This window comes from Odocoileus virginianus, chromosome 10 (genome assembly GCF_023699985.2).
Source record: "Odocoileus virginianus isolate 20LAN1187 ecotype Illinois chromosome 10, Ovbor_1.2, whole genome shotgun sequence".
NCBI classification, from domain to species: domain Eukaryota; kingdom Metazoa; phylum Chordata; class Mammalia; order Artiodactyla; family Cervidae; genus Odocoileus; species Odocoileus virginianus.
The window spans coordinates 14,343,207-14,486,048 of record NC_069683.1 but is presented as its reverse complement, the minus strand read 5'-3'; the positions used below and the strand labels follow the sequence as shown (position 1 = coordinate 14,486,048).

The window sequence follows — 142,842 nt, the reverse complement described above, 5'->3', positions numbered from 1 at the left end:
CACCACCTCGGTGCTCCCACATCCCCTGGGTCCCTCTGTCGTGGTGTTGATTGCACACTTCCTGGACTGTTTATTGCAGAGCTTCCCTGAGAAAGCTGGGCACTCCTGGAGGGAGGAGACTTGTCAGATCCTGAGCAACCAAAAGGGCCCAGCAGAGTCAGCATCCGTGAGTCAAAGAATGAATGACCCTGGGGATGGACCTCACAGGGCGTGTGGGTCTCTGCTAGGAACACCCCTGCGTTCCTGCTGTTTGCACTTGACATCTGACATTCACAAGTTCTGTCTTTTCCTCTCCCTCCTACTTCCTCTTTCAAACTCTGATGCAATGGTGTATCTACACACACACACAGGCACACACCTCCACAGCAACCACAGGTACATACATGTTATACACACATGGACTCACCCATAGACTCTAGTCAAAGAACACTTGTACACAGTAACACGATAATACCCGTACATCACCCACAATAATAATACACACACGTACACACAGCAAACAGCACCGACATTCTTACATGTCTGCACACACACCCTACAAATAACACCCATCACACAAATGCAGATGTATTCATGGACATGCTGACACACGCTCTGAATTATGTGCTCATCTTCTCTTCCATCTAAGGATTTCTTTGCCTTTCCTCTCCCACAGATCTTGCTTCACAATGAACAAAGTACTTTCTTTTGTTCAGCCACCTGCCAACCTTTATTGAAAACCTGTTCTGCGCCAGGTACCATATATAGAGTGAAGGGGGCTCAGATCGGCCTTCAGGAGGCTCCCAGTCTAGTGGAGGAAACAGACACAGAGGCAAGCACAGCTGATGTGATCATTTGATTCAGGAACTACTGCTCGAGTGCTCGCTGTGACCTAGACTTGTCTGGGTTTGGGGAATACAGAGATGGGTAAGGTCTAGTCTCCCTGGCCTCAAGGAAGTTCCAGGGACTTCCTAGGCAGCCAAGTGGTTAAGATTCTGCACTTTCAATACAAGGGGTGTGTGTTTCATCCCTGGTTGGGAGACTAAGATCCCACATCCCATTCGGTGTGGTCAAAAATAAAATTTAAAAAAAAAAAGGAAGTTGCAGACCGGAGGGGAAAGAGATGGTCAAATATCGGTATAATATCTCACTATAGTGTACACAGAACAGGGGCAGCCCAGAAGGACACGATTAACTCGTCTGTTGAAAGAGAATCAGGGAGGGCTTCACAGAGAAGGTGGCACTAGGCTTTGTAGGATAAAGAATTCACTGTAATGACTTGATCCTGGAGCAGGTTGGCATTCGATGCAGAACAAAGCAGAGACCTCAGAGGAGTCGATCAACGGTTCTGTGGGTCTGGATGGTAATGAGGAGTGTGTGTGTGTTTGAGAATGGGGTGAGAGGGATTGGGGAGGTCTAAGGTAAAAGATGAGACTGAAAAGATAAGCAGAGACAAAGACCAACATCTCTGTTTTACAGCTGAGGAAGCTCAGGCTCAAGAAGGTAAAGCTGGCCGACTCTGACCCCTTTGGACTCTTTCCTGCCCTTAGGGCCTGCTGCCAGCCCCACTGCCCATTCTCTCCAGATGAGACAGGCTGCTTGCTCTTGCTGTTAGCTGCACAAGTTAAAAGCTCAGAGCAGGTGGGAGGCTTTATTATTGGTTGTGATGATTATTCTCTAAAGTCCAGCTTGGCAGGGTTCCCGCCTCAAATAATTAGCAGCCCAGCAGGCCCCGGCCTGAGGCTATCTGGGCCTTTGAGGCTAAGCTGCCCTCAGCTCGGGGGGCCCGGCCCCCTGCCTGGCAGCTGGTTGGCGGCTGTGGGCCTCTTTGGTCCACGGTCAGCTACGTCCAGGAGTCGGAACCCCCCCACCCACGGCTCGGGGATCCTCATTCTCCCCCCACACCCAGTCAGTTTGTACTGTGATGTGTCCACCCCAGCCACCGTCTCATTAAGCCGACCTCCCCGCTCCCACCACCAGTTCTTTCTCATGGGGTGATTAGCAGTTCCCTGCTTCCCTGAGGTTTCTCCTTCCCCCATTCCGCACTGGTGGAAGGGGCTGAGTCGTTTTCTGATATGAATGTTGCCTGAGGATGTGGTCCACCCCCTACCCCGCCCCCGCCCCGCTCCCCCGGAGCTGGGTGATCTCAGCTAAGCCACTTGGCCTCTCTGAGACTCAGTCTCTTCCTCTGTAAATGGGGGTGTCCATCCACCTGGATGACGAGTTACAAGGGGCTCACGCTTGGACAAGTCTCTCGTCTACTCCATGCCTCAGTATCCCCCCACTTGTGAAATGTGGGGGAGGGGTGAAGTCAGAGATGCAAAATTAGGGGTGCCGCAGGGACCAAGTCGACCAGCCGTTTCTTTTCATCAACGTCTCATTTTCCATAAGTTGTACTCAAGGGTGTACACCAGGGTGGCCCTGCCGTCTCTTCCTATCTCTCTCCCAGGTACCTTCCATGGCCCCTGAAGTCACCTGAGTTGGCGCGCCGGGACTAGCCTGTCTCAGAGCTGTCATGAAGCCCCTCTCTGGGTTTCTGTGGCTGTGGGTTCACGAGACAGGCCAGGGAAAGACACCTGGGCTGGTGAGGGGACCCAGCATTCCCAGCCAGCCACCAGGGCAGGATGCTCACCCATGGGCCCTGCTTCCCCATCCAGACCCTCCTCCTCTCCCCTGGACCTCTGCCCTAGCCGTCTCACGCTTTGCTCTCCCAGCCCGAGACCACCCTGCTTCTATCCTGGCTTGTGTCAGTGGCATTGCTTGGGAAAAAAACAGACTTGCCCATCTGGTTGGTTTTTTTTTTTTTTTTTTTTTGCTGGACAGCACCATCAATTCACCCCAACCCTTTGCCTGGCATTCCAGGCCCCCACAGTCCAGCCCTGCCTACCTTCCCAGCCTCATCACCCTGCCCTCCGCCCTCACTCCCCGCTGCCTAGGTGCCCTCCTCCAATACTTCCAGATCCCTTACTTTGCATGGCCTGAGCTTTCTACCCGGAACTCCTTCCCTGCCTTCATCACTTCATCACGCGGGAAAGCCTTCTCCCATGTTGCCTCCTCTGGGAAGCTCTTCCTGACTGCACTCAGGGGGAGGTAGGGACTGCTCCCTCCAGACACCCTCTCATTCACAGCAAAGGCCAGGGGACAGTGGCGCCATCAGTATCAGCCCCTACTTATTGCGATGTGTTCAATAAATTGTAAATATCTACTCATCAGCTAATGCAGCCCCACCTTCAGCATGAGGACAGCAGCCCTGCCGGTCACCTTGTACCTCTGGGGCTCAGAAAGAAGGCTGGAACCGGGGCAGAAGGTGATCAGCTAGTGTTTGTTTCAGGAACAATCAACACATCAGTGTGGTCAGCTCTGCCCTCCCTGACCCTAACTTGTATAAAAGGCAAGAGGCACCAAGATGAACACTCGCATAGCCCCCATCTCAGAATAAAGAGCCCCTCCTGCCCCTCATTTGTAAAGATCTCTTCCCTGATAGCTCAGTTGGTAAAGAATCTGCCTGCAATGCAGGAGACCCCGGTTCGGGAAGATTCACTGGAGAAGGCATAGGCTACCCACTCCAGTATTCTTGGTCTTCCCTTGTGGCTCAGCTGTAAAGAATTCGCCTGCAATGAGGGAGACCTGGGTTCGATCCCTGGGTTGGGAAGACCCCCTGGAGAAGGGAACAGCTACCCACTCCAGAGTTACCCACTCTGGCCTGGCAAACTCCATGGACTACAGTCCATGGGGTCACAAAGAGTCAGACACGACTGAGCGACCTTCACTTCACTTCACTTCACCATTTGTTACTGTCATAGCCACATGTTCCGGGAAACAAACTCACTCGGAAGGACAATGCAATAGTGGAGTGCAGTTTATATTACACCGGCGGGCCCAAGGCAGGGTCTCCTCTTAGCCAAGGACCCTGACCGACTTCTGTGAAAACCTTATATACCTTAAGTGTACTGCTCAAGCCCACATCCCCAAATTCCTTAAACCTAGCCTGGAAAGTGTTAAAGGGAGATACAATCAGGTTACAGCCATAGTTCATAATCAGAAGAGTCAGCTAGTTATACACTGTAGCCTACACCAATGGGGGCCATACAGATTACAAAGGTTATTGACCTCATAGGGGATTATTGCATTCTTTTTGGCGATGGGAAATCTTGCTACAAATCTGGTGCTTATCAGTCCAGGAGGCCAGTTCTGCCCTAGGTATGTTATCCCCCGCGGGCACATGGTCCAAAGCTCACTGAAGGTACAAGATGGAATTTCCTTCTTTCTCAAGATGAAGTCAGCTCGGCCTGTTCCTTTCCTTCCTCATTACAAAACACTTCGACATCCTTGCCGGCCACCCCTGCATTATAGCCCGAATCTGTCATCTGTATTCCCTGTGTTACCATTAGGCCCAGGACACTGGCTGGAGATCCCCCACCCCCTCCAACCTCCCTGGACCCACTGCTCTCCCCATCCCCCTCTTCGAGGTGGCTGGCCATTTCTGCGTTTTGTTCAGCGTGAACATAAGCCCATCCGAGCCTGTGTCTCTCTTTGCCTGTCTGTGTTTCTTTCTCTCTTACCCCAGCGACTTAGGTCCGTCTTTTATTTCTCCAGGCGCCCACCCTTCTGTGCTGCTCCCTTCCTCCCACCCCATCTCTATCTCCTCTCTGTCTCGGGGTCTCTCCCTTTTCCTTTCTCCTGAGCTGTCTGTCTCATCTGCCTTTCTCTCCATAATTAGCCTCGCTCCCAGCTTTTACTCACAAGCCCCATGGGGGGAGGGGGGGGGAGCAAGACCAGGAGGAAGCTGTCTTCCCAGTGAGCAGAAAATGGGCCAATTAAAGCCACAAGGCTGCTCAGGCAGCCGAACCAGGAGGAAGCAAAAATAGCCCCAGGCGGGCCTAGCTGGAAAGATAAACAGAGAAAGACGGAGAAAGGGCAGGATGAAGGCAGAGTCCCGAGTCCCCGGGTTTCTTGGCCAGACAGAGAAGCCGGGGCCGGGGGTGGGGGGTGGCCTTCCCACCCAAACTCAGGGTGCGGGTTGGGCTTAGGCTACCACCTGCCTGGCATCCAGGCCTCCTTCTCCAGCACTGCTGGAACCTTCCTCCTGCTGGGAGGTAGCCTCCCAGGGCCTCCTCCCAAGTGCGACTGTCCCACTTCACACCTCCGGGTGGTGGCAGCCGCGGCTAGCCAGCAGGGGACGCCTGGAGGCCGAGACGGAGGCCCGGCTAAGGCCTTCTGTCTCTTGCCTTCCATCCCCAGGACAAGCAGGGCCTGCTCCCCCCAGGGCTGCCGAGCTGGGGTCAGAGCGGGTGTAGAATAAAGACCGCAGTCTGTCTTCTCAGGGGCTCACAGGTCCGCGGGGGAGCCGGGTAAATAGGCAACAACGACACGTGTGGTTATAGGTGTGGGTCCGTGTATGTGTGCGCGTGTGTGTGCGCGCTTGCTCGCCTTCTTTATAAACTCAGTCAAGGAAGTGCAGCGAGGTCCCCAAGGAATCCAGATCTGTGCCCAACCCAGAGTGGGCTGCAGGAGCTGGGGACCGTCTCAGACAGATGAAACCCCGGGACCATCCCAGGAAATGTAGGCAACCCCATGAGGCCTAAGAAGAGTGGGGGGCGGAAGGCTGTCTGCGGGGCGTGGGGTGTGGGGCTGCTTGGGGTCCCGGAAGAGGAGCTTCGAACTTGTGCTCAGGACACTAGAGAGCCATGACCGACTCTAGGCAGGGGAAGGCCGCCGTGGTGTGTGCCTGCCGGCGGGGGGGTGGGTAGGGTGAATGAGGCTGGAGCCAGTGGAGTCGGCCGGGTGCTCCTGCAGACCCCCAGGGGAGAGGCAGCAGGCCCTAAAGTGCCAGTGCAAATGCTAAAGCAAACTTGTTGGTGAGTGAGTTCCTCGAATTTCTCGTTCCTCGGCCGACCTCCAAGGCTGAGGCTGTGGTCTGGCCCCAAGACCCCTTGCTAACTGTCTCCTTGTTTCTCCTCTTTTTCCCGGTGCCTGCACACACACACACACACGCACCCCACCTATCGGATTCCCTAGACACGGCTGGGTTTATTCCAGCTCTGTACCTCTGCTCATGTGATTACTTCCTTCTGGAGTGCTCCTCTGTCATCCTCACAAATCAAATCCTGTCCATCCATCATGATTCAGTTCAAATGACTCCTACTCCAAGCAGCCTTCCCTCCTCAGGAAACATTATCTGGGCCTCTTTTACAGCACAGGCCACTTTGTAATCCTGTATCGTGTGTGTGTGCGCGCGCGTGTGTGTGCGCGCGCGTGTGTGTGCGCGCGCGTGTGTGTGTGAGCACGCACGCGCCTACTCTTTGAACTCAGAGCATCAGCAGAACTGAAATCCAGGTCTGATTCAACAGTTCTTAGAACCGGCCCTGGCCCAGAGAGAGGTCTCCGTGAAAGTTTAATGAAGGAAGGAAGGAGGAAGGGAAGGGAAGAGGGAGGGGAGGGGAGAGTCGGCATTTACTGGGTCACCATATGTGTGAGGCTTGAATTGCTTTAGCTTCTGGTGGGTGATCCATTTCTCTGCTGTGTCTTGCATTCCCAGCCTAGGTTCTAACTTGCTGACTCTGACCTATATTCTGATGTTAACATCAGAGATCCTGATTTTCCTTTTTTTCCTAAGACTTACTACAACTCCAACCTCCTTGTTTCTGCCTAGTCACAGAAATATATGGCTGGATGGATATACAGATGATTGAGTGGATGGAGTGAATAACCAAATTAATGACCAAGGAGAAATCATTTAAGAATGATAGACTACAAGTGATGTGACACCAGCATTTGGTGGATACCAATCAAATTCTGGCCATTTAGACCTTCATCCAGCTGGCACTAACTAGACACCTACGATGATCATGGGAGACCCTAGAGATCAAATAAACATGGTGCCTAACCCCACAGAGCTGATAGTCTAGCAAAGGAGACAGAGAAATTGCCAAGAGGACGTAGCAGGATAAGATATGTGATAATCATAAGATTTTGATCGAGAATGTGTGGGAGGCTAGCCAAGCAAAGAGAAGAGGCATGCATCACTCACTCACTCAGGAGTATCAGGGAAGGCTTCCTGGAAGAAGTGACATCTAAGCTGTGCAAGGAAGCTGATGAATAGCGGGTAAGGAGGGTCAGTGAGCCTGGCAGAGGGAACAGTATGTATAAAGGGCCAGAAGGAAAGAGTCCAGGGCAGATTTCATTTGGGAAACTAGAGCATGTCAATCAGACTGAAGATAGACACTGAAATAGCAGAGGAGCAAAGGAGGGCTGTGAATTCCGAAGGAGTTCAGTATCTGCCTTAAGAGTGGGGGATCCTCTGAAAAGTTCCACACAGGGAAAGATCTGACCAGGGATACAGGAAGACTACGAATTGAATAATGTCTCTCGAAATCCCCTCTGTTGATCCAGAAAGACTATGTTCTTCTGATGTCTTCCCGTAAATAACATTGCACTAAATCGATAAATCATCTGGGAAATTAAAAAACAGGAAATCTTGTACTGCTTTTCTTGGCAATGAGAAAACCAAGAAAACAAAAACAGAATTCACCTCCTACCCCCAAATTTGAAGTTTCTCATTGACCAAGCTTAAATTTCTCTATTTAAGTTCTATCTAAAAATGACTTCACTTCATATTTCTAACCCAAAAGGTTAAAAGTTCAGAAATTAAAGCTGATGTCTGTTAAAATAACATCAAGCTTCATTGAAGAAAAATAACCGAAATGCCAAAGTGCATTCTTTTGGCTAAGTAATACATTTTCTGGCTTGGATTCATTTCAGGAACCATTCGTTCTCAAGTGTTCACAATAGCTGTGATTAACCTGTTGAGAGGTGTGTGTATAGTTCACATCTAAATAAATGACTGCTTCAAGTAGCTTAGGTAAATACAATGGTAAAAGTAGCAGTTGATTTTCAGATGTAGCTGCAAAGGTAATAGAAAACAGAAAATAAATCGCTGTGTAAAAATATAGTAGGTGGCTGTCCATAGGAAACTTAACACCCATCTAACCTGCAGTCAGCACACTCCACTCACTCAGGACAGCGTGGTCAACCAGGACCAGGCGCGTAGGATGGTGCCTTCTTTAGACACCATGGGTAAGGGAAGCTGTGTTCAGAAGGTCATTTTTAGACCTGAAGAAGGAGAAGGGACTTGTCATTAGAAGCGCCACGGAAAGGATGGTCCAGGCAGAAGGAATAGTAGGTGCCAAGGCCCTGGGGCAGGAAAAGATTTAACGGAGACCTGATGCGAAGAGTTGACTCACTGGAAAAGACCCTGATACTGGGAAAGATTGAAGGCAAAGGGAGAAGAGGGTGGCAGAGGATGAGATGGTTGGATGGCATCACCGACTCAATGGACATGAACTTGGGCAAACTCCGGGAAATGGTGAGGGACAGGGAGTCCTGGCATGCTGCAGTCCACGCGGTCGCAAAGAGTCACACATGACTTAGCGACTAAACAACACCAACAACAAAGCAGATGAACTGTCTGGAATCTCCAGGTTGTCACTGACCTGCGGGGGGTGGGGGGGATGCCTTCCCTTCCTGTGCTCCCCAAGCTCTCCCCCCATCTCTCTGGGCAGTGTCTCTTCCTTCCTAAGTTGGGGAATGGGGGTCCCAAGTCTGTCCAGGAGCTGTGTCCTCCTGTTCGGGCTCTGCCGTTCTTCCCACCACCCCCACCTCCTCTCCAGCCTGCCCTCTGGCTACTGATGCCCTGGCTTTGGGGAGATGAAATTAGCTGCAGGCACATAGATTTAAAAAACAAAACAAAATAAAATAAAAGCAAACCCAGCCATTTAAGGACATCAGGTCTCTAAACAGACATTCAAAGGTTTCTTCTCCCCAAGGGAGGTAGCACCATGGCCCAGGTCAGGGACATGAGTGGGTGGGGAGAATCCTGAATGGGGGGAGAGGGGGGCGGGCAGTTCACTTGTCCAGACTCCCTCCCCCAAGGGGATCTTGCCCTCAGGCCCTGAGAACCAGCTTTGAGAATGTTCTGCTGGTCTCAGGCCAAGCAGTGCCTTGAATAAGTCTGTTTATTCTCTGGGCCTTCAACAGGGACATGGCTTCTGTTTTCCTTTTATACTAACTTTATTTGTACTTTTTATTGATTGTAAATCATTATATACATATAATTTATATAACATACAGATAAATATATACATTTTTTTAATTGTACGTTCCTGCTGCTTCTGCGGCACCACTCCCCACCCCCAGCTCATCTTGGCGGGGGCGGGGGGTGTGGGGGCGGGTCCTTGGACTTGGTGCCAAGCCGCTCTCAGCTCCAGAAAGAAGAAGGGGAGCCCAGAGTGCACTCCTGGGCAGTGATCGCATGTGTGAGGGTGAACACATTGCATATTTTAAGAATAATTTATTTACTTATAAAATAATAAACAAATGGAGGCCTGATCTTCACCACTAGCCTCAGCGACATTGCCAAGGTCTTCTGAATGCCCCGTGTTCCCTGTCCCTGTGCACACCCCCCACTCCCCACCTCATTTGCCTTAGTCACCACTGGGCTGAAGGCTGCTCTACTGAAGCCAGCCAGCCAAAGACCCAGGAACACACGTGTGGTAGGAAAATGTTAGGTTTCTTTAAGCCTGTAGCTGCAAGGGAGCACAGCCCAGGGAGAGCTCGGGAGTGTCTTGATGAGGGGGGTTTGGAAAAGCCTCTTCATGGTCTGGCCTGGCATTGGATGACCCCAAAGAGGACTGTGGAAGCTGGTCCAGTCTGGTTACTGAGTAGTCTCCAAAACTTGGCATCTGATCATCTTGACCTAGGAGGCTGGAGGATGAAAGCAGGGCTGGATAGTCACTGGTGAGGGAGCTGCCCTTGCTCAGAAAGGTGATGGAGAGGAGGGCGCCATGTCATTTGTGGGATTGCAGGGTGGCCCTGTCATGTCTATGCTGAGCGCAGCTCATGGTTTCTTAAAAATGTCATCCATTTGTCAGCACAGTTTCTCATCAATTAGTGCTAATTATAACCTTTCTTTTCTTTGTAACTTGTAGGTATGATATGTATATTATGTTTTATGTATGGGTAAGCAAGATGTTTATCACCATCACAAGAATCACCATCACCTCTATCACCATCTCCATCACTATCATCATCACTACTATCGTCACCATCTACATTACCACCATCATTACTACCTCTGTCACCATCTCCTTCACCATCTTTACCACCATCATCACCATCACCACCATCATCACCACCTCTGTTACCACCTCCATCAGCACCTCCATCACCACCATCACCACCACCTCCATCATCACCTCCATCACCACTTCTGTTACCACCTCCATCAGCACCTCCATCACCACCATCACCACCATCACCACCACCTCCATCACCACCATCACCACCACCTCCATCACCACCTCCATCACCACCTCCATCACCACCATCATCACCATCATTTTCACCACTTCCATCACCACCATCACCACCACCTCCATCACCACCATCACCACCACCTCCATCACCACCATCATAACCACCACCATCACAACCACCATCACCACCATCATCACCACCTCCATCACCACCATCACCACCACCTCCATCACCACCACCACCTCCATCACCACCATCACCACCACCTCCATCACCACCCAACCACCCCATCACCACATCATCCCACACCACCACCATCCACACCAACACACCTCCATCACCACCATCACCACACCCCATCACACCATCAAACCCCACCTCACACCCTCACAAACACCACTCCACCACCACCACCTCCATCACCACCATCACCACCCCTCATCACCACCACATCACCACTCATCACCACCATCACCCACCACCACACCACCATCACCACCTCCATCACCACCATCACCACCACCTCCATCACCACCATCATCACCACCTCCATCACCACCATCACCACCACCTCCATCACCACCATCACCACCACCTCCATCACCACCTCCATCACCACCATCACCACCACCTCCATCACCACCATCACCACCACCTCCATCACCACCATCTTCACCACCTCCATCACCACCATCATCACCACCTCCATCACCACCATCACCACCACCTCCATCACCACCATCTTCACCACCTCCATCACCACCGTCACCACCACCTCCATCACCACCATCACCACCACCTCCATCACCACCATCATCACCACCTCCATCACCACCATCATCACCACCATCATCACCACCATCACCACCACCTCCATCACCACCATCTTCACCACCTCCATCACCACCATCACCACCACCTCCATCACCACCATCTTCACCACCTCCATCACCACCATCATCACCACCTCCATCACCACCATCACCACCACCTCCATCACCACCATCACCACCACCTCCATCACCACCTCCATCACCACCATCATCACCACCTCCATCACCACCATCTTCACCACTTCCATCACCACCATCACCACCACCTCCATCACCACCTCCATCACCACCATCATCACCACCTCCATCACCACCATCTTCACCACCTCCATCACCACCATCACCACCATCTTCACCACCTCCATCACCACCATCACCACCACCTCCATCACCACCTCCATCACCACCATCATCACCACCATCACCACCACCTCCATCACCACCATCACCACCACCTCCATCACCACCATCTTCACCACCTCCATCACGACCATCACCACCACCTCCATCACCACCATCTTCACCACCTCCATCACCACCATCTTCACCACCTCCATCACCACCACCTCCATCACCACCATCATCACCACCATCATCACCATCATCTTCACCACCTCCATCACCACCATCACCACCACCTCCATCACCACCTCCATCACCACCATCATCACCACCTCCATCACCACCATCACCACCACCTCCATCACCACCATCATCACCACCATCACCACCACCTCCATCACCACCATCATCACCACCTCCATCACCACCTCCATCACCACCATCACCACCACCTCCATCACCACCATCACCACCACCTCCATCACCACCATCATCACCACCTCCATCATCATACTATCACTGTGTAAAAGCCCTCCCATCTACACAGGCAGCCTGTGTGGGATGTCACATCTGTTCTGGAGATTTCATGTGTGTGTGGGGTGCATCTATGTGTATGATGGAATGATTGTTGTGGGTTGGGTGGGGGAGGCTATTTAAAGAGTTTGAGGCTGAGTAGCCCTGACAGTCAAGAAGCTGACTGTAAAGAACAGGATCCTCCTCACTGAGCAGAAACTGTGATCCTGTCTTCATTTTTCAATCTCAGTAAAGGTTGAGGGGCTGGCCTGCCAAACAGGTGTGGGGACTCAGAGTCAGACCACAGCTGGGACTGACAGGAGCCCGACAATGAGGCTCTAATCTACCACACTCTGGCTCCCAGAAGTTTACTGCATGACTTCTAACAACTCTGCCTTGGTGAACCTCAGTTTTCTCATCTCTAAAATGGGAATAATGGTAACCAGTCTCAATGGACTGTGGTGAGGATCAACTGCCAGGTAAGTGGCTAGCATGTAGTTAGAACTCAATGAACTTGAGTCCCTTGTCCCCAGCAGTGACAGGTAGCCGCACTCTCTCCTGACTCCTGAGGCTGAGACAGGGAACAGGAGGCTCCAGGAAAGCCCAGAGCAGATGTGACCCCCCAGCCAGGCTGCTTCTCAGTGTCTTCTGATCTTGTCCCATGCCCGGTGCAGGGAGGACCCTCATAGATGAGGGCATGGGCAGTGAGAGGGTGGGGGAGGCCAGGAGAGGGGAGAAGCCCTGGAAGGGAAAGAAGGAAAAAAGGCAGGAAGAATAAGAAAATGCGGAAGAAGGGAGGGGAAGGGGAAGAAGAAAAGATGCTGGGGAAGTGGAGAAGATGTCAGAGAAAGGAGAAGGGGAGGGAGAAGGTGGGAGAAATAGGGGAAAGGGAGGGAGGAGAATGAGCAGGAGGCACCTGATGCTCAGCGTCAGGAGGAGAAAGGCTGCCCAGCCCAGCCACCAGGCCAGGCATGAGGGAGGGGAGGGGGAGCTGGAGGTGGGGCTGGGCAGGCTGGCCTGACCCCTGCTTAACAACCCCCGCCCCTCCACCTGCTGCCACAGTGGGATCCTCTCAACCTACCATTTTGTCCGCTGGGAACAATAGGGAGCTGTCGGGAGCTGTGTCATCAGCTGCCTCCCCCAGAGGAGACGAAGGCAGCGTCTCCCTATCCTGGACCTCAGGGCCAGCTGCCAGCCCAGCGTGGGAGGGCCCAGCAGCTGGGCTGCCCTCGATCTTGGCTCCTCCCTCTTGGTGCCCCTACCCCTCCCTGTAAGTCTGCCAGGCCCCTCTCCCCAAGAGGTTCCCTCCACTGGGCTCCTGTTTGCTAAAAATGAGAGAGGGGGCAGGCAGGGGAGGAGCCGTGCCGACAGCACTAGGGTGTCAGGACATGTGTGTTTTGGTCTTTGTCATTATGGCAGAGATGGCCAGCCGTCCTTCACTATCTGTCCTCCCCTTCTTCCTGATGAATTGCCACCTTTAATTTTGGGCTGGCTACATACTATCCCGGTGGCTCAGATGGCAAAGAGTCTGCCTGTAATGCAGGACACCTGGGTTCTATCTCCTGGGGAAGAAAACAGCTACCCACTCCAGTATTCTTGCCTGGAAAATCCCATGGACAGAGGAGCCTGGCAGGCCACAGTCCATGGGGTCACAAAGAGTTGGACAGGACTGAGCAACTATCACTTTCACTTTTTTCCTAACTTGTGATATGACATTGGCAAGTCACTTTCTGCCTCTGGGTCTCAGTTGATTTATTTGAACGAGAGTCTTGCACTATAAAGAACTGATGTTACAGACTACCAGGAGATTCTAGAAAATAGAAAAGTCACCAAGAGCTGAAGCTGAAGGTCCATCAGGACTGGAGAGGGTAAAACAAGGAAGTGCTTCACTAGGGCCTCCAGGCCTTAGCTGATTGGGCCCTGCCCACCCCTCCCACCTCATCTCCTGTGACCCTCCCTCTTACTGCCTCCACCCCAGCTACACTGGCCTCCTTTCCAGGGCACCAAGCTTGCATCCACCTCAGCACCTTTGCATGTGCTGTTCCCTCTGTCTAGAATGCTCTTCCCTGCAGATCTTTATTCAGGCCTCGTTCATTATCATCTGCTCAGAAAGGTCCATTCCAATTCCCCCACCTAACGTTGCTGAGTTTCCCTCCCTAGGACAACAAAGTTTAAAGTCCTTATAGCACTGACCAATGGCTAAAATGTTCTTGCTCATTATTTGCTTCTTGTTTCTGACTTTTCCCAGCAAATGTGAACTCGTGAGAGCAAGCACCAACCACATTAACTGCTAGATCATCAGATCACCAGGACTTGAAATAAGGTCTGGCATACATTAAGTGCTCAATAAAAACTCAAAGACTACATATAGGTAAGCTTAGAAGGACAAGAAGGGAATTGGCACTGATCAAGAACCTACTATGGGCCAGGCGCTGTGCTGGATGCTTCCCATGAATCATCTCATTCACTTGCCTTCACACTCTCAGATAGGACTTGCTAGTCCCATTTTTCAGATCTGCAAACTGAGGTTCTGAGATGACAGTGATTCACTCTCAGGTTCCAGAGCTCTACACGCAAGGGCTGGGGTTTGAGCCCAGGTTCCCTGGATTGAGCTCAGTAGGTTTTCATGATTCTGGCCTGGCCACACACTCTGGGACACACAAGGATCCTCAGAAGTCCCTAATGCTCCCCACTCCACCCCATCCTCTGACCCCACTTGCTAAGTATCTCCTCTTCACCTCCCAGGCAGCCGTTTCACTGGCTTTGATTTTCAGCATCTTTTCTGTTATCTTCCGAGGAGACTGTGCTCTAAGCCTGTGGCATCACAGAGGCACTGGATTCCACAGAGATGCTTCTTCCCACTCTGAAATGTGAGGACTGGTTCCACCTGCCGGCTCTGCTTCAGGAACTCCTGTCTGATCTTCATTGCCAACCCTGACACAGAGGAAGCTGTGTGGCCTTGTTCTCATCTTCTCTGCCCTTTAAGCCTCAGTTTTCTCATCTGGAAAATGGGGATAACGATGATACCCATCTGGCAATGTGGTTGAGGAGTAAATGGGATGATGGTAGGGCAAGCAGGTTTGGTTTTAAGGTTTAAGTCAAGGACCTTTCCTGCATCTAAATAAAAACATCTGACCTCCAACCTGTGGGCAACCCCCATACTCCTGACTATGGCTTCCTGGTATTATAACACATCAACAGCTCACAAGTTTAAGTATTCCCTTCTACCCTGAGTCCTCTCCCTTCCAGGTTATGTGACTTTAAACAACTCCCTTCCCCTAGCTGAGCTTCAGTTTCTTTGTATGTAAACTGAAGGAGTTGGACTAGATTCCATTTCAGCTCTAAAATTCTAAGGCTTCTTTATCAAAGAAAAGTATGAGCGATAATAGCTATCATTTAGTGAACACTTATCATTTGCCAGGGAAAACTGTCAGTCCTTTTACCTATATTGTCTAATTTTGTCTTCACAATAACCCTGAGGAAGGCATTATTATTATTCCCATTTAACAGCTGAGGAAACTGAGGCTCAAGAATGATAGAAATCACCCAAGATCCCACAAGGGTGGTGGGACTGTAACTCAGGTGTCTGTCTGAAAGTTTGAACCATTTTATTCCACTGTGTGCAAAAGATTTGAATTTTACTTTCACCTCCATTTGACGACCAGGGCTTTCCTGCTTTGTTTGCTTTTGAGGACAGGGCTGTCAGGAGGTTTCCAGGGCTTGGGATGACCTGTAGACGAGACAAGCAGTTCGCAGAGAGTGTGGGGCTGACTTGCTGGCAAGTGGGACCAGAGCTGGACTCCCAGTCTCTTTATTAGTCCAGGTCTCTGGATGATACATCCAAGTCCAAAGGTACCTGCAGTGGTGGTAGGAGATGGGGAAGGGACAGATATGATAGTTCCCCAAGGAATTCTGAAAACAGGGGAAAGAGCTGCATAGGCAACGTCACGTCATTTGCAAAGGTGCCAGGGAAATGTCAGAACAAAATGTGCTGGCTGAGATCTGGAGATGAGAAATCCATTCCTGGCTTCCCTGAAGCAAATCCCTCCACTTCCCAACATCCATCTCAGGCAGAGGAATTAGTCATTTGGCAGTTCTCTTCAGCACCATGGACAGCACCCCAGATCCGCCTTCACATACCCACCAGGCCTCGGAGTGCCAGGCACAGTGACTGGCACCATGGCCAACGGAAGGGACAGTCTCGCTCCCACATCCATGGGAGCCTGCCACCAGGCTCCAGGGAGAAGACTCACAGCAGGGAAACCCATTCACACAGTGCTGGGTGTTCGTTCGTGCGGCAAAGGACCCTCCCAGCCAATGTCGCACGTAACTTCCATTCATGCTTTTGGCGGTTATTGAACAGCTGCTGTGTGCTTGGTCCGGCACCAGATACCGAGGAGGAAGATTAAAAATGAATAAAGATGGTGCTTGTCCTTGAAAAGCTTGGGGCTAGTGGCGGAGACTAGAAAGCAGTGATTATAAGACAGATAAGCAAAAAGCATGCAAACAGCTCACGCTGAGTACTTGTGATAAGCTAGGCATGGCACCAGGAGCTTGATTCATAGTGATGAGCATGAGCCAACTACTGCTCTTAGTCCCATTGTACAAGTGGGGAACCAGGTCAGGGGACTTGTCCAAGGTCATAAGGTGATGAAGAGGCAGAGCTGGGATTTGCATCCAGGGGGTCAGGCTCCAGAATCTGTGATTTAAACTACCACCACAGTCTATGAGGTCATGGCAGGCGGGAGCATTTTTTAAGCTCAGGAGGCAGTGAAGAATTTCTGGATGAGATGACCCCTGGGCTGAATTCTCCCAGCTGAGGGGAAGTGAGGAAACAGAAGAGGGGATAACACATGTGAAACCAGAGAAACATAGCATCCTTTGCAGGTTTCTTGTGGCTACAGCAAAATGAGGTGGAGGCAGGAAGGGGCTGGAAGGACAGGTTGGACGGGTCCCAAAAGCTGGGACCTTGGGGGGTGTTGTACAGTAAGTTCTCTGCATATGAACCTTCAAGCTGCGAACTTTCAAAGATGTGAACATGTGTTTGCATGCTCGATCACGTAAGTTAGTTCACATGTCTGGTGTACATCGTCACATGTATGTGTCTTGTACAATTGATTGTGCTTTTGTGTATTTTGCTGTATAGTATGTACAGGGCACAGCAGCATAGTGTCTTTATTTCAAGCCCAGGATACGCAGAAGCAAGTATAAAAGCAACAACATATAGCCAGTTGTGTTAGTTGTACACCTAGGATAACTTTGTTGGACTTAAATAAATTGAACTTAGGAACGTGCTCTTGTAGTGGAACTCATTTGTATATAGCGGACTTACTGTATTAAGTTAGAGTGTTGGGCTTTAATCTAAACTCTGCAGAGACAGCTAAAGGTTTCCAGGAGTGAAGGCAGTTGATCAGATTTGTCCTCTGGAAAATGGCTGGCGGTGTATTGGGGGGATGGACTGGTCAGGGATCATGGGTAGGTGGGAGGGCCAGCCAGGGGGCTGCTGCAGAAGACCAGGTATTCTGCAAGGGGAGGCTGGGGTGGGGGAATGGAGTGGACGGTATGACCACATGAGCCCTCGGGGAGGACGTGGTGAAGATCACAGGCTCTGGCCGCACATCTCTTGGGTCTATAACCAAGGCCAGGGGTGAGGAAGCAGCTGCTGCAGATGGCCTACCTTCAAGTTCATGTGTTTTACTCATAAGTCCTTGCTCGGGGCCCACTTACTCTTAATTCACATACCATTCTGACAGAGTTAAGGGCCTGCTTCCTAAACCTACAGCAAATTAGAAATAGAAAATTTTCCAAGAACAGGTACACTGAGAGCAGTGAAGAATGATAACTGACATGAAGAGGAAAACTTAAAAAAAAAAATCACAATAAAGATGCATCATTTGGTAGATTTCAAAAACAACAATACAACTTATATTAAAGGGTACTCTGTTTAATAAAGTAGGGAAATGGATTATGTTTTTTTTTTAATTTTCATCCAAAGGCTAAAATGAAATTTGAAAGTTTGATTAAAGGAGCAAACCCTTAGCTGTATAGATCGGCCACTTGCTCCCAGGATCCAGGAAACTGAGACCTTTGTGAGCTTTGCCTATTCAGAGTGCCTTTCAGAAACCTCTCCTGTCCATCAGCTCACCTGATCCTCACACCCATTCCACGAGAAGATAGGCAGAGAGGCCAGCCCCATGTCACAGATGGAGAAACTCATGCTCCTCTGTCTTTTCACCACCTGTCCAAACAGCGCTTCGTCTTTGGGGGTCACACTTGGAGCCCAGCTCTCTGGACTGGTAGCCCAAAACTCTCAGTCAATGAGCCTCATCTGCCTTCCTTTTCCTCCCCCACCTTCCGGGATGGTCCACAACCCCCTGTCCCCCCACCGACACCCCCCCCCCAAATACTCCACGCCTGCTGCCACGGATTGGCTGGTGCGATGCCTGAGAAGCAGCCCTCTCCTCCCATCTCTCTGTGGCAACATCACGGGTTCATTTGCATACCCATCAGCCAATCAGCACTCACTTCTCCAGCAGGCAATCCATCTCTGTCGGGTCCGCTCCCTCACCGGGACTGATCTCAGGACAACAACAAACCTGGCCCTTGAGGTGTGAGGGCTGCGCTGTGAGTTCTGCATATGTTCCCTCACTGAATGTGCACAGCTGGCTGACCTCGAGCCTGTTCTTATTCCCATTTCTCAGATTAAGAAACTTTCAAAGCTTGAGAATGTGGCCAAGTTCATGCCGATGATAAGCAGTAGAGAAGGAGTTTGAACCCAAGACTGTCTGACTCTAAATGCTGGGCTCTCCACAGCTCTAGGGTCTCCCACCAGCGGTACAAGTGAGCATTCTCTCGGGCTTGGGTGGGGACCCCCACGACTTCAGTCTGGGAAGGCAGCCTCTCCAGACCCCATTCCACAGCGTCCCGCAGATTCTTGCTGGCGGGGAGAAGTCCCTGATGAGTCCGCTCCATCGGAGGAGGACACTGGAGAAGAACTTCCAGCCCAGGGAGAAGGCCAGGTGGTATGACCAGGTCCTTAAACCTGGGAGGATCCTGTACAGGCTCCGGGGAGCCCTGAGCTGGGGGCTCAAGGCAGGGCTGAGCCAAGGTCTTGTTGCCAAGGTGCTGGGTGACCGGGGCCTTTGTGTGATGAGTGGGCTGCTTCTGACCTGCCTTCTGCGAGGTTGACTTTCCAGGGGCAAGAGATGGCCAATGCCAGTTGGACACAGATGACACAAGCTGAGCCTCTCAGCATTTCCCCTCGTCTGGCACAGGGCAAAGCAACCCAGCAGGGGCCAGGCACACCCTTGCCCTCTCCCATCCAGCCACCCTCAGGAGGAGGGATAAAGGACCAAGAACCTCCGGGGTGAGACCCCCTCTCGCTGAGTCACTGCACAGGGGACAGCTGAGATAACCTATTCAGTGACAATGCAGTCAGGGAAGACTTCCTGGAGGTAGTGACCATTGGGGTGGGTTTCTTAAGCTGGTTGACTGGGTGGGTGACTGGAGGGGAGACCATGCTGGGTATAGGGAGTAACAAAGAGACAAGAGTTTACCTTGTAGAAGGAAAGACCACCCCTTGAGGTCAAGTAGGCAGATGACTTTAGCATGTTTGACAGGGTAACCCCTTGTAGCTCAGTTGGTAAAGAATCTGTCTGCAATGCAGGAGACCCAGGTTCGATTCCTGAGTCGGGAAGGTCCCCTGCAGAAGGAAATGGCAACCCACTCCAGTTCATGACCACTTCATGGTCAGAGCAGCCTGGCGTGACACAGTCCCCGGGGTCGCAAGTCGGACACGACTTGGCGACTAAACCACCACTACCAGCACAGCCTAGGTTGCTTTGCTCCAGCCCAGGGCTCTGGGGCCCTAGCTGGCATTTCTACCCTCCTGTTGGTTTTGGTGCCAATGGACTGGGGCTGGGTTGGGGTCACCTCTGCCGTGTCTGCTGGGCAGGGCCCAAGATCACCACCAGCGACTTCTCTGCTCCCGACTCGCCAGGCCCAAGGCCGCCAGCTCCTTAGAGGCCAGCTGATTCTGGTCCTTTGCCTCCATCTGGTGGTAAATCTGTGAAATGACAACAGGTGGCCCTAAAGAGGCTGTTGGGGTGGAGGGGGTAGTCTCCTCTTAAAGGCCACCTGTTGTCAGGCAGAAGAGGAAACATTTGAGGCAGAGGAAGAGGAGGAAAAGGAGAGGAGGGGTGAGGACAGGCAGAAGTAACTGTTTCATAGTCTGTATGGATCACCACGCACTTTGGTGAGAGGCAGACTAATCTTGGTCCCAACCTATAGCAGCTATGCACAGACCCTCCCCGGGCCTCCGCTTACTAATCTGTAAAATGGGTGTAAATAACCCCACCCTTATAGTGTCACCTTTGGTGATGCTTTGACTGAGGAGCTTCCAGGGGCCAGGGGGCCGGAAATGATCTCTATAACGGTGGTTGTCGTGCAGTTTTGAAAAGTCATTTGTTGTTGTTCAGTTGCTCAGTGGTATCCAACTCTTTGCAACCCCATGGACTGCAGCACGCCAGGCTTCCCTATCCTTCACCACCTCCCAGAGCTCGCTCAAACTTATGTCCTTTGAGTCGGCAATGCCATCCAACCATCTCGTCCTCTGTCATCCCCTTCTCTTTCTCACAGAGCTGTACATTTAAGGCAGGTTCACTTTAGATAAGTTGTATTTCAATAAAGATACAATATAAACAACAATAACAACATCAATCTTACAGGATTTTGGTGAGGACTAGGTGAGATCACGTAGGAAAGGGACTAAGCCTGGAATCTGGCACACAGTAGGGAGGCAATGAAGGGTAGCGCTATTGTCACCAAAGACTTTCAAGCATAGCTATGTTCCAGTTTTATTGCAGTCCTATAACTTGACTTATATGTTATAGCTGGGGGATTGAGGCTTGGTGAAAAAGTGCTCCAGATTGTCTAATTCCATTTCCTACATTTTTTTTCTCCTGGGCCTTGCTCTCAAGCCAGCTTGGGCTGTACAAGGCCCAGGTCATCATAGTTATCTGGACAGATCCAAGGGCCATTATGCCCAACAATGCATCAGGTTAAGGTACTGACTGCAGGTACTGACTTCCCAGAAGACCTGGATCTTCTGGGTCTCAAGGCACCAGAGGGGCCCCTTTCAACAGAGTGGATGAGAAAGGGTCAAGCAGTCCCATGAAGGAACGAGGGAAGAGGGAAGGAACGGGGCGGGGGGGGGGTGGGGGCGCGGAGTGGGAGTGGGAGTATGGCAGAGGGGAGAGAACCAGGGCAGATCTGGGTCTAAATCCAGGCTCTGAGTCGCTTCTCATCCATGGGGATCAGTTTTCTCCTCTGTAGAAAGGGCATAAGAATATAGGCCCTTCCTGGTGCTTGGGATTATTGTGAAAGCAAAGTGACACTGTGGGGCGAAGACACTTCAGTCCTCCCACTGATCTTGCCAGCGGGGCAAGAATCTTCCCATTTTACAGACAAAGAAACTGAGACTTAGATGCTACAGACCCTACCCAGATCCCAGCTTAGACCTCAGCCCCAAGGTGAGCCATGGCGTAAACACAGCCCAGAAAAGTGGAGCGAAGTCCTGGGACTGTGGGGTCCTACGGCCAGTCCCGAAACCTCAGTGCTGCCGATTAAATGGGACGTTGTATGGCCGAAAGGATGGGTGGGCGGGGCGCCCAGGAACACGTGATGGCCCTTTGATTAATTCAGATCAGGGCAACAGCCTTGGCCTCCGCAGCTGCAGTTGACCCTGCTGCCCCTTCTCCTAGCGGCGGTGACACCAGAGCCCTTGGAGGAAACTGGGCCTCCCGGTCCCAGAACGGCCTGTCCCCGCAGCCCTGGGTGTCCCTGGCCTGCCATCTGGTGGCCATAGTAGAACTGCCGGGACGAGGCTTCAGTCTGGTCTTGCCTCCCTCTCCCTCAGGGCTGTGCCAGCCTCTGCTTGCAGGGAGGACGGAGCTCTGACTCTCCCCAGAAGCCCTCCGCTCTGATGGGCAGCATCTCTGAGTGCCTGTCGCTGCGCCCCCATGTTGCAGAGTAAACAGGACAGAGGTCTCTTCTGGGGTCAGAGTCAGGCATCTCAGACCGCCAGGTCAGGTTGGCTCTGGCTAGAACATTCTATCACAACTTCCTTTGGTCAACACAGAGCCCACGGCACTCACAGGCTCCTGGTCCACTAACTCGGGTGTCAGGAAACCACCCGTTTCATGTTTTATTCCAAAGTTCCATGTGAGTTCCTCCTCCTCCTGGGCTTGGTGGTGGTTTAGCCTTTCAGTCATGTCTGACTCTGCGACCTTATGGACTGTGGTCTCCCAGGCTCCTCTGTCCATGGGGTTTCCCAGGCAAGAATGCTGGAGTGGTTTGCCATTTCTTTCTCCAGGGGATCTTCCCAACTCAGGGACTGAACCCGGGTCTCCTGCATGCATTGCAGGCAGATTCTTTACCAACCAAGCCACCAGGGAAATCTTACCCATGGTTGAATGATTCCCACCTAGGATCACACAGAACAGAGGTTTCTGTAGCCCCAAAGACGGGAACAGGGTCTCTGGGGGTTATCACAGGTCCCAATGCGACTGGTCCATGAAGGCAGGAGGCCCTGCGCTCCTGTGACTACCTGGGTTCAGGAGTGTCTGCCCAGATTGGCAGCCCCAGCTTGGGGTCCACCTCCTCTGGGTGAAGTCATTCCCCTGGAAGACCCTGGCATCTCTTGGGGGTACTTCGGGGTACAGGGCACCCTTCCAGCTCCTCTCTTGTCCTGCCTCCTCTGCCCCTTAGCAGGCCAGGGACAAATTAACTCTTTGCTTTTAGCTCCTGTCACTATACACCTGACTCAGTTAGTATTGCTGCATTACAAACCAGCCCCAAACTGAGTCATCAGACAGCCATCTAATTATGACCAAGGATTTGGACAGGGCATGGTGGAGGCAGTTGCATCTGCATCACGACACCTGGGGCTTCCGCTGGAAGACAGCAGGCTGGGAGTGACTTGATGGCAGACACGAGAATTAGCAGAGATGTCTTCACCCACCAATCTAGTGCCCAGTACTGGCTGTCGGCTGGAACTCTAGGGTGTCTCTATGAGGCCTCTCTGCATGTGTTAGTTTGGGCTTTCCCATAATGTGGCGGCTGGATTCCAAGAGTGAGCATCACAAGGTACCAAGGCAGACATACACGGCATTATTCAGATATAACCTTGGAAGCTAATGGCCATCCTTTTTCATACTCTACTGGTGGAGGCAGTTGCAAAGTCTGCCCAGGTCACGGGCCCCACCCCTCGAACGCAGTGGTGTTGGGGTTACCTGGTAAGAAGATCGTGTGGATGGGAGATTCTGTCGTGACTGTCTTTAGAAATTCCGTCTGCCACGTCACCTCACCCAGAGCTGACACTTTTAGAGAAAAACCACTGGTCTGTGTTTTCCACTGCTGTTCAGTCGCTAGGTCGTGTTCAACTCTTTGCAACTGCATGGCCTGCAGCATGCCAGGCCTCCCTGTCCTTTACTGTCTCCCAGAGTTTGCTCAAACTCATGTCTATTGAGTCAGCGATGCCATCCAACCATCTCATCCTCTGTCACTCCCTTCTCCTCCTGCCTTCAATCTTTCCGATCATCAAGGTCTTTTCCAATGAATCAGTTCTTCGCATCAGGTGGCCAAAGTATTGGAGTTTCAGTTTCAGCATCAGTCCTTCCAATGAATATTCAGGGTTGATTTCCTTCAGGATGGACTGGTTTGATCTCCTTCCTGTCCAAGGGACTCTCAAGAATCTTCTCCAGCACCACAGTTCAAAAGCATCGATTCTTTGGCACTCAGCCATCTTTATGGTCCAACTCTCATATCCAGACATGACTACTGGAAAAACCATAGCTTTGATTATATGCAACACTAGACTGCCAGAAGCAAGGCAGCTCAGCACTGGGCTACCTGCTGCTCCTGCGGAGGGGAACGTGAGGTAGAGTTCCGAGGGGATGACTGGAAGCCGGGGAGCCTGTCCCGGCAGACTGCAGGCTCTGGGAATGAGGTCCTAGAGAGGAGAAATGGACAGTCAGTAAAAGTCAGAAGCCAGAACTCTATCTGTCTCAGGGAGGAAATCAGAGTTGCCGAGTGTGACTGGTTGGTGGGTGGGCCACACCTGGGCTTGTTGTTTAGGTGGGCACGGCTGGCAGAAGGTAGTCAGCCATGGGCATCCACCTGGGAAAGGCCTGGGAACCTCAGCTAAGCAGTAACACATACAAATATGCTCCAGAAGAAGTGCGGTGCTCCATCAGGCCTGCACTGGGGCCACCACGTTTATCTGGACGTCTCAGCAAATGATGGAACTCAGAGGCCTGCACTGCTGAGATGGCTAGGCACAAGGTCATGGGTTGACGCTGGTCTCCACCATCTGTGTGACCTTGGATGGATGACATCTCCAAACCCCACTTTCTCATCTGCTACATGGGGACAATTCTAAGCCACAGAGCCATGGGCTATTTTAGGGCAAGTTCTAAATCAATAAGGCAAAAAAAGCAAGTACAGGCAAAACCATCCTTGAAAACCTCTTAGTTTCCTCCCCACCCCACCCCGCCAACATGTATCCAGGGCTTCCCGGTAGCTCAGCTGGTAAAGAATTTGCATGGCCTTGCATCTACAACCGTGTGGAGGGACTCTAAAGAAAACTAAATTTGAAGCACTGATGAGCTGGAACAGGGAGGGCAAAGGGGAAGCTGGGAACAGATGGCCCAGCTGTCACACCATCTGCCTTTAAGAAAATGTCAAGCCCCTAACTGGGAGCTGAGCGGCAGAGCTGGCTGGGCGGGGACACAATGGTACCTGTCAGGCTCGCTGACCCACTCCTCTTCTGTTTTCATATTAATCCTCAGTAACCTGAATGTGCATCAGTGGACCTGTGTGCTCTTGTTGACACAAAGCTAGGGAGTACGCATGAACGCTCGCAGCACTGTTCTTGGTACATAGTAAGTGCTCAATAAACATGGGCTGGATTTGAGTCTTGATCTTGCTGCATCAGATCCATATACGAGGCTTGTTTGCGGCCAGGACAGCTGTCCAAGTTGTTAGAACATTAAAATACGTCCGTACCAGTTGGTGAGCCGCTGCTGTCCCAGCACCCCCCCTCAACCCCCGCCGAGTGCTCCCCACTGCCCCAGTTGACCTGGTCTCTCTAACCTGAGATTCCCAAATCCCCACCCGATCCAGCACCTTGAGAAGTGACCCTGGTCCAGGACCCTGCTCAGGTATGAGGCTGGAGTCTGTTCTGTAGGTTGGCCCCATGAGCTTCTAGGGTTAAATGTTCCAGGGGTCACCCTGCCCACGTTCCCACAGCCCCGTGAAAAGCTCTCAGGAGGAGTCAGTAGTGTTTGCTGCACCCCGCAACTGGCCTGTCCTATAGAGGCCCTGAGGATCCCTCACCCGGCCTGGGCTCTGGCTCCTGCCCTCGGGTAGGGTTCACATCCAGGGAGCCGAGCAGGAGCTAAGCTGGAGCTGAGCCAGGGCCCACCAGCTCAGCTGTCTTTGAAGCCCTAGAGCCCAGATCCTCTCGGGCCCGCCCTGCAGCTGTGTGGAGACCCAGGCCCAGCGCCCCTCAGACTGTGGGTCTCCAGGCCTTGTCTCCCAGAATGTCCGCTCATGCAAGAATGAACAAGTTTGCCGAGCAGCCCAGGCAGCCAGCCCAAAGCAGCTGACACAAGTGCGAAATTTCTTCGAAGTCTCGGGTCTTCTTTCAAAATTACAGATTCTGCATTCTGCTCCATGATGCTTCCATTTTTGTGTAAATCTAAAAATAGAGCTTCCACCGAACAAAACTGACTCTCCAGGAAGATGACAGGCTCAGCCTGTGACTCTGTGGACACCCAGCTCACTGCCATGGGCCTCTGGGCGCTCAAGGCTGGAAATTTGAAAAGGTCACGCCCCCCCACCCCCCAACCCCGCATGCCTCAGGTAGACTAAATCTCTGACTTTTCACCTCTGTAAAGAGGAGAACACAGACACCCTTTCTGAGCCACTTCCCATTTCGGCCTTTCTGAAACTGTGGTTAACCCTGACCAGTACCCTATGGCCATCAGGAGAGACTGTCCTTTTCTGCTTTGGATAGACAGAGGCTGGGCAGTGTCAGGGCCCTGGTGCCCACCCTGCTTGGGGGTGAGAGCAGTACAGCCAGGGAAGGGGAAGCCCAGAGACCAGGCATTTACCCTCCTGGATCCAACAGCTCCTTGGCCATCCCAGGGTGCTCTGCTTAGTCACTTTAGTCGTGTCTGACTCTTTGTGACCCCATGGACTGTAGCCTGCCTAGCTCCTCTGTCCATAGGGATTCTCCAGGCAAGAATACTGGAGTGGGTTGCCATGCCCTCCTCCAGGGGACCTTCTCAACTCAAGGATCGAACCCAGGGATGGAACCCAGGCATCCCACATTGCCCTGGCCATCCCAGGGTGGCGCCCATAAGTTCCTCTGGCTTTACCTAAGCTAGTATGAGCTAAGCTTAATCACTTGCAGAGTCCTGTCAATCAACCTTCCCTAGAGAAGAGACCACTCAGGGTGACCTTTTTCCCTTTCCTCAAACACTTGGAGGCCTTCATGGGGAGGAGGGAACATGGGCCAGAACCGGGATTGAGACATGGGAGATGGAATGAGGCAGATGAAGGATGGAAGAAGGAAGTGCTTTCTGAGTCAGATCCTTCCAGAGACAGCAGGACCTGCTTCAACAGAGAGTGAGCTGAAGACCACCTGGTAGGGAAGGGTGGAGCAATCCAGGCCTGAGATGGGGACAGTTGGACTACTAGCCTATAAAGTTGCTTCCTTTTCTGAGTCTCTGATTCTATGCTACTCTCTAAGCCCTGTCCAAGGATGTCACCTCCCTGCTGCAGCGACCAGGCATGCTCAGTCACCTCTCAGCTGGAAGCATGGGGCAGGGGATGGACAGGTGGGTGCTCAGGGCCTGTGAGCCTGTTCTCAGCCCAGGTGTGGTAACTGGCTGTCCACAGGTTAGGCTTCTAGAACAGGAAAACTTAATGACCCAAAGTGGCGCCTGTCTGAATCTCTCCATTACCACGGTGGTTTATGCCCTCTGCCTGCAAACATCCCCAAGGGGCAGGGCAGACGATATTGGCGAGACTGAGGTTAGCCTGAAGAATTTCCTGGCCCTTATTATAGGGGCAGCTTCTTCCCCAGGAAAGATGAGCACTTCGGAGAGGAGACCAGAGCCATGAAGTGGAGCCGAGTGTTGGACCTAGAGAAGTACAGGCCTGAGTGAGACGGAGGTACTGACATCCCCTCCTCTCCTGCCAACTCTGATTGGAATCACCGAAAAAGGTACATTGTGCGGGGCAGGGGTGGGGGGGATGGGAGGGGGAGGGCGGAGGGTGGGGCAGGGGAAGGGGGGTGAGGACCGCAGGAGGGTTAGAAAGGAAAAGAGGTTCACACTCTGCATTTTGAGGAGTTTCTACACGCCATGCTGCGCTTAGCTGCTCAGTCGTGTCCGATTCTTTGCGATGCCATGGACTGTGGCCCGCCAGGCTCCTCTGGCCACGGGATTCTCCAGGCAAGAAAACTGGAGTGGGTTGCCATTCCCTTCTCCACTACACACTGCAGACGAGAGCAATTTGGGAAAAGTCGCTGAACGCTCGGCGCCGCCTGACCCCGAGCATCTGGTGGGCTGGTGCTGCCAAGGGGCTCTTCCCTGAACTGTGGGTGGAAGCACCCAGGCATAGCCCAGGCCACGCTGCTCTGGCCGCCCGGACACAACGACCTCACCGGCTGGTAGACAGAGGCCCGGTCAAGTGTCCCAGATCCGCAATGCACCGGCCGCAGCCTCCTAGCCCAGCGCACCGCATGGACCCGCGGGCGCCTTCAGGCCGAGTCGCCGGCCGGTTTGCAGAGGTATTACTTCGGTTCTCCAGCAGAGGGCAGTACTGTGCTCCAAGGAAGAGGCGCCCTTTTCCGAAGAGCACGGAAACCATTATGTTCTTTAGGCAGCAGGAATCTTGAAATGACAACCCTCCAGACCCGAACCTGAGAGTCAGATTCCTTTTTCTGTTTACAGAACTCTAACTTTAATCAAAGCAATACTTAACTTTTTAAAAATGTGAAATTGGTCTCTAAGACTCAACAAAAGCCAGCAGCCTCCTGTTCTCATCCACACCCCACCTTCAACCACTTCAAATGCTTTCGGCGTTTCTTCTGCTAATCTCCAGATTTCTAAAGAACCGGTTCTTGATTTCCTAGTTTTACACGTCATCTTCGACTACTATGATGGAAGATGAGATTTATCTTTCTTAATCGACCCCAAATTCTCCCCTTTCTCAAACACACACACACACACACACACACACACACACACACACACACACACACACACACGGTCTCCCTCTCCCGGCATGTTTGTCTCTCTGTTGTTTTTCAGTCAGTAGGTCGTGTCCAACTCTTTGCCACACCATGGACTGCAGCACGCCAGACCTCCCTGTCCTCCACTGTCTCCCGGAGTTTGCTTAAGCTCATGTCCATTGAGTCGGTGATGCCACCCAGCCATCTCATCCTCTGTCGTCCCCTTCTCCTCCTGCCCTCCATCTTTCCCAGCATCAGGATTTTTTCCAGTGAGCTGGCTCTTCGCATCAGGTGTCCAAAGTATTGGAGTCTCAGCTTCAGCATCAGTCCTTCCATTGAATATTCAAGGTTAATTTCCTTTAGGATTGACTGGTTTGACCTCCTTACTGTCCACGGGACTGTCAAGAGTCTTCTCCAGCACCGCAGTTTGAAAGCATCAGTTCTTTGGCGCTCAGCCTTCTTTATGGTCCAACTCTCACATCCATACATGATTATAGAAAAAACATAGCTTTGACTATACTGACCTTTGTCAGTAAAGTAATGTCTCTGCTTTTCAATGCACTGTCTAGGTTTGTCATAGCTTTCCTTCTCAAGGAGCAAGTGTCTTAATTTCATGGATGCACTCACCATCCACAGTGATTTTGGAGCCCTGGAAAATAAAATCTACTACTGTTTCTACTTTTTCCTCATCTATTTGCCATGAAGTGATGGGACTGGATGCCATGATCTTAGTTTTTTGAATGGTGAGTTTTAAGCCAACTTTTTCATTTTCTTCTTTCACCCTCAAGAGGCTCTTTAGTTCCTCTTCACTTTCTGCCATAAGGGTGGTGTCATCTGCATATCTGAGATAATTAATATTTCTCCCTGCAATCTTGATTCAGGTGCTTCATCCAGCCCAGCATTTCTCATGATGTACTCTGCATATCAGTTAAATAAGCAGGGTGACAATATACAGTCTCGTCTACTCCTTTCCCAATTTTGAACCAGTCCATTGTTCCATGTCTGATTCTATCTGTTGTTTCCTGACCTGCATACAGGTTTCTCAGGAGGCAGGTAAAGTGGTCTGGTATTTTCATCTCCTTAAGAATTTTCCACAGTTTGTCATGATCCACACAGTCCAAGACTTTAGCATAGTCAATGAAGCAGATGTTTTTCTGGAATCCTCTTGCTTTTTCCTATGATCCAATGGATGATTTGTCTCTCCATATTTTGTTAAATCAATATTCTGGATATTCACGTGCCTTCTTTGCCTATAATATTTCTGCCATCTCTGCACAGATGGAATGCCTTATTTACCATCATGATTTTCCACCCTATGTTTCTTCTGACCAAGATGCTCATTTCATAGCAAAAGAGTGACAGTGGGCTTGGGCCCCTCACCAGGTACTCCATCATCCAGAAACTGGGAGCCTAATTGGTAAGTGGAAGGACCTTCAGAAGACTCGGGTAATGCTACTTGAGAGAGAACGTCCTGAAAGGTTGAGGTTCTGCCTTAACAGGAGGCAGAATGTGCTTTCACTCAGCAATCAGTATAAGGTGTTTCCCCACCCCTGTCCACAGTAAGTGGGCCAGGAAACACTGAGGGGATGTGGCTTTTCCCACCATTGTACCTAATAACCACTGGCAGAATTTCTGCTTCTTGTCCCCATGACTTTGAACTCTGATGATTTGGAAATCTTTGTTCCTAAGGGAGAAACTAAGGAGGAAGAAGCCCACTTCCTTAGGGGTCAGAGACCCAGCCATGTGAGATGCCGTCAGCAGCCAGGCAGCACCCTCGGCCCAGAAGTCTCAGGGACAGCCACGCAGAGTCCTCCCCTTGAGCTCCGGAGATGCCAGCCCTGGCCGTGCAGCAACCCTCCAAAGAGATCTGAGTCCCAGCCCCCGGCTCACCTCCGCCAAGAAGATCCCTTCCCTTCCTCCTCTACCCCAGGCGGGTAGCTGTTTCCCCGAGGTACCATCTCTGTGTTTCCTCAGAGTTTCTGCTCCGTCCTCCAGGACCTGTTTAACCAATTCTCTCTGTATTCCTCGTTCTGTCATAAACGAGTGTGGTTTCTGTTTTCATGGCTGGATCCCAACTGATACAGCCATGAGTAAGTCAATATGGTAAATCCAACTTTTAATGCTTGGGGGTTAAAAAGGAGACAAGTTATGCTCCAATTCTCATAAAAAATGTTTCTTTTCTTTGCCAAATACTTAAATACTTTGCCATGAACTTTACAAAATGTGAGTAGAATCTAGATGAAGAAAGTTACAAAGTGTAGTTTTGTAGTGAGCAACAGAAAATATAACCTGAACCAATGAAAAAACTATATTATAGGAAGAAAGTATCAATATTATTGAAATATCAATAATAACCCATAGTAAGCGTTAGTCGCTCAGTCGTGTCTGATTTTTGTGACCCCATGGGCTGCAGCCCACCAGGCTCCTCTGTCCATGGGATTTTCCAGGCGAGGATACTGGAGTGGGTGGCCATTGCCTTCTCCAGGAGATCTTCCTGACCCAGAGATCAAATCTCGGTCTCCTGCACTGCAGGCAGATTCTTTATCAACTGAGCTAGGAGGGAAGCCCCATATAAATCTACAAATGTAATGAAATTCTAGTCAATATCCTATTGGGCCTTTTTTTTTTTTTTTTTAAGCACAACAAAGTAAGTCTAAAGTTTACCTGGAAGAATAAATCTTCAGTGCTCAATAAAATATTCTGAAAAGGGGAAGCCTGCCTGCCAGTTATTAAAATGTTTTACAAAAACTCAGCCAATAAAATAGTGTGGTTTGGTTCTATATCCAGTAATGGTGAAATGGCTTTCATTGAATTAAACATTCCTTCAGGTAATAATTAAATACTCTGAACAAAATATTTTAAAAATTATTTCATTAGAGAGTGAAAAATAACAAATCCAGAATTGTATACCCAGGAAAAAGTATATCCTTTAAGCAAGAGAAATAGATAGCTCAAATAAATAAAAATTGGGAGAACTCATTGCCAGCATACCTGCTTGCTCTACTAGAAATACCAAAAGAAGCTCTTCAGGCTAAAGGGAAATTATACTTAAAGGAAATATGTTTACAGGAAGGAATGGACTCCCAAAATGGTAAACATGTGTTTATTGAAGAAAAAACATATTTTATTCTCTTAATTTATTTAAAAGGCATAAAACCACCAATAACAAGTGGATTTTAAAAATCAAATACTTTAAAAATAAGAATGATGAAAAATTGCAAGATATATACACTGAAAACTATAAATCATTGTTGAGAGAAATTAAATAAGACATGAAAATGGATAGACACTCCACATTTATTGATTGGAAGACTCAATACCATTTCTTTCTTAATACCAGTCTCTCTCCTAACTGACAGATTCAGGGCCATTTCAATCAAAATCCTAGAAGGACATTGAAAATCTGATTCTAAAATACACAGAGGAATGCAGAGAAACCAGAATAGCCAACATGGTCTTGAAGAAGAACAAAACTGGGGGATTCATACAACTAGGTATTACAACTTAAATACAAAGCTACAGTGATTAAGAAGCCTGTATGACTTGGCACAAGGATAAACAAATAGAAGAATGAAGTAGGATAGAGTCAGCAACAGAGCCACATTTATATGGTCAATTGATTTTTGACAATGGGCCACTGCATTTCAGGGGATAAAGGCTGCCTTTAGAATAAATGTTCTAATGTTCCTAAATCATTTGGCTATCCATATGGGTAAAAGTGAGCCTTGATACTTACCTCATATTGCACAAAATTAATTTGAAATGGATCATGGATCTAAGTGCGAAAGACAAAACAACAAAGCTTTTAGATGAAAACATGAAAGAATATCTTTATGACCTTGGGATGGGCAAATTCTTAATGAGAATGTAACACGTGAACCATAAAATAGACTTCATTGAAATTGAGAACTCTGTTCATTAAAAGACACCAGGAGAAAAAGCAAGTCGCCACATATTGAAAGAAGTTATTCACAACAGAAATTTATCTGAAAAGTAAATAAAACAAAACCCCCCAAAACCAGTTAAACACTGGGCACAAAACTTAAGCACTTTACAAGACAGGCTCTCCAAATGGCCAGTAAACACATGAGAAGGTGCTCAACCTCATTATTCATCAGGAAAAAAACAATATAAAGCCACAAGGAGACATGACTACATATCTAAAATGAGTAAAAATAAAGCTTGATAATACTAAATGTTGCCAGTTATGTGGAACATTTGGGACTGTCTCATATATTGGTTTGGGGAAAGTAAATTGATATGATTAATTTAGAGAACTCTGAAAATTTTGCATAAAGTTAAACATATACTTACCCTATCATCAAGCAATCTGAATCCTAGGTAACTATCCAAGAGATATTAGTTCGCGTCCATCAAAAAAGGCACAAAAACGTTTATAGCAGCTTTGTTCAAAATAGCCAAGAATTGGACAAAAGTTAAATGTCCATCAACAGTGAAATGGATCACTGGTATATTCATACACGTGAACATTGCACACCAATGCAAGGGGCAAACTTCTGTGTTTTCAACAACATGAGTGACTCTCCAATGTAATGATAATCCCAAGGAGTAGACATCAGAATCCACATACTATAAAGTTCTGTTTGCATGCAGTTCAAACTGGCAAAACTTATTGTGATAGAAGCTGGGCAGTGGTTGTCTCTGGGGCAGTGAATGCACCAAGGGGCTTTGGGGGCTGGAATTGTCCTGTTTCTTGGCTCGGGTGTTGGCTATATAGACAGTACAATTTAGGAGCAAAAATAGGATTTGTGCAATTTTCTATGTGTATGTTATACATCAGTGAAAAATTCAAAGGTAGAATGGTACTAAGGAAAGTTACTTATAATGGGAGGGGGAAAATAAGCATACTCATACTTTGTTGGTATAATTAAAAATCAATGCAAAGTTTTGGAGGGAAATTTAAGGAAAAATCTTAATATTACATATGCTATTAATATTTACTCATGAATTCTTCTCTGAATAATCCCTAAACCAGATAAATACACAAAGATGTCATCAAAATCATTACACCATTTTTTACCATGGTAAAAAAAGAATTATTAACACCTAAATTTCTCACAATATATTGAATACAATGCAGCTATTAAAAGTCCTATTGGGGCAAAAAATTACTGACTTGTGAAAATGTTCATGGCATATTGCTCAATGAGAAGAGCATGCTCAAAATAATACATGCAACATGATGCTACTTACAACAGTTAGAACGCTTTCAGCTGCAAATAAAACACACTCACCTAAGACTTGTTCCAACAATAAAGGCAATTTATTACGTCACGTTACAGGAGTCCCCAAATAAGGGTTGGCTAATTCAGTTGTTCAATAATGTTCCCAGGACCTGAGTTTCTTCCTGGGTGTTGATTTTTATTCTCAGTCTAGTCCCTTCTTGCTTGGTAAATGGTTGCGGTAGCTTCCAGAATTTCCCCCTCACAAAGCCAAGTCTAGGTGGGAAGAGGACCATCACCTCCTGTGGATCTCTTAGAACAGGAGAAACATTTCCTCAAAGTCATCCCTGCTGTATCTCTCTGGCCAAACTGTCCATGCCTAAACCAACCATGGGAGAGGGACAGGAGAATGAGCTCTCATTACTCAAAGAAAATTCTAATTTTTTAAAAAGTAATACTTTAAAAATGAAAATGACCTTGAGAATCATTGAACTACTCCCCTAGAACTTTGTAAATTGGAAAGATATGTTTCTAAAAAGTAGAATGATGGTTTAAGAAGCTACAGTCATTTCCTTTCTATTTCTATTCCCATTTTGTTCCATGATCCTCTCACAATCTGCCCCTGGGCTATTCAAAATCTGGCTTCAAAATGATGCTCTAATGGGAAGAACTTCTAAGTACATTGAGGTCAATCTCTTACAGGAAACCCAGAAAGAGAACAACTTCCCAAGGTTATCCAGCTAACTATGGAGAAGCTCCTAAACAGAGCAGTGAATGCTTTGGAAATCACCTGATGGATACACAGCTCCGGGTCCTGAAGTCATCCACGAGGCAGCAAAGGCTGAGCAGGAGTTAGAGACACCAAAGGCTCAGCCACCTTACTAGGGAGAGAGGAGCAATAGCCGGTCTAGGGATGGGCCACCCACTCCCCCAAACCACCCCCAAATTAAAGGGAATTTCTCTCTGTGGTATCATCTCTCTGCTGTACCTTTGACCTTGCCTTCTTCACTGGCTCCAGTCCCACGGGCTGGAAACATGCCCAGATTTCTCCCATCCTTAAGCCAAGAATGAAACCTTTAACCCTGCCCTTTCTCTCCACTGCATTTTATCTAAATAGCTCAAAAGATTAATCTACATGTCTTTTGCTTTTCCTTCGAATTTCTCACATCTAATTTTCTCCTCAACTCATTCTTATCCACTGTCTTCCCTGGCATACCACTGAAATTTCTCTTGCCAAGGACAGTGACCTCCTATCATGAAATCTGAGGATCTCCTTAAGTTCTTATCTCACTGCATGTCTTTGTTGCATTTAACTCTATTGGTTACTTTCTCTTTCTGAACGCTCTACTCTTTGGGTTCCCAGGAGATCTTGTTCTATGTGGTCCTCATAACTTTCTGTCCACAGCTTTTTTTTTCATGGGAAAGGAGATGGATAAAGATATATTCCTGGTGACATTGTTTGAACACCTGGAGCCTGCCATGCCTGAAGCCCACACTAGGTTTTTTTCTTAGTTACACTAGCCAACATGTTTTTCTTTTCCTCAAACTAGTTTTAGTTGGGTTTCTGAGGCTGGCCAATGAAGCTCAGCACAGCAGTGAAACCTCCTTTCCTTCTGCTCCTGGTGCCAGCAGCACTAACTATAGCACTAACTACATACACATTCTCGAAGAGCACATAGCAGAGGCTGGAAGTATAATTAACGAGGAGCCGTCTAAGAACTGGCAACTTCTCAGATGCTCCACATGAAGAAACTGGCCTCAGCACACACCCCAATTCTAAGGTCTCATCTGGTGCAGGTAGCATGTTAAGTCAAATGGGCCTTTGCCACCTGAATACTCCCACAACCAACAACTAAGATGGGAATCCTCTATCTGCAATACTTTGCAAAAATTCAATACATTGTTGGCTTTGATATTTCTCAAATAATCTTTGAATTCCTAGAGTAAAATATGTAAAGTTAAGTAATTCCTTTGATATATTATTGCATTCTCCCCTGGTGACTCAGACGGTAAAGCGTCTGCCTACAATGTGGGAGACCCAGGTTCAATCCCTGGGTTGGGAAGATCTCTTGGAGAAGGAAATGGCAACCCACTCCAGTACTCTTGCCTGGAAAATCCCATGGATGGAGGGGCATGGTAGGCTACAGTCCATGGGGCCGCAAAGAGTTGGACACGACTGAGCGACTTCACTTTCACTACTGTTGCAGTCAAATTGCTGGTATTGAACAGACTTGTGTTTGCCAATGGGGCATGGGTGGCAGAGGGGAGGATTGGGAGTCTGAGATTAGCAGATGCAAACTATTATATACAAGATGGACAAACAACAAGGTCCTACTGTATAGCACAGGGGAGGATGGACTATCTCAACATTCTGTGATACAGCATTTGGAAAAGAATATGAAAAAGAAGATGTATATATCAGAATCACTTTTCTGTACAGCAGAAATTAACACAACACTGTAAATCAACTATATTTCAATAACATTTTTACAGATTTCTAATGTTATAGACTTTGGTATGAATGGGTTTTCTTAGTTTTGGAATCAGGTTCATGTTCATCTCAATAACTTTTTGTTTTCATTTGCTTCCTTTTTGTAACAGCTGGAGATTATTTATCAATACAATATGCTCATGAATCTTAAAGAACTTAGGAGTAGATTGTTTAACGTCTTCTTCTGTTTCCTGCATTAACTCTACTTCAGCATGGGCCATTTGGTCTGACTATTCAGTTTAGGCTATTGATTCTCTTCACACATCAAAGGGGTTTTCACTATCTGTTCCTTATAAACAAAAGGACTTGTAAACAAAGGACTGGATTGGTCACCATCAGTAGCTGATGTGAGCTCCCTCAACAACTGTGTAGGCGAGTCGTCCTTGGATCTCTATATGTGTGCTTTGCCCTTGAGGTTGGCCAGAGGTATAAGGAGACTTAGGTGAGCTGTGCCCCAACTGTTCGGGAAAAAGGCTGGCAGAGTTTCCCTCCAGGCAGCCTGGGCTAGGAAGCACACTGGCTCCATGAAGCTATTGATATAATTATGGCTAAATAATTACATAAAAGGATGATGTAGAAAAAAATAGATACTAATTCTGACATACCAAAAAAAGGCACTGATACAACTCAATTTTCATTGCTCACATAAACTCCTACTAAAATAGGAATAGGAGGAGAGGATAAGAAAGAGATTATCAGAAACCTATAGGCTTCCCAGATGGTGCCAGTAGTAGAGAACCTCCCTGCCAATACAGGAGAGACAGGAGACTTGGGTTCGATCCCTGGGTGGGAAAGATCCCCTGGAGGAGGAAATGGCAACCCACTCCAGTGTTCTTGCCTGGAGGATCCCATGGACAGAGGAGCCTGGAGGGCTACAGTCTATACGGTCACAAAGAGTCTGGCACAACTGAAGCGACTTAGCACACAGCACTCATAGAAAACATAAAAGCAGGTGAAAACCTGGCATCAGTGACAAAACACTGTCCCCACTCCTAATCATCGTTGTTTGAAGCTAATGTGATAATATAAGAAAACTGACTAAAATTCACAAATATTTAAAAGGACAAGTCAAAGTAATTATTTGCGTGAGACCTTATCAAAAAAATTCAAGAGCATCAACTCAAAACTGTTATAAATAATACGTGATAGCTAGTCAGAATATACATTTATGCAAGTCAGTGGCTTTCCAACATAACAGCAAGGACAAATTAGAAAGTAAAAGCAATTGTGGAGATCTTACCCATAAGAGCAGAAAATGCTATAAAATATCTGGGAATAAGCCTAGCAAGCAGTATATTAGGTTCATAAGAAGCAAACTGTGAAACCTGACTGAAGCTTGTAAAAGAAGACTTGAATACAAAGGAGAAACGGGCCACATCCCTGAAGGAAAGCTCGATATTGTAGAAATGTCAATTCTCCTCCAATTATTCTATCAACTGAGTGGCATTTCATCAAAATCCTGATGGCTTTCTCCCCCAAACCCATCATCCCGCTCTAAACTTGGGAAAGGCATCAGATAAACTATGACAGAGAGGCATTCTACAAACGCCTGACCAGTACTCCTCAAAATTAAGGCCATCAAAAAGAAGGAAAGCCCGAGAAGCTGTCACAGTCAAGAGCAGCCCAAGGAGATGTAGTCTCCTGTGTGGAATCCGGGAACAGAAGAATGACTCTAGGCCAAAAGTAATGATATCTTAATAAACTGTGAACTTCAGTTAATAATAATGTGTCAACATTGGTTCACGAATTGCAACCAGTGTCCCACACGGATGAAAGATGTCAGTAGGACAAACTGAGTGAGGAATATATGGAAACGCTCTGTGATATCTTTGCAATTTTTTGGTAAATCTAAAACTGTTAAAAAAAATAAAACCTATGTTCTAAAAATAAAAAATCCGAATGAGATATTTTTGAGGGGGTGGGGGGTGGAAAGAAGGAGAAACTGTCAACTTTAAAGTTTACTTGAAATGATACCTGGATGATGACAGACAAATTTTCCATTTAAGATTAATGGGTGCCTACCAATTAAGGTAAAGTGCAGTTTCCACCTCGTCTCGTCTTGAAGATCAGCCCAAATCAAAAGTAGGGGGAAAAAAAAAGCAACACTAAATCCACCTTGCATGAGAAGAGGATGAATCAGAAGCCTAAGGTCTCTAGGTGAGCAGATGGGAGGGGCTGGAGGAAGAGACGCAGAACCAGAGGAGCAAGAATCAGATCTGAGGGTCCAGTGGGGGCCACAGGAAAGAAGGAAGCCAATTTGTTCACCACCACCGAAAGGCTCGGGAATAGAAAGGACCAGGTCCCTAAGAAGGTTGTGGTGAAACCTGTGGCTGAAAATAAAGGGATATTTTTTCAAAACCTTATACAAGATGCAGTGAGACCCCAAGATCACCTGTCCCAAGCACACCCATGGCAGCCATGGGGCTATCCTTCTCCTGTTCCTGAAGACCACTAGAGATTCCTTTTCTAAAGAAATGGACACAGAAAGTCTAACTTGGTTTCAGCAGGCACTGAGGAAGGCGGAAAGGTGCTGATTGAAAACAGATGAGTAAGGAGACATTGGAGACCTTCAGCTTCCTCCTCATTCAGGTCCCAAACTAGAGGCCCCTCTGCTCTAGCATCACTTTGAAGTCAGCCCAGGACTGGACTTACGGCCCCCGACTCCCACCCATGTCCCCTGCACACACATCCCCTGGTAGCAGGGTGGAGGAACATCCTTTATAAATGAAGTGAAGACTTAGGCCACAAGGGGACTCGGCCAGCTTCAGCTTCCAGTAAGCCCTGTGCACAAATTCCACCCTCCTGACACCTCCCAGAGGACACTCGGTGCCTCGCTCTCAAATATGAAAAGGCAGCCAAGGATCATTGGACATTTGAAGACAATCCTAACATGCAAGAGAATACAATAAATAGGAGAGAAAGAAGTTGAAGAAAGCAGCTAATTCACAGAATAGGAGGGGGAAGAGGATATTTCTAAAGAACAAACATTGCCTCCATTAGAAAGAAAAGAGGCTATAAGAAACAAAGAGCAAGAAATCTTGTTTCTTGATGGAAATTCAGACAATGAAAGCTGAATATATACATATTTATGCACACACACACACACACACACACACACACACACATATTGGCTTCACCCCACACAGCATGCAGGATCTTAGTTTCCAGATCAGGGATCTAACCCATGTCCCCTGCAGTGGAAGCAGGGAGTCTTAACCATTCAACTGCCAGGGAACTCCGCTGGCTGAAATTTTTTAAGAAAAGGTTTAAGTGTTGAAGGTCATGGAAATCTCCCAGAAAGTAAAAAAAAAAAAAAAAAAAAAAAAAACCCTGTGGTATATCAATGGAATGAAATGCTACTCAATACTAAAAATGGACAAACTGCTGGTTCAAGCAACAACATAAATGAATCTCGAAACATCCTGAACAAAGAGTTGTGAAAACAAATAAATAATATAGTAAAAACCAGGAATATGTGACAGAGAGTCCAGGCAGTGCATAAAGCCTATAGTATTCACTATCTGACTCTTTTCAGAAAGATTTCTAATCCACCATGTAAGAAAAAAAGTGTAGGAAAAAACAAAAGGCTCTAATGGATAATCTAAAAAGTCTGAGGATGTTGAAAATTGTAGTGAAAGTCATTCTACAGTGTTAGAATAAAATCTTAGATGTTAAAAAAACAAAGCAAATGCAAAAAAAAAAAATGGGTCTATTATGAACTCTAGGAAGAACAAAAAGCTATAAAATCAAGGTAATTTAATAACAGTGTGTTCTTGGCTTAGCAATTCACAACACTGACATGCTCATTACAATGAAAACACTTAGTAGGGACACAAGTCACCATTAAGATGTTACCAGATTGAGCCCAAGGTGGTGTTGGGTGGGAGGCATCAGGGAATTGGGAGTGTAAATGAATGGAAGATTCATCTTCCATGTCAGAAAATCAACAGATAATGTTTGAAATTACTTACTCAAAATCTAGCACTATGAACATATAACTTGGAATATGAAGGCAAATATCATCTAGGAGTTAAAATCTCTGCCTCTGGGAATTAGATCAAGTTAATTAAGTGAGGCTGTGTCCTGTCTAATACTAAAATATACTATAAAGCTATAATAATTGGAACCAGTTTGGTAGTGTGCAAATAGATAAATAATCAGTGATACATAATAGAGAAGAAATAGGCTTGTGTATGATATAGAAATTTAACATGGGATACAGATGGCACTGCAAAACAATAATTGGTGTTAGGACAGCTACTTATTCACTAAGGAAAACAAAGTTAGATCTCCATGTTACACTCTGCACCAAAATAAATTCCAGATGGGCCAGATTTTTTTTTTAATATTAAAATTAGAAGAAAATCTAAGAGAATATTTTTATAATTTTCTGAAGGAGGTCTTTCTGACAGCAGGAAACCAAACCTTTAAATTTCCATATAGCAAAAAACATCATAAATACATTTACAAATATTTCTGAATTGAGAAAATAGTGATAGAAATTTCAAAGACTTTTGTTATCCTTAATATGTAAACTACATTTATGAATCAATAAAAAGACACAAGATCCCAAATTTAGACAAAGCATGTGATCAAGCAATTCACAAATGAGACACAAGAAAAATGCTCATCTCGCTATCAATACCATGTGATTTAAAGAAACAATGAGACAGATCACTCTTACACCAAATTACTGAAGATTAAGCAGATGGATGATGTTCAGTGTAAGGGTTTAGAGAAACAAGCAGGCTCTCACAAAGCCAGTGAGAACTGACATTGGTACAACTTTTCTGGAGGGCAATTTGGCAAAATTTTTCACGATGTGAAGCTGGGCGCATGCTTTGTCCACTTCTGGAAATTATTTCAAAGAAATAATGAGAGAAGCACATAAAATATATGTCTAAGGGTGTCTGGAGGCTGAGCACCAAAGAACTGTTGCTTTCAAATTATGGTGCTGGAAAAGACTCTTGAGAGTCCTTGGACAGCAAGGAGACCAAACCAATCAATCCTAAAGGGTATCAACCCTGAATATCCATTGGAAGGACTGATGCTGAAATTGAAGCTCCAATACTTTGGCCACCTGATGCGAAGAACATCTTTTCACTGGAAAAGACCCTGATGCTGGGAAAGATTGAGGGCAGGAGGAGAAGGGGGCAACAGAGGATGAGATGGATGGATGGCATCACTGACTCAATGGACATGAGTTTGAGCAAACTCTATGAGACTGTGAAGGACAGGGAAGCCTAGGATGCTGCAGTTTATGGGGTGGCAAATAGTCAGACACGAATTAGCTACTGAATAACAACAAAGACCTGTTCCACCAGTTTCCCTGGAGCACAGACTTGACTCACTCTCCACCCTGAATTCCCTTCAGGGCATGCTGAAGGTCAGGAGCGGCAGCAGCACCGGGCTCAATCTCTGCAGAGGCAGATGGCAAGTGCCCTTGTTCAGTTAGTTACTCAAGAGTCTTCTCCAGCACCGCAATTTGAAGGCATCAATTTTTCGGTGCTCAGCTTTCTTTATGGTCCAATTCTCTTATCTGAACATGACTACTGGAAAAACAATAGCTTTGACTATACGGACCTTTGTTGGCAAAGTGACATCTCTGTTTTTTAATATACTGTCTAGGTTTGTCATAGCTTTCCTTCCAAGGAGCAAGCATCTTTTAATTTTGTGGTTGCAGTCACCATCAGCAGTGATTTGGAGCCCAAGAAAACACAATTTGTCACTGCTTCCACTTTCCCCTTCTATTTGCCATGAAGTGATGGGACTGATCTTAATTTTTTGAATGCTGAGTTTTCAGCCAGCTTTTTCACTCTCCTCTTTCACCCTCATCAAGAGGCTTTTTAGTTATCTTCACTTTCTGCCATCAGAGTGGTGTCATCTGAATATCTGAGGTTGTTGATATGTCTCCTGGCAATCTTGATTCAAGCTTATGATTCATCCAGCCCAGCATTTCACATGATGTACTCTGCATATAAGTTAAATAAACAGGGTGACAATATACAGCCTTGTCCTACTCCTTTCCCAATTTTGAACCAGTCAGTTGTTCCAGGTAAGGTTCTAACTGTTGCTTCTTGACCAGCATACAGGTTTCTTAGGAGACAGATAAGGTGGTCTGGTATTCTTAGCTCTTTAAGAATTTTAAATGCCCTTGAAAAGCGGCAATTTGTAGTTGATAGTAGAATACAGTAGAAGGAATGGTATGCCAATCTGAAATTAGGTTATAAAAGATGATTACTTTCTTCTGCCTCTATCTCTCTGATCATTCACTCCAAGGAAGACCAGCTGCCATATCAGGAGCAGTCCTACTGAGATGCCCAAATCAAGAATCTAAGCTCTCTCTTCAACAACCACAGGAATAGGGTGATCAGCTTGCCCTGGTTTGCCTGAAGCCAACCTGCTTTTAAAGCTGAAAATCCCATATCCTGGGAATCCTCCTCATTTCCAGGCAAACTTGCATCATGGGTTATCCTACATGTAAGAGAGTTTGGAAGTGGACTCGCCAGCCCGAGGCAAGCCTTCAGCCCAGCTGACAACCTGGCAAGCCCCAGCTGACAACCCGACTGCAACTTGCAAGTGATTCTAAGCCAGAACCAGCCTGCGAAGCTGCTCCCAGGATTCCTGGTTCTCAGAGACAGTGAAGTAGGGAAGATGCCCTGGAGAAGGGGATGGCTCTCCACTCCAGTATTCTTGCCTGTAGAATTCCATGGACAGAGCTGCAGCCCATGGGGCTGCAAAGAGTGGGACATGACTTAGCAACTGAAGAATAACAATAACAACAACATTGATTTAAGCAACAAGGAGCCTATTAAAATGAGTTAAGGTAGCTCATAACCCTCTGAAAAGTTGATGAACCAAGTGCGGGGTGCACAGAGACAGAGTCATAGCCAAGACCAAGCCACAGAACCAGTGAGGACGCTGCCCAATCCTGCCGACAGATACTTCCTAGGACTTGTACCACCAGCCCCTGCAGCTCTTCCGTATCCAGCTACAGGCACTCCTGCCCTCGAGAACTGACTCTAGTGCACCCCGACTCTCACCAGAAAGGATCGTCCAGGGTCCATGTCTCTATGTGTCACTAGATTCCAGTCCAAAGGTGGGGGAACTCATCTAACTGGCTGAGGCTTCATCATGTGTCTTTGAGCTACTATAACAAAACACCACTGGCAACTTGAAAACCACAGAAAATTATTTCTCACAGTTCTGGAAGCTGGAAGTCCAAGATCAGGTTGGGTCTAGTGAGAATCCGCTTCCTGTTTCTTGAACGGCTATCTTCTCTTTGTGTTCTGCTTGGTGGGAAGGTCAGGGGAGCTCTCTGGAGTCTCTTTTATAAGGGCGCAAATCTCATTTATAAGGACCCCACCTTCATGACCTATGCACCTCCTGAAAGGGAATTTTTGATGTTTTCAGATTCTCTAGTGGGCACGGGGGCGGGCACACCCTGGGTCTCTCCAGGGCTCAGAAGGGTGGGAATTTCCCCAGTCACTGGAAGGGAAGTCAGAGGCTGGGCAGCCAGAAAAAAAGACAGGCCCACATCAACCTCATGAGCAGGGGGGACAGTTAAATAACATGGTTTATGAACACACCTACCCACTCACTTGGCACTTGGTCAACGTTAGCAGCCACATGGTGGCCAAGGTGATGGTGTGAAAACCTAAGTGAGGTCCTGCGTGTCCCCGGCTGTAAAGCATCACTGGCTCCTGCTGCTGCTAAGTCACTTCAGTTGTGTCCGACTCTGTGCGACCCCATAGATGGCAGCTCATCGGGCTCCCCTGTCCCTGGGATTCTCCAGGCAAGAACACTGGAGTGGGTTGCCATTTCCTTCTCCAATGCATGAAAGTGAAACATGAAAGTGAAGTCGCTCAGTTGTGTCCGACTCTTAGCGACCCCATGGACCACAGCCTACCAGGCTCCTCCGTCCATGGGATTTTCCAGGCAAGAGTACTGGAGTGGGGTGCCATTGCCTTCTCCATCACTGGCTCCTACTGATGTTCAAATAATCCAATCCATGGAAAAGCATGGCCTAGATCCAATCCTTTCTCCTGCTCGTCTCCTTCCCTCTCTCCCCTTCTACACGAGGCTCACCTTGAGCCACGCCATACGACAAGCTTGGCTAGCTTCTGCTTGAGGGCCTTCGCAGGGGCTGTGGGGCTGCAGGGACTCACCTGCTCAACCGTGGGTGGGGCTGGCCCCTCCCCGTTGATCAAGGCTCCCATGAGATGCCACATCTCTGAGGCCCTCCCTGTCCGGGGTTCTAAAGCTGCTCTTCCACCCCCAACCTGCATCCTAATCATCTTACCTTGCCAGGCATGTGGTAGACAGTCCACAGGGGGCAGTGGCTTCTGTAGAAAAGAGGAGTCTATTTCCTGCCAAAACTCAGGAGGTACAAATGAGGGGTATCTTGGAGGGGGCGGGGGAGGGGGTAGGGGACAAAGGTTTGTGCTTTCTGGGCAGTTGACAGGAGAGAGGCAAGCTGTTTGTCAGCAGAACCAAAAAATAGTCACAATGATCTGACCCAGGGCATTTGATCTTAGTCATCATCGGCAGCTGAGCGAGGAATCCCTTGGTTATAAGCCAGTCCCTCCTCCCTTCCAAGAGAAGAATCCCTCAGCTGTTGGGCGAGTGGACAAGACAAGACCAGAAGAGAACCATGCCTGGCTTAACACAAGGCCCACGGAATCCAACTCCCTTCAGCAACCCTTCCAAATGTGGATTTATTTTAAATATTTATTTCTTGCCATTAAAAGTCGGAGGGAGGCATCTTTAATAAAAGGCAGAGAAAACAAAGCTGAGTCAGTAGGATTAGAAGTGGGAAAGGAGGAATGACAAGGGAGCAACTGCCAAAGTTGCTGGGAATGGGGGTGGAACCTGGCCCTGAGCTTCCTGGCAACCTGTGTAAAAAGGGAAACCTGATCAGTTACGCAGCTCTTCTTGTTAGCAAGGGAGATGCTTGCCAGTTCCTCGAGGGAAATGCAGTTGATCTTTAGTCTGTTTTTTCCAGGCACTAAATCCTGAATGAAATTTCTCCCTCAAGGCTTTCAGAAGGGTCATTGATTGATGCAATAAACACGCATCCTTGGTTCACAGCAAATGTGGAAGTGAATCTCCAGTGATCCACGGGGCATTTAAGTCACAGCTCGTTCCATATATGTTTTGCTTGGGTTATCAATAGCAGGTGGAAAGGTCTCAGATTAGCTTTTCTTTCTGAAGATCTGAGCATCGTTCACTTAGAACATGTCAATGTCCTCACAGGGACCTGGAGGTGACTGGGATTGTTGGTACATTTTTTGTAGGGGGCAGTCATGAAGAACCTCATCTCCCATCGCAAAGTCCTGGTCAGCTCCTATTGTGTGATATGCCCAAGAAAGAAACAAGGCAAATATTTTACCAACCATTAGGCTGAAAATTTGCATTATGGAGAAGGATGACAAACCAGAAATGTCCAAGAGTGGACAGCATTGAGCAATGGAGTCAGGCAGATCTGGGTTTGAATCTTATCCTACTTCTAACTAACTGTGTGGCCTCAGGCAAGTTTCTTAACCTCTGAGCATGATTTCCCTGTCTGCAAAAATAGTGATGATGCTGATTGCCTTGGATTATGGAGAGAGTCAAATGGTAAGGTCCCTGAAAGTATGTGTCACGTGCTCTATTCACTTCAACCCCCTTTGTACCACCCGACCCCCAACTAGTTCTCAGGGGATCTGAGTGGGGCTCCTGTTCATTCTTACTTCTGTGTTTCAGGCCCAACTCAGCCCACAGAGGGAAGCTGGGGCCCAGCCTCACAAGGCCCACCTTGTCCGGACTACTTGTCTACAGGGATTACCTTCGGGCCCCGGGGTAATCACCCTAGGTCATTACCACTTTCTGCCCACGGACCCTGGGCATTCGTGCCGGCCCTTGGCTGCCTTGGGCTCCCAGAAACTCTCCCGGTCTTGTTTCAGATTCCTTCCCAAGCCGTGGTGTTGATCATGTGGCTACAGGGCAGCTTCTTGAGGGAACAAGTGGTCCAAACTCTGTGTCACAGAGGAAGAAGCCGGAGCCCAGACAGGAAGAGTCACGTGCCCCAGGTTCCATGGCAGGGGGGTGGCAGGCCGGACCTCAGACCTGAGTCTCTGAACCACGCAGACTCTCTGTGCCTTCGGAGTGTGACGACTGGAGACTCCTGGCCTGCAATGCCCGAGGACCCAGCCTCATTCCAGAGTTGGAGCCTGGAGGCCAACTGTTCCTGGCAAAGAGAAGCCAGACTGGGCCAAATGGATGGGAGATTTAAACAGAAAACCAGCGCCACATGGAAAAACTCCCTCTTTGCCTCACTCCTCAGCTCATTCTCTCAAAGACCATTTTGCTTTTTGGAGGCTGTGACCACCTTCTCTCTTTATCCTCTTGGCTTTCTGGCCTCGTGTCGGCTCCTCTGCCCCACCCACTCTGGAGTCCAGTCATAGCTGGCCACATGTAACACACCCTGCCACTTTGAGACTTGCAGGTCTTTGCCAGCGCTGTTCGCCTTCCTGGAACGCCATCCTAGCACTGGTGGAAATTCCAAGCCCCCGTCAGGGCCCACCTCTGACACCCTTTCCTTGGTGACTCCTTCTCAAAAGGAATACATGGCTTCCTTCTTGGTGTCCTTTCCTCTCCCTGCCCAACCACCTGGCCTCCAGTTTAAAGCTATGCATTAATTTTTGAATTAATTTGAGTTAACTACCAGTTCCTCCATCTCCTGGCCAGACCAAGACCTCCTAAAAGGACCAGGTCTAACTAATCTTGGTACTCCCCAGTACCCAACACTCTGCCCGGCACTGAGCAGAAAGACTCAAGAAACTTTTCATAGTTACATTGAAAGTCATAGAATTCTGATGTTAATTACCGTTACTTGAGCAACTACTGTGAGCAGTCTGGTGGTAGGCTCTTTAAACAGTTTCATGGCTCCTCACAGGGAGCTGGCAATGTGGGTTGTTAATTGTGTGTCCCACTTTGCAGATAGGAAACTGAGGCTCAGAGAAGGGAAGTCCCTTACTCAAGATCACACAGGAAGTAGAAGATGAAGGATTTCAAGAAGGTGTGTTTGTGATGCCAGAGTCAAGGGAAATAAAAGATGTGGTACGTATAAAGCTTCTCCCCTCAACCCCCAACTTCCAGACTCCAAGAGCTAGAAGCATGTCCTTGGGTCTGACCATGGATGCCATCTGGGACTCAGGGTCCCAGCCAGCAGGGAAACTGACAGGGAACTCTATCCCGGAGAGGAGATCTCCCCGGGGCGGTACCCACTGGAGGCCTCCTGTGCCAAGACTTTCAGGGCTTCAGCGGGTGTCAGTCGGCCGGCTAGCCCCTCCCTAAGCAGCGCCCCGCCCAGGCGCGGTCCTGAGGTCAAATTCCACCTGACAACTTTCTACTGGAGGTTACACCGCGGTTTCAGAGCCAGAGCAGCAGAGCCGCCTTTGACAGGAGAGATCTCGCACTTGGGCCCCTTGCCTTGCAGACAACGCCAGAAGAACACGGTTATTTTGGGAGTAATTGTTTTGGTTACGCCATCCCGCGCTGTTCTCTACTCCATCCTAACCCGTCAGGTTTCTAAGCCTGGAATAAAGCCTTTCAAGCTTTTAAACACCGTCTTTATGAAAATTCCGCCCGATCTTTTCCTTGCTACCTTGTTGCTCTGCGATGTTGAATCCCATTTCACAGATGAAGAAATTGAGGATCCAAGCAAGAGATTTCGGTTTAAACATCTTTCCCAAGACAGCCCGGGACCAGCAAGTCCGGTTCTAGGGATCTCAATTCCGGTAACAAATTCCGATTTGAAGAACACTTGCGGTTCGCGACGTTCAAACCGCAGCCCCAACGGAAACAGTTAAACGTTTCAAATGAACCCCCCAGCCCCCTTCCCCAACCTTCAGCGGGATGCACCTGGCTTGACAACTTCAGTTTGTATTTCCGAATAGCTGGGCATTCAAAGGGTTAAACCGGATCAGGAGGGGGCTAGTTGCGGGCAGCGGAGCCAAGAAAGGGTTAAAAATATCAACACATTTGCTCCCCCGTTTGGTTCACAAGGGGCAGCAACAGGAGTGGGGGAGCCAGGGAGCCCCCTCAATGAGTGACTTTTTAAAATTCTAGAACTTTTAATTCCTACCAAAAAAAAAAAAAAAAAAAGTGTCCCAGTTCGAAAGTTCTTTTAACCTTTTCTTTTTTTCATTATTTTTTTTTCTCGATTTCTCCGCGGGCCGGCTTATAAAAGTCGCCCTGTCCTTTTGGGCTCGAGGACCCGGGTTCCCCGCACCCCCGCTCCCCTCCAGGCAGGGCGCGGGGCGGGGGCGCCGAGGGGACCCCGGGAGTTTTCTCCCGGGGCCGGGTTGGGACGCGCGGCTGGTGAGTCCCGGCTCCGGGCCCCTGAATTGGGGGGTCCGCGTCTGCCCCAAACGCCGCTTTCTTCCGTTTTCCATGTCATTTCCTGTACTAATAAGATGGTGGTCAAAGCAGAGGAGGAGAGCAGCAGCGAGTCGCCGCCGCCGCCGCCGCGCCGAGGCTGGCGCTGAAACTTTGCCGGGGCCCAGCGCGCCCGCAGCGCGGCCGCTCCCGCCGCGGGGGCCGCCAGCCGGGGCCGCGCCGCCTCCGCCGAGCCGCCCGCCCGGGCCCGCCCGCGCCGCCCGGGCCCCGCGGCCGCCGCGGCGCTCCCGGGAAGGTGAGTCAGCCCCGGTAGCCACTGTGGCCATTGAAAATGGCTTCGGAAAGCGCTCGGCAGTTTGCCAGCGCGCGCACGCGCGCGCCGGGGGGCCGCCGGGGCAGGGGCTGCGAGCGGCCGCGGGGGCGGCGGGCGGCCGGGGGGTGCAGCGCCCGCGGCGCGGGGGGGGTCCGGGCGGCGCAGGAGCGGGGCGGTGGTGGCGGTGGGGGTGCGGCTCGCCCCGGCCCGAGGTGGGTTAACCCTTCGGCAGGTAGCTGCCGCCGCCGCCGCCGCTGCGGGACTCGGGGGCCGCCCCTCCGCCTCCTTCCTCCCCGCCCGCGCCCCACTCGCTCGCTCACTCGCCTTGTTACAATGTAGCCTTTGCTCTGCGCCGGCGTGCCGCCCGCTGACGGACGTGGCCGCCGACCAATGGCAGCGGCCGCCCGGGCCCCGGGCGTTCGGCCTGAGAACGCGGACACGGGCGGGGCGGGGCGCCTGCTGGCTGGACGGCTCGCCGCTGCCGCTGCTGCTGCTGCTGCTGCTGCTGGCCTAGTTCTCGTGGGGCGGTGGGGGTGGGTGGCGCGCTTTGGGCTCGGCCACGGGGGTTGCCGCGGACGTGGGAGGCACGAGTCCTGCCGGGGTGCGGTGGGGGCCCCCTTTCCAACGCGGTGCACGATTACCTGGTAAACGTGGTTGCGCCGGGGGCCATTTCTTTCAACACGTTTCGCTTCCCAGGTGCGGTGTAGACTCTTTGGGAAATCTCTCCGGAGTGTAGCCTCCATTCCAACCCCCGCTCCCCGCCGCAGTCCCCAAGGTAGTCTCATCTGCAGGCACTTGGCGGCCGGTGACCTTTCTCCGGTCAAGGCCAGCACGCCCCAGGCAAGTGGCTGCAAGGAGAATACGGAATGTCTTGAGCGCTGGTCGGTGCTGGTGGAAAAGTTGCTCGTGTCTTGTACGGGGTGGTGTTGGGCGATAGGGGTTAGACCACCCTCGGGATGGGCTGGGACTTCAGGGAGAAAAATGTTAAACCTCTCTTCTTTCTCAGACGCTTGTTTCATGTGGAGTAACGCTGTTGTATATAATTCAGAGTGGCTGAAAGGAAACACACCCAGCTCTTTGTCCCCGTGGACAAGGGGAAGAATGAGACAGGACTTTTGATGCCTGTAAACCTATAAACTGGGGGTTCTGTCTGTGCTGTAGCCAAAGAATTTTCCATGAAGCATGATGCCTGTGGCACCCAAGCTGTCCTTTGCCCTCATTTCCCCTTGAGAGAAAGGAAGGGGTTGGGGCTATGAGGTCCATGGGGCAGATGTAACTTTCCTTCCCTGGAGAGTGGGGCATTATTTTTGCTCACTGACTTTCTCAGAGGTGGGTGAGCAGAGCCCTGTGTAGGCACCTGTCTATAAACCTTCCTCTCTGGAATAGAGCCCAGGCTGGTTGCTTTAATTTAATGAAAAAGGGCTTCTCCATTGGAGTCCTCCTTCCCCTTCATACTGACCTGGGACTTTGGACTTGACACTGTTACCTTTGACCTCTCCGGATCTTGCTCCTCCATCCCTAAAGTAGGGCCAACAAAGCCTGTCTGGGCAGGCGGTTGTGAGATGAAATGAGACAGCACAGAGACAGCCTAGCCCACAGCCCACAGTGAGTTAAGAAGTATTTTTCTTCCTGGGATTATTGCAGAACACTCTCCAGGGAATATCAGAATTGCCCAACAAGCCCCACCCGGGTCCATTCAGTCCCAAACTTGCTGGGGCCTCCAAGGGGCAACTGAGGCAGAATCTATGCTGCCTACCCTAATGACTGCTCAGAGATGGGGGGCTCCCCTCACTGGCCCCAGGGGTTCTTCATCAACCCTCACAGCTGTCACTTACATACTACTCCAACCTGAGTTACAGTTCTGTCCTCTTGACCTTTTGCATTGATGTGTTTCATAAATTTGTTGTCTTTGGTGTCAAGACTTATAGCTTCTGAATCTTTCCTCACCTGGACTTAAATGGGGGGAGGGGGGTCCCCCTGGTTCTAAGTTCTTGGCAAATGTGAAGGAAGTGAAGACCACTGGACAAGTAGGCAGGAGTCATTCCTGTTTATTCAGCTGCCTCCTCAGCTCGATCTCTTGACTATCTCATGGTTATGACCCACACACAGAGTCCGAGGCTGTTCCATCATTTTCTTCCCTAAACCACCTCCAGGGCTCTCATCTTGGCCAAGGCTACCCCCATCTTGCTAGTCCCTAAGGCAGAAACCTTGCTGTCTCCGTTCCCACACTGCAATCCACTGTATCTCCAGGTCTAGGGAACTTCAGCCTATTAAATTGAATCCATCCACTTCTCTCTGTCTTCTCTTCCCTAGCATCTTGGTTAAGCACCGCTGTTTATTCCCAAGACAATAGCACGAGCCCCCTAGCTCCACCTGTGACCTCCCCTCCACGTCAGTCTCAGGGTGGTAGAGTGATCTGTTCCCAAGAAGCTCACAACAGACTCCCCATTTCTGTATAAAGCATTGAAAAGTCTTCGCAGTACTTGTGAGATAAAGAACCAAATTGTTCCCACGGTTTACAAGCCTCTGAGTGATGTGGGCCCTATCCTTTCCTTGGCCTCGTCTTCCATCTTCCCTAGATCTCTGTTCTCCTCTGCACATGTCAGTCCCTCCTTCTGGAATACTGAAACAGTTGTGATCTAATGCATGAGTTAAGATTGGGGGACAGCAAGATGGAGTGAGTATCTGGTGGTGCTTAATGCTACACCCTAAATATTTCCAGTTCCTCCAGGCAGGCGCGTGTAGGACTGACTGCAGCTCCCCTTGTGCTGGGCGGGGCTGTGTGACTGGCCGATGAGTTGTGAACTACAGTGGCCCATGCCACTTCTGGTCCAGAGCATCTGGTTGCTGGCATGAGAGCCTCCTGAGTGCTCTTTCCCTGTGGTGTGGCATCTGGCAGGAGATAGGGTTGGTGGCTGCTTCTGCTGGCCTGGGTCCCTGTGTCGCTCCCTGAGTGGAGCCCCTCGGTGCCCCTTGATGGACGTGCAGCATGAGTGATGGTTAAGCCTTTGTTCTTTCAGGCCACTTAGATTTGGAGGTTGTTTGTTACTGCGGCATAACCTAGCCTGTTCTGACTGATACAGAGACTGGGGGAGCATTCTAGGCAGAGATGAGTACACACACACAGGCTTGGAAAAGCTCATCCTCAGTGGCCAGGGTGATCTTTTTGACAAATAAATCTGAGTCTGTCAACCCCTGCCTGAAAAGCCTTCTGGAATCCTTCAGTTGCCCTTCAGACACCATGGGGACACCATCTTAAATCCCTCCATTTATCATGTTCAGCCTCACGTAGTACTTTACTCACGTTTCCTCTGCCCTGGCCATGCATTCCATTTCAGCTGTGCAGGTCTCCTCATCCTTCATCTTTCAGCTTCAGCATCACCTGTTCAGGGAAGCCCTCCCTGGTTAGGGCAAGCCCTCCACTACAATCTCTCACGGCCCGTGTACCTTTCCTTTATAGCACTCGTCTCAGTGGTGGTTTTACATTTATTGGTGTATTTACAGATTGCAGGCTTCCCTGGTGGCTCAGTGGTAAAGAACCCACCTGACGATGCAGGAGACTCGGATTCAACTCCAGGGTTGGGAAGATCCCCTGGAGAAGGAAATGCAACCCACCTCCAGTATTCTTGCCTGGGAAATCCCATGGACAGAGGAGCCTGGCGGGCTACAGTCTATGGGGGTCTCAAAACACACAATTTAGCAATTGGGTGAGAATAACATTGACTGCAGTCTTACTCTTTCATCTACCATCAGCTCTGTGAGGTCAGGGCCTGGTTTGGTGTGCGCATGCCGCTGTACTTTCAGCGTCCATGCACATGAGCTGCTCAGTAAATACCTTCTGACGAATCTCTGAGCACTGGCTGTAGGCTCATGGTGTGCTGGGAGCTAAGGACAGGATTCATTATAAACGCTGTCCCCCTGGGGTGTGGGCAGGTAGGTCCAGCAGGAAGGAGGTGTCAGGTGTGGCAGGCAAAGTGATTGGCCTGTAGAGAACGGATACCAAGCTTCCCATGTTTACAGGTGTTCATACCCCCAGAAAGACTGTGTTTCTGGGATATATGAGAGAAAATTCCAGGAGGGCCAAGAAGATGAGATTTAGTAGATCGTTGAGGTCTCTGATCTGGAGAATATATGATTTAGTGAAGGAACTGCACAATAAGAGATCCAGGGCTGGTGAAAATGAAGGTCATGGTGATGAAGGCAGCTAATGTTTACTGAATGCTTACTGTGTCCTAGGTATGGGCCTAAGCATGTCACATACCATATGCAAAAAACAGAGATAGGGGTTATTATTTCCATTTCACAGATGGGGAACCCGAGTCCCCAAGAGGTGATGGAAAGGATCCAGGGCTACACAATGATGTAGCCAGGATTGGAACCCTGGATCTGATGCCATCTCCCTAGGATGCCCTCTTAGAGTGAGGGCAGAGAATTCCAGACCCATCAAGAAGAAGCCGCTTTGGAAAAGTCACATGGGGCTATGAGGTTTCCCGGACGTGACCCACCTAACATCGCATTTGAGCAGAAAAGTTCTTGGCTCAGAGCTGCCTGGTAGCCTTGGTACCGGGGCTTGTCTAGAACCATCTGGTGCCTCCTCCATCCTTCTTGGGGCCTAGGAGTCCTTAGCGGCCCCAGAACCCTGTGTTCTTAGAGTGGGCCTGGGAGGGACTTCCCTACAGCTGGTCCAGGGCTGCACCGGAAAAATAAGCCATGCAGAAAGAAAAAAAAACAATGAAGAAAAAAGAAAAATGTGATGTTATTTTTAAAAAGCCTGTTTCATATTGCAGATTTATATCTGCGTTGAAAAGGCCAGCATTCACAGAGGCGGTCATTCGTGGTGGCATGCTCAGGGCTAAGGCTCTGTAAGGGGGGAGGCCTGAGGTATCCTTCGGCTCTTCCTTCGCTCATCGGGTGGTCAGTGCACACAACCAGGCACTGTGCTGTGCTTAGGGGTGCAATGCAAAAGCCGGTCCTTATCCCTCCAGAACTCACTGACCAGTTAACCAAGCAGTTTCAGGGTACAGCAGAGGGGAACAGGAGAGTGGGCCATGGACTCTAAGTCAAGGAAAGCGTCCCTGAGGAGGCGGCCTTTCAGCTGGGTTTTGAAGGATGAGTAGGAGTTGGAGAGAAAGGAAGGCATTCCAGCATGGAGTGTGGCTTGTACAAAGTCATGTGCATGCAGAAGGGCTTGGGGAGACTCTGGTAGTTCATTTGGCTGAAGGGGGCAGGAAAGGGAGGAGGTGAAGGGAAATGAAACCGGAAAGAAATGATAGTGATGATAATAGTGATATGACTAACACACCAGTCTGATCCTGCCTCAGGGCCTTTGCACTGGTTGTTCCCACTGCTGTAACACTCTTACCCATTATTTCCATGGTAGGCTCTCTCACCTCCATTGGGATTTGCTCAAATGTCACCTTCTCGTGGGTACTTTCTTATTTAAAATCACAACCCCTGTCCCCTTATCCTGCTGTTTCCCTACCTTTTTTTTCCTCTGTTTTTCTCCATAGTGCACACCATGTATAACATGCCTTGTGTTTTACTTATTTATGTTGGTTTTGGCTGCCTCCCTTAATTTTACTTAAGTTCCCAGAGAGAGGGGGAGTTTTGTCAGTTTTGTTCAGGGCTGCAAGAATAGTGCATGGCACATCTAAGGCCTGGTATTTGTGGAATGAATGAATTAATGGAGCACTTACTATTAATATATGCAAAGTCCTTCATGATGTGTTTTCTATGTCACCTTCCCAGCAGCACCCTGAGACTGGTGCTATTATTTCCCTTTAGGAGTGCGAGGCTCAGAGAGGTGGACTAACTTGCCCAAGGTTTCCCATTTGGTTAGCAACACCGTTGGGATTTGAACCCAGGTCTCCTAGCTCCTGAGCCCTTCCACCTAACACGGAGACTCTATCCCAGCCAGATTGTAAAAAGGTTATGACCGCTCCGCAGAGGAGTTTATACTCTGTCTGTGGGGCCTCTGGGAGCCACAGAAGGTTTTATGAGGAGAAAGCTGACATGGAGAGCAGACCCAGGTCCGGGTTGTCAGCAGCAGCGGCAGCTTGGGTGTGAGGCTGGAGGCAGGGAGGCCGGTTAGGAGGCTGTCACAGCGTCAGGGTAGCAGAGGGTGAGGATGAGGGCATGGTGGAGGCCCTTCCAAAAGGGAGGGTGGGAGCGGGGGGGGGGAGAGGACTTGGCCCTGCGCGCTGAGACTCAGTGCAGTCAGGTGGAGCACAGTTCTGGGGGCTGCAGGCTTCCTGGAGTGTGTCTGACTTCACTTCTGAGTAGCCATGGCACCCCCAGATAAGATGCCGCTAAGTCCCTTGGGCTGGCCTTTGGCGGCGGGGTGGGATGGAGAGCGGGCGTGTGGGCCGGGCGCCCTGGAAGGGGCGTGGCCTCAGCTCCAGCCCGGCCCTGCTCTTGGCAGCTGGGAGATGCGGGTAAGAGGCTGCCCCTTTTGCGGCTGCGTGTCTCCTCATCCGCACAGTCGGGGTGATAATGGTGCTGGCCTCACAGAGCTCCCCGGGAAGGAGCACCAAGCCCCGATGCAGCACAGGGCCAGCTCTGGGGGGGCACTCCTTGGGCGTGAAGTCGTGACCGCAGGGGAGGCATCGCCCAGGGCACCGATATAATCTTCTGCCACTTGCCAGGGACGGCGCTGCCCGGAGATGGGAGGGTGAATAGTCACAGTGGTCTCTACTTAAACAAAGGTGGCCTGGCCAGACCTTCAGACACTTATACTCCCCCAACGGGCTTATGTTCAAAGCCAAACATGCTTGGCCTCAGTCCCCCTTGCTGTAAATGGAGATGGTAATGTCAGTCCCGCGTTACCCGCTGTGGAGGAAAACTCTTTCCTCCGTGTTTTTTCAGGACCACATTTTAAGGGGACCATGTATTGAGTCCTCATAAAGCCCCATAAGGCCTCTTCCTCATCCATTTGTGGATGAGGAAACTTGGGTTCAGAGAGGGTAAGTGACTAGCTTCAGATCACACAGCGGTCATCTGGTCTTTCCAATCGCCTGAAGAAACCAACCTTAACAAAGGAGACTTTAGGGGCCACCTCCTTGTGTTATGTAACAGTTCCCTGCAGGGCCCCTCAGTGCTTTCAACCCAGGATTTGATTATAAGCTCTTGGCTTCCCTGGTGGCTCAGATGGTAAAGAATCTGCCTGTAATGCGGGAGACCTGGGTTCAAACTCTGGGTTGGGAAGATCCCCTGGAGGAGGGAAAGGCTACCCACTCCAGTATTCTGGCCTGGAGAATTCCATGGCCAGAGGAGTCTGGCAGGTTATAGACCCTGGGGTCCCAAAGAGTCGGACACGACTGAGCGACTTTCAGTTCCACAATTTCCCTGCAGGGCCCCAGGGTGCTTTCAACTCAGGATTTGATTATAAGCCCTTGGTTTTGGGGACCCTCTCCCCACCCAGGAACCTCATGAATCAGATCTTACTGGTACATCTGGACAGCGGAGAGCCGCCAGTGAAACGACTGTGGGTGAGGGGAGCAGAGGTGGAGAAGAACAGAGGGCCGCTCGCTGGCTTGCCCCCAGTATCAGCCCCAGGTCAGGGTGGATGCTGAGGGGTGGGAACCCTGTTTGCAAAGTGAGGCACCCCTGGGCCCCTGGAGCCTTCGGAGCCTTCTAGAGCTTTCCCTTCCCACCTCTCGCATCCCCCAACCTGACCCATGAGTGCAACCCAGGTCTCTCCCCGACTTCACACTTCTCCCACATCCTTTATCGTTAGCCTCCGAGGCAAGCAGAACCACTCTCACAACGCCCAGTTTATAATTGACAAAACTGAGGCTCAGAGACAGGAAGTGGCTTGGTGGAGGTCCTACAACTTAGGGAGCGACCAAGCTAACAGTCTAACTCCAAATCTAGCATCTCTTCCTCTGCACCCCAGACTTCCACTTCCTGGAATCAGAGCACAAGGGGGCCTCTGAGAGCATTTGGCCTAGTCCTTCCCAAAGGGCAGGCTGTCCGGCCATCTGCGGTGGCTGGAGCTCGCCCCATTCCAGAGGGACCGAGGCATCACCCCAGGTGATGTGCGTGAAGGAACGGGGGTGGTCAGTGGTGTGCTGACTGGTAGACTGCTTCTTCCAGGCAGGGTTGGGGGCGAGAGGGATCAGGAGGCAGGCTATCAGCTTGTCTTGGGCTGGGCTGCTGTGGACGTCACTGAGCAAGTATATATGGAACCACCCCCACGATGTCAGCTTCCCCAGAGCAGCTTCTCTCACTATCTCATACTTTCCCCAAGGAAAAGTGCTGAGGGCCGGGGAGGGATCCTGCTGCCCAATGCCTGGGGATGGACATGACCGGCTTGGGAGGCTCCAGGATGGCTGTGGGGCATGGGGAGTGGCCCACCCAACCCATGGCCTCAGCAGGGAGTGAGCCTCTCATAGGGGCAGCCGACTGGGACCCGGCCAGGCTGGACTCAGCGTTGTCGTGGCCCAAGGTACAGGGCGGGTGGGCTCTGGGTGGGTTAGGGAGGGGTTGAAGCCTGGGACCCCACTCAACCACACAACCCAGCACTTCACTGCTCCAGCCCCACAAAATGGGACTTTTCCTGGGGTGGGCTAAGGCCTTTCCTCAGACCAGCTGTGTCCCAGAGGAAGAGTCAGAGGGGGCTGATATCTGGGGAGGAGGTGAAGAGATTCAGAGGCTGAAGGTGTCATAAGGCAGAAGCCCCTTAGCCTGGGGTAGGGGAGGGCAGGGCAATGGGGTCTGCAGAGGAAATCAGCCAACTCAGCAACTGAGCAGAATTTACCTCCACGAGATGTTGGGTCTTGCAAAGGGAGGATTAGCAGAAAGGGAAGATCCAGGTCAGAATTTTGGACTGGGCCATCCTAGGTGTTTTATAAACCTTGTGCGGGCATGTGTGCCAAGATGCTTCCGTTGTGTTCGGACTCTTTGCAGCCCCACAGAAGTGTAGCCCGCCAGGCTCCTCTGTCCATGGGATTTCCCAGGCAAGGATACTGGAGTGAATTGCCGTGCCTTTCTCCAGGGAATCCTCCTGAACCAGGGATTGAACCCCCATCTCCTGCGGCTCCTGCACTGCAGGGAGATTCTTTCCCACTGAGCCGCTGGGGAAGCCCTTTATAAACATCAGTAACAGCCAAGCCTGAATGAAGCTTATAGGTGTGTATGGGCCCTGCCTGAAACAGGGTGCTGCTCCGATCGTCTTATTAGCCTCAGTTTACAGAGGAAAGATTGAGGCCCAGAGCCGTGAGGTGACTTACCCAAGGTCACACAGCTAGTAAAGGCTGAACCGGGATTTGAACCCAGGTTAGGTCTGATTCCAGAGGCCGAACTCTTCTTCGCTCTGAGGGGCTGCCTCACTGTTACTGCAAGTGGGCACTGTTGTCAGGAGCCTGTGCTGGGAGGGGCTTGCAGATCCCAGAAGTGTGCCCTGTGATGCCGGGTAGAACAACATGGACCCGTAGTAACATCAGGCCAGTTCCCGGCTCTGTGCTTCTACGTGCTCACCTGAGAAATGGTGTCTGGCGCAGGTGCTGTCCTTGTTCCTGGGTTGCTGGGACCTTCCCATGCAGCACTTGGGTTGGCACGTGTCCAGGGAGCACCCCTTTGGGCTCTGGAGGTCCAAACATAAACATAATTTGGATGGGCCCTGCACTAGGAACACCAGGGGCAGAGTACCCCAGGGCCAGGGAGAGGGTGGTCCACAAACTACTGCCCATCCACAAGTTTCCTGTTACTGGCCTGTAGCACACTACATGCAGACCTTAGAGTGAGTGCTGAGAAACTCATATCGCAACTTGACACTGCTGCATCATTTTTTAATTGTAATTTACAAAAGCATCAGTTGGCAACAGACTGGAAAACTTAAAAAAAAAAAAAAGATTCTTTACCATAAATAGCTTGAGCAGCTCTGGCCCAGATCCTAACTGTGATTGAAGGTAGGAAGTGCCCGGCTGTTCAGAGGCAAGGTGGGGAAGGGAGCAAGTATTCTGCCTTGGTGGCGGGGGGAGGGAGAGGAGGGGCTAGGCTTCCCAGAAGTGCTGTTGAGCTGGCCCTTGAAGGAGGAGTAGGAGTTTGCCAGGTGGGGGAAGAGGGAAGGACGTTGTTGGCCCCGGGAACAGTATGTGCAAAGGCAGGCGACGGGAGGATCTGAGGGTTCAGGGCATGGCAGGTGATCAGGGCGTTTGGAGAAGAGCTGGTGGACGGGCCCTGGAGAAGCAGGTCAGAGCCAGCCCAGGAAAGCCTTGAATGCTTGGCTAAGGAGTTGAGACCTCAAGCCTGGCCTGGGGTCAGAGGTCGTGAGGCGGGGGATAAGATCGCGGCTGCGTGGGCGCTTTAAGGACAGAAGGGGCCCTCTGTGCGGGGGTTCCCTTTGGTCTTTGGCCCTGGGGGAGGCTACCTCATGGCCCCCAGTTGGGTGAGGGGCTGGAAAGCAGACTCGAGAGTCTGGCCGGTGTCTGGTTGCTCCGGGAGTCAGTCTGGGCTGGACAGGCAGGCCGTTCTCCGGTGTGAGGGGTGGGCCTTCCCAGGCCGTCCTGGTCAGTGGGTGGGCATGTGGTGTGGTTGGATGGCTGTGGCAGAACCCTTTTGTGCCCCCTCTGCCCTAAGCTGCCAGTGCTGCGAGCTCATGGGGTGTGTCGGCCGCCTGTAGGAGTCCAGGGCCGTGTTTGGGAGGGGGAAGGCCTGAGGCCCCGGGCTGAGTTTGGGGGCTTGGCCAGGCCCCGGGAGCCTGGTACGTGAGGAGCCTGGGGTTCGCTTAAGAGGTGAGCCGTGGACTACAGCCTGAAGCTGCTTCCTGCATGAGCCCTCTCTGATGGGCCAGAGCTGAGCTGAGGCCTGCTTTTGAGGCCTGAGTGCTGGACGTTTGATGGAGGTGGCGAAGCAGGGTGGATGTCCCCACAAGGCCAGCTCCTGGGAGCAGACGGCACGTTGGCGGGGCGGCAGAGTTCCTGCTGTGGCCGAGCCTCCTGTCCCGAGAGGCGGTAACTGCCCTGTCCCGGGGCCCCTGGGAACAGACCATGGCCCTCCTGGGCCTGCGTGTGGCCACAGGTCCTCCCCAGCAGGGAGCTGCAGGGAGGACCGCCCCCGCCCGCCCCACCTGCACTCTCCTCCTCGGGGCCCCATGCGGGGTGGCGCAGGCTCTGGCTCCCTCCCTGCAGCCCCCTGTTGGCGCCAGGGCCCCACTCAGAGGCCTGTCTGGCTGCCATTCAGCAGGGAGTCCAGCAGGCCTTGGCAGGAGTCACTGGGGTGCTTTGGTCTAGACCGTGGCCTTGCTGGTGCTGGAAGGGGCTTCCTTGGTGGCTCAGATGCTAAAAGCATCTGCCTACAGTGGGGGAGACCAGAGTTCGATCCCTGGGTTGGGAAGATCCCCTGGAGAAGGAAATGGCAGCCCACTCCAGTACTCTTGCCTGGAAAAATCCCATGGACAGAGGAACCTGTTGGGCTACAGTCCATGGGGTCGCAAAGAGTCGGAGACGACTGAGCGACTTCACTTTCACTCTGGTGGTGCTTGGAGGCTTGCCTCTCCCGAGGCAGGAGAGGGCGGCTCTGGGGCAGCTGGACTCCCCGGCTCCCGCCCTCCAGGCTTCGTCCTGCTGCCCCGGCCTCTCCCAGAGCTGGCGCTTCTCACTGTGAGCAGTGGGTGGCACCGTCTAGCTTCTTGGCTGCCCCTCTCCTCAGAGACGCCCCTCCGAGCCTGTTCTTCATGGGCTGTGTGGCCTTCCTTCCCAGGTGCGGTCCTCCAAGGCCGGCCCTCTGCTCCAGCCTCCTCTGGCAGGGACTGAGCCTTGCTGTTTCTCCCTCCAGCCTTCCTGTAGCTCTGTCATCGCCCCTGCTCCGGTCCCCTGGGCTGGTGAGGCCAGGACTTGCTGGCCCGCCTCCCAGGGCCCCCTGCCCCACCTTCAGGTACAAACCAAACTCCCCCTGGCACTTCTCGGCGGCTCCCTGCCTGCCCTCCCTGCCCGCCCCCCGAGCACCCTGGCCCTCGGTCAAGGAGAGTGGCCCACAAAGGCTCCTTCGCCCTTTCGGATGGACTCGCGCCTGTCTTGCAGCAAGCGTGACTGCTTTTGGCCCTCAGGTGTGGCCACCTCCTTTTCTCATCCATGGTACTGATGAGGCCTTGTGTTTTCTGGGGAGTCTGTGTGGTTTACAAAGGAGCTACATGGATGACGTCTCACTTCATCTTCACGGTAGGCTTGGGAGGTGGATACTGTGAGCCCATCTTGTGGATGAGGGGGTTGAGGCTCCATGGGGTTCAGTGACTGTGTTACAGTCTTTCAGGAAGTCAGGGGCAGAGCTGGAACTTGGACTCATACCTCTCAGCTCTTTTCTTTTTAAAATATGTGTTTATTTACTTGGCAGTGCCAGGTCGTGGCTGTGGCATGTGGGATCTTTAGTTGTGGCATGTGGGACCTAGTTCCCTGACCTTGGATGGAACCCTGGGCCCCCTGCCTTAGAGGCATGGCATCTTAGCCATTGGACCACCAGGGGAGTCGATCCTGGCTCTTTTCTTGGTCCTGTAGCTGTCCTGAAGGTCAGAGCACCATTGATCTTGGCTTGTTGTAGTGTCAGGAGCTGGGTGCCTGACCAGGACTAGGGCTCTGGCCCGGGCTGGGGCTCAAGCTGTTGGATACGGTGGGGCTCTTCGTGTGGCCTGGGCTCCTGTCTGGGCTCAGTTCACAGTGAGGTGCATTCAGCCCTGTAAGGGTTGTGCATCCACTTTCTCCTTCCTTCCTGAATTCCTGCTCCCAGTGTGGGGTCTTCCCAAAGACACAGCCCCAACCCTGGGAGTCTAGGCCTGATGCCAGACATGCTGGCCGGGGGCTGGGGTTGTTGGGACAGAGGGGCCAGGACTGGGCATTACGGGGGCAGGGGAGGGGCGAGAGCTGGGCGGCAGGAGGTGCACTCGGAAGCTGGCCTGTGGGCCTCTGACACAGCGGTGTCGCTGTGAGGGTCCACAGCTCCCGGCCTCTCCCTCCTCCAGGGCCTGAGATTCTGTGCTTCCTTAAAACCATTCACAATGCAGGGACAGTAAGCGTTTTTCTCTGACCCCCCTGATGAGGCTGTGAGGTTCAGAAGGGCTGGAGCCCTCCATCCTTGCGGTAAATCCTTCCACCCCTACGCGCGGGCTGTACACATCCAGGGACCAGTAGCTCACTGTTCCCAAGACATCTCCTTGTATTTTTATTACCTTGTTTTACTAAGTTCAGTTATATAAAGGATATGGAGATACATATTTGCTATAAAAAATCAAGTATTATTTAAAAAGTAAAACATGACTTTCCTTGATAACCATAGCATTCCGACCTCCTCCTCCACAGGGCTTATCATCACTGTTATTACTTTGGTATATATCCTTCTAGATCTTTATCTGTACATTGCACACAGAACCTATAGGATATGTACCATTATAGCATGTGTGTGTGTGTCTAATGCTTATGTACATTTCAATAAGTGGTTTCATCTGCAAATTGCTTTTCTCACTTAACTTTGGATCTAGGAAATCTAGTCATAGTTTTATATAGTGAGCTTACCGTAATTTTTTTCTTTTCTTATCTTTTTTTTTTAAACTGATACACAATAGTGTATCATTGTAAATCAATGAGTAGTTAATTGTTGGAAAAGACCCTGATGCTGGGACAGATTGAAGGCAGGAGGAGAAGGAGATGACAAAGGATGAGATGGTTGGATGGCATCACCGACTCGATGGACATGAATTTGGGTAGGCCCTGGGAGTTGGTGATGGACAGGGAGCCCTGGCATGCTGCAGTCCATGGGGTCGCAAAGACACGACTGAGTGACTGAGCTGAACTGAACACAGTAGTGGAGAGAATTATCATTTATCTAGCCATTCTCTTACTGCTGTACATTTAGCTTAATTCTGATTTTATTCTTATGCTGCTGCTGGGTTATGGGAGCCAGTTGCATTTTTTGCACACACAAAAAATTGCTGTGCAGTATTTAAAATCTGTCCACTGGGGCTTTGCACGGAACCAAATGTCTCCCTGAGGATCTCCAGCTATTCCTGCATCTCTTCTTTAGCCAGAGAGAAAATCTTCTCCCTTGCCCCCTGCCAGTCCCCAGAGAGCTGGAAACAACAGCCATGGCCCCTGGAGTCTTTTCTCTTTCACACTTGGGTTTTTCTACCCTTACTCAAAAGGTGTGTTTTTCAATGCCTCCTCCTGTCTCTGGTGGCTGTTGTGATAAGTAAACTTTGGAATCCAGAGGCCTTGGTTCAGATCCTGGTGTTTCTGGGAAATTGACTTAGCCTCTCTGTGCCTAGTTTCATCCTTTGTAAAACAGAGATAACAGTGGCATGTGTAGCACTTCCATGAGGACCAAGTAAACCAACATGTGCAATGTGCACGATGCTGGTAACAATCCCAAGAATGTTATCATCCTGGGGTCTCTTGTCTGCGTTAGCTCCAGACCCACCTCTGAGGGCAGAAGGCCTATGTTCCCTGTGGGCTGCCTGGGATGGCTCCAGCCTTTGCGACAGCTTCAGCCCACTGTCCACTGATTTCCCAGAGGAGGCTGCTGCCTGGGAAGGCAGCGGACGATCAGATTTCTGCTGCGCTCGGCCCTGTCGGTTCTGGATCGAGGCCCACGGGGAGGGAAGGAGGTCAGCCTGACCCTCTGCTTGGTGATGGTGGCCAGGAACCTGGTAATGTAACCCCATACCTCAGGCAGATTTACCAACTCTCAATGGGGCCTGTTGTGGCCAGGGATTTGATCTCTCTTGGCCTGCAGGGTGAGCAGGAGAAGAAAGCCGCTCGGGGCCAAGCTCTCCCTTGAGAGCCCTGGGGCCCCTCTGTACCACACTGGCTGGTCCAGGCCTGGGTTTACCTTTCAGCCCCTGGGGTAAATCTCTGCAGCTCATCATCTAGTTAGTGCTGGAAAGGATGGCCCCTTTGTTCTTTTTCTCACACCTCCTTCCCTCTCCCCTCCTTTTAGGTTCAAAACCACCTTTATGCCACCATCTAAACAGCTCTGCACAACCACCCTCTGAAGTAGGCAACCTGGTCAAGGCCATTTCGCAGATGTGCAAACAGAGGCCCAGAGATGTCAAGTGACTCTCCCAAGGCCGCACAGTTAGGCGCTGGCCAGGTTAAAGGAATATACCCGGGCCAACTGGCTCCTTGTTCAGTTTTTTTTCATGAGGCCACCCTGTGTGATAGTTTTGGCAGAATGTGCCCAGTGGGGCAGCCCTGCCTGTCCTCTTGCCCTCTGGTCCATGGCAAGTGTGGTCAGTGAGCACAGAGGGTTGGAAGGAGAAGCACCAGCGCTGGCCCGGGGCCTGGCCTTTACCCAGCACCAGCCACAAACGCTCTCAGCAACCAGAGACGGCAGGACAGAAAGTGGCTGCTTCAGCTGAGGCCACGTGCCCCTGCGGGGGGAGGAGCTTTCTCTCTGGGCCTGCCCTGTGGTGTGGGCAGGGGTCTGCAGCCTCCCTGGGCAGCCTGGGTGCTTCTCCGGGGAGGTGGGAGAGCAGCCATCATGCAGCGCATTTTAAGACTGGAGGAAGGGAAGCTCCGAAAGGCGCAGGGGGCTGGTCTGAGCTGGCGGCTGGCAGACGGGAAACTTGAACCCACTCCCTGATTCTCCCCGTAGACCTTCACCAGTCGCGCTGCCGGTCACACCAAGGACAGTGAGTGGCCCAGCTTTGAGTTAAGAGCACAGTTGAGTGTCAGAAGAGGAATATGGGCTGGGTCCTGTTCATGTGTATCGAGGACTTTCTGTGCGCCAGGTGCTATGCTGTCTTAACTCATAATACCTCACTGAATCCTCGGAATAATCTCAGGAGGCAGACACCAGTATTATCTCCATGTAGTGGGCAAACAGGCACAAAGAAGTGACTTACCGTGGTCACATGGCGAGTGGGGGCGAAGCTGAGACTGGAATCCCAGCAGAGTGGCTCAGAGTTGCCCGTTGTATCACGACAAGGCCTCTCACAGCCGGAAGAGCGACACCCGCCTGTCTTCTCCTGGTACCTGGCCATGGAGGGCCTCGGTATGCATTTGTTGGGAATAATTGTGTGACTGGATGTGAGGCTTTGGACAAGTGACTTTGCCCCTCTAAGTGGCAGTAAAGTAAGAGGCAGCCACCTTTTCTCCAGTGTCGATGGGCAGAGTACTGCGTGGTGATGTTTCAAAGAGCTGAGGTCAGGGCTGGCCCACGGCAGCTGTGGTCCCTCTGGCAGATGGTGCCTCCAAGTGGCTCTGAACCATCCTGGGAGTCAGGGTGTGGCTCTGAGCTGTCTCACTTGGGGGGTGGGGGTCGGAGGCAAGTTCTATCTGCATGGGTAGCTGTGGGGTGTCACCCGTGGCTGGCGTTGGGCTTCCTCTGGGCAAAGCCGGGGGCCAGAGGGGCGGAGGGTGAGCCCTGTGAGCGGGTGCGTGCAGACCCCTGCATTCCTGTGGGTCCCTCACAGCCGGCCGGGTAGCTCCTTCCCTCATTTTTCTTGTCATTTCCCCGTGCCTGTCTTTCATCCAGGCTCTGGGAGGCGAGGTGACTCACCCAGGTTCCCACAGGTGTGGAGCATGATTCCAGGCCTCACCCACCGCCTTCTGAGGGCCCCCTCCAGCTCCTCACTGTGGGTTTCAAAAGTGGGGCAGGTGCCTGGGGCAGAGCCAGATCGGGGGCCCCTGGAGGTCTCCTGCGTGGCAGGACCCCCATTCAGGTGTGCTCCCCGAGTGGACAGCTCTGACAGTAGGCGCTCTGCAGGGGGACTCAGGAGACACCAGGATCCATCCCAGGATCTGCCGCAGATCTGCTGTGTGGCCTTGAGTAAGTTCCTACCCCTCTCTGGGCCTGGGCGTACAGCCCTGTGAAGTGGGAGCATAGGGCTCACTGCTGTTCTGCCCTTCCCTTCCAGGGGAGTGATTTATGCCGTAGGGCCCAGACTGGCATTGTCTCAACCCCTTTTGAAGACACTAGGCTACCTGGGACTCTCAGCCTTGCCAGTTGGGGGACAACTGGACTCGGAATCGAGGACCAGGTTCTGGTCCCAAACAGTCCTGGGACGGTGAGAAGCGCATGGCAGGGCGAGGTGGGGCTCGCCAGGGAACTCCACCACTGCACTCCCCCGGGTGGGCCCTGGGAAGCTGGGGTTCGGCAGACAGTACCCCCACATGGGAGGCAAGCACTGATTCTGGAGGCTGCAAGATCTGGGTTTGAATACGAGCTTTCCCACTCACCTCTGGCCACCCACCTGGCCTTTCTGAGCCTCAGTTTCCTCACTGGTGAAACAGGAGGTGACGTGGTCCCCCTAAGTTGAGGTTAGGATGAAAGGCAGGCATGTCTCCCCAGCCACCCGCTGACAGTTAGCTAGTTCCCCAGTGGCATGTGCGGATCTGTTGAAGGGTTGGAAAATTGGGGGTGGGGGGGAATCAGAGAAAGTTCCGGAATCCTCTGGAGGCTGAGTCCAGAAATAGAAGACCCCAGAGGCAGAGGCTGCTGATGGCCAGACCAGCCTCCGCCAGCCCCCAGGAGGCCACAGTGAGCTGGCAGCAGGGGCCTCCCCTCCCTCCCGGGGCTGCTGGCTGCATAAATTACTCGGCAGCCTCTGGGCTAATTTTACCTTCTTGGTTTTCATGAATCATTTCCCATCCGGGGGCGTGTGCGAGGGAATGGAAACGGCCCTGCCAGCTGGGTGCCCAGGCGCCAGCCGCGGTGAGGCGCCTGTGTGGAGCCCTGCCCGCGAGCTCAGAGGCAAGGCCCGGACACCCTGGGATCCCCCGAAGGGCCCCCCCAGGCCTGCTCTTTCCAGCTGTGTCCGCTCTGTCCCTGTGCCTTTAGGTTGTGATTTTGCAGGTCGTGGGGCTGGAACTTGGGCTGAATCGAAATGAATCTGGAATCCCATGATTCTACCGTGATGGACATTTGGGTCTATTTTGACCCCTAGCGGTGGAGTGGTTCAGCAGAGACCCCTGTGACCTGCTGGGGTGCTTCTTTGTGGCCCAGTTCTGGGAATTTGCAGGAATGCTGAATTTTCATAGTCACAGAATATGAGAGGTGGTTGGCTCCGGCTGAAAGTCCAACCTAACCACCTTGGGTAAACTGAGGCTCAGAGAGAAGAAGGGATTTAGCTCAAGTCAGTGACTCATGGAAGTCAGGCTAATGGTTATTTACTGATTGCTCACCATTTTGCTCACAACACCCCTCTTTGACTATTATTATCCCCATTTTGTGCAGGGGTAACTGGAGGCCCAGAAGGTGAAACAGATTCCCCAGATGACACAGCTGTGTGTGGTGGAGCCATAGTTTGTGGAGCCCGAGTTGTTCCCGACTTCCACACCAAGCTGCCTCTTAGTGTGGGTTTATAAGCTCACTGTGAGTGGTCCTGGGAGCCCCCAGCTCACTCTCTTCTTCCCTTCACCAGATGTGTATCGAGCCCCTGCTGAGAGCTGTTCTGGGCCGTTCTTGGGTGCAGCCAGGGTGGACAGAGGCTGGGGCACTGGTGAGGCCCCTCCCCAGCACCCCCATCTCACCCGAGGCTGAGTTCCCAGAGGACAGCGTCCACACAGCACTTTGGTCTCTGAGTGAGGCCACACACTCAGCGGCCCGGTCCAGGCAGGAGGGACACGGGTCGGCCGGAGATGTAGAAAGTAAGTGCCCCGCCCATTTGGCCACCACCACCCAGCCCTGGCAAATTGTTGCCACGTGGGACCCCTTGCCTGGCATTGCGAACACTGCTGATTTTCCAGAGAAGCTGAACATCCATGTTTTCACACGAAATCTTCTGTTTCTTTAGAGTTGGTAACCAAAGCAAAAATAAAAATTGGAAAAACGTCAGCTACCCGTTTGTAAGCTGTGGATCCATACTTCTGCTGCCTTTCTCTAAGCCTGTGTCTGGTTAGGATGAGTTCTTGTTCTAATCCTTCCTCAGGGGCCACATCTCCGAGGAGGTCCCTTCACTCCCTGCCATGGAAGACCCTACCCCACCTACAATTGCAGTTTATCACCCTCAACACTAGACTGCCACCCTGGAGTAGTGGAAAGGGGCATGGGCTTTGACCTGGAGAGTCTCTAGATAGTTGCTTTGCATCCTTGTTCAAGCTACTTAACCTCTCTGAGCCTCCATTTTTTTAAAATTTGAAAAACAGGTACAGCAAAATTGAACTCAGAAGATTGTTGAAAGGACTAAATACAATCAGACAGAAACCCCAGTTAAGCAGAATTAGGCAAAAGTGGAATTTATGGGCCCAGCAAAGTAAGAGGTTCATGAGTGTCCACAGCTTCAGGCACAGTTGGATCCAGGGCTCACACAGCGTCATCGGGACTCAGACTGTCTGTCTGACTCTGCTTTCCTCTGTGCTGGCTCCACTCATAGGCAGACTGCTGGACTTGGTGGCACAGTGGCTGGCTGCCAGCAGGTCTGTACTTATGTTCTGTTCTTTCAGCGCCTCCTATTCCCAGCAGATTCCTCCAAAGCCCCCAAACTACAGCTCTTGATTAACTGGGCCCTTTTCCCTTCCCTACACCATTCACTCTGCTGGGTAGATATGTCTGCTGTGGATCAGTCCTTGGGCCAATCAATCAGAGTGAAGCATTTCGAAAAGGGGACTCTCCAAGGACACCAGGGGGCTCGGCGCCAGAAGGGGGAATGGATGCCAGCAGGGAAGCCTACAGACATTCTTCCTGGGCTGCAAGCCTCGTGAGGGCAGGGACCTAGTTCACCCCGGGTTCCCAGCACCTAGGACAGTGCCTGGCACTCCACAGCATGCCAAAGTCAAGAGTGAATGAATGGATCTCCTCTACAGTATGTGTAGAACCCCGGGCACAGCGCCTGGCATCAGCCACATCTGTACCCCTCCTGCTTCTTCCTGGAAAACCAGGAGGAAGGTTGTCCATCCTTGGTCCTGGCCAAGTTTACCCCTGTAGAGTGTAAGTGCCTCCTCAGTGTGGAACTGGTCAGCCCAGTCCAGGAAGCCCCAGAATACTGTTTGGTGCAACTTGACATACAGTCGTTATAATAATTAGTCATCACAGCACCTTGCCTTCACAAGTGTGCTCTGAAATCAGCTCATTATTTACCTCTTTACTGCCTGTGTCCAGATAATTTATGCTTTTTACCATGTCAAGCTTGAGCTGCTGCTAGAGCTTCAGTTTCCTCAAGGGTAAGACAGGGATAGAATCCACCCTGCAGGGTTTGCGGAGAGGATTAAGTGAGATAAGAAAAAGGTGGAGCTCCTGGCCCAAGTCCTGGCACAACGGAGGTGCTCAGGAAGAGCCAGGTTCCCTTTGAGTCCCCTCAAATCCAGGTCGTAGCATATGAATAAACCCACATGTGTAAGTCTTTTCATGGGAATGTGGGAAGATTGTTAATTCTTCATAAATGGCCACGGATGGTGCACACATACACATAGGACACACTTATGCACATATAACTTAGGAAAGAACCCTAATCTGTTGGCGTAGAGGCTACATGTGGCCAAAACTCTGTGGATCAGCAGGACAGTTGATTACTCCCAGCACAAGAAACAGCGAGCTCATCAGCACGGTAGCACCCGTTACTCTGCCCCCAGGCCCCATGGGGCGATATGGTGGACCCAGATGGGGACTGTAGGTTACACTGCACTGGAAAAACTCAGGGCTGAGGACCTGGCACCTTTTGTGGCCAGCAGTAATCAAGTCGGCTCCCCTTCTCTGGGGAGCAAGCAGGTGTATGGTATTTGTGCTGTGTTGCCATGACTGACTTAGTTACCTGTGTGACTACATGTGTGATTATGGAAATGGCTTAGGGTGGGAGGGTGGTGCAGGCTTACAGTATGACAAGCTCAGCAGGGGATGCTCAGGGCCCATGGTGGGCCGCCCCTTCCATCACACACACACACACACACACACGCGCGCGCGCGCGCGCGCGCCTTACTTGTGCCAGGATGGAAGGGTGGCCTGGCTACCTGGTTCCCTGTTAGAGGTAATCGTGCGTGCTCAGTGATGGCATACACTGGCTGCCAGCCTCTGGCTGTGTAGACTAGTGCTTCTCAGACTCTCCTGTGCATACAGGTCACTTGGGGAGGCTCCTGTTTTAAAGCAGACTCTGATTTTGGAGGTCTGGGGGTGGAGCCCCGGGCTCCGCATTTCGAACCAGCGCCAGGTAATGAATGGCCCTGCTGCCCATCTGCGGACCACGGAGAAGGAGGGATTTAGGTGACCTGTGAGGTTTCTCTCAATTCTGAAATTCTGCGCAGAATTGGGTAAATAAACTGGGTAAGTAAATCGCCAGTGAGAATGGCAGGGCGAGATGGAATAGGGAAGGGAGGAGGGAGCCTGAGGGGACGGCAGGAGAAGTAAAGGCTGCGGTCAGGCCCCCGGGCCGCCGATGGCCTGCAGCCCCCTCCCTCCACAGGCGTTTCCCTCCCGGTCTCGCGGTGCAGACCGTGGCACCCCTTTCCTTGTGGCCAAGGCGCCGCATGGTGTTTCATCAGGGTCCTCCCTGCTGGCGTAGAGGCTTCCGCTCTGGGGTCAGTGGGAAGCATGTCGAGGCGAGGATGCCAAGGACGCCACGGTGGATAGGGGCAGGGAGAGCAGAACGGGAGGAGGGGCTGCCCGTGCAGCTGGTGGTGGCGGGTGTGCCTCTCCCAGAGTCTTCCTCTGGGAGGTCTTGACAAAGTCACTGCCTCTGGGCCTCCACTTCCTTGTCTAGAAAGGAGGGGCCTTGGGCCCGGTTTCCCTCGTGGCTCAGGTGGTCAAGAATCTGCCTGCAGTGCAGGAGACCTGTTCGATCCCTGAGTCAGGAAGATCCCCTGGAGAAGGGAATGGCTACCCACTCCAGTATTCTGGCCTGGAGAATTCCATGGACAGAGGAGCCTGGCGGGCTCCAATTCATGGGATCCAGAAGAGTTGAACAGGACTGAGTGACTCACACTTTTGAAGCCTGGGTGCATCCTTGCAGCTCTGACGGTCTATAGGAGGCAGTGAGACGTGAGAGCCACGCTGGCTCTTAAGAGCCACAGGTGGGACCTGGGGGCAGATTGCTTAAAGACTCTCTGCCTTCTGCATTAGCATCATAGAGGTAAGGAGCTGGGGACACCAGAGGACATGTTGGATCTCCAGCATCTGCCTGCCACCCAGCCAGCAATCAATGCAGAACACCTCTGATTACCCTTAAATGAATGTACCTATCCAGACCTTTGCCCATCAAGACCTTGCCTTCCTCCCACTTTGGCATCTGAGAGCATGGTCTCCCTGAGCCCTTGTAGCTCAGCCCAGAGACCCTATGCTGCTTGCAGCCTGACCCTGCCCTCCAGAGGCACATCCTCTTCTCCCCAGCCTTATTTGGCTGTGACTGACTTGGTGCTTGGAATCCTGGGGCCAGCTGGGTCTCAGGGGATGGACTTCAGGGTCCCCTTCCATGGGGACAGCAGGGGGTCAGAAGGAGTCACCCACCCCTCCTATCAGCAGATACCACCTCCCGTTCTCCCCACTTGTTGCCATGCTTGGAGGGGAGGAGGTAGGGCAGCCTGGAACTAATTTTTTAGGCTATAAATACTGATATGTACTCTAAAACGTTCTACTATGCAGAAAAGATAGAAGAATATAATAAACTTCCATGCGGCCGTCAGCCAGCCTCAACAGCTAGTGACTCCTAGGCTTTACTAGGGCTTCTTTGGTGGCTCAGCAGTAAGGAATCCACCTGTAATGCGGGAGACCTGGGTTCGATCCCTGGGTTGGGAAGATTCCCTGGAGGAGGGCATGGCCAACCCACTCCAGTGTTCTTGCCTGAAAAAAATCCCATGGACAGAGGAGCCTGGAGGGTTACAGTCCACCCCATGGGGTCATAAGGAGTTGGACATGACTGAGTGACTAAGCATGTACACATGCATTACTGAGCTATTTTTTTAAGTTAGAAATGCATGGATCTGGTGTACAACTCGGTGAGAAGTAAGTCCCGTTCTCCACTTGAGCGCTCAGTCTCAGGATCAGTGACCGTCATAGCCTAGAGCTATTCTGTGCATGCATGAGCACATATAAATATATATGTTCTCCTAATTTTATTAAAATGGGGCACGTTTATTTTATAAAACACACATTAATATAGCTCTGTCATTTTGTATCAGACACCATTCTGGGTAGATAACAAATATTCACTCATTTAATCCCCGTAACAGCCATATCAGGTGGCTGCTATTAATATCCCCAGGCACACAGAGGTTAAGGAACTCCTATGACATCACGCTCATTTAGATTGAAGGCAGGAGGAGAAGGGGACAACAGTGGATGAGATGGTTGGAGGGCATCACTGACTCGATGGATGTGAGTTTGAGTAAACTCCAGGAGTTGGTGATGGACAAGGAGGCCTGGCGTGCTGCAGTCCATGGGGTAGCAAAGAGTCAGACACGACTGAGCAACTGAACTGAACTGATGACATCACACTAGAGTTGACCTCGTTGGGAGTTAAACCTGGGCAGCTTGGTCTCAACCACCATTTTTTACTGCCTCTCAAATTATATATGTAGTCTTCTTTACCTCGATTTTGTTTTCACCAAGAATTATGTAATCCATCCAACAAATGTGTGCTTAACTTTGCACCAGGCATTCTTCTAGTGACAGGGGATATAACAATGAACAAAACAGATACACATCTCTGACCTTCTGGACTTTACATTCTAGTCGGGGAGACAGCCAGCCAGTAATAGAGATAAGTACTGCATATATTTGATGGGGAATAGTGCTCCGAAGGCGAATGAAGCAAGGGAGGAGGGGTAGAACGCGTAAGGGAGCTGCATTTTTATACAAGCAACCGGAGGATGTGATATTGAACAAAGGGCTGAGGGCATGAAGGAGTGAGCCCTGCAGGTCCCTGGGGGAAGACATGCCAGGCAGAGGGAGCAGCCCGTGCAAAAGCTTGAGACAAAGCGTGCCTTGCTGCAGGGTGTGCAAGGCAGCCTTCGGGGCTGCGGTGAGAGTGAAGTGGCAGCGGGAGGAGATGAGGTCCAGCGTGAGTGGGGGGCCGGTACAGATTGGGTCTGGCTGGCACGTCCCTGAAGAGCTTTGCTGTTTGCTCTGTGTGAGATGGGGCTCCAAGGAGGGTTTTGAGCTGGGGACCATTTGATCTGACTTAGGTGGTCACAGGTTCATCCCGGCTCTGGGGTGGGGAATGGACAGTAGGGGCAGACTGGAAGTAGGGGGTGGAGTTTGTTCCATTGCTTCCTCCTTTGAAAAAACTGCCTGTAGCGTGGATGTGCTCTCATTTACTTAACCAATCTCCAGATGGACACACTGGTTTTTCCTTGCCATTCCAGACAGTGCTGCAGTGAATACCCCTACCCATGTGTCTTGGAGAAATTCTGAGAAGTGGAATTGCAGGAAAGGTCATGGGTATTTTTTGAAAGGTTCGCAGTGCCAAATTGCTCTCCCTGGAGGTCCCAGTTTATGGTCCCAGCAGCAGCGCATGAGAGCGCGCTCAGGTTAGAGCGTCCGGTCAAATCTTGGGCTTAGCGTGCTAAGTTGCTTCAGTCACATCTGATGCTATGCGACCCGGTGGACTATAGCCTGCCAGGCTCCTCTGTCCGTGGGATTTCCCAGGCAGGAATACTGGAGTGGGTTGCCATGCCCTCCTCTAGGAGATCTTTCTGACCCAGGGACGAAACGACGTCTCTTACATCTCCTGCATTGGCAGGTGGGTTCTTTACCACTAGTGCCGTGTGGGAAACTTAGGGGAGATGGTCGCTGGAGGTGCAATGCTGCAGCCTCCCCCTTCTGCCCCTCTGCGGTCCAAGGCACCGTGGAAGAGGATGCTGCACAGAGGCAGAGCCAGAGTTCCGATCCCAGCCTGATTGGAGCTGTGGGTGGGGGTGGAGCCTGTACCTGCGGTGGGACAGGGTACCGGTGAGGATGGCCAGGGCTGCAGGTAACAGAGACCCCATCCTAGTCAGGCTTGAGTGAAAACATGTGACGGGAAGTGCAGAAGTAGGGGAGATTTTAGGACTATTTGATTTAATGCCTTAACCAGGTCGATTAAAGTCTCCATCTCGGGGATGATTTCCAGTACCCAACAAACCACGCTCTGTCCTCTGATTCTTTGACACCAAACAATCCAGAATGAACGCAGAATTGCACATGTTGGGGACCCACTCCCTCATGATTGTCCCCTCTCCAAATGCCACTTGCAATTCCTGGGCCACCCATGTAATACCTATGACCAGCATAAATCAGGGATTTCCACGACCTCCTCCCCAGACGCTCTCACTCCCAAGAACAATTTGCAGAACTCAGGAAGGTGCTTTACTTATTATTTGTGGTTTATTATAAAGGCTACACCTCAGATAGAGCCAAACGGAAGAGCAAGGCATGGGCAGAGAGGTGTGGATCCTCCATACCTTCTCCAGCCATTCCACCCTCCCAGCACCTGGCTGTGGTCACCAACCAGGAGGCTCTCTGAATCTTAAGGATTTTTACTGGGGACTTCCTGGGTGGTCCAGTGGTTAAGACTTCGCCTTCCAATGCAGGGGTTGTAGGTTTGATCACTGGTTTCAGGCAGCTAGGATCCCACATGCCTCATGGCCAAAAATACCAAAACATAAAGCAGAAATAATATGGTAACAAATTCCATGACAAGTTTAAAAATGGTCCACATAAAAACATCTTTAAAAAAGAGAATTTTTTTAGAGTTCGATCTTTACCTCCCCTTACCCTTCTCCCGGATCCCTACATCAGTGAATGGGACTGAAAGTTCTAATTTGAATCTCTTGGTCTTTCTGGTGATCAGTTCCATCTTAAGTCCATCAAGGGGCCCCATCCTATGTTACCTCATTAGCATCAACTCAGGTGTGATAGCAAGGGGCTCCTTGTGACTAACAAGACACTCCTAGTGGGAGATGCCAAGGGTTTTAGGAGCTCAGTTCCAGGAACTGGGGACAAAGACCAAATATATTTATTACTATACCATGCCTCTCCACTACTCTGCTATACTAGCTTCATCCTAAGGGGGATTCCTGCTGGGGTCTTCTGCAGGACATGCCTGCCATTTGAAATAATGGCTGTGTGCTTTCTCCAGAGGGTAGGACAGTCGTTCCCATGAGGAAGGTGCAGCATCTGAGCAAAATCTGATTTTGTTAGTGGGAGGAGAGGGGGATCCAGGTAAGCCACCAACAGTAAGAAGCCAGCTCATTATATAGGTGCCATCCTTCACCAGCTTCTCCACTTGACTCATGAACCTTGACACTGTCTCTTCCAACTCCTTATCAGAGTCTTACCATGAAGGAGTCAATATATTACCTCTAAAAGATTCTTCAGGAGGAACCACCTCGGGAGTACATGTTCCACAGCCCCGGACCAGCTGCATCGCTGGTGCTCAGTGAAAACTGATGTGTAGATAAAGGCCTGAAACCAGATCTGCTGTGACTGAGACAGGAGCCTCAGCTGGCTGGACCTCAGTGCCCCCAGCTGCAAGATCAGGCGCTGGATGGGGTTAGAGAGTCTCCCCATGGGAACTCCTTGCCCTGAGAGCCCCTGCAGAGTTTTTTCTTTGTTTTTATTAACATATAGAAAAATAAATGTGTGACAATGTATTTTCACAAACTTAGAAAATGGGACCAATACTCAGATGGGGCCAGTCCTCAGATCTAGAAATAGGGCGTGATAAGCATCCTAGAACTGCCTTTCCTGGCCCTTTCTAATTGTTTACCAGGATAACCACTTACACCTTTAACCACCATAGTTTTGACTATTTTAAATTTTGCACAAATCGAGCCACAAAGCATGTACTATCCGGGGTCACATTTCTTTTCTAAGCATCATGACCCATCTATTCTATAGCGTGCCGTTGTCCAATTTCATTCCTGCATAGTATTCTATCCACTAAGCTATTTTTTTAACATAGAGAAGTGTAATGAAAGTCTCATGGCTCTGTGTAATCAGGAGGACAAGTGAATGAATCATGCCAGATTTCTTTGCTTTTGCTTAGAATTATAGCAATGAACCAATGTGTTCACCCTAGTTTTCACATAACCTATAAGAAAAATTAGGAAAAGGAATGAATTATTACAGAGTCCCTGCAATATGTTTCATGGACAAAACCTTTCAAATGGGAATCATAGAAATTAAAAGAGGTGCTTTGTGGTAAAATTATTGGGGCCCTTATTGCTCAATTGGGTGATTGATTGATTCATTGATTCATTCATCCTATGTCTATCAAGTGGCACATATATGACACTTATATGCCAATCTTTAATCTAGATTCCTCCTTCCTCCCAAATAGTTAGTTGTGTGTGCATGAGTGCTAAGTCACTTCAGTCATGTCTGACTCTTTGCAACACCATGGACTGTAGCCCGCCAGGCTCCTCTGTCCATGGGATTCTATAGGCAAGAGTACTGGAGTGGGTTGCCATGCCCTCCTCCAGGGGACCTTCCCGACCCAGAGACTGAACCTGTGTCTCTTAGGTGTCCAGCATTGCCGATAGGCTCTTTACCACTAGCATTGCTGGAAGCCCTAAATAGTTGGTTAGGTCTCAGCATCTAATGACATGGGTAAAGATAGAAGAACGTTGGTTATCATCTTCTCTGGCAGTTTCTCAACTAAATGATTACAAAGAGTTCTTTTACAATTTTTTTAAGTGACATAAGCAAAAAAGAATGAAAACTCTTTAACATAAGATCCGCAACTAACCACTAGTGATATCCCAAAATATATCCTCCCAGACCTGTGTTGCAAATCCATATAACTAAATACGCATTTTATATGCAATTGTTTTGTATCTATCTTTTCGCAACTTTCATTTAAAAATTTGACTTTATTTTTTAGAGTAGTTTTATGTTCACTGGAAAGTCGAGCAGAAAGTGGAGAGTTTTCCTATGCTCCCTGCCCCCCACCCTCTTCTCCACTGTGGACAGCAGCGTCAGTCTCAGGACTAGCCCAGACTCCAAGAGTTGGAAGTGTTTTTGGACCCATCAGTCCTCAGCTATGTGGCTGGTCCAGGGGCCACCCCAGCAGGCATTCAACTGTTGGTTATACAGTTAAACCCAGAGGCATGTACATTTGTTACAACTGCTGAACCTACACAGACATCATTATCATCCAGAGTCCACAGTTTACATTAAGGTTCACTGGTGTTATGCATTCTATGGGTTTGGACAAATGGATAGTGACATGTATCCACCATTATAGTACATCCAGGGTGGTTTCACTGCCTTAAAAATCCTCTGTGCTCTACTTATTCACCCCTCCCACCCTCCAACCCCTGGCAACCACGGATCTTTTTGCTTTCTTCATAGTTTTGCCTTTTCCAGAATGTCATAAGTTGGAATCACACAAGATGTAGCTTTTTCTGATTCGCTTCTTTCACTTCATAACTTTCATTTTTCTTTTAACAGTATATTGAGCATGTGTTTCCCTGTCAATAAATATTCTTCTGAAGCGTTGTTAGTTGCTGTCTAATATTTCCTTGTATGTTGTGTATTAACTTCTGTGTTTGAGGTTGGTTTTCTGTTTGTTTGTTTTGTTTTACTACTAAAAATAGTGTTGCAGAGGACAGCCTTATGGGTAAATCTTTGCATACAGCTTAATTATGTCCTTTAGATAAATTATTAGATTTGAGATTGCTCCTACAAAGGTTTTGCTCATTTCAGGGCTTTTGATATGTATTGCCAAATTGCCCTGCAGAAAGGTTACATCAGTTTCTATTCCAACTGCTAGAGTATGTGGGGTATTTCCCCACATACTTGCCAACTCTGACTGGTATTGAGATTTTTAATCTTTGCCAGTTTAATAAAGGAGATATGATATTTATTTGTTTTAATTTATATTTATTTGAGAGTATTAAAGTTTTGTGGTTTTCTATAAAGCATACTGGCCATTTGTCTTTTTTTTTCACAACTTTTCCATTTTTTTCTATTGGAATAATCATCTTTATAGCATAGGTTATTAAAAGTATTTTTCTATTAAGGGTATTGACTGCTTGTGAAGGCCCTCTTTTAATGTCAAAAAATGTCACCAACGTCACCACCTAATGTGTTGTGGCTTTTTTTTTTTTTAGTTGTTAAGTCACGTCCAACTCTTTGAGACCCCATGGACCGTAACCCTCCAGTCTCCTCCATCCATGGGATTCTCCAGGCAAGAATACTGGAGTGGGTTGCCATTTCCTTCTCCAGGGGATCTTCCTGACCCAGGTCCAGCTGCATCTTCTGCATTGCAAGCAGATTCTTTACTGCTGAACCACTGGGGAAGCCCCATACCTAATGTGTTCTACGCTTTTAAAATAATAAATAAAATGGATAAGAAGAATATGTAGAGAGTACTTATTCGATGCCAGGCACTGTGCTACGTAAAACAGCCCTGTGAGATAGGATCTGATATCTGTCCCATTGGACAGATGGGGAAACAGAGGCAGGAGTGGGCAGTGAATTTTCTCAAGGTTACACAGCTTGTGAATGGCTGTGCTGGTATCAACTGAGTAACAGAACACATTGTGGCAGAGCTTCTATGAATCAATAACACTTTAAATAAATTTACCTTTTGTTTATCACAAAAGTATCCACATATTAATACATTTGCAAATTCATCTTACGTATAAGCGCTAGGTGTATATTTTTTTCTATAGGCAGTGCTTGCTGGACATATGCATCCAACAACTCCCTGTAATAATTTCAGGCTTTTTCCTGCTTACCCGTCCACCACCCCCCCCCCCCCCCCAGTCTACTGTTAAAAACCACATCAGACCTTTTGTTTTTCAGGAGGAGGAAACTGAGACGCAAGGCCAGGCAGGACCTCGCTCAGGGACCCCTGGAAAGCTTATGGCACAGTCAGGACTGAGACCCAGGGCTTGGGACCCAGCCCACGTCACTGTGCGACACTAGTAGCCCCCTTACTGCACGCCCGCTTGTCATCAGAGGAGACAACGCAGGATGCTGCAGGGGTACGAGACCTGCCAGATTCTCCTAGTGCCAGCCTCTAGGGTACCCCAGTGGGTACAGACTCCCAGTCCCTCTGGCCACACTTGCTGCCGGGCATTCCAGGACCTTGGCCTCCTGCCAAGGGTGAAAACAGAGCTGCAGGCTCCTGAGCTGCATTCTGCCCCCTCCTCTTGGGTCTGCATCTCATTTCTGGGTTTGCAACATGCCTAATCTCCGCGTGTGCAGACTCCGAGGAGCCAGCTGAGACGGAGCATTGCCAGCAGCTTGGGAGTCCTCCACGAGGCCTGCCGACCACCCCTCCCCCAGGTCCCTCTCCAGGCAAGCAGAGCCAGAACAATCTGCAGAAACAGCTGCTGGAGCTTCACCTGGCTCCGGCCTTACAGTGCCTGCTGACATGGACCCAGTGAAGGACATAAGCCTGTGCTTTCCCTCCTTCCCAACTGGAAGTCCATTCAGTCCTGTCATATCCCATCTTCTCCCTCCATGCCCCCATGGCCTTTGTTACAGACACAGAGGACTGTAATACATGTCAGTCACATAAGTGAGGCTTGATTCTGATTCTCCAGGTAGCTGGACCCCTCCAAGAATGAGGAAAACTTAACTGTGTAGTTAGTAAATAGGTATCAGTAGTGAGTATTATGTAACCCATTGTGTTTCCCTTTTTGCCTTTGCTTCCAGGAGGCTCAGAACTGAATGGAAAACTAGATCACCAACCATCCTACAACAGATTCTGGGTATAACTAGCATCACTCCTTCTCCACGAGGTCTCTGGTTGTTCAGTTGTTCTGTTGAGTATGGGTTTATGTTATAAATCATCATAATTTTTTTAAAGAAAAGAATGGGATGAAGGTGGGATATAAATGAAAAATAAGACCTGAAAGGAAATAGTCCATAGACATCTCACTTTGAGATGCAAATGAATGCTTTTCTCATAAGAGGATGGTCTCCCCGGGGCCATTTCAGACTTGTAGAAGTGTCTGTGGGCCACTTCCCTCATCTCTCTCTTGGTCTCTCTTTCTCTCTTTCCATCTTTTTTCTCTGATTTCCTCTCCTCTCCCTCTCCCCCTCCAGTGTTCATCCTCTTACTGTTGCCTACTTCTCCCTCCTCTCCTTTCCCCCTTTGTCTCCATAACCTCCCCCCACCCCCCTCTCCTCCCTCTTCCTGCTCACTCCCTTGCCTCTGGCAGCCAGTTTACTGTTAACATCTCTTATACACCCTTAGCACTTGGCTCTTTCCAGGACCTTGACCCTGTCTTTGTCTCATTGATTTCTCTGGGCAATTTTTATTATTTCCATTTTGCCAGGGAAGACACTAAGGCCTACAGCATTGAAGTCACATGCCTGTGGTTGCACAACTTGTGCTTTACACTTATTATCAAATCCAAGCTCTAGGCCTCAGGAATCTAATTCCCTCACACTCTCACTTTCCCTCACTGCCTCTAGATACCAGCCTCGCCCACCTTGTCTAGTAGAGGTCATGAGAAAGTGCCCCAAGAAGAGGGTTCAAAACAATAACCCACCCACCCTGTCACCCCCTTGGGATCTCTTATAGGGTTGAGACTCTCAATGGGGACAGAAGGACATACTAGTGGAGGTGGGGTGAGTTAAGACATGGGTCATTTGTCCATCAATTCCCTTGACAAACACTTATTGAGAATGCGCTACGTGGTAGGCAAGGCTGAGACCAGGTAAGGAAAGCTGGTGTAAAATTTAAGGAGGCACTCACTCTCAGGTACCAATCCTGCAAGTGCATGACCCTGAAAATGAGAGCTTCCTTATAACATTTATGCCCTAGCATCTTGCTTATCTTTCACTTATTTCTGCCCAGATGTCAGGCACTGTTACAAGTGCTGACCATTAAGTGGTGAGCAAAAAGGCCTGCACTCTTACCTTGGTGAGCTTCTAATCTATTATGGGAAACAGATATTAATCAAACAATCATGTTAAAAAGAGACTGTTCTAAGGATGACAAGGGCCATGAGGAAAGGGACATAGGGCTAGAGAGGGTATTATGGGGGGTGGCAGTGAGGGCTGAAGGATGGTAGTTTTCCAGGTGAAATGCAGATGGAATACAAAGCCAGTTCACAGGCTCCCTGGCAAGGTGGAGGATGGGGGACAGGTGGAGGATGGTGTACAAGTTGAGGATGGCATACAGGTGTAGCAGAGGGGCTAGAACAGGAAAGCTCGATGCAAAATGGCCCCCCACCAGTCAGTTCCTAATAGAGTGCTAGAGTTTGCAAATGACTGACTTAAATCCAATCAAATGGAGAGAATTCAAAGCCACTCCTTCATAACATCACTCATACCCACCTGCCCAACGAGCTTTCTTCAGTTGATGTGCAGAGATGGTGATCAGATCCCTCCAATTTCGTCTCCATCCATTTAACCCAGAGATGTCTGTGATAGAACCTAATACTTGCCACATTTTCCCGATGAAGAAATGGGAGCACAGAGAAGTTAGAAAACCCACTGTCTTAGCTCGGGCTGTCATAAGAAAATGTCATAAACTGGGTGTCTTAAACAGCAAACGTTTATTTCTCACGGTTCAGGAGGCTGGGAAGTCTAAGATCTAGGTGCTGGCTCACTGGGTTCCTGTTGAAGGCTCTCTTCTTGGCTTGCAGACAGTTACCTTCCCACTGCCCTCACCCGATGCAGAGAGACAGCAGGAGGGAGTCAGAGGAAGAGCTCTGGTGTCTCTTCCTCTTCTTAAAGGGCACCAACCCTATTAGATTGGGGCCCCATCATTATGATCACATTTAAACTTTATCACCTCCTCACAGGCCCTATCTCCACAGGCCCAATGAAGAACATTGAGTCCTTAACACCTGCCCAGGGTCCCAGGGCCAGTCACAGAGGTTTGAACACAGGCAGTGGATGCTGGGGGCCCAGACTCCTAAACACTAGCCTAACTGGCTCAGAATGTGTTGTGTGTGAATGTTGTCCATCCAGTTGAGAAGTGCGCCTCACAGCAGGGATGTTCAGTTCAGTTCAGTCGCTTAGTCGTGTCCGACTTTGCAACTCCATGAATCGCAGCATGCCAGGCCTCCCTGTCCATCACCAACTCCCAGAGTTTACTCAAACTCCTGTCCATCGAGTCAGTGATGCCATCCAGCCATCTCATCCTCTGTCGTCCCCTTCTCCTCCCACCCCCAATCCCTCCCAGCATCAGGGTCTTTTCCAATGAGTCAACTCTTCGCATGAGGTGGCCAAAGTATTGGAGTTTCAGCTTCAGCATCAGTCCTTCCAATGAACACCTAGGACTGATCTCCTTTAGGATGGACTGGTTGGATCTCCTTGCAGTCCAAGGGACTCTCAAGAGTCTTCTCCAACACCACAGTTCAAAAGCATCAACTCTTCGGCGCTCAGCTTTCTTCACAGTCCAACTCTCACACCCATACACGACTACTGGAAAAACCATAGCCTTGACTAGACGGAGCTTTATTGGCAAAGTAATGTCTCTGCTTTTTAATATGCTATCTAGGTTGGTCATAACTTTCCTTCCAAGGAGTAAGCGTCTTTTAATTTCTTGGCTGCAAACACCATCTGCAGTGATTTTGGAGCCCAAAAAAACAACTGATACTCTTTCCACTGTTTCCCCATCTATTTCCCATGAAGTGATGGGACCAGATGCCATGATCTTAGTTTTCTGAATGTTGAGCTTTAAGCCAACTTTTTCACTCTCCTCTTTCACTTTCATCAAGAGGCTTTTTAGTTCCTCTACACTTTCTGCCATAAGGGTGGTGTCATCTGCATATCTGAGGTTATTGGTATTTCTCCCAGCAGTCTTGATTCCAGCTTGTGCTTCTTCCAGCCCAGCGTTTCTCATGATGTACTCTGCATATAACTTAAATAAGCAGGGTGACAATATACAGCCTTGACGTACTCCTTTTCCTATTTGGAACCAGTCTGGTTGGTCCATGTCCAGTTCTAACTGTTGCTTCCTGACCTGCATATGGGTTTCTCAAGAGACAGGTCAGGTGGTCTGGTATTCCCATCTCCTTCAGAATTTTCAGGGATCCCTTAAAATTCTATTGGGTCCACCCAATGGGTCCGCCTTGGACCTATAGGCCGAGTCCAGAACCCACCCGGGGTTGGTGATTCCAATGATCCTTCTGGAAGAAGACTGGGCTGAGGGTGTGGCATGGAAGTGAACCAGTCCAGACAAGACGCTTACCTTTGGGGGTCCTCCTGTTTCCAATTTACTCAGAGGAGGCGCCAGACTCCAGTGAGGACGTCACCAGGAATGGCTTGTGTGACCTTGGGGGAGTCACTTGACGAACTTCCAGCCCCAGGTTCCTGCCTCAGTGACCACCCCACCCACCCCAACCCCTGCCACCATCACTGGAGGCTGGGGGCCATTTGGTTGGCTAGCCAAGATCCTGGCGCCAGGCCCTTCGCAGATGCGAGGCCCTTCGCAGATGCGGCTAGCCACCGAAGCCGCGCAGGTGGGGAAGGGGCGGGCTTGCGGTGCGTGGCTGGCAACTTGAGTGTCGGTGTCGCTCTAGCCGCGCCGTAGGCCGTGCCGAGTGGGCTGCGGAGGCTGGGGGTGGCGGGGTGCGGGGACCCAGGGGGACCCGCGGCGGGCCACGGGGCCTAGCCTCCCCAGCGCTCTCATCCTCCCCAGACGCTCCGCCCGGCGCCCCCAGGCCCGCGTAGGGGCCGAGCCCCGCGGGAGGGGCTGGAATCCCTCCCGGGCGGGGGCCCCCCTCCTGGGCGCCCGCTTCCTCCCGCTCCCCGCGCGCCCCCCTCCCGGCCGCCAGCCAGCTACGTGCCCCCGGGGCCGGCAAGAAGCCACATGCCCCCGCAAGGAATGCCGGGCCCGGCGGGCGGGCGGGGGGCGGGCGCCGGGCAGGGCCGGGCCGGCCCGGGAGCGCCCCGCCGCGAAGGTTGGTGAGAGGCGGCGAAGGGCGAGCCCGCGCCCTTCCCGGTCCCCAGCGCCGCCCCTGCGCCCGGCCGGTGCGCCGCGCAGGCCGGATCGCGGCATCTCACACTTTCCCCGCCGGACCCGCGGCCGGGACGACCCGCGCGCTCTGGGGGCGGGGGTGCCCGGGGGACCGGGGCTCGGGTCGGGGGGAGGCTGGGGCGGGGCGGTTCGGCCGGACCCGGGCCGCCCGCGCCCTCCCCCCCACAACACGTCCCCGCCGGCTCGGAGAAGGGGGCAGGCCGGCACGTCTCCCCACACCCCTCCCCGCTGCCGGCGGCTTTGGGGCCCCGGTGGGGAGCAGGGGGCTGATTAGCAGAGGAGCAGGGGTGTGGCCAGCGGGGCCCCGGGTAGTGAGTCACACACGCTGCTCGCCCAGTCCCGGGGCCCAGCGCGCTCGCAGCCCGAGCTGAGCGCTGCCCTGACCCGAAGAGTGTCCCCGGGCTTGGCATGAGGACCCTAGGGTGCCAAGGGAGGGGCTGAAGCCCAGCGCGGTGGTGGAGGAGGGCGGTAAGCTGCGGGCTAGGGAGACTGCCCTAGAGAGAGCTGGGTGGGGCTTGGAGCCAGGGCCGCCCACGCGGGGACCCCCGCCCCCCACCAGGCCCCGCCTGTACCTGCTCTGAGCTGGCAAAGCGAGCCCGGCTGCATTCCCTGGCAGCCCTGGGTGAGGGGCTCTGCCGCCAGGCGCTCAGGGCCCGTTCCTCGCCTGCCCCGCTTTGGCCCCCGCTGGACTTGAGCAGATCCCGCCCCTGTCCCCCCCCTTGCAAAGTTTTGTGCGGAGGCTCCTATGGGTCCCTCATACCCGTTGCCTCTGGGCTTGGGGTCCAGGCTGTGCTTCGCAGCCCTGCCTCCTGGCCTGAGCGCCTCCCGGCCCCTGACCCCATGGGGCTGGTGGCTCCAGTCGTCCCCAGGACCAGCCCGGGGTAGAAATGGCATTTCCTCTTGGCCCGGCTACAGCTGTTTTTGTTGTCTGTGTTCTTAAGCGCTTCCTCTAGGGATGGCAGGGAGGGTAACCAGACTCCACGGGACCCCCGCTTGCCCTCTCGCCACTCACCCTCTTCCCCTGTCTCTTTGATCCTCTTCCTCTGCCGGTCCCGCCTTCGCCCCCCAGGACAGAATGACTGAGAACATGAAGGAGTGCTTGGCGCAGACCAAGGCGGCGGTGGGGGAGATGGTGACGGTGGTGAAGACGGAGGTCTGCTCCCCGCTCCGGGACCAGGAGTATGGCCAGCCCTGGTGAGGCCCCAGTGTGGGGACAGGCGAGGGAGAAGGGGGGCATCGCCCGGCTGGGTTGATTGGAGACCCTGGGAAGAGAGCTCACTCTTGCCCTGCTCGGGGCAACTCCCAGGACCAGGGGTGGGCACGGGCTCTAGAAAAACCCAAGCAGTGACCCAAGAAGGCCTGAACCCAGGTGTCAGGACCCCTGTCTTTCTACTGTCTGCTGCATCAGACAAGCAGGCTGGCTGGGGTTCCTCTACCTGCCCCATCCTCGTGGCCTCCTGGCCAAGTTCTCGGCTTCTCTGCCCACCAGCCTCTGACTCTGATGGCTTTGTGCTTTCTCTACTGGCCCCTGTCCTGGCCAGCTCTAGGAGACCAGACCCCTCAGTCATGGAAGTGGAGCCCAGGAAACTGAAGGGAAAACGTGACCTCATCGTGCCCAAAAGCTTCCAGCAAGTGGACTTCTGGTGTAAGTGGAGCTTGGGGCTCTTCCTGACCACACCGACCGTCACCCCCACCCCCCACCCCCTCTCTGCTTAGGGCATTTGCAGAGGCACCTCTGATGAGAGGCCCTCACCTGTTGTGTGCAGCAGCGCAGGTCCAGGCCTCAGTGCATCCTCACCCTTAGCCGCTGAGGTGTCTATTATTTGGTCGCACTCTCCAGGGGAGGACCCTGAGGTTTGGTGAGGGTTAAGGACCTCCTGGCCCAGCTCCCCCGGCTCACAGATGCACACCCATCTGACTCCAGTCATGACCTTTCTTCCGTTTTTTCAGATTTGAAGCAAAGGGGGCTAGTGGCTTCCTTGGCACTGGCAGGTGTGTCCCTTAGGTCGCCAGGGAGGGGAGCGGGGTATCGCTACTGAAGACTCAGGGGCCTGCGGCTGCTGGGGTGGAGCCAGGGCTGGGACTCATGAGCCTCGTGCTGTGTGCTTTCCACTGGTCTACACTGTCCTCAGGGTGGGTTTCTCGTCGGCCCCTCAGCCTTCATGGGGGGCTCTCCCTGCAACAACTGAAGCTCTCTTTCCTCTTTCCGCCCCTCCAGTCTGTGAGTCCTGCCAGGAGTACTTTGTGGATGAGTGCCCGAACCACGGTCCCCCAGTGTTTGTGTCTGACACGCCGGTGCCCGTGGGCATCCCAGACCGGGCCGCCCTCACCATCCCCCAGGGCCTGGAGGTGGTCAAGGAAGCCAGTGGGGAGAATGACGTGCGTTGCATAAATGAGGTCATCCCCAAGGGCCGCATCTTCGGCCCCTATGAGGGGCAGATCTCCACCCAGGACAAATCAGCTGGCTTCTTCTCCTGGCTGGTGAGTGTCTCCTGGGCTGTGCCTCGGTAAAGGGTGCCGGGAACGCAAACGGAAACCAGCAGGGGGCGCCATATGCTGGCCCGGCCTGGCCCCAGAGCTTTTCTGCCATCACTGCTGGGCAAGTGGATGATGGATCTTGCTGGCCCTTTGCCCCTGTGACCCTTGGTGTCTGAGGGCCATTCGGAGGAGCCACCTCTGTCAGTAGTCAGCAGAATCAGTGGTGGGGTGATTTCTCCCTGAATCCTCCTGTGTGTGTCTGGAGAACCACTGTATGACATTTACAAAGCTTTACCCAAGCCCTCCTCTGGAGTGGATGACCTGGGGCTGGGGGTTGTGGGGATGCAGAGCATGACATTCAGCTAAAAAAGCAGTAAAGTCCAGAGCTAGAAGTAAAGCCTCCAACAAGACAGGCACAGTTCCTGCCCTCAGGGAGTGGATCGTCTGGTGGGGAGCGTAGGCAGTGAACAAATACATTCACATGTGACAGCTGTGGCTTAAGGGAGAATACAAGATGCTCTGGGGACACAGGGAGATGGAAGCGTTCACAATGCTCTGGAATTTGGGGCCTGGAGCCCGAGTTCATTATGTTAGCCTGGTTTGCTAGTTACTATCTAATGTGACCTTGGACCAGTCATTGAACCTCTCTGTGACAGGATAATCATAGCTGATGGTGAAGATGAAATGCATCGATGCTGCAAAGTTCTTAGAATCGTGCTCGCCCCTAGCAAGCACGCAGTGAATATCAGCTATTGCTGTTATTGTTCTTGGCCTACTTGAGTGGTTTGGGCAAGATTTCCTCTAGTCTGAGACTTAAAGAATGAGTAGCAGTTAGTCAAAGGGGGATGAAAAATTGCTCCCTGTAGACAGAAGAGCTGATAGAGAGGGACCCCAAGAAGTCTGGTAGGACAGCAGCAGTGAGCCTGAGAGGCAGAGAGGCGAGAATTGGCCGGGGAGGGAGATGGGGACCAGATATGCTGTGTTTCATAGGCCATGAAAGTGCATCCTTCATCCTGCGGGCCAGGTGAGCCATCCGAACATTTCAGACCAAAGTGTGACCTGGAAGGTTGCAGAATGGAGAAGTGGGATTCTGCATAAAAGGCTGGAGTGGAGATTCACATAAGGAAAGATAGCAGCTTAAACTCAGGTGCTAGAGGTGGAGATGTTTGAGAGAGATTTAAAGGGGAGAATTCCTAAGATTTGTTGATGGACAGGATGTGAAGACGAAGAAGAGGGACTTTCAGATTTGAAAAGGAAGGCTGATCAAAGGTGAATTTCAGGCATCAAACTTGGACAGAGATGGGGGGACATGGGACAAGTAGGAAAATCATTCCTTAACCATTTATGAGAGTCTCCTTTGTTCCAAATACTGGGCTGACTCTGGGGACACAGTGGTGGACCAGATCAGACATCAGTGCTGCCTTCATAGAGTTTACTGTGGGAATATGGAATGAATTAAAGAATAAGATAAGTAAATGTAAAATGACGACTCTGAAAGGTAATGAAGAGACGGGGAGGCTAGGAGAAAAGTGGTCAACAAAGGGATTAGATGTGGCCAGAAGTCAGGAAAGGCTTCCTTATAGCTGATCTGTGATTGAAGGAAGAGAATTCCCACCAGGTGATGATTGTGAGGACTGTCAGGATGGAGGGAGCAGCATGAGCAAGGGTCCTGCGGCAGGAGAGAGCATGGTACGTTTGCTCACCTGGGAGGTCACTGTGCTTGGAATGCAGGAAACCCAGGGATCTGGTAGAGAAGACATGGTCACGTAGATCCCAGCAGGCCAAATTGGGACTTTTGTTCTCTATTTTAAGAACAATGAGGAACTTTCATTTCTGTTTTAAAAAGGTGAGTTCAACTGCAGGCTGGAGAACCGACGGGGTAGAGGCACTGGTCAAGAATGGACATCCAGGGGGCTTCTCTGGTGGTCCAGTGGTTGAGATTCTGCCTTCCAATGCAGGGGGCCTGAGTTCAATCCCTGGGTCAGGGAATTAAGATCCCACATATTGAGCAGTGTGGCCAAAACATAAATAAATATAAGAATGAGCGTCTGCACCCCAGTCAGAGGGCTGTGGTCATTCTCTAAGTCGGCGATGGTGGAGGCTTGGGCTTGGGTGCGGCAGAGACATAGAGACAGATGAGCTGCTTTGTGATTATTTCAAAGGTAAGGGAGACTTCTGTTCTTCTGCCTCCAGGTCAGGAATGGTGTCTTTCTGTGAGAAATGGGGACCGCCAAAAGGAGACTGGGTTGAGGGGAAGATCCTGATTTTGGTTTTGGGGCTTGTTGAGCTTGGAGTGATGTCAAGATATCCAAGTGGTGATATTGGTGATATCAACTAGGAAGTTAGATTATGGGTTGGGATCTTGGAAAGGAGGTCTGGAAGCGTCACTTCATGAGTCACCTGTGCCTATGCGGTCAGTGGGGCCAGAGGGCTGGAGGGCAGCGCCCAGGGAGAATGGGCTGAGTGGGAGGTAGAGAAGCCTACGGACTAAGCTTTGAGGAACTTCACCAGTGAACGGTCCAGAAGGGGAGCTTGATCCTGCATGGGAGACACAGCAAGAGCCGCCTGAGAGGTTGGATGGCTGGAATATCCAATAGTGTCCACCTGGGCTGAGAAGCCAAGTGAGAAGAGGGCTCAAAAGTACCCACTGGACTTAGTGCTGGGGAAGTCACTGGTGATTTTAGCAAGAGCTGATACTATAAGACCATGGCTGCCAACCTGGGGCAATTTATACCTACTGCCCCCTTTCTGGGATAATTGGAAATGTTTGGAGACATTTTTTGGCCATCACAACTTGGGATCTAGAAGGAAGAGGCCAGTGAAAGTGAAAGTCACTCAGTCGTGTCCGACTCTCTGCAACCCCATGGACTGTAGTCCACCGGGCTTCTCTGTTCATGGGATTCTCCAGGCAAGAATACTGGAGTGGATTGCCATTTCCTTCTCCAAGGGATTTTCTCAACTCAGGGATCTAACCTGGGTCTCCTGCATTGCAGGCAGATTCTTTACTGTCTGAGCTACCGGGGAAGCCAGGGATGCTGCTAAACCTTTGATAATGCACAGGGCAGCCTCCTACAACAAAGAATGGTGTGGCCTCAGTTGTCAATAGATCAGGGTTGGAAATCCTGAAGAGTAATGAAATAACAACCTCATTAGAGTGGAGGTGACTGGTTTAGTCACCTTTCAGAAGTTTGATGAGACGTAAAAAGTGGAGGAGAGACATAGGAAGGGTGATTGCTCTGGAAAGACTGGGGTTAAGGAGGTTTTTGTATTTTTTAAAATGGGGTGACCTTTATTCAGACAAATGCATCTGAGTTGGCTTCTGAGTCTCAGACACAGGTTAACTTTACTTAGGTTTCCTTGATTGTATTTTAAATTAATTAATTTATTTTTGACTGTGTTGGGTCTTCACTGGTGCATGTGGGCTTTCTCTAGTTGTGGCGAGTGAGGGCTAGTCTCTAGTTGTGATGTGCAGGCTTCTCTTTGGGGTTGACTCGTGGAACACAGGCTCTAGGTGCATTGGCTTCAATAGCTGTGGCACACGGGCTTAGTTGCTAGTGACATGTGGGATCTTCCTGGGCCAGGGATCGAACCCGTGTTCCCGGCATTGGTAGATGGATTCTTATCCATTGGATCACCATGGACGTCCCTAAGGGAGCTTGTTAATGAGACTTTAACTTCCTTAAAAACCCAATGGAGGAAGTCCTGCTGAACATAAAGTAGAGATAGGCGTAATAGGTAAGCTTTTATGTTACCTGAGAAGGTTCACATGGAGACATTTGATGTGGAAAAGAGGTAGGTCAATGTTTTTTTCTGTCCCTGGGGGACTGTCTTAGAGATTTGGAGCTGATGAAGGGAGTTAACTATAGTTGATCAAATGATGATTCTCCAAAGATGGCCAGGTCCCTCCCTTGGAACCCGTGATTGTGTTATCTTATATGGTAAAAGGGACTGAACATGTGATCAAGTTAAGGATTTTGAGATGGAGAAATTATCTTGGGTTACATGGGTGGTACCAGTGCAGTTACAAGCATCTTTATAAGAGGAGGGCAGGAGAGGCAGAGTCAGAAAGAAAACACTGGAAGATGCTGTCCTGCTGGCCATGAAGATAGGGAAGGAGCCAGGAGCCAAGGCATGAAGGCACCTCCAGAAACTAGGAAAGGCTCGGAAATGATTCTTCCCTCATGCCTTTTGAAAAACACTCAGCCCTGCCAACACCTGATTTTAGGATTCCTTACTTCCAGGAAAGCAAGACAATACACTTGTGTTGTTTTAAGCCATTGTGTTTGTGGCCATTTGTTATAGCAGTAGTGGGACTCTAATCCAGTGAACTTATGTGTTTTGGAGGGGATGGCTGCTAAAGTGTGTGAAGAGGTGGGGAGAGGTAGTCTGAGACAGAGGAGAAGGTGAGTTCAGGCTGGGGTGGGGAGAGCTGGAGGTGCCCACGAGATGCCCAGGTGGAGCTGTCCCGAGGCACATGGGTGTGTGTGGGTCTGCAGCCAAGGGGGGAAAGCCAAGCGTATAAACTTATGCAGCCGAAACCCTGGGAAGGGATGGGCAGAGGGATCAGTGCTGCAGAAGGCGAGAAGCTTGAGGCTCGAGAGCCCGTTGGCTCGGGGGCACACAGGTCCTGGTGTCCTTGCAGGGACAGTTGCATGGGTGGAAGCCATGTTGCTGTGGATTGAGGTGTGAGTGGGAGGTGAGGAGGGGAAGCCACCAAGAATGATAGGCTCATTTGCAAAGTCTAGCTGCTAATTGAGCCATTATTATATGCCTGGTGTTTACCACATTCTTCCTCAAAATAGTCCCGCAGGTGGAGGTGGCTATCCTTCTTGATGAGGGTACTGGGACTGAAGAGGTTCAGTAAACGACCCCCCAACTCCTGTGGGTAGTACCTGGCAGACCTTGGGTTCCTTCAAAGATAGCCTCCTTCTGTGATGCCTGGGGCTTTAAGGAATTTTAAGGGTTTTAAGGAGATGGGGTTTAAGGAGTTCCTTCGTGGGAAGACATGTGGTTATGTGATTAAATTCAATTTAGCCTCATAGACAGAGCAACTCCCATGTACTGGGTCCTTCACAGGAAGTTCTAGAGGTAACAGAAAGGCACGAAGTTTGCTCTCTGTTCTTACAGAGTCTGTGGTCCAGCGACAGGGAGCAGGGGCCAAGGTAGATGAGAGGGGAGGAGGCCTGTTCCCGACCCAGAGTGTTGCTGATAGTCCTGGTGCTGCAGTAGACAGGAGGGGCGGGGAGAAGAGGAGTTGGTTTTGACTGGCAAATTGGGGATGGGTTTTGAAGGATGGGTAGGAGTTCAGTAAAGGAGGCCGATGCCTTCTCAGCCTGTGGGAAAGTCTCAGGGGAGAAAATCTCATACCCAGAGAAGGGATAGGGGGATCCCTTTTTTTCCCACCAAAGTCTACTCCTGGGATGGCCCAGCCAGGCAAGCTTGGGATCTCTAAAGCAGGGATCTTCCCCAGGTTCATGGCCAGGCTTGGGTCTGGGGTCTAGAGAAAAGGGAGAATAGGAAGATCTGGAGTTTGCAGCCTGGTCCTAGACCAGCTCTACCTGTCAAGAGTGGGCATGGCCCGCAGTTCAGGGGCCTGGCCAGAGGCAGCTATGTTGTTCCCTTGGAGATTCCTTCCAAGGGCGTTTGAGCTGTGCCATGGGCGTGGATGTAGGGATGGTGTGGCTGGAGGTCACCATACCACACTGAGACTTTGACTTTTGTGATGCAGGGACATGAGAGGTGTGGAAGGCCTGGAGAGAACAGAAGTACAAAATGGCTTGAGCAGTGCCTCTGTGTGTGTCTGTGTGTCTGTGTGCGCGCATGTGTTCTCAACTGGGGCCTCAGCTGGGGCAAAGCAGGAATGAGGAACAGCTTGCTCAAATGATGGGTTGGCTGAATGGTGCGAGAAAAGGACAAATGGCCTGAACCACGGCCCCAGTTTTGGACCAGGATCTAGAAGCCCCACTTCCTGAATAAACTGCATTCATGTGTCAGATCCTGTCCCAAAGCCATACTTGATCTTGCCTGTTCTTGACCTTCTGCCTGCCTTCCAAAGCCCTGGCCTCCAGCCAACAGAACTCATTTCCTTCCATAACTCAGTATATAGAGGCTCAGTGGAAGCAATGGTGGTGCTCTCAGATAAGCATAGCCGTTTATGTTTATTGAACACGTACTACGTATCTGGCTCTGTGCTCGACACTTCACAGCATGATCCTATTTGATCCTAGCGATGCCCCTGTGAAGCAGGTGTTAGTCTATCCATCACTCTGCTGAGAAATCTGAGGCCTGGAGAGGAGGAGTCATTCTGCACACAGCTGAGATTCGAACCTGAGCAGTCTGACTCTAGAACCCACTCTCTCATTCAGCCTCCTGGTCCTTTCCACCTCCCTTACTTGTCTGCCCTATTCCTGCCTCCTGGCCGCGGTTGACTTTCTTCCACTCATCCTTCCGGCCCAGTACAAGGTTCCTCTCCTTCTCCCCTCAGCGTGGAGGCAAGCTGGTCCCATTGCCTACAGCGTGATGCAGGGATGGGGCCCAGAATGAGATGAACCAAAAGGCCATCTCGAATTTGTATCTCTCCTTCAAGGCCTGAGCTCCTCCGAAGGAGTTTTATTTGTTATTTTTTGGCTGCACTGGGTCTTCGTTGCTGCCTCCAGACTTTCTCTGGTTGCCGGAGCAGGCGCTTTGCGGCAGTGTGCGGGCCTCTCATTGTGGTGGCGTCTCTTGTTGTGTGGCGCTGACTCGAGGTGCCCAGGCTTCCGCAGTTGCAGCACGCGGGCTCAGTAGTCTTGGCGTGTGGGCTCCTAGGGTGTGTGGGCTTCAGTAGTTGCAGAACATAGGCTCAGCAGTTGTAGCTCGTGGGTGCTAGAGCCGGGATTCGGTAGCTGTGGCACATGGGCCCAGGTGCTCTGCAGTATGCGGAAGCCTCCTGGACCAGGGATCAAACCTATGTCCTCTGCACCGTGGGTGGGCTCCCATCCACTGCGCCACCAGGAAGTCCCTCGGAAGGAGTTTTGCATTCACTTCTGGGTGTTTAGAACAGAAATGCCCCTTCCTCTACTTTCTCATCTCCCTGGAAATTACAGACTCCATAAATCACTGCCAGGCTTGCCAGGCTGCCCTCAGACACTACACAGGCCGGAGACGATGCTTGCAGGCGTGAGGTGCCTGGGGAGTACCAGGCAGCCATGTGGTTTGGGAAAGAGGTAGAAGAAAGAGGAGTCCAGCACAGGGTTTCTATTTAAATGTTTCACTGAGGCCCAGTCTGGTTCCAGAAGGGATTTAGGGCAGCCTAGCAGGATGTATAAAATATAACACGATAGCATATTAAAACTGGGAGAGACAGAAGAAAGAAAAACAAGGGTGGAGATCCTAAATGGAGCCAGGAATGAGGCTAAAAATGCATACCATAATGACCTGTGTATGCACTTTTAGCTATAGAGGCTCCGAATTTGGCGGCCACTGTGAAGAGGCAAGCTGACTTGGCTACCAGTGCTTTCTGGCCATAGCAGAAGTCCCAGGTAGCTCCCGAGGAGGTCTGCTTCTCTGGGTGGATCCTGGGTGGGAGACTTCCCAGGGCTCCTTTTAAAGAGGATGCCGTGTGATGGGATCGCTCCCCGGCTATCAGCTAGTCTCTCCGCCTGCCAGACTCCTACTGTTCTGGGGAGAAGCAGGGGTTTCAGGGTTTTCCATTTCGGCTTCCATCATAAAGTGGAGATTTGTTTTAAAACTTAAGATTGGGTGTGCGAAGGCTTGTGACACGCCCTCCAGAACAGAGTCTGAAAACCCCAGGGTAGATGGGAGAGATGAAGTGTGAGCAGATGGTTGCAACAGTGCAAGATGTCAGGGGAGGCAGGCAGGTCTGACCGGGCTTGGGGGTGGGCAGGGCTCAGAGAAAGGAAGAGAAGAGTAACGGGCTGGTCCAGGAAGGGAAGAAGGCACATTTGAAGCAGGTCTGGCTTCTCTGTGTGTTTGAGAATCTGAGCAAGTGTGTTTCATGCTTATTTGCTCATTTCTACTAACTCTTTCTTCTGAAATTTCAAACTCTACAAAAGCATAAGAATTGTATGATCAATAGCCACGCACCCTGCATCTCGCTTCACTGGTTGCTAACATTTTATAACAATTGCTTCAGTCTCTCTCTGCATGTCCTGGCTTCCCTGGTGGCTCAGATGGTAAAGAATCTGCCTGCAGTGCAGAAGACCCAGGTTCGATCCCTGGGTCGGGAAGATCCCCTGGAGAAGGGAATGGCTACCCACTCCAGTATTCTTGCCTGGACAGAGGAGCCTGGTGGGCTACACTCTATGGGGTTGCAAAGAGTCGGACACAGCTGAGTGAGTAAGCACCACACACCACAGCATAGCTACGTTCAGGCACGTGCACAGACACAGACACACACACACACAGACACACACACAGACACACACACACACACACACAGACACACATACAGACACACACACAGACACACACATACACACACACACACACATACACACAGACACACACACACAGAGACACACACACACACAGACACACAGAGAGACACACACACACACAGACACACACAGACACACACAGACACAAACACAGACACACACACACACAGACACACACAGACACAGGCACACACACAGACACACACACACAGACAACTACACACAGACACACACACACCATAGATACAGACACACATACACACAGACACACACACACAGACTCACACAGACACACACACACTGACACACACACATAGACACACACAGACACAGACACACAGAGTCACACACACAGACACACACACACACACACACACACACACAGACACATACACACACACACACACACAGACACATACACACAGACACACACACAAGACACATACACAAAGACACACACACACAGACACACCGACACAGACACATACACACAGACATACCCACACACACACACATTCTTTTGTTTTTTCTGAACTGTTTGAGACAGAGCTCCAGGTATTGGGCCTCGTGTCTGTGCGGTGTCTGTCACCATTATCCAGCTCTGCGGTTGTACTGTGAAAGCATTCATAGACAGCACGTGAGTGAGCAAGTGTCGCTGGGTTCCAGTAAAACTTTATTTATAAACACTGATGTGAATTTCGTATAATTTCAAATGAAATTTGAATTTATGTAAGTTCTGAAAATCATACAAATGAAATTATATGGAAAAAGTTTCAGTTATGAAAAAGACCAAGCAGAACCATGCTTAACTCACAGGCTGTGAAAACAGATGAGGGGTTGGATTTGATCTACTAGCAGTAGTTTGTTGACCCCTGTCCTATGTAATCAGAGTATAATTACTATACTCAGGATACAGTACTGTCTCAACTATAGTCCGCATTCAGATTTTCCCAATTGCCCTGAGTAATGGCCTTGATAGTCTTCCTGCCATTCAGGACCCACTCAAGCATCACACATTGCATTTACTTGTCACGTCTCGTTAGTCTCCTTTATTCTAGAACAGTTTCCCAGAATTGCATTTCTCGTTCACAGTATTGCTACTTTGGAAGAGTTCAGGACAGTTCTTTGCAGACCCTTCCACACTTTGGGCTTGCACAATTGTTTCCTTACGACAGATTCAGGTTATAGATTTCTGGCACTGGTTATGTTGTGTCTTTCTCACGGCAGCTAGCAAGAGCCTGTGACGTCCTTTTGTCTTCTGTTTAGCTCAGTGCTTTCAGCAGCTATTGATGATTCTTGCCTGTATCAGTTATTTTTCATGGCTTAAAAGGATTTTTAATCATTCCTTCTACACTTATGACTAAATATTCTTCTGTTTAAAAGAAATACTCAACTTTCTCCCCCACCCCATCCCTTAAGGTTATTTTTACTACCAGTATGGACTCATGGATTTTTTTTTCTTCATTGTGCTATAGTCCATTCCTCTCATTATGCATTTTGAGCTTTAAATTGCCCTAGAGTTGGCCAGCAAGAACCCATTCAGACTGGCTTCTTGTCCTTCTTTTAGTACTTCTTTACTTTCTTGTGCAAAGTTTTGTGTTTTTTTTCTTTTCTTTTTTTTTTTTTTTGGCCCTACCACAGGGCATGCAGGATCTTTAGTTCCCTGACCGGGAATTGAACTGGTGCCCCCTGCAGCGGAAGCACAGCATTATAACCATTGGACTGCCAGGGAGATCCCAGAGAAGATTTCTAGTCATCTCCCTTAGGAGCTCTAATGTATTTTTGTGAGAAACGGTATTTAGAGATCAAGTCTCTGGCGCTGGCCGTGCACAGTGCTCCTGGGGCGTCCTTGCTTCTGAGCCTGAGCTAGGTTTTCAGAGATGAGTTGAAGTGAGTGGCCAGTAGAGTCAGGAGCCGAGGGAACACGGCATCACGAGCAGAGGGCATGGCATGTACAAAGGTCCGAGGGCACGCATGTAATGTGAGGTGGGGGAGGGGTGGCAGGACACACAGTACCCTGTAATAGGGTGATAGACGTACAAGGTGTGCTGGGAGAGAAAAGTGGAAGATGATGCTAGAAAAAAGTTGCTCTTCTCACGTTCTAAGATGTTATGGGTCTTAAAACACTATTGAATGACAATGTCCGCTTTTCCAGGAATGAAAATATGGACCTCAATCCTAAGGTTCCTCTTCATGTCAGAAGCATTAAGTGGCTTGACTTGTATAACTTTTGTAAATGCTGGTAGTTTTGTTATTAAATCATGAGCCAAACCAAAGATATCCCCACTCCCCACAAAAAATATAATACTCTAGTTAACTAGTTTTGGCTGGCGCTCCAGTCTATAATTCTTAAAATCTACAATATGGAACAAAAATAAAACATGAAAAACTATTCTGACTTTTCAATATAAACCAACTGCTAACTTGACCTTCAACTTTCCTTGCCTCCTCCGCATTTCTACTGAAATTGTTTCTCACTTGTGTTATATTGAGGCCACTTTTTAAAAGAAATATATGTACATATGCATATTACTATATATATTCCTGTAGTTACCAAACTCTACATTACATACCCAACACTAATTTATGTTGACCACCTTCATCGATTTTTAACAAACCCCCACCCTCTGCCTCTGGCAACCATCAATCTATTTACTGTATCTATGAGTTCAGGGTTTGTTTGTTTTTTGTTTTAGATTTCACATGTAAGTGAGATCATATCATATTGTCTTGATCTCACTTGTTTGTCTTAGCACAATGCCCTCAAGGCTTATCCATGCTATTGCAAATGGCAGGATTTCCTCTTTTTTATGGCTGAAAAATATTCCCTTGTATATCTATCCACATATCCTTTATCCATTCATCCGCTGGTGGGCATTTAGTTTGTTTTCATTTCTTGGCTGTTATAAATAATGCTGCATTGAACTTGGGGGTGCAAATACCTTTTTGTGTTAAGTTTCCTATGGTTAAATACCCAGAAGTGAAATTAGTGGATCGTATGGCAGTTCTATTTTTAAATTTTTAAGGAGCTTCCATACTGGTTTCCATAGTGGCTGTACTAGTTTACATTCCCGAAACGGTGCTCAAGGGTCCTCTTTTGTCCACATCCTCGTCAACACTTGGTATTTCTTGTCTTTTTGATGAAAACCATTCTGACAGGTGTGAAGTGATAGCTCATTGTGGTTTTAATTTGAATTTCCATGATGACTGGTGATGTTGAACATTTTTTCAAGTATGTGTTGGTCAAGTATCTGACTTTTATCATTTCAGTTCAGTTGCTCAGTCATGTCCGACTCTGTGTTTATCATTATGGAGTCCCAATTATTTATGATTACATTAATTTTACTCTAAAGTTACTTTAAAAGGTTTAAACATAGAAGCTAAATAAACACAACATTTCTTACAGCTTTTAAACAACGATTAAACCAAGACAAACTTACAAATATAAAATGAACAGAACTACACCAAGCATCGTAATTCAAATGAACAAAATCGGTGTCCTGTGTTGGATCAGGCATTACTGAAACTAAATCGCTGTTTATCGGGTGAATACAGTAGTGACGACTTAGACACAGATTCTTCTGAATTTGGCATGCCTCTCTGCTTTTGTGAGCCATGTGACACTTTTATTTTCTTTGTTTGTTTGTCTCTATTTAAAACACTGGGAGATCTTTTGTTAATACAGCTGCCACAGTGTTTCTTAGTCTTTGCCAGAATGCATTATTTACATATTAAAGTTTGTTCTTTTTTCATTAGCTCATGGAGAGGAGTAATAATTGTACAGTCAGTCAGCTGTTACAGTGTAACAAGCTACCTCCAGATGCAGTGCAATAGAATGAAGGCCTGTAAATGTTTGTGTAAATGGCCAGATAGTAAGTCTTTTAGGCTTTGTGACCTATACAGTGTCTGTCACACTACTGAACTCTGCCATCCATCACAGTGTGAGAGCAGCCAGAGGTGTGTGTATTCTAAGACTTTGTTTATGGAGGCTGAAATTTGAATTCCATGTAATTTTCACATGATAAAATAGTCTTCCTTTGAGTTATTTTCAACCATCTAGAAGTGTACAAACCACTCTCAGATGGTGGGCTGTACAGGACAGGTGGCGGGCTGGATTTACCCTGCAGGCCCCGGCGTAGAGAACGGCGATCACTTATCCTCTCTTGGGTGCCTGCCGGTTGGTTGTAGCTCCTCACTGATTCTGCTCTGGCCGCCGGTTGCCTGCGGTTGGGCGGGTTTAGCTGGGCGCCACTGCGCTGCTCAGCCTCCAGGTGTAGGGGAAGCTTGGCTCCCCACTGAGGGCCAGGTCTGCTGGCCCACGTGTGTCTGTTCCGGGCCCAGACTGAAGAGGCTGGGGCTCCCTGGGGAAGCTCTTCTTTGGAGGCAGAGGCCCTGGAGGCAGGGCCTCACAAGCCCATGTCAAGCCCATGTTTGCATCATGCTTGCTACCACCCCATTGCCCAAGCAAGTCAGATGACCGAACCCAAAGTCAAGGAGTAAAGAGTTAGAGGCCACCTGTAAGAGTGTAGCACAGAGTCTCATGGCCAGGGTGATGGGGAAGGGCGAGAGCTGGACCAATTCCCTCTCCCACAGGTGCCAGCTTGGAGAAGGAAATGGCAACCCACTCCAGTGTTCTTGCCTGGAGAATCCTGGGGATGGAGGAGCCTGGTGGGCTGCCGTCCATGGGGTTGCACAGAGTCAGATGCGACTGAAGCAACTTAGCATGAATGCATACACTGGGGAAGGAAATGGCAACCCACTCCAGTGTTCTTGCCTGGAGAATCCTGGGGACGGAGGAGCCTGGTGGGCTGCTGTCCATGGGGTTGCACAGAGTCAGATGCGACTGAAGCAACTTAGCATGAATGCATACACTGGGGAAGGAAATGGCAACCCACTCCAGTGTTCTTGCCTGGAGAATCCCAGGGATGGAGGAGCCTGCCTGGCTGCCGTTCATGGGGTTGCACAGAGTCGGACACGACTGAAGCGACTTAGCAGCGGCCGCAGCAGCAGTGCCACCTCAGTCACGAGCCCAGAGCTGCTGCTGTTCAGTTGCTCAGGCGTGTCCCACTCCTCGCGACCCCATGGGCTGACTGCAGCCCACCAGGCTCCTCTGTCCATCAGATTTCCCAGGCCAGACTACTGGAATGGGTTGCCATTTCCTTCTCCAGGGGCTCTTCCTGACCCAGGGATCGAACCTTCATCTCCTGCATTGACAGGCAGATTCTTTACCACTGACGTCCTGGGAAGCTTTCAGATCTGTAGTGTGATGTATAGTTTGTTTGCACTCTGGTGACATGCCCATTCTTTTAAAAAAACATAAATGATTTATTTATTTTTGGTTGCACTGGGTCTTTCTTGTTGCCTATGGGCTTTCTCTAGTTCGGGAGAGTGGGGGCTACTCTCCAGTTGAGGTGTGTGAGCTTCCCATTGCAGTGGTTTCTCTTGTTGCGGAGCACGATCTCTAGGTTGCATGGGCTTCAGTAGTTGCAGCTTGAAGTCTCTAGAGAGTGGGCTGTGTAATTGTGGTGCAGAAGGTTAATTGCTGCAAGGCATGTGGAATCCACGAGGACCAGGGATCGAACCCCTGTCCCCTGCATTGGCAGGCGGGCTGCCATCCTTTGTACCACCAGGGAAGTCCGACATGCCCATTCTTATTTGCATTTTTGCTGCCCCTGAGTGGGCAGATTCTTCTGACTCTCTCCTCAACCCTTGTCCTGAGACCCTCATGTCAGGCATAATGAGGAGACAGGATTCAGGCCAGTCTCCTCACACTGGTCCTCACGTCCTGGCCCAAGGACTCATTTCACCAGTTTCTCCAACAGCCAGGTTTATCACCGAGGGGAGTGAGGCTGAGTGTGTGCAGGGTAGGGGGTGGTCGTTTCTGTGGCTGGATCCAAGGCTAGTTCCCTTACCAGGCAGAGCAGAGGGACTTGGAAAGGGAAGAGGTGTCTGCATTGGTGACAGGGCTCTGGAATCTCTTTCCTCCCACTTGAGGAAAGTGTGCCTTTGGGCTAGTCACTGTTCGCTTTGGGCTCTATTTCTCTGATCCATCAAATGGAAACCCCCAGTCTAAAGGAACATCCCCCATGAATTGTGAGTGTCCATGCTTGTTGCCTGCCTGGTGCAGAGCAGGTGAGGGGCACGTTGCAGCCTGATTATCTCCAGTTAGCTTCATGTGGGTCTCAGGACTGACTGGGGGTGATGTGTGAGATTACAGATGCGGAATTTGCAATTGTATGTAAGCATACCTCATTTCCCAGGTCCCCAGGGCCTTTTTGAAATTTGATAATTAGAATAATAAAAGGCAATATGTAAAGGTTTTTCTCAGAATTGACAGGGATTGATGCCAGGGACCTCCATGGATACCCAAATCCATGGATGCTCAAGTCCTTTATATAAAATGGTGCAATGTTTGCAAATGACCTACACTTATCTTCCTGTATACTTTAAACAGTGTATTTATTTATTTGGCTGTGACAGGTCTTTTGTGGCATGTGGGAATCTCTTTAGTTGCAGCATGTGGGTTCTAGTTCCCTGACCAGGGATCGAACCAGGTACATAGATAGGGCTGACTGTACTAATTCCATTGTCAGTTAAATGGTGGTGGGGAGGTATGGAGATGGGTTAGATCATGGTTCTTGAGCCTCCTTAGTCACCAAGGAGGTTATCCTCCTATACCAATATTCATAAAATGTTGTACATTTTAGGGAATTCATTGATACCAAGTTAGGAACCCATGGCTTGAATAATCTCAGAGGCCCCTTTAAAAGTTCTTCATTCTGTGTTTCTGGGCGTAGCAGAGGCCAGAGTTCAAGTTCACGTCTAGGTTAACCTCTTTGCATGTTGCTAAGTCACTTCAGTCATGTCCAACTCTTTGAGGCCCTGTGGACTGTAGCCTGCCAGGCTGCTCTGTCCATGGGATTCTTCAGGCAAGAATACTTGAGTGGGTTGCCATGTCCTCCTCCAGGAGATCTTTCCGACCCAGGGACTGAACCCTCATCTCCTGTGGCTCCTGCATTGGCAGGTGGGTTCCTTTTACCCCTAGTGCCACCTGGGAAGGTCACCATCTTTATCTCTCTGCATTTCAGTTGGCCAGCCTGGGAAGTGACTGGAGGCAAAGGTGATGCTGTCAACCTCCTGGGCCTCTGGGAGGAGCATCTGTGTGAAAGAGCTTTGTCAGCTGTCGATGGCTTCACAAATCATTTTTTTAACAGCTTTGCCCTGAGAGGAGCTGCGGAGCTAAAAATCAGAATTCTTTATGGAATTGATGGGTTCCTGGAAAGTTGCAAGCAAATCAGGTTTTTAAAAATCCAATCTCTGCAGCATCTGGTTATGGCACCATTTAGAGGAACCCAGCAGTGAATCGTCGAAAGTGGCAGACGTTCTGCGGCAAAGCAGATTGTTCCTCCCTATTAAACTGCCCATCTTTCCATAGCAGATTTGCTCAAACCAGCAGCAAAGACTGGAGTTCAGAGAGGACCCCAGGACATTCCTGATTGATTCTCATGAGGTCATCGGGGAAACCTGGGCTGACATCTGTCACTCTGCCGAGTGCTTAAGAGCATGGGCTGTACCTACAGAGTCTGAACTCCAGCTGCCCCACACATTTCCTTGTGGCCTCAGGCAAGCTGCCTACTGGCTCTGAACCTCAGTTTCCTAGCCTGTAAAATGGGGATGATAGTTGTAGTTACCTTCACTGAGTTGTGAGAATTCATGAAACAGGGTACCAGAGCACTTGGCACAGTGAAGTTGCTCCATCAATGGCAGTGGGTAAAGTTTTAAGGCTGATGTCTTTGTTATTACCATGATCAGAAATAGCATTCTAGTCTATGTGGACCCATGCCTGTCCCAGGGAGGCAAACCTCATGTTTTTTATATTATCTTCTGGAGCTATGCCCACGTAGAATCTTAAAATTCTTAAACAGAATTTTATAGGTCATTTAGGACAGACTTCCACTCAGTGGGAAAATTCTTTCTTCGGCTCCTCTGATAGTGGGTTGTCCTGCTACTGCTTAAATACCCCCAGTGACAAGAAGCTCACCTCCTCACAAGGCTGCTTGTTCTATTGCAGGACTATTCTGCATGTTAGAACATGTATGTTAGGACTGTTCTGCATGCATATTCCTCATGCCGAGTTCAGGTCCTCCATCCCTCAAGTGGTCCTGGTTTTGCCTGCCCTCCCCTACATGAGGGTCCTTCCCACATTTGATGATGTGTCTGCTTTCTCTAGCCTCTTCTTCTTCAGGCTAAGGGACCCTCTTCCAATGCTGGTCGCCCTTCTTTGGTCAGACCCAGGGTGTCAGAGTCCTTCTCACATCACAGTGTTCAGAGCCTGAGCTGGTCTAAGAACATCACAGTGTTCAGAGCCTGGGCTGGTCTAAGAAGTGCTGAGTTCAGAGTGGCCAAGGAGTCGACCTTGAGGGATAAGGCAAGGGAGGATGCTGGGAACCAGTCTTTTGAGGCCTGGTCCTGAGCATCTGGCCCTGGCTGGCCCTTCCTGGACCATCTCAGTTCCAGGACTTGAGGTCTACAGCCTGCTCTCTGCTTGGATGATGGGGGCTCATCAGTAGCACGTGATGTGCTCTGAGCACCCTCTGTGATCCTGCTCGCCCCCTGCTTCCTCCACTAGAACACCCTCACCTTCTTCAAGACTTCAGCTTAGATTCCACACCTCCCAAGAAAGTCCTCGATGACCACCAGTTTCAGGGCTCCGGCTCTGTGCTCCCATGTTCCGCAGAATTCCTCACCATAGTTCTGACCGCAGGACCGCATAGTGGCCTCTCTTCCGTGTCTGCTGGACTGTGAGTTTTGTGCAAAGACATTGTCTTCCCAGATCACCATTTTATCCCCAGAGCCTGTCTGTGTAGCTGCTCCCTCAGTGATATTTGTTGAATGAATAAATGCTTGATTGGAGAAAAGCCTGACTGATGGGAAAAATAAGCCTAGAAACATCCTTCAGCAAACCTGGGATCTGAACCCAGCAACAGAGATCTTAGGGAGCTCCAGGGTGCCTCACAGCTCCCACCCAGGCCTCTCGGCCCAGCTGAGGCTGCAAAAAGTCTGATTACAACTGCATGTTGTAATACATATAGCTATACAACAATAATACATATAGTTTTACAACTATATGTTGTAATACTTGGAGTTTTACGCAAACCTCCCACCACCCAGAATGAATCATAACTAACCTTTGGTCCCCTTAATAAACATAATTGTGACTGTTTATGGAGTGCCTTCCACTTCAATCGTTATGGCAGGGTGGCAAGGTTGCTTTCCCCATTTTACAGATGAGGATGCTGAAGCCTGGCCAGTGAAGGCACCTGCTCAAGGCCAGTTAGCTTGTCAGTGGTGACGCTGAAGCTCCAGCCGATGCCTCAGGCTCCACAATTCTCACTAACCACTGGGTGTTATTGCAGCTGGCTTAGGGACCCCCAGAAGCTTCTGTTTTCCCCCCTGGAGAGAAAGGAGTAGTCAAAAAATGCTGGTGAAGGATGATTAATATTATGATAAAGTACAAGTTTCCATGAGATTCCTGGGGAAGGTCCCTGAAGACTGGGGTGTCATCTGGGGAGATTGGCAGGGGAGGGGAGGCCTGACCTGCATGTTTTCTCTTTCTGTCCATGAATTTTAAACCATGGAGACAGTGAAATCTCATAAACAGACAAAGCAAAAGCTTGATCCTTCTATCCTCCCCTCTAGAGGTAACCAGATATGAGAGTTTGAATTGTATCTCCCAGACTTTCTCTGCATAGGGAGACACACAGAGAGATGTGCTGGCAACTAGTCAACAACCTGCTGGCGATGGCTGTGGTGGGGAATACATATGCCAGTTTCCTTGGTGTCAAGTCTCCCTCCATGTCAGGCCGCCAACACGAAGGCACTAAATGAGCAGATGGGAAGAGCTGTGTCATGACAGTGAATCTATAGTATTTCTCTTCTACAGATGCCAGCATCCTCAAGAATATCAGCATCATAAAATATAGTAAAATAATTAGGAAGCTTTGGGTATGTTTTAGCTTTTTAAAAATAGAATGTACTGAATTGCAAGGTCATATAATTTAATTTTTAATAATGACCGTGTTTCACAGCTGGTTCATGAGACTGGAAAATTTCAGAGTCAGTTCTCGTTAAGCAGGACAAGCCAGTTCTAGCCACTCTTTTCCTTTTCACTCAAGTATGAACCCTATGTAATTTTTTTCCTTTAGCTTGCTTGTTATTTAAAAGGCTCCTCATTGGATCGTTCATTCAACCAGGACTCTACCGCATGCCATGCCCTGTGTTAGGAACCAGCGCAGACAGTCATGCGCTTGGTCTTCATGAGCTTTGCTGGCCAGTTACCACACTGACAGGTAGACAAACCCTACAGTTAGGTCTCTCAAAGGAAGCAGCAGGATGATGTTTAGAGATAATGCTGAGAGGGGCAGGTGTGTGGAGGTCAGGGTGTGGAAGGGGAGAACCTCCTTGAGGTCCAGATCAGGAAAAGCTGCTTCCAAGGGGCGGACAGAAACCAAGACCCAAAAGGTAAGATGGGACCAGCCATACAAAACGTGGTGGGAAAGAGTCACCATAGGATAACACATTCACTTGGGTGCCATTTCTGTAAACTTTACAAGCATGTACAGCAATTCTGTGTGTTGTTTTTTAGAAAAAGTCCTGGAACAGTAAAAATCAAGAAGGCTCCCTTCCAGCTTCAGGATGGTGGTTACGCTTGGAAGGAGGGTGGGAAAGAGAGTGAGTTGGAGGCGGAGATGCTCTTCAGTGACATCTGTGTATTTTCCTGATGCTAGGGGAGACAGAGGTCTGGGAGAGAATTGGCTGGTGGTCATTTTTGCTGGCTCTTGCTGATGGATACAGAATGATCAGTTGCATTGCTCTTTATAATATTTCAATGCCTGAACTATTTTATGATCATTATTTTTTAAAAAGTGGCTGCAGAAGAGTGAATGGGGGAAAGAGGGGCCTGAGAGAGTCGGAAGGTAGGCAGGGACCAGGTTGTAAAGCCTTGCAGATGATGACCTTAAGTATGAATTTTGCTTTAAGTACAGTGAATGCCTTCTTGAGCTGGTGGGTGGCATGTTCTAAAGTTTACATTAATACATTTCTCTGACTGCTATGAGGAGAATCAGTGGAGAGTTAAGAATGGCACTGGAAGGTTAGTTGGGATCTCTTGTAGTTGTCTTGAGGAGAGCTGATGATGGCTGGAAGCAGTGGAGACAGGAGCAGTTTTGAAATCAGGTTTGGATGACATGCTGAGGGATTAGATATGGGGGATCAAGAGAGGGAGGCATGACCCCTTTGTTCATAGTACCACTGTTTACAATATCCAGGCCGCGGAAGCAATCTAAATGTCCACTGAGAGATGAAGAAGTAAAGTAAAGTAAATATGTATGTAGTGCATACATATTGACACAATGGAATATTACTCAGCTGTAAAAAAAAAATGAAATAATGCTATTTGCAGAAACATGGATGGACCTAGAGACTATCATACTAAGTGAAGTAAGTCAGAAAGAGAAATACAAATACCATATGATATCACTTATACATGGAAACTAAAATATGACACGAACATATCTACGAAATAAAAACAGGCTCATGGAGAGCAGGCTTGTGATGCCAAGGAAAAGAGCATGGAGGAAGGAAGGACTGGGAGTTTTGGATTAGCAGATGCAAGCTGTTATATATAGGATGGATAAGCAACAAGGTCCTACTGTATATGTCACAGAGAACTATATTCAATATCCTGTGATAGACCATAATAGAAAAGAATATGAAAACAGATATATATATATATATATATATGTATATATATATATATATATATATCTGTGTGTGTATATATATATGACTCTCTACTGTACAGAAGAAATTACATACAACATTGCAAGTCAACTGTACTTCAATACATTAAAAAAAAATCAGGGAGGCATGAAGGATGACTTTTTTTAACAGCTTTGTGGAGATATAGTTCACATACTATACACTCCATTCATTTAAAGTGTACAGTTCACTGGGGTTTGGTGGGGATGGCTTTCTTTCTGAAATCTGAGCGGATGGTGGCTTCAAATACTGTGAGGGAGAAAAAGAGAAGAGTAGGCTTGGGGATGGGGCCTGAGGTGAGTTTGAACTGCCAGTCAGACAGCATGCCATGTGGAAATTAAATATTCATGCCTGGGGCTTGAGATGAAAATCTGTGAGTAGTGAACAAATTGAGAATGTGGGAATAGATGTAAATATCCAAAGAAAGAGCATAGTTAAAGAAGGCATGTGTGGAGGAGGCAGTGGGGCTTCCAATCCAGGTGGACGGAGAGTTCATGCTTTGAGCTGCCTCCCCCCAAATAAAAGGAAGGAGAAAAAAGAGAGGGAGAAAGAAGCATAAAGTGACTTCAGAGCTGAAAGCAAAGGCCCACAGAGCCCTCATCTAGCAGAGGCAGAGACAGCCGTCAGCTTTAGCTCCTGTGGACCACTATGAAATAGACATGTCTTGTGTGAGGTGGAGAGGGGAGCCAGGTTGACTGCTTAAAATGAGAAAAAGCAAGCAATAGGCAGACAGACTCCCATTCAAGATGAGCCTCTGGACCAAACCTCCGAAACTAATGAAGAAAATTAATGTTACAAAGAGAGCCTTCAAAAACAATGACAGTTGAATTCACTCTAATTAAAATAAAAATAGTATTTTTTTGAAAATGAATTTAAAACAACTGTTTAGGGTCTGTCAGGAATAGGTTTGACTGTGAGATTCAAAATAACAGTGGCTTACGCAAAACAGAAATTGTGTTCTTCTATGAATAAATTCTGAGCCTGTATTAAGTCCTCAGGAACCTAGCTTGATCCAGCTAATCACTGTCTCAATGCTTGGATTATATCCTCATAGTTCAAAGTGAGAGCTAGAGCTCCAGCCATTACTTCTGCATGCAAGGCCACAGGATGGTAGAAGGGTATACATCAGCTGTCTTTTAAAGAAGTTTTCAGGACGATGACACATGACACTTCCATCTCCACTCTATTGGCCAGAAGTTGGCCAGAGGAGAAGTCAAGAAATGTATTGTTATTACAGATAGCTAGGTACTCAGTTATAGTCCAGGGGTTCTGTTACTATGGATGAAAGGGATAATATATCATTAACACTCACAGTTTTGGGATCTTCAAAGAAAGAGTAAGAATAACATCCATTAAGAAGAATAAGACTGGTGTTTTTTGTTTGAATTTAAAACCTCTCTCTTAGAAAGATGGAGTTAAGAGAGTGAATAAACAAGCCACAGACTAGGGGAAAGTATTTGTAAGCCATATTCTGATAAAGGAATTATATCCAAAATGCATTAAAAAAAAAAAAAAACTATTGTGCACGTGTGCGAAGTTGCTTATTGTGTCTGACTCCTTGTGACTCTGGACCACCAGGCTCCTCTGTCCATGGGATTCTCTAGGCAAGAATAGTGGAGTGGGTTGCCATGCTTTCCTCCAGGGAACCTTCCCAACCCAGAGATCCAGCCCACGAGTCTTATGTGTCCTGCATTGGTAGGTGTGTTCTTTAACACTAGCGCCACCTGGGAAGTCCATTTAAAACTCTCAGAACTCAACAGTAAGAAAAAAACAATCCACTACTTTAAAAATGGTCAAAAGATTTGAATAGACACTTCACCAAAGAAGATATGCAGCTGACAAATGAGTGCACAAAAAGATACTCAAGCGTCATTAGTCATCAGAAAAATGCAGATTAAAGCCACAATGAATGTACTGCTTCATACCTGTCAAAATGACTAGAACAAAAAAGCCAGTTCATCCAAGTATTGGCAAGGATCTGGATCAACTGGAAATCCCACATGTGACTGATGGAAACGTAAAATGGTGCAACCACTTTGGAAAACAGTTTAGCAGTTTCTTAAAAGTTAAGTATATTCTTACCATGTGTCCCAGCAATTCCATTTCTAAGTATTTGCCCAAGAGAAATAAGCGTATGTATTTATACAAACACAGGTATAGAGAATGGACGTGTGGACAGTGGGGAAGGGGAGAGAGGGATGAACTGGGAGATTAGAGTTGACATACATACAACACCATATGTCAAATAGCTGGCTAGTGGAAGGCTGCCATATAGCATAGGCAGTGCATCTTGGGGCTCTGTGATGGCCTGGAGGGGTGGATGGGGGATGGGAGGAAGGTGCAAGAGGGGGAGAATATATGTATGCATGTAGCTGATTCACTTCATTGTGCAGCAGAAACTCACAGAATGTTGTAAAGCAATTATACTCCAATAAAAGAAAAAGATGTGCTAGTGATATCTCTTAGCAGCATTGTTTGTAATAGCCAAAACTAGCCATAACCCAAATGTCCAGCAATAGAGACTAAAAAAATAGTGACACATCCAAGCAATGGAATACTACTCACCAACACAAAGAAATGAACTCTGATACACACACCAGTAGGAATGAATCTCAAAATAATTGTGCTGAGTGAAAGAAGGGCAGACATGCCTTCCATTTGATTCTATTTGTATAAAGTTATGGAACATGCAAAGTAATTTGTAGTGACAGAAAGCAGCACCCTGGTTGCCTGTGGAACTGAGAATGGGAGATGTGGAGAGAGGCAAGAGCGAGAGATCACAGAGGCCATGAAGTAGTTCTTAGGGGTGATGGATATGTTTATTATCTTGACTGTGATATATACATTTGTCAAAATTTATCACATGGCATATTATATGTTAATTATATTTCAATAAAGCTGTTAGAAAAAGAAAGGAGCACAGCATTATGAAACAAAAAGAGGCAGAATAAGAAAAGATGAGTGTGAAAAAGAACCAATTGAAATTTCTGGGAATGAAAAATATTAATTGCATTAAAAGTCTTTTAAAAAGGAAGGAAAGAAAAGAAAAACACCAATAGTCATAAACTCTGGAATGCACATGGTCAAAGAGTAAATGAGTGAGTTGGAAGAGCATTCCAAGAACTTTTCTGAGAACATCACCCAGAAAGACATAGAGGGAAAACTATGGAAGAGTAGTTGTAAGACCTGGAGAATAGACTGGGTTCCGACCATATATGTTTAATGGAAATTCTGCAAGAAGAGACTAAAGAAAATGACTGAGAAGCTGTACTCAAAAGCATAATAGCTCAGAATTTTCCAGAGTTGAAAAGGAGGTATAAATCCTAATCAAGTAATATGCTTGACAAGCAATGAGAATTTTAAAAAGTAAATCTCCACTTTAAAACCACACAGTGAAACTGCAGAAAATCAAGCATAAAGAGGAAGTCTTAGAATTTACTGTAGACGGATTACCCACAAAAGAACAACATAGACTAATAGTAGGTTGCTTAAGAGCCTATGGGAGCCTTTTTGGCAGTCTTTCTTTTCTGAAACAAAATAAACTTCATCTGTCTAGAATTCCATATCCAGCTGAACTGTGATTCAAAAATGATGATGAAATAAAGGCAGTTTTATGGAAGATGAAGGAGTCCACCCTGAACCCTGGTGTTCTTGAACGTTTAGAGATTGGGGAGAGGAGGGACCTGCTGGAATCACATATGCCGGGTCATCTGGTGTCAGCCTCTATCTCCCGCAGAAATCGTAGACAGAGAGGAACGCCTGAATTCAACTGCTGTTGCAATGTGATGTTCTTGGCAATGCCACCTGTTGGCATGTGCTGGGTATGCCTTCAAGGCAGAGGAGGGAGATGGGATCCCTGCCCAGCTCCGGGTCAGTCCTGCAGCAATGGGGCTTAGAATCGGGAGGCCACAGGGAGGGTTCTGGGTGGTGGCCTTGGGCCCTGATCTGGGGAGGAGGCCGGGGACGCAAGAGCCCACCCTGCAAAGATGCCCATTTCGAGACTCTCTCTCTGTCTTCCAGATTGTGGACAAGAACAACCGCTACAAGTCCATAGATGGGTCAGATGAGACTAAAGCCAACTGGATGAGGTGAGTCCCACTCTCTGCTGATTTCCCAGGAGCCTTGTCCGAACTCTGGAAAGGAGGCCAAGAGAGCACGTTGGCCCTTTAGTGTTTCCAGTGGTGGAAGTCCCTGAAGGCCCCGGGACTGCTCTTTGCAGGGACATGTCTAGCTCTGGGGGACCAACCCTCTGACTCCCCCAGGCTTCCCTCAGGGGGGCCTGGAGGAGGCCTGTGGCCAGACCGGGCTTTTACGGGGACACACACGTCAGTGTTTCTGGAGGCCCCAGGCCCCAGCCTGCTGGCATTCCCACATGGAGGTGGGGGATGTCCCTGGACTGTGACACCTCTTGCAGGCAAACTCCGGCTGGATGGGGTGCAGGAACATCGCAGTGCAACTCCCAGCCATTGTTTAAAAGCCCCCAGGGAAAAGGGCGCAGTCTCTAGCTCAGTTTTTAATTGTTAGGGTGATTTTGTCCATTGTTGGGGACAGAAGTTTGCACCAGAAGGATCCTTCACGGCCAGCTGGAGCGAGCAGGAGACTGGCCCAGGGTCACCCAGAGGCAGCTGTGCCGAGCTTTCCTTTGGGTGCTACGCTGCTGGCCTGTGTGGTGTGCCTGGGGGTTAGGGGGCAGCCCTGCCTGATGAGATCAGCGGGCAGAATGGGAGGTCAGCCTTGCCTCATTGCCTCCTTGGTGGCCTGTCTCTGGAATTCTGGAGCCGTGAAGGGGTTAGTAGCTGGGTGGGGAGCTGGACCTTGGAGGACTGGACCCGAGGCAGTACCGCACCACGGATCGGGCCCTCTGTCGGTGTTTGTGCAGTTCCGTGCCCCGTGGGGCTGGGGGCTGGAGGGTCGAGGAGAGATGGTGCTTGGAGGGAGGGCAGCTAGGGCCTCCCTAAGGGGGAGTTTGCTGGATTTAAACCCTGAGACTTGCCAAGCAAATGCAGAGAAACTGGTTTGAGGTGGGGAGGCCGTGGTGAATTGTCTGGTTCCCTTCCCCTGGGCCCCACTGCCCACGGGTCTCCCACCTGAGGCCGACTGGCAGCCAGGCAGCTGTGGACACTCCGGGACACTTAAGGATTCTCCCTCTGATTTGTCGGAGCCGCTGTCCTCATTGCGATTGAACAGGTGCAGAAGCGGAAGGACTGAGGAGCAGGCAGGTCATGGGGACCTGCCCCCTTTCACACAGTCAAGTCAGCTGTGCCCTGAAAGTGGCTCCAAGAATGTGGGTGGACACCTCTGGCTGCCCTCTTCTCCCCGATCACTGGGTGCAGGTCAGCTGAGCATGTGTAACTCAGCCCTTATTCCTGAGCACCTGTGGTGAGTCAGAGCCTGTATGGGTGTCCTAGATGGACGGGCCCAGCCCTGCTCCCCTGGCCTTCCCAGGACTCACACCTTCTGCTGTGAAAACTGCTTTTTCTAATGAGGCTGTTCCAAGGAGGTGGGGATGCGATGTGCGTGGGGGCTCAGATGAAAGCGAGGGTGGGGAGGGCCTTTGAACTGGGCCTTCAAGAGGGGCATTTGAGGGCACTTGTGAGCAAAGATTCAGAAGTGGGTAGTGGGGACTAGGTGTCCAGCGGGCAATCGGATGGGCTGCATGGCTCAGACCCCTGGCCTGTGGCTCTGGGCTGGCTCTAGGCAAGCAGAGGAGAGTGTGTTTGAGTGTGGTCTGGGTCAGGCCTTTTTGCACTGAAGCTTTGGCCAGGAGAGCTGATTCAGTTCCGCTCTTCCATGTATCTCTGATCTTTCAGTTTGGGGACAAGGCTTTGCTATCACTGCAGAGAAGGGGATCCATCACCTGTGCTAACTGAGTGGTCATCTGGCAGGCCCGCGATTCTGACTTCATCGGGCTGGGACTGAGCCCAGGGCATCGGTAGTTTGTAAAGCTCTCCAGAGTGATTCTGATGTGCTGCTGGGGTTGAGAACCACTGCTCTGCTCTGATCTTCATGCTCCAGGGGTAAAGTGAGGCCCAGAGCAGAGCAGTGTCAAGATGATATGGTCAGCCGCAGAGCAGGACTGGAACCCATCTCTGAGCGTCTAGGCCAGTGTCCTCTCTGTGCACAAGGGACCAGGCCAAGCCTGGCTTCCTGGGCCTGGTGTGGCTGGGTTCTGCTACTGCTGCCTTGCTGGCCTGGGGTCTGTCCTGTTCCTGCTCCAGGACCCATTCTGATCCAAGATGGTGCCAGGGTGGCCCACAGCTGGGGGGCCCTCATCTCGTTAGAGACTCAAGGGGTAGGCTGGGATGGGGTCTACGGTTTACTGCCGGGGAGATAGCCCTCTGCTGATTGCTGGGTTGAAGGGAAAGCGAATTGACCCTTGGACCCTCTTCTTCCCCCTTAATGTATGGCTTCCATTGGTACAGCTCCTTCTAATCTGAGGACACGTTCACTAGCTTAGGGGGTCGCAGAGGATCGGATGGAGTTGGTTAATTTTCTCAAAACCTAAGTTTAGGCCGGGAATAGAATGGGCACCCACTTGTTGACTCTATGGCAGCCCCATGCTGGGCGCCCTGCCTTCATGAGATCGGTGGCCCACAACCCTGCAGAGGCTCTTTTTGCCTCCTGGAGGCAGCGTGTTGAGACGGTTTTGGTTGTCACAACTCTGCGGGCGAATGCTGCTGGTTTGAATGCTGATAAATATCCTACATTGTCCAGAATGCCCTCTCCCCCACCAACAAAGAATTTCTGATCCTAAATGCCAGTAGTGGTGAGATTAAGAAGCCCTGGACAGACTCCTCTTGGCAGCCCTTGGAGGTGTCACCGGGGGTAGCGGGGAAATGAGGTTTGCATAGGAGACTCAGCTTCTAATCCAAAGTCTGTCAGAGCAAGGCCCAGACTCCGGCCACTGTCTTGGCCGGGTGACAAAGCCTTCGCCTTCTTCTTCTGCCACCTGGGCTGTGGTATTCTGGGTGGGTGGAGTGGGGAGACAAGGGCTGAAGGATCTTTGTGCCCCGTCCCTTGCTGTGGCTTTGGCAGCAGCCAGAGGGGGTGAATCGGACTCCGGGTCTCCCATCATACTCTAGGATGCTCTCTGGGGCGGATCTTTGGGACCATGGGCATGAGGTAAATGGTGGACAGAACCACACTGTGGGAAAGAATGAGTCACAGAGCCAGAGCAGGTGCCAAACCAGGGGGGTAAGGGCTGTGCTGTGCCGGTGGCCGAGGACCCTCTGTGCAGATGGAAGCCAAGGTCCTTCCTGGTCTCCATCAAAGTGGACCCTGTCTCCAGATGGATGCGCAGAGTCTCCTCATGTTCTACCCATGAGCTGCCAAAAAGGAGCTGATGCCAGCGCTGCAGTGGAGTGGTGGTCGGGGCAGGGGGGAGCCTGCCCACACCCAAGGTGGGGGCCTGGGAGACTAGAAGGGGAAGAGATCCACAGGGGGCAGAAGAAGCTTTCTGTGACCACGCCTTAATCACGGGCATCACTAGCAAGGCCACACCCCTCGGAAGCCCACTGTAAATAGTCTCCCTCTTGAAAGAACCTTCTTGCAAGCCCCTGGGCTCCATAGGTCTGTGGGAACATCGTTGTGTTCAGGCTCTGGCCTCATCCTAACCCCAGTTTAAAGATCCTTTATGCCTGTTGAGGGCTTTAAAGCTCTTTACATTAGCGCGCCTGTCCCTCCTCGGTAACAAGCCCAGGTTCCAGGATGGGGAGAAGGGGGCCAGGGGAGGCTGCCGAGCTGCCCTGGCTCCTCGCAGCTAGTCAGAGGCCAGGCGGGACCCGAAACGGAAGGCGTCCGGCTCCGTCCGCGCTCCGGTCGCGTGCGCCGCGGCTCCTGCTGCCCGCCTAGCGGCCGTGCGAGGGGGCCTGGCGCCAGGAGCAGGGTGTGGTGGTGGTGAGCGGCTCCTCGGCTGGGGGCCGGCACTTAGGAAGGAGGAGGCCCGCCGCCGTGACAGTCATTTACCCCATTGTGCTTTATGGGATATTCAACCCAAGGAACGTGGCGCCCCTGGCTGAGCGCAAGAGGAAGCCCAAGTTCTCCAAGGAGGAGCTGGACATTCTGGTCACCGAGGTGACCCACCACGAAGCGGTTCTCTTTGGGAGGGAGACCATGCGGCTGTCCCATGCCGACAGGGACAAGATTTGGGAAGGCATAGCTCGGAAAATCACCTCCGTCAGCCAGGTTCCGCGCTCCGTCAAGGACATTAAGCACAGATGGGATGACATGAAACGGAGGACCAAGGACAAGCTGGCCTTCATGCAGCAGTCCCTGTCGGGCCCCGGGGCGGGGGGCCGAGCCCCCACCATCGTGCTCACTGCCCACGAGAGGGCCATCGAGTCGGCGCTGCTCACGGCCCGGTCCGGGCACGGCTTCCCCAGGGCGGAACTTGACGGCACGGACAGCCCCTCCACCAGCTGTGAGTACCGCCCGCCTGCCTCCCCTCCCCGCGCGCGCCCCTTGCCTGCTTCCCGCCCAGCCCTGGCGATGCCCCCCGCACCTGCCTTCTCTCTCTCTCCTTCCTGGTCCTCTCTGCCTCGCCTGGCCCTTCCATCCTTCCTTCCTTCTCCCACTTCATCCTCTCCCCACCTCTTTCCCTCCCTCCATTCTAGAATATGTCCTGAACATGATGCTGGGATCTGGGAAGACAGAGTTGGGTGTAAAACCTCCCCCAGCCCTGCTCTTGGGAAGTTCCTTAGACTCCTGGGAATAAGCACCCTTTCATTAAACAGTTGCATGAGGAGATGCGTAAAGAAGGATCGGTAGATGAATACGGGAAGTCCTGAGAGCAGCGCTGACTTGGTGGGCGTGCGACCAGCCTCCCCCGAGTTCAGAGCTGGACTGGCTGCTCTTGTGCTCTCGCCTTCCTGAAGCTCAGACTAAGTTTCTGAAGCAGGCACCCGCATTTTCCTGTTGGGTTCAGCCCTGCAGATTAGAGAGCAGCTGGTGGTGGTCTGAGAGCAGGAGTGGAAAGGCCTCCGCCCCCCGCCCCCACCCCCGGGAGAGACAGTTGAATGGAGACGAAGGGTGGGGAAGAGTTAACCCGGCGGGTGTGCGTGGGGCGCAGCGCAGGGGAGGGGAGGAGGGCCTCGCAGGCAGAACAGCATGTACGAGGCCCCGCATCAGGAAGGCGCTTGGCACGTTCCAGGAACAGAGAGGAGCCAGGGAAGCCCCGTGCAGCAGGCGAGGGGGGAGGGGCGTCAGAGGAAGCCGGCCAAGTCCCGGGCCCCGAAAGCTCAGGCCTGTCTCTGTGCCTGCTCCCAGGGTCTTTGTCTCTGTGATATTTCCGCGAGCCCTCTGCGGTGCCCTGCTGCCTTCTTTTCTCCGTGCCCTCTGCCTCTTTCTGCCTGCCCCAAGGCTTTCTCTAAGATCCCTCTCTCCGCGCTCTGGTTCCTCTCGCCATGGCCCCCTCCACTCCTTCTTCTCCCTCAGCATGTATCTTCCTCTTTCCCCTTCTGCTTCTTATAGCTCAGGATGAACGCTGATGCCAGGGCTGGGGGGTGTGGAATCTCCCGGCCTTGCCGGGGCGGCTGTCCTTTGGGGCTGTAGTTCTTGGCACTCACCAGAAGGGGGAGCACTCGAGACCACCCACTTTCAGCTCGGCTTCTGCACACATCTGCCCCCACCTGCGGTCCCAGCTGGAGGCCGTCTGGCTTCCCAGTAACCAGCAGGGCAGGAGGGCTCCAGGGATGCCAGCCGGGCCAGCCCAGGGGAATATGGCTCACAGAGACCCAGCCTTCCCTTCCCAGGCCCCCTGCTGCAGAGAACATGCTAATTTCCTGTCTGGCCTGGGGGGGCTCCTGACAGGGGACCATTCAGAGTCAGCTATTAAGAAATAGGGAAGAAACAGGAGACCCTCCAGTCCGACTTTGGTGTTGTCCAGATGAAGCTAAGCTTCGTCTGAAACTAAGCTTCAGACACAGAGGTGGTCTCAGGACTAGATTCAGAATAAGGATTCGAACCTGGGTCTTGCCAGGTCCCCGAGAATCCCAGCTCCCAAGTTTCAGGAGGATGCTACTAAATTATGAGAAAAAGAAGGGGGCTAGCTCGGTGAAGTCTGTTTCTTAAATTCTGTCTTGCTCATCCTTCTGTCTCCCTGAGACTGAAGGTAATGAGATTACCAAACGTGACGTGAGCTGGGCAGGGGGCCCAGGACCCCTCCACCGCAGGCGGGATGGGCCCTCCTTTTCCCAGCTGCTGCGGCACTTGGCCAGGGGCTGGGTGGGACGAGGCCCTGAAAGGGAGGGAGCGACGTCACCACAGTACATCCCACTCCTTCCAGCACCACCCCCCGCCCCCCACCCCGCCACAGTAGGAGTCCAGCAAGCCGGGGGTCTACGAGGCACTCAGCTCTCTGCCATGCTGGCCTGAAGGAGATGCCAGGGCCCTCGGGAGGCACGTGGCCCAGGGCAACCTGAATCTGTCTTCCTGTCACCTTCCCTGGGGTGGTTCCGAATTCAGCCCCCCACCCCGCATACAGGCAGAGAGATATGCTTGTCTGGAGGGTCAGCCTGTATGTTTTTCACTCTTGCTATGGGAATTAGCTCAGCACAACCTTGGTCACGAGAGAGCCACCGAGATCCGAGAGTGTGCAGGGCTGGGCCCCTCCCTGTGACGGGCCACGCGGAGCAGTCTGCCTGATGCCATCGGGTGTTCCTGGGTAGATGGGATGTGTCTGCTCCAGGAGCCCGCCTGGGGGCACCAAGGGGGCAGCAGGGCTGGGTGTCCAGGTAGATCTGCTCTGCCCTGTCTGGGCTTGTCTGTCCCAGCACCGCCATCCCTTGCCTCCTTTCTCCAGTCTGTCAGCTTCCCCCACCGTGACCAAAAGTGGCAGATTCCAGCAAGGCCACAAGGTGGCCCCAAGCAACTCAGAAACGACCGCGTGGAGGCTGGAACTCGGGGTGGTGGCCGAGAGCATCATAGTACCTTTCTGGCAGGTGTAGAGCTTTGCAGAGCGCCTTTCTTCTGTTCTCTTGTGGAGTCTTCTTAACAGCCCTGCTAGATGGGCAAGAAGTCGGGGAGACAGATAGAGCAGTTGTTATCTTTTCTTTGAGAAACTAAGCTGCAGAGAGAGGAAATGAGCCCTTGGGTTGACATGCCGTCACTGGGACTGCGGTCCCTCGAGAAACGTTGCTGTTCCTGTGATAGGAAGGGGGCCTGGGGACCGGGGGCATTCATGCTCACCTGTTTCCCTGGGGTGTTTGGCCCAAACACCCCGGGGACCTATGGAGTAGATACTTTTCTACGGCTGGATGGGGAGGAAGCAGGGGCCAAACTAGGCTTCGGGGTAGCAGGGTGGGTGGAAGCTAGGTAACTTTGCCGGTGCGGTGGGGGGGGGGGGTGTCCAAGCCCAGAGCTGCCGTCTTTCTCCAGGTTGTAATCATTCGCCCTTCTTGGTTTTTTTATCCCTCAAGATGACGAAGATGAGGAGGCTCCCGGGCCCTCGAGGCCGCCACTGCGGGTGCCCCTGCGGCCCTCGCCGGAGGAAGAGGCCTGCCTGGCCAGGCCCACCCTGCTCCGTTCCTCCTCCTCCTCTGACCAGTCCGAGACGGTGGGGCCCAAGCCGGAGGCCCTGCCTCGGCCCTCGCCCCAGGCTGCCTGCAGGACCCCTCGGCACCCCAGCCCGCCCAGCCCAGGCCTGGACTGGCAGCTCCTCCACGCCCACGCCCAGCAGACTGAGGTGTTTCGGCAGTTCTGCCAGGAGCTGCTGACCGTGCACCGGGACTTGGCAAGCAGCATGCAGGCCGTCGGCCAGGCCGTGGCCGAGCTGACCAGCCGCGTCAGCCAGGCGTGCCAGACGCTGATGGAGATCCGGGATGGGGTTCGGGCATCTCAGCGGGGGCCTGACGGGGCCGCCCCCATCGGCCCCACCCCCCCAACCGAGGCTCACCGGGTGGAGCCCCCGCAGGCGCCCCCAGCACCAGCTCCAGCACGGACTACCAGGTCTCGGAAGAGAAAACACAGTTTCTAAGCCGGCCAGTCTGCACTGGGAGGAAGAAAGCTGGAGGAGGGGCGTCTGGCCTTGAGACGGGGGGGCCAGTCTCTCGTGTCCACCATCGATGACCTTGTAGGGTGCTGGGGGGAACTGTCATCTCCTCACTGAATACAGGTTGGCTGCCCTGGGCTCAGCCCGACTCCCTCATCTTTGGCAGGTGCTCAAGATGCAGGAAGAACTGCCTGCTCAATGCTTGCTTGGCCTGGAAGGTCAGCCTCCTCTTGGTCTGCATCCCGCAGCAGCAGGCCTTGCAGGGAAGGGGGCTGCAAGAGCATCTCAATGGAATCCTGCTCTCCATCCTCAGGGCTGCTGCACCAGCCTCCCAGGCCCTGATTCTGCTGCTTTTGGGGGAGGGGGGGCGGGGGGTGGGGGCGAGGCCTGCGGATGGCCAGCAGAGCTCAGCCCCTCCAGGAGGGGCAGGCCCCTCCCTCCCCAGGGCTCTGAGCCCCGGTGGGTGGCGCCCCTGCCTGGCCTTCTGCTTGCCCTCTGTGCGTGTGCGTGCGCACGTGCGTGTGCTCAGCTGCCGTGCTTGCCTTTTATGGGGCGGGGAGGAGAGCCAGGTGACGTCGTCAGAGGAAGGGGAAGACACGGCCTGGCGATCTTAGAGCACTTTACGCTTCTCCGAGCCTGTGAGCTCGGTGGGTCCTCAGGACAGAGCGGGAGAGGCGGCCGAGTCGGGTGTTACGGTCATCATTACTGCCATCCTCATCTGCATTTCATAGATGACAAATGAAACAGCATCATCTACTCTGGGGTGAGGGCAGAACTGGAAGCCGGACCTGTGGATTTTTCCAGCTCCCCTGTCAGAGGCCAGATCTGGACTTGGGAGGGGTGTTGCTCCTTTCCTGCCCCTGCCAAGCCCTCTGGGATTTGAGTGGGAGGCAGCAGCAGCATTTAGGATGTGAGTCCACCCCTGCCCTCACACCTATCCCTCCCTCCACACCCCTCCCAACCCCGACCCCAACACTAAGGCTGGCAGCCAGTGGCTGGGAAGAAGTAGGGTCCAAATCTCAGGATCTAGAAGGCAACCCCTCCCCTGGCTTCTAAACGAACCCAGAACCCAGCAGGGCTCCTGTCCCATTCCAGGTTCCAGCATGCCATGCCTCCGCTTGCTTGGGCTGCCTGTGCACTAGCTACACACATCTCAAAGCTTCGTGTTTGGTCTTGGAGTGTGGGGAAAGAGCCGGGTTCTTAGAGTTAGGGAGGGAGTTGGGGGTGGGGGGTGGCAGTTGCCAGCTTAGCTCTGCGTCCTCTTTGCTCCCTGGCCTGAGGCTGCAATATATCCCCAGCCAGCCATCCTTCCACACCAGCCCCCTAGAGCCAGAGTGGGGGCCGGGAGGATTGCTGCGCCCAGTGCCTGCCATGGCCGTTCCTGGAGTGCTGCTTCTAAACCGAGCCCGAGCTTTGCCCCGTGCTGGGAGAATGGAGGTCAAATGCAGTGTCCTGGGCTCCTTCTCCCATTCTGTGGTTCTTTGGGGGTTCCCAGTCCCCAAAAGTGAACTCTCCCCTGTCTGACAGCCCGATGGCTTGACTATATTGCCTGGCATTGCCCCACCCTCCGATGCTGGAATCAAAGATTGCCTTCCCAAGTATTTTTGTTAAGATGGCAATAAAAAGAATTGATCTCACACTTGGAACACACTTGGTCTCCAGCATCTTTCTTTGGTGTATATTCTCTTTCTTCGCTTCCTGTGAAAACCTCAAGGCCCCCAAAGCAAGGGTTAGATGACCGAGGAAAAACGTGTTAGTGAGAGGGGCTCAAGTGCCCCTGGCATTTTCCAGGTCCCATCAGCTCTCAAACGCCCTGTGTTGCACCCTTAGAGGAAAGGAAAGGAATTGATGGGCTGAGGGAAGCAAAGCATCCACATAAGAAATTGCTTCACTGCGTTTAATTTCTCTGCTCATCAAAAGTGAGACGTTGCTCAATGAATTTTACCTTTTGTCCCCTAAAAGTATGTTAGGGGTCCTAGGGGAAAAAGCCCCACCATTTCTGGCAGGAGACTCAAGGATCAGGGGCTGTCCATTTGCCAGGGTACCTCAGGGCCCACTGTGAGACACTCACTTTTTTTGCTCACCTGCCCGCTGATCTGGGTGTCTGGCACAGGTAAAAAGCCCTGCTCAGCTAGATCTGAGGCTTCTCACGAAGTGATTTTCTCTGGCCCCCCTGGGGAGTCTCCAGCAGGAAAGGGACCCCTGACCTATGCATTGCCCTGGCTTATTTCCAGTCACAGGGAGAGATTCTCCCAGGCAGGAAATGCCTGGGTCCTGACCAAGGATCCATCCACTTTCTGGGAGATTTCAGCCTGCCTTTGATCTCTTGGAATCTAGGTCCTCCTTTGTCATTCTCGACCAAAAAGCAGGGTCATGGAAATCAATATTATCCAATCTCCAGGAGATGCAAAGATGCTGTGAAACCAGGCCTGGGGGTCTTTCCCATCAAGGTCAAGGTGGTGACTGGCTGGCCTCTCCCTCTGGTCCTGGGGAGAGAGGAGGGCACATAGGAAGCAGAAGGGACACAGAGATGCAGAGACTTGTCAACTTCAGATGGAAAAGTTTTCCGCTTCTTTTTCTTGGCTTCAGTGGGAATGTGGGGCTAGCAAGTTAAACAGGAAGGTGAAACTGGTGCCAGTGTACGGAAATGAATGAGCAGCCAGTTTTAGCTTTAGACGAGGACATTAGTCCTAAGAGTCTGAGGCGTCCAGCCATGCCGAGGGCTGGCTGAGTGGTGTTCTCTTAAAGTCTAGGTGATGATCTGGGGGGGTTGGATGCATGATCCAAAGACCTTCCCAGCCCAGAGACCTCGATGCCTAGCAGAATACAGAGCCCAGCCTCTCCTCTGTCATTCTTTTCCTATCTCTGCCTCGGGGTCTGGAGCTGCTTCTTTTCCATCAGAGACAGAGCCACTGGTTGGGAGTATCTGAGCCTGGCCTTTGTCTATCCCCTCCGACAAAATAGATGCCCTGTAGGTTATTTTCTCTCTTGAGTTGAAACTGATAGTTCATTTCCTGAGCCAGTTAGAAAATATGGTGCACTTGATCAGACACAGTGGGTGAGGTCTGAAAAGTGTTGTCTTAGGGCTTATCTAGCCAATACCCAAAGTCAGCAAAGAGTTGAGAGTAAAAACAATCCATTATCATCATGAAAGTTTCAGTCCAGAATCACCCCACCACCATCACCACCACCAACATCTGCCCCCTTGATTGCTTCAAAGGGTTTGAAAAACTGTCAAATAAACACTAGTGTTCACAGATCAGCCTGTGCTGTGCATTTTCTATCATCCTTCTGACATACTCTGTGCTTCCAGCCAACAAGGTAGTGACCTGGAAACAACAAATAGAAAGATTCTCACTCTCTGGAAGCCTTCTGTTCCAGGAAGGGCCCTTGTTCACCTGTAGCCGTGTAATGGAACAGGGTGCTTCTTCATACAGGGATTGTTGAGTGAGGACAGAGGGATTCTAGGAGTGGATCCAGCCATTTGGGTGTTAACCGCAAAATACTTGAAAGTGGGAGACCTGGCTAGAAATAGTTGATGTTGGGACTTAGCTGGCTCCATTTAGCTTTACTTCAAAAATGATATAACATAAACATCTTTTCAGGGGAATGGATTGTTTATGATTCACTGAGAGTTCCCATGTGTATCATATTTCAAATGCCAACTTTCAGAACAACCAAATACAACTGGATGCTGAACCAGTTTTGATCTTTGAAGATACTTTGTGATCTATACAGAGTTTTGGAGTTCTTTTCCTAAACATTTTAACAATTTATTTAATTGAAATATAGTTGATTTACAGTGTTATGTTGATTTCTACTGTGCTGCAAAGTAATTCAGTTATATCTACATATATATGTGTATGTAGAGATATATATATTCTTTTTCATATTCTTTGTCATTATGGTTTATCACAGGATAACGATTATAGTTCCCTGTGCTATACAGTGGGCTTCCCTGCTGGCTCGGCTGGTGAAGAATCTGCTTGCAATGCGGGAGGCCTGGGTTCGATCCCTGTGTTGGGAAGATCCCCTGGAGAAGGGAAAGGCTCAGTAGGACCTCTCTTCCTAAATATTGATTCTTGTTGGGCTAGGAAAGTATGAGGAGGTAGAAAGGGAAATGGACTTGAATCTTTCTAAACCTTCTGACATCTTCACCAGGTTGCTCTTTGGAATAAATCCCTGATTGTTTTGTATTCCTCATCTACTTTTTTCTCTTCAAGTTGAATGTCAGAGAAAATAATTTTATCTTTTTTTAGAGCCAGATAGCTGTTTAGAAACTGGAAAAAGGAAAGACTGTATACTTTTCCCCTTGGGCTCTGTGATTCAAGTGATTCTTGTTAGAACAAAACATGAATGACTGGTTCGCCTCCCGCGTCAGGGAGTAGAGAAGTTTGATCTGCCTCAGTTCTGCTCTGTGCTGACCACTAGGCTGATTAATTTTGGATGTCAGATCCCAGGCTTTTGCTAAAATGGGGACTGGAAAAAGAGTGCACATTCAGAAGAAATCTCACATATGAAGAAAAGACAGATTTCTGCAGCTGGGGAGTCGAGATTATATGTGAGGGGCCCTATGTCTAGGGTACCACAGATGTGGATTCCCAAAGCTGTGGCCACCACGACTGTCCCCACTGCCAGCCTGGACTGGAATTGGTATTTGTACTGGAATTGGCTTTTTTAGGGGGTGGGGGAGAGGGCTTAACAGTAATAATTGCTTATTGAGGAAGACTTGGAAAGTGCAGAAAATTATAAAGAAGTAGAATCATCTATAAAAGCTAATCACTGTTAAAACATTGGTGTATTTCAAGTGGTTTACCAGGCTTGTTTTTAAAGCACGATTAGAACCATAATACATCAGTGCTATTGCTTCCACTTTGCATTATATCAGGACCATTTTTCCATGTCATAAAATATTCTTTGAAAAGATTTTTCTGTAGATGAGTAACATTCCAGCATACAAATATACCATGGTTTATTAAATCATCTATCTGGTATTAGACATTTAGATGTTGCTTTTGCACTATTACAAGCAGTGAAACAAGTCAGTGTTGTGGTGTGCAGAGTTTGCATTCTTGATCCACATCTTAACATTTGGATATTTTTTTTTCTTAATTTTACGGAAACTGTGGGAAAATCCACATAACATAAAATTTACCATTTTAAGTGTAAAGTTCAGTGGTATTAAGTACATTCATAGTGTTGAACAAATAGCACCAGCATCTGTCTCCAGAACCCTTTTCATCTTCCCCAACTGAACTCTGGACCCATCAAACACTGACTCCCTATTTCCCCCTCCCCCAGCCCCCGGCAACCACCATGCTACTTTCTGTCTCTGTGAATTTGACTACTCATAGAAGTGGGATCATATACTATTTGTTGTTTTGTGACCGGCTTATTTCACTTAGTATGTGTCTTCAAGGATTGTTCATGTTGTAGCATGGATCAGAATTTCCTTCCTTTTTATGGCTATTATTCCATTGGGTGTATATACCACATCTTGCTTATCCATTCATCCATCAGTGGACACTTGGGTTACTTTCACGGTTTGACTCTTGTGCATAATGCTGCTGTGAACGTGAATGAACACACTTGCTGGAGTCCGTGTTGCCAGCTTGTTTCCCAAAGGGTTTTGCCAGTTCATTCTCCTTTAGTATGGGAAACCCTAGTCTTGCCACCTTTACCAGTACGGAGCTGATCATTTACAAAATTATTTGTGCCAATGATACGATGTGCTACTTTGTGTCTCTTTTCTTATCAGTGATGTTGAATGCTTTCATTTATTCATCATCCATTTGGATTTTTTTGCTGTGAACTATTGTTTCCCTCAGACTGTTCCAAGTACAATTCTCTGGGCTGGGCCAGTCAGACATACTTTGATTTCTCCCCTAGCTTTTGAGACAAACCATAGCATGAGGAAAAGAAGGGTTTTTTGCGGGGGGAAGATAATTGCTTTACAATGCTGTGTTAGTTTCTGCTCTACAATGAAGTGGGTCAGCCTATGTATACATATATCTCCTCCCTCTTGGACCTCCCTGTTTTGACTGCCAATTTCCTAGGCACTTGGATAGCGCAGAACCCTAAAACTCCAAATAATGTCATCTTGTCCATTTGATCTGTACAGCTTCACCTCCCTGCAAATGCTGCATCGTCTCACTCTTTGGAGGTGAGTGAGGTGGCAGGTTGGATATTGGAGATGTCATTTCAGGGAGAATGTGTGAGAGCTGCAAATTCTAAGGGCTCGATAGAACTTTGAAGGTTTTCTGGGCATTGCTAAGTTGGTACTTTACATGCCCACAACGGAGCCATGAATTCTGGTGGGAAAAGCACACACCTCAGTGCTCTATTTCCCCTTTATTAGCAGTGTGACCTTAAGCAAGTGACTTAGCCTCTCTGAGCCTCAGTTTCCTTACCTGAAAATGACTTCGATTAAGTGGTTGCTCAGCTTTCTTTGCTTCTTATTTACCACCTCTCCTGTCACCCCTTGGCATCCTTTCTTTTTTTTTTTTTTTTAAGACTTTGATCTTTAGCATTGATTCATTGATTTTGTGGGCACCCTTGTCACATGGGTTTCTTCTGCTAGGCTTTGTGACATACTGGATACAATTCAAGGATTTCACCCTTACCACCATCAGAGGCCTGTGGGTATCTGGGAGCCCCTGCACTTAAAAGTTAGTGAAGAGGGGGACTTCCTGGCAGTCCAGTGGTTAAAGCTTTGCCTTCCAATGGAAGGGGTGCAGGTTCGATTCCCACTGGGGGAGCTAAGTTCCCACATGCCTTGTGGCCAAAAAAACGTGTAAAATAGAGGCAATATTGGGTATCTGGGAGCCCCTGCACTTAAAAGTTAGTGAAGAGGGGGACTTCCTGGCAGTTCAGTGGTTAAAGCTTTGCCTTCCAATGCAAGGGGTGCAGGTTCGATTCCCACTGGGGGAGCTAAGTTCCCACATGCCTTGTGGCCAAAAAAACGTGTAAAATAGAGGCAATATTGTAACAAATTCAAATTTAAAAAAAGTTAGTGAAAAATAGTTTTCCAGTCGCCTGTCTATCTGGGGTTGAATCTTATGTTTACCAGAACCTGGGAGGTGGGCAGGGCAGGTGTCATTTCCAGGCTCAGAAAACAGATTCTTAGGGGCACAGAGGCTTGAAGTCACACCAGACAGTGAGGCAAGGGGCTGGCTGCAGCTGGGGTGCCTGCCCTCGGCAGGGCGGCTGCCTGTAGAGTTTGGCAGGTGCCCACATGCTCGTGGACGTCCAGCCACCGGCACCTGCCCAGCGCCATGCCTGGTACCAGCTGACACTCACCGAAGAGTGGCCCGCGCCGTCTCACCTGTCTCCCTCGCCCCCAGGTACGTGGTCATCTCCCGGGAGGAGAGGGAGCAGAACCTGCTGGCCTTCCAGCACAGCGAGCGCATCTACTTCCGGGCCTGCCGGGACGTCCGGCCGGGCGAGCGCCTGCGGGTCTGGTACAGTGAGGACTACATGAAGCGCCTGCACTGCGTGTCCCAGGAGACCGTCCACCGCAACCTGGCCCGAGGTGAGTGTCCGCCCGCGGGCGTGCGCCACGCCCTCCCCCCAGCCCCAGCGAGGCCGGAAATGCTTCTGTAGGCGCTTCTAGGAAATCCGATGGGACGTACTGTACACGGGGGAGACCCAGAGGAACTCAGGGAAACGGATGGGCTAGATTGGAGCAGCTGCTCTGGGATGGACCCCGGTGTGTCCTCCTCCCCCAGACAGGACCAGGAGCCCTATTATAGATGTTTCAGAGCATGCGGGAGTGAGACAAGTCTCCAGTGCCAATCGTACAATCAAAATTGATTCTGTTTCCCCAACTCAGATTGATGGAAGGATGTTGTAAACTGCCACTGGCTAGATAATAGCAGCAATAACAGGTGGTATTTACTAAGTACTTAATATGCGCTAAACGTGTTTTCTACAGTGTCCCGTGTAACCATTTCCATTAGCACCTGCTCTGTGAATGTGCAGTGAGAATTAGCTGGATAATATACATGCTAATGCTAGCATGTGGATTATTCTCTCCATCTTACTAGTGTAGAAACGGAGCATCAGATAAATATAGTGACTCACTCATCAGATAAATACAGTGGTCAGCAGGGGCAGAGCTAGGCTCCTAACCCGTGTCTGTCTCAGTCCAGGGTCTAAGCCCTACAGTGTGGTCTGGCCTCCGAGACAAAACCAGTTTCTTCCTTGCTTCCTCCTCATCTCATTCCTAGCTGTTCTAATGATACACTATGAAAGAACAATTTCTCTTAGAAGAAAGTTGGAGAGAGGTGGGAAGGTGAGTTTATATATGGATCATAGCCTGGTGGGTGGGTGTCCATCCAGGCTCCATTTAGATGAGTCATTTGAAAGTGGTTTAAAATATTCCCCAGCTCCTAGCCCTTTGCCCCTGTGAGTCCATCCTCAGCCCTGCCAGCACAAATGGGTAAGCCCAGGTCATTTTTCCAACGGGACCTTCCTTGACCTAAAACCACATATCCAAAGACCCAGAGTCCATCTGGTCCTGGGAACCAAACCTACACCCAAGCCTTACCATATTTCTGACCAACCTACTTATTGTAAATAAAGCTTCATTTGGACTATGAAGAGAAATGATGAAAAAGGGGTGAGAAGGACCCACTGGAATTATGCTATCTTCAAAACCAAAACAGAACAAAGCAAATTGTGGACATTGAGAACACAGCTGCTACCTGACTTGGTAAAAGGTATCTGGTGATTGGATGGGCAGTGAGAGGAGATCCAACAGATACACTCATCTCTTGTCTTCTTTGGAGCTTGGTATTGGGCACGTATTTGCCAATTACACTTGGGAAGGCATGTTTCCACGACATGATTGCAGTGGTTTCCATTTGATCTCCAGAGGTGCCATGTATGAAAGTGTCTGGTACAGAGTAGGCACTCAATAAATCTTTGTTGAATGGATAAAAGAAGGAATGAATGAAGACTGTCAAGAAATCTCCAAAAGAATCTTATCATCAGAAGAGGAGAAAACCAAGCTGTATCTGAGGACACAGGTTCCATCCCTTGGCCATGATCTTCTTGAATTCTTCTGGATCTGTAATGCCTTTTTTCCCCCGTGTCTTCTCCAAAGAACCGCAAGCTACATCATCCTCAGAGAGCCCTGAGACCCAAGGGGAATGCTCAGAGAAGGACATGAGCTTTCAGGAGTGGTTCAAAGGAGCGTGGCAGACAGACTTGAAATCTGTCTGCCAAGATGTGTGAAGATACAGGAGGAAGGAGTGTCGTCAATTCCTGGCCAGGCTGAGAAAATAGGAAGGAAACTGAAAGCCATGATGGGCAGGGTCCGAGCAGAGGGTGGACTTAGCCCCAAAGCCCTTGGGAGCAACCCTGGGGCTCAGTGTCCTTTAGATGTGTCCATGTAGCCTGTAGCTTTGGCAGTATCTCATTCAGTTAGTAGTGTCTGAGATCTGTGTGCCTGTCCTGCTCTGGAGAGGGAGTCCCCCATGCTCAACCACTTAAGGTCTTACATGGAAGGAGACTTCTTTGTAATTGGAGGTTGGAGCCCCGCTAAAGTCCAGAGCTTGAATTATTATTCCTTACTAAGTAGGAACTCTCATTGGTGGCTTAAGTGGTAAAGAATCCTCCTGCCAGAGTAGGAGATGCAAGAGATGTGGGTTCGATCCCTGGGTTGGGAAGATCCCCTGGGGAAGGAAATGGCAACCCACTCTAGTATTCTTGCCTGGGAAATCCCATGGACAGAGGACATTGGCAGGCTACAGTCCATAGGGTCACAAAGAGTTGGACACAACTAAGCGACTGAGAGCATTAAGTAGGAATATTAGTTGGAGCCCAGAACTGCTTCCTAAAGAGCATAAGTTATTCCTCTGTGGTCATCTTTTAAGAACAGGATGCATCTATACATGTGTTCAAAGACTTTATTTATTTGTCTACTTTGGGTCATTGATTTACTTTATGGTGTTTCCCCCATGTTTTGTGGAGGCTTTAGGATCAATTTCATAATGTTTAAAGGTCTTCTTTGACCCACAGATTTTTTTTTCTGGGAGCCTTCACCCCAAAGAAATCTCCTGCTCATCCTAGAAAATTTGAATAACCTTGACCTTGAGCAGAGAGGCATGAGGAATCCCTGGTGATGTGTAGCCTTGACTTCTTGACATCCTCGGCTATTTACTGCCTGAGTGGTCCATGAGAAAGTTCAAGGGTAGCCACTGACTTTAATCAGGAATTCTGATGGGCAAGCGTCTTATCTGTGATACGAATGTGTTGCATTTTTTAAAAGTTCTCTTCATCTCCACCCTTTCTGCCCCTCAACTGTTACAGAAATGAGTTTCAGGAATTAAAGTCATTCCTAAGTGTTCATTTGAGGACAGAAATTGAGCATCCTGAATAGGTTGCTCCCTTCTGAGCTAGGGTCATACATGGGCCGGGCACAGCACCCCATGCCAGCTGTGGGATGCAAAGGCTCAATCACAGTATGGGACATCTGGGTTGTATGCAAAGAGCCCTTGGCCTTCATTTGGAGGCCCTGCTCAAACACAGCTCTCAGAAGCCTAATTACAACATATATTCAGATTCACATCTCCCAGGACCCTGCCCCTGATCTAGGAAACCTTTGAGAGTTCCTCGCTGCATGGACAGCTGGCTGTCAGGACCTTCTGAGGGTACCTCTTAGCATCTGTCCCCGCAAGCAGCATCCACACGTCTATAGCAATTTGTGCAACTGTATTAGCCATTTTGAAGAATCAGGCTAACATAATATATTGTTGGGGAGTTCACCAAGATCTTTGACATCATTTACGCGATAGAAAGAAATAGAAGAGGAAACATCAGAATTGTCAGGTAAGGAAACACAGTGGCTGTATTTTGAGCATGCATTGTGTCCACGCATCCTGCTTTATCATGCTAGAGTCTGTCATCTTGGAGCCCACAGCAGCTGCCGGTGTCCCTGACTTCCCTTTTCTTCCTGCCTTGGTCATCAGTGAGACCCACAGAGGTTTAGGCCATGCTTCCTCACATCATCCTATCTTCTGGTTACTGGAAGAATTAGAAAGGACAGTTGCTATAAGATGGACTTTGCCCTAAGGGAGAGTCAGGGAGGAGAAAGAAGTGGGACTTGGTGCTTTGTGTACCTTTTACCAAGTTGGGCTTCCCTGCTGGTTCAGACAGTAAAGAATCTGCCTGTAATGCAAGAGACACGGGCTTGATCCCTGGATCAGGAAGATCCCTTGAGAAGGACATGACAACCCACTCCAGTATTCTTGCCTGGAGAATTCCATGGACAGAGGAGCCTGGCAGACTACAGTCCATGGGATCCCAAAGAGTCAAACATGACTGACTGAGCAACTAACACACTATCAAGTGGAAGTAGCCATCTTCCAGTTGTTAGGACTGGAGGGGAAGCCTGGAGGCATGAGAGCTCCTTATGCACTTAGCTGAGCTATGTTACCACCCACTCAGCTTACCACGTGGGACGTCATCTTTTGGGATGACAGGATGGTGAGTTCCTTAACTTCCAACTCCCCACACCGACAGCATTTGCTCAACTTATAAACATACCTGGGTTTGATCTCTGGGTTGGGAAGATCCCCTGGAGAAGGGAACGGCTTACTCATCCCAGTATTCTTGCCTGGAGAATCCTGGACTCTATAGTCCATGGGGTCGCAAAGAGTCAGACACGAATGAGTGACTTTCACTTTCACTTTTTGATACATAAGGCTATGTTGAAACTGCCTCTTTAAAAGGAGGTCTCGCCACTTCTTGGGGTCCTTTAACTCCAGACCCCATGATCCATCCCTATTTCTTTCTATCATGTAAATGATGTCAAAGACCTTGGTGAACTCCCCAACCATATGTTAGATTAGCCTGATTCCTCATTGAGTAATCTGCCCCCCTTTTTGCCACACCTGCTCCACAAGGCCAGACCCAGAGGGATGTGTCAAGCGACTTCCTGACAGGAGCGCTTTGTTTTCTGTGGTTTCTCCTCTTCGGGGCTTTTCCCCACTTCCTCACACCCTGGTTTTCCTTCCTAGGAGAGAAGAGGTTGCAGAAGGAGAAGTCTGAGCAGGCTCTGGATAACCCAGAAGACCTGAGGGGTCCCCTTCAGCTCCCTGTGTTGAGACAGGGCAAAAGCCCCTACAAGCGTGGCTTTGACGAGGGGGACGTGCACCCCCAGGCCAAGAAGAAGAAAATTGACCTCATTTTCAAGGATGTGTTGGAGGCCTCGCTGGAATCCGCGAAGGTGGAAGCCCACCAGCTGGCACTGAGCACTTCCCTGGTCATCAGGAAGGTCCCCAAGTACCAGAACGACGCCTACAGCCAGTGCGCAATGACAATGTCACACGGAGTGCAGAATGTCAGTCGGACCCAGGGGGACGGGGACTGGAAGATCCCCCAAGGGGCTTCCAAGGAGGCCGGCCCCCTGGAGGACGAAGAGGAGGAGCCTTCATCGTTCAAGGCCGACAGTCCCGCCGAGGCCTCCCTTGCGTCCGACCCTCCCGAGCTGCCCACCACCTCCTTTTGCCCTAACTGTATTCGCCTAAAGAAGAAGGTCCGGGAACTTCAGGCCGAACTAGACATGCTTAAGTCTGGCACACTTCCTGAGCCCCCCACCTTGCCAGCGCAGGTACTGGAGCTCCCCGAGTTCTCAGACCCCGCAGGTAAGTTGGGGTGGATGAAATTGTTGTCCGCGGGAGGAACGTGCGGTGGACAGTGTGGAGGGGGGCCAGGCGCTCCCTGGGGGTGCCACCTTCAGGGACAGACCCGGGAACTCAGAGGCGGGCACCCGTCGCAGTCCATGCCCTCAGCTGCCTCCGACAGGCCGCCTTACAGCTCCCCTGGGGGCTTCATGTCTTGCCCTTGTATCCTCCTCGTCAATAAAGGAAATTCCGCTGCAGGAGGGGGTGTGTGCTGTGTTCTTGACCCGTTGCCTTTCTCCGGTGTCTTATTCCAAAGCCCATCTTCTAAACTCAAGCTTTCTCTTCTCTTCCAGTCCCAGGCAGGGTGTCCCATGTGGGAGAGCCCCCGGCCTTCCTGATGGGGATCCAGGGCAATGACCTCCCTTTTGTCCGTTTCTCTTGGCTGCCTGGTTCTTTTAGGGTTGTTCAACCATGAGGGAAGTTTCTCACTGCACAGCTGAATTAAAGATTTACACAGTGCTTCCTTTTTAACCACACCCCTTAGCTCAGAATGAGGTGGTGCAGCTCTTCCAAGCCTGTGTCTTAACTGCTTTCCGATCCCCAAATCACTTGGGGCCCCAGCTGCCTTCCTTTGAGGGCACATTAGTGGTGGAACAAACGAGTCCCACATTCTCACAGTCCCGCCGTGCATCCTGGGACGTGCTCTGTTCCTCCACGCACTTGGCTTTCCTAGTCGTCCTCTTCGGTGGATACTGAACATTTAAGTTCCTTGGGCTCATGCTCGTGGAGGGTGAGGGCAGGCAGCCTGGAGCGTGGTGGTGGCCACTGGGCAAAGAGGATCAGACATGCGTGGATGACAAGGATGCTTACAAGTGAATTCCAGGCTGGAATTCAGTCTATTTCACAGAATATGACACCTGCCTTCTGGCCCTTATTTCCTTCATTTTGGAAACATCTATGTTTGTTTGTTTTCTCCCCAGCAGATATAACGGGTTCCTTTCCCATTTGTCTTCCAGCCTCAGAGAGCATGGTCTCCGGCCCGGCCATCATGGAGGACGACGACCAGGAGGTCGATTCGGCAGACGAGTCCGTCTCCAACGATATTATGACGGCCACCGATGAGCCCTCCAAGATGTCCTCCGCCACGGGGCGCCGGATCCGGCGCTTCAAGCAGGAGTGGCTGAAGAAGTTCTGGTTCCTGCGGTACTCCCCGACCCTCAACGAGATGTGGTGTCACGTCTGCCGCCAGTACACGGTGCAGTCCTCACGCACCTCCGCCTTCATCATCGGCTCCAAGCAGTTCAAGATCCACACCATCAAGCTGCACAGCCAGAGCAACCTGCACAAGAAGTGCCTGCAGCTCTACAAGCTCCGCATGCACCCCGAGAAGACGGAGGAGATGTGTCGCAACATGACCCTGCTCTTCAACACCGCCTACCACCTGGCCCTGGAGGGCCGGCCCTACCTGGACTTCCGGCCGCTGGCCGAGCTGCTGCGGAAATGCGAGCTCAAGGTGGTGGACCAGTACATGAACGAGGGAGACTGCCAGATCCTCATCCATCACATCGCCCGGGCGCTGCGTGAAGACCTGGTGGAGCGCATCCGCCAGTCGCCATGCCTCAGCATCATCTTGGATGGGCAGAGCGATGACCTGCTGGCCGACACAGTGGCGGTCTACGTCCAGTACACCAGCAGTGACGGGCCCCCGGCCACAGAGTTCCTGTCCCTGCAGGAGCTGGGGTTCTCCAGCACAGAGAGCTATCTGCAGGCGCTGGACCGGGCCTTTTCTGCCTTGGGCATCCGCTTGCAGGACGACAAGCCCACCGTGGGCTTGGGCATAGACGGGGCCAACGTCACAGCCAGCCTGCGGGCCAGCATGTTCATGACGATCCGCAAGACGCTGCCCTGGCTACTGTGCCTGCCCTTCATGGTGCATCGGCCCCACCTGGAGATCTTGGATGCCATCAGCGGGAAGGAGCTCCCCTGCCTGGAGGAGCTGGAGAACAACCTGAAGCAGCTGCTCAGCTTCTACCGCTATTCACCGCGCCTCATGTGCGAGCTGCGGTCCACAGCGTCCACGCTCTGCGAGGAGACCGAGTTCCTGGGGGACATCCGGGCCGTGCGGTGGATCATTGGCGAGCAGAACGTCCTCAACGCCCTCATCAAGGACTACCTGGAGGTGGTCGCCCACCTCAAGGACGTCAGCAGCCAGACCCAGCGGGCGGACGCCTCGGCCATCGCCCTGGCCCTGCTGCAGTTTCTCATGGACTACCAGTCCATCAAGCTCATCTACTTCCTCCTGGACGTGATCGCTGTGCTCTCACGCCTGGCCTACGTCTTCCAGGGCGAATACCTCCTGGTGTCCCAGGTGGACGACAAGATCGAGGAGGCCATCCAGGAGATCAGCCGGCTGGCCGACTCCCCCGGGGAATACCTGCAGGAGTTCGAGGAGAACTTCCGGGAGAGCTTCAACGGGATCGCCATGAAGAACCTCAGGGTGGCCGAAGCCAAGTTCCAGTCCATCCGGGAGAAGATCTGCCAGAAGACCCAAGTGATCCTAGCTCAGAGGTTCGATTCCCGCAGCCGGATCTTCGTGAAGGCCTGCCAGGTGTTCGACCTGGCCACCTGGCCCCGGAACAGCGACGAGCTCCTGAGCTATGGCAAGGAGGACATGGTTCAGATCTTTGATCACCTGGAGGCCATTCCCACCTTCTCCCGGGATGTCTGCAGGGAAGGGCTGGACCCCCGGGGGAGTCTGCTGATGGAGTGGCGGGAACTCAAGGCTGATTACTATACCAAAAATGGCTTCAAAGACCTGATCGGCCACATTTGCAAGTACAAGCAGCGGTTTCCGCTCTTGAACAAGATCATCCAGGTCCTCAAAGTCCTCCCCACCTCCACGGCTTGCTGCGAGAAAGGCCGAAACGCCCTGCAGCGAGTTCGCAAAAACCACCGCTCCCGCCTGACTCTGGAGCAGCTCAGCGACCTGTTGACCATTGCTGTCAACGGCCCTCCCATCGCCAACTTCGATGCCAAGCGAGCCCTGGACAGCTGGTTCGAGGAGAAGTCTGGCAACAGCTACGCACTGTCGGCCGAGGTCCTCAGCAGGATGTCTGCCCTGGAGCAGAAGCCAGTGCTGCAGACCGTGGACCATGGGTCAGAGTTTTATCCGGATATTTAGGAAGCTGGCATTGCAGAGTTCACTAAGCTGTTGAATATTTTTTTAATCTATACTCATAAGCTTTGATATATTATATAAATATATATTATATTATATATATATATCTATAAAAACCCACACTGAAAAAGAAATTTTAAAAACCAAGGTGACACGTCCACCAGAAGCTACTGGGAGTTTTCAGATTGGAATAATGTCGGAAACTGACTCTTGTCTACAAAATTTGGCAGCTGTGACACACCCCGTGGAAACTCATTTTCACTCACAGAAGCATGTGCTGGGGCTACACGGGCTCCCACCTGACTGTCAACCAACTCACATAAGCTAAAGTGACGGGTCTGTCATCCCCTTTAGGTAGCTCATTTTGTTTATGTTCTCGTTTGGGGTTTGAGGGGTTTGGGTTTGGGTGTATGTTCTTGCCTTTTTTTTTTTTTTCTTGTTTGGTTTTACAAGTGGGATCTCTTGGGCTCTTGGTTGACACACTGGTCCGGCAGAATCAGACCTCTGATTTTTGGATAGGGTGAGCTGTGTATCCGGATCAGGGTGTTCGACGTTTTCCCCCTCCCACCTGGCTGGAGAGGTGTTCATTCATTCCCGGATGAGCGTTCCTTCACTGTCTCTGAATCAGAAGTGTTGGTCAGACTGTGACACCCACCAGTCCCCATCTGTGTCACCTCTCCCGCCCCTGGGCTGTTGATTCCCTCCTTCCAGTCCCCTGGATCCTAAACATTTTACCTGTTATACTGAAGGCAAAACTGCCTCACAACGGAGCTTGAAATCCTGGGGAGAAGGGAGGACATGAGCCCTTTGCATTCCTGTTTTTTACCTGGTGTGGGAGACCATAACAGAATTCCATTCAGATCCAAGGAATGTGGGGGAAACCCAGAGCCAAGAAGTCCAGACCCCAGTAGGGCAGCGATCTTTGGCTAAAAACACGTAAAATGAAAAGTATGTATTCAATTTACATGAATTATTTATACTCTGTCTTTATAATCATATAATGTGTTTGGGGGTATATTATTTTTTCCTTTAATAATCGAGAAATGCCTGCTAGAGTTCAGTGGCAGATGTCAATGCAAGTTGTGCCCTGGGTTATGCATAACTCCGATGAGAGTCTCTAGACATTGGGTCCTTCTTTTGCAATAAGGCTGATGACAAGCCCTGCAGCCCGGCAGGAAGGTAGTGGAAAAGTGGGGAATGCGTCTATGCCTGTGAACACTTCCTTTTTTGAACAGGGTAGAGATGTCCTCAAAGAAAGGCATAAACAAGAAGTCAGACAGGACTCTCAAGGCATCAGCCTACACACACACACACACACACACACACACACACACACACAGCTGAGATATAAGCTTTAGAAATAGCCACTTGCCTACTCCCTGAGGCAAGTAGTGGTTTCATCTAGAGGAGTCTTGATCAATGCTCTTTTGTTCATTTAATTACCAGTATACCTCGCAAGGGAGTTTTTTTTTTAAACAAATGTGCGTGAGCTGTTAAAAACTTCTGTCCGTGTCTCCACATCTGATGTATGCATATCTGATCTGCAGAGGTCCTGCATTGTGGATGCAGGTTCTATTTGGGGGAAGGGAGGAGGACCTGCATTGTCTATCGTCTGTCTATATGAGCCGCCCCTCTCATTTGGCAGAGGGTGGGCAAAGGATGGGATGATCTGGCCACAGGCAAGGCCTCGGTGTCCCCAACCTGCTCGGCTCAGACATTAGAAAACTGTGGTGGCTTCCTCCCTTCTTGGTTTATTTTGTCTCTGAGGCCTCATGCCACCGATGAGAGCCGGAGTGGAACTGTCAGCGACACTGAACATGTCACCCCCTCTTCCTTGTCCTGCCAGACCTTCACCCCCCACAGACCCCCTTCCCCCACCCCCATGGTCTTGGTGCTATGATAACTTTAGAATCATTGCTGCTAGTCAATAGCTTTTCATTATATAAATATATTATATATATTATATATTATTTTTGAAACTTTTTTGTTTTCAACAGTGATGTAGCATGTTAAAACAAAACAAAACAAAACCAACTGGTTTTCTCCGACTGTCCCACTGCCAGGCCTCATATGCTGCCTTCTTCAACAAATCAATGCACCCCTGCCTGGTGACATTCAACCCTCACTCCCTCCCCAGCCTCACACACTTTCCCACCCTCCTCTGAACAAGGAGAGAATTAGCAGGAACTTGCAAGGAAAGCCCTTTCTCCAGCTTTGAAATTCCCAACCTCATGCATGTCACTTTAAGCTAATGTCTTCTCCCGCCATCCCCCTCGTCCGATCAGGGTCAGTATCTGTGGTCAAGTGCAAAGCACAAGGGTCCACCTTTCCCTCCTCGACCTCCTCTCCACCACGCACCCAATCCACCGGGTCTGTGGGAGAGCTCCCTCTGGACATCACACGGACCAAGATGGGTCGAGGTGGGGCAGAGATGACTGGCAAGGTAGGCCTCCACAGGGATCAGAAACAGTAGTCGGGATCCTTTCTTCTAGCCAACAGATGCCTTACGCCTCCCCCTGCCCACCTCTGCACCTCCCCACCCACTACATCAGGAGACAGGGAGTCATCCTCTAGACCACCACTCATTTGAAAACCAGGAGGAAAGACTCGCTGATGACTGCCTGAGTACCGTGGCAGGGCCACAACTGTTTCCTCTCAGGAGGCCATGGCCAAAATTAGCTCAAATTTTTATCCAGAGGGGAAAGAATCCTTTGGGCCAATGCCAGTGTCTACCTTATTATTTCAGAGGAGCAGAAGCTGGCCACCTGCCTCTGGGCCAGGAGCGTGGACGGCTGCTAGCAACACTAGACTTCGAGCCATCGCCTGCCCAGCCAGGCTCCAGACCTCTGAGAGGATGGGCTCTCTGGAGATTCCCGAAGTTTGGGAAGGCATCTCGAAAGCTCCAGGTGCTCATGGCAGTCTGAAGGCCACTTTGCCTGGGAACAGGGAGCAATTTGGGTGACACACCACTACAATTGATACAGAGTCTTTACCCTCAGAAGTTCCAGTGTTTCTATCCTGTGAATGCTGCGTGCAATTACCCATGGTCTTCACCCCAGGCGTTACCACTCTCTGCCTCCAATAAGGACTCCTGGGGTGTGGGTACTCTTGGGGTCTGCCCACATGCTTGGGCAGTCTAACCTCTCATCGATGAGTATAAAAAGCTGTGGCCAGGTGATCGTTCCATGCTGATGGACAAGGCAGAGCCCTTAAATTCAACCCCTGGCTTAGGGGAGACAACCATTGACTTAGAAAAAATTGTTCATTCTCTGGAGTCGAGCTTGTCCTCATTGGGTTGACCAATTAGTGATTTTCTTCGGTTCATGGAGCAGGTGGGAAATGAGATCAGGTGTGTGGCCGATGGTGCCAAGGAGATACATCGCAGAGCTTGGGAGCCAGAAACCCTTGTAATTAAAAATGGTCTGCTTTTTCTCAGTGGAGGGGAAAAAACCAAAAGACCCGTTGCCATCTTGTATCTGTCTGTGAAATGTGAGGTAGCCCAGCCCTGTCTGCAACTCTTGCCACTTCCCAATTTCCCAGTTTCAGCTGTCTGGTTGGGTATGACAGTCTGGGCATCCACAACACCAGCTCTTTTTGTTTGCTTGTTATTTTCTTCTTGGATGGCCGCTGGGCACATCTAGTGCTGGGCAGAACCTCATTTCCTCAACCTCACTGAAAGACGAGTGGAGGCTCTATCTCCTGGACCCGTGGTTAGTTGCATTCGGTGCTGAGCCCTGAATCTAGGACAGTTGGAGGTCTCCACCCTGGTCCCCGCCAAGTGTTTCCACATTGAGTTGTCTTGCTGAGCCTCCTCTCCTTGACTTGCTTATGTTGCCCCTTTGACTTGGAGAAAGGACCTTGTAATTATTTAAGGTGATGTTTAAATATTTTCCATTTGTTTTGAAGTGTTGCCAAGAGGGAGAAAATAGGCAACAGCGTGTCGAGTGCTGAAAATGATCGCGGAGAGGCTGAAGTGGACCAGACTTGGCCCAGCCTGGGCTGTGGAGTGGGGGCTATTTTGGCTGTTTACCTGTTGCCTCGTGGGGTCCAGAAAGTGGCTTGGGGGTTGAAACAGAACTTCTCGATTCCTTGCCCTTTGTTTTCTCGCCTATAGGACCAGGAATTCTGTATCTAGAGCTCGTTGTGGCTTCCGGTCTGATTTCCAAGTAGAATCCCTGTTCTTTCTTGGTCCCTACACCCAGTTCGGACAAAAGGCTCTGGCCCTCATCCCTCCTCGCCCTTGCAAGCAGCAGGCCAGCCTGGGACGGCCAAAGCAGGGAGGCCAGGCCTCCTTAGATGAGAAAGGCGTGTTCGCAAGGCAAGTTAGTTTGGGACAGTCCCATTTCCGAAGCCAGCCTCCTGGGGGGAGGTGGTGCTGGGTCATGGCTTCTAGGCTGGCTTCCTCCTCCAGTCTCGAGGAGGGGGGAAGAGTATGTCCAGAGATCGCAGGGGCCCTTCTCCTGCTTGGAGGAAGGCCTCTCTCTGCTCTCTGTGGATACGGTGCTTTAGCTGAGTGTCTGGAGCTGTGATACTTTAAGAAACCTTTGAGGTGATCTTTGTGCGTTAGCCAGAGGGAGAAAAAGTGCCCTTTCAGGAGGAAAAATGGTACGGCCCTCCTCTTTCATCTGCCCCCCCCCCCCCATCCCTTCAAGTGGTATCGCCCTGGAAATACCTATGCAATCCAGTCTCCCTAGGAGAGTGCATGGAAGCAGGGGTATGTGCAGTGTATAATACAAATGCTACAGCATATATATTGTATATATGGACATATGCAGTACGTATACACACAGAGTAAGAGATGAAATCACGTCTATATATCTATAAATAATATCCTATATATTTATACATTTCTATGTTTTAAATAGATATAAAAAATAGAGTCTATAGAGAGCTGGGAGAGCAGCGGGAAAGCCTGTCGCCGTGTTGTGAGCAGAGGGAGGACGTGGAGCCTTCGCAGGGGAGCCCGGGGCAGCTGAGCAGGCGGGGTTTGCTGGGAACAGGGCCCCCTGCCGGAGTGTTGGAGAGGAGAGTAGCCAGGCCCTGGCCCTGTCTGCGCACTTTTCTCTCCTTTCCCACACACAGGCTTAGTCTGAGGTCGAAAGGAGATCCTCACCGCCTGGGCTCCCTCCAGAAGTGTCCCCTTTGCCCCCCAACAAGCCTCCGCTTGGGTGGCCCCTGCTGCCCGGCAGTAGGATGTGGTCTCTGACCCCCTGGGAGAGGGACACAGCACAGTTTCCCCCAGTACCCTCCCCCTCACAGGAAGGAGCAGCATGGGCGGCAATGGGAAAGGTGCAGACTGGACCGTGAGGGTCCAGGAGAGATGCCGCGCCCCCACCTCCCCACTTTAGATGCTTTTTGCTGCCCCCCACCCCCGCCATGGAGGCCAAGCCTCTAAAGTACAGCCGTCCTGGCCTCCCTCACCCACTCTTTCATCGCCTGCCAGGGCAGCATCGCCAGTCGGTGCTGCCCACCCTCCAGAGGCTTTGCGGCCAGGGCAGGGGGTGGGTATCAGCTAATGGGAAAGGGTGAGAGAGACATATCCGCACACTCATAAATTCAGTGGCAACTCCAGTTCAGAAGCGGGGCTTTGGCCCAGTCCACTTTGCACAGCTGCTGCTGCTGGCTGCACTCAGGACAGCGCCCCCCACCCCTCTCCTGTGCCCACTGGCGCTGCCGTTAACAGGCAGGTCTAGTTCACGTACACTGTTCTGATTCTGTGACTCGAGGCAGAGGCTGAGCCAGACGCCCCACGCTCATCCAAGCTCATCCACTTCCGCCGAGGAGGGCGCCTCCCTCGGCTTGGCCCAGGCCCGCCCCACTCCGGGATGGCCGGGACGTCTGGGGGCCCGAGGGTCACCGGTGCCCCCGGCTGAATGACGAAGGGCCTATGCAGCCCTGACGGGATCAGAAATCCGTTTCACTTCCAGGTTTCTCTCGCGGTTGTTTTTCCCCACCGTGGAGGCAGAGGGGGAGGGCCCGACGGGGCCGCAGAGGATGGGAGAGAGAGGGCAGCCACACCCTCTGCCCTCTCGGCCAGCCTCTGCCTTTTGGCTCGGCTCCCGTCTCCGAGCCTCCTCTGACCTCCGTCCTACACTTCCATACCATTTACCAACGTACCTCAGTCTCCAGCAGAGCGCCCCCCCGCCCATGCCTGCAGTCTGGGGCGGGGCGGGGTGTCTGTTCTGCCAATGCCCACCTCTTCTCCACTCCACGTCCACCCTGGTCTCCTTGAGCCACCGCTAGCTGCCAACCGGGTCTCCGAACACCCTCCAGTGCCTGGCTCAAGAGAGACCAGGCCGGGCCCGAGCCTTCCTCCCGCGGCGGGGGGTCAGACCCGTGGCCAGGGGATGGGCATCCTCGGGTAGCAATCCCACAATGCACTGTACCTCAGAGAGAGAGCGTCCTCGGGGCGTCAAGGGCACCGCGCCCTCCGTCCAGAGGAGGACGGTCGGTCACTACACTGCTCCCCAAAAGACAAGGGCCAGGCTGCCCTCGGGGCATCCTCAGTTTCTTCACTTTTGTCTCTCTGGAAGAGCCAGCAGTCTGATTCCGTCTTTTTCAGCCCCGCCGTCTCTCTCCTCCTCTCCACCCCCACGCTGCTGAACCGTTTCATTTCAATCACAGAGTAAAATAAAGTGGGGGTGGGGGGAAATACCTAGGAGTCTATTATCACATACATATTAATATGTTAATACTTTCTTTCTTAAAAAAAAAAAAACCCTCGATGTTATTATTTTGCAGACTACGCTTTATAGTACCTGTGTGACGGGACCTAGAACACTGGATACAAATAGAGCTATGTTGGTTTATCATAATATGTACGCAGAAACTTTCCTTTTGTCATATTATCCTTGTAATGTAAGAAGATTGTTAATAAAAGCATTTAAATTTACTCACTGAGGTCGGATCCCTGCCTTCTTGTCTTCCTCCCAAACCCGTGCCCAGAGTGATTCAGAATGAGTCCCACGCTTGGGTGTCAGGTGAGATTGCCTGCCTGCTTCCTGGTCAGAAGCAACTGGAAGAGGCCTTCTAAGTCCGCTTCCTGTTGTTCTTACTTTTCCGATATTCGAGGCCACTTCTAGCTGGTAACGTACACACCTCACCCACCCGTCTGGCCAAAAAGAGGTGTCACCAAAACCATTTAAAATAAATCTCTCGCCCCCACACACATTTACCCCACGAAATTCTCAGAGCTATTGCAGATGAGACAGGCAGGCAGGCAGGCAAAGTCGCTTCAGTTGTGCCTGACTCTGTGTGACCCTAAGGACTGCCGCAGCCTGCCAAGCTCCTCTGTCCGTGGGATTCTCCAGGCAAGAATACTAGAGTGGGTTGCCATGCCCTCCTGCAGGGGATCTTGGATGAGCAGTGTTCTAATTCTCCATCCAACTACTTGCATGATTCTCCACTGAAAGACTCTGTCCCCAGGGAGGGTCCTTCCCAATAGTGTGCTAATGGTGCTGGTATGGGGGTGGGTGAAAAGTGATGTTTTGCCCAAATTGTCTTAGAAAGAAGATGGGCGTACATTGGAGAAAAAAGTAGAAAAGTGGTTGCAGTGTTTCCTCCCAGGCTCTGAGCCCTCCTCTCAGCTCCTGCCCGCCCCAGCCCAGCTTCCAGTCCTGGGCAGTCCCTCTCCTCTTCTGAACCTCTGCCTGCTCAGTGCCTGCCATCGTTCCCCCAGCCTGTCTCCCTCCCAGCCCCTCAGTCACTCAGAGCTTCCTGTCGTGAAGGCCATTCCACGGTTTTCTCAGAATGTTCAGTTCTCTTCTTTTCCCAGGGCAGAGGGTGGAGGGGCAGAAAGAGCAAAGGAGTGCAGCTGTCCACATCTAACCAGCCCAGGTGAACTGGGGTCAGCCCTGCCCCACTGCTGGCCATTGGGTTTGACCTACATTTGCAGCTGGGAGGCAAGGGAAAGATAAATCTTCCATTGGCCATGAGCTGGGTCTCCCCAAAGCAAGGCTTGGAGGATGTGGCAAGGGGGGAGGCCCAGTCCACTTCCTCTCCTCCCTCTCCACAGCTGCCCCCAGCTTCCCTCTCCAAGGTTCAAAAGACAAGTTGAGCTCACCCCAGAGAGAAGACTTAGGGAGCTGGCCTGAAGACCCATTGCTATGTGACACTTTCTACAGTGACCCTTTGAAAACACAGATCCAGTTGTGTTGTCTTCCCAGTTTAGGACCCTCTAAAGGCATGGCATCCGGTCCCATCACTTCATGGCAAATAGATGGGGAAACAGTGGCTGATGTTAATTTGGGGGGCTCCAAAATCACTGCAGATGGTGATTGCAGCCATGAAATTAAAAGATGCTTACTCCTTGGAAGGAAAGTTATGACCACCTAGACAGCATATTAAAAAGCAGAGACATTACTTTGTCAACAAAGTCCCGTCTAGTCAAGGCTATGGTTTTTCCAGTGGTCATATATGGATGTGAGAGTTGGACTAAAAAGAAAGCTGCTGCTGCTGCTGCTAAGTCGCTTCAGTCGTGTCCAACTCTGTGCGACCCCATAGACGGCAGCCTATCAGGCTCCCCCATCCCTGGCTGAGCGCAGCAGAATTGATGCTTTGAAACTGTGGTGTTGGAGAAGACTCTTGAGAGTCCTTTGGACTGCAAGGAGACCCAACCAGTCCATCCTAAAGGAAATCCAACCAGTCCATCCTAAAAGAAATCAGTCCTGGGTGTTCATAGGAAGGACTAATGCTGAAGCTGAAACTCCAATATTTTGGCCACCTGATGCGAAGAGCTGACTCATTTGAAAAGACCCTGATGGTGGGAAAGATTGAAGGCAGGAGGAGAAGGGGATGACAGAGGATGAGATGGTTGGATGGCATCACCGACTCAATGGATATGAGTTTGAGCAAGCTCTGGGAGTTGGTGATGGAC

At 50.5% G+C, this 142,842-nt stretch overlaps 1 protein-coding gene and 2 long non-coding RNA genes across 9 annotated transcripts; all 3 read left to right on the top strand.

Annotated features, from left to right (window-relative positions):
- The first annotated feature begins 12,166 nt into the window (after nt 1–12,166).
- On the top strand, nt 12,167–17,228 carry LOC139037005 (uncharacterized). The gene is made up of 3 exons (XR_011489776.1): nt 12,167–12,460; nt 14,230–14,352; nt 14,782–17,228. It is a non-coding gene; the product is annotated as an uncharacterized lncRNA (long non-coding RNA).
- Nucleotides 17,229–48,417: 31,189 nt separating this feature from the next.
- Nucleotides 48,418–140,859, top strand: PRDM11 (PR/SET domain 11). 7 transcript variants are annotated; one of them, XM_070473126.1, is made up of 8 exons: nt 48,418–48,634; nt 84,508–84,632; nt 84,980–85,083; nt 85,657–85,919; nt 110,195–110,262; nt 125,504–125,691; nt 130,184–130,810; nt 131,806–140,859. In XM_070473126.1, the coding sequence occupies exons 2-8, from the start codon at nt 84,514–84,516 to the stop codon at nt 133,968–133,970; spliced, it is 3,534 nt and encodes a 1,177-aa protein (XP_070329227.1). In that variant the 5' UTR covers nt 48,418–48,634; nt 84,508–84,513; the 3' UTR covers nt 133,971–140,859. The 7 variants fall into 7 exon arrangements, with proteins under 7 accessions (XP_070329227.1, XP_070329223.1, XP_070329228.1 ...); XM_070473122.1 differs by lacking the exon at nt 48,418–48,634 and adding an exon at nt 55,093–57,098; XM_070473123.1 differs by lacking the exon at nt 48,418–48,634 and adding an exon at nt 82,352–82,920.
- LOC139037087 (uncharacterized) lies at nt 59,838–67,414 on the top strand. Its single transcript, XR_011489885.1, has 2 exons — nt 59,838–65,407; nt 65,496–67,414. It is a non-coding gene; the product is annotated as an uncharacterized lncRNA (long non-coding RNA).
- Nucleotides 140,860–142,842: the final 1,983 nt, after the last annotated feature.

Excerpts from the sequence above, each read along its gene's own strand:
- PRDM11 (XM_070473122.1), top strand. The coding sequence starts at position 56,949 with ATGGACATGACCGGCTTGGGAGGCTCCAGGATGGCTGTGGGGCATGGG. Across the intron at positions 57,099-84,507 it reads CAGCGTTGTCGTGGCCCAAG|GACAGAATGACTGAGAACAT; the intron begins GTACAGGGCGGG and ends TTCGCCCCCCAG. Across the intron at positions 85,084-85,656 it reads CCAGCAAGTGGACTTCTGGT|TCTGTGAGTCCTGCCAGGAG; the intron begins GTAAGTGGAGCT and ends CCGCCCCTCCAG.